General features: G+C 40.6%; 2 protein-coding genes across 2 annotated transcripts; one reads left to right on the top strand and one right to left on the bottom strand.

Moving 5' to 3' along the window:
• Positions 1 to 36,431: 36,431 nt before the first annotated feature.
• On the bottom strand, positions 36,432 to 38,044 carry rprml (reprimo-like). The gene has a single exon (XM_034055567.3). It carries the CDS (start codon positions 37,553 to 37,555, stop codon positions 37,217 to 37,219), a length of 339 nt encoding a protein of 112 aa, XP_033911458.1. The 5' UTR covers positions 37,556 to 38,044; the 3' UTR covers positions 36,432 to 37,216.
• A 23,238-nt stretch (positions 38,045 to 61,282) lies between these two features.
• LOC117433491 (integrin beta-3-like) lies at positions 61,283 to 132,250 on the top strand. The gene is made up of 15 exons (XM_034055792.3): positions 61,283 to 61,450; positions 82,800 to 82,885; positions 88,276 to 88,480; positions 91,689 to 91,941; positions 92,624 to 92,786; positions 93,852 to 94,013; positions 95,520 to 95,615; positions 96,439 to 96,528; positions 97,257 to 97,391; positions 98,784 to 99,213; positions 113,149 to 113,371; positions 117,334 to 117,434; positions 118,493 to 118,612; positions 125,391 to 125,557; positions 128,038 to 132,250. The coding sequence occupies exons 1-15, from the start codon at positions 61,390 to 61,392 to the stop codon at positions 128,107 to 128,109; spliced, it is 2,364 nt and encodes a 787-aa protein (XP_033911683.3). The 5' UTR covers positions 61,283 to 61,389; the 3' UTR covers positions 128,110 to 132,250.
• Positions 132,251 to 144,179: the final 11,929 nt, after the last annotated feature.

Here is a 144,179-nt window from a genome sequence, read left to right as displayed (position 1 = left end):
ATAAATCATAAATACAAAATAATACACTGCATAGGGGCAGAGGGGGAGACCCCGTTCTAAAAATAAATAAACAAAACACTGTACAGTGCTCCTCACCCTGTTACAACCACATAAACAACAAACAAAAAATATTTGTCAACACATACATGTGCATCTGCAGTCTTTTCATCAAAAAAATTATGAACAAAGCATACATAATAAAAACAAGATAGGCATAAAGTCACCAACCCTCAAAAAATAAAAACAAATGCCAATACAACTAGCGCCATTATCAAAGTCTGGTAGATGGGAGCACATTTATTACAAACTGCCTGTCTCAGTCATCAATTATGTGTCAACTCACCGAAGAAAGAGAAAATAATAAAATTACATTTTTAATACAGTACTGTAGCAGGATACTGAGAACAGCAGGTGTATTAAATACAGTCCAGCGATGGAAACAAATATATCCTACACAGTTTCGAAAACAGTTTCGTGTTTGCAGCATTCTAAAATTGGAGATTGACTGCACAGAGCTCAAATTAATTACCTAATCATGTCATTTTTTATAATAGTAAATTTTAAGTCATTACTTAAATTACAAAGCCAAATTTTGAATGACTGTGAGTATTTGTTTTAGCTCTTCATAAATGTGATTGAAAGAGCTTAAAACAAGACTTAAACAAGCGCGTCTCTTTAACAGTTTCTAATTGATTTTGGTTAGCTGTGTCTAAGTTTTAGAGCAGACTTAAGAGAGCGCAGAGATAAACAGCTTTATGAATAAGTGAGCTAAAATTTGTACATGTCTAAGAGATAAACAAACTTTATGAATATGGCCCAGCATTTCTAAATCATGTTGAAAACTTTAATTTATAATAAAACATGGAGGAAATGTTTACAAAGCTTTTTTTATTTTAAAATGTATAAATACAGAAACCTAATGCAAACCTCCAGTGAAAATGCATGAAATACCCCTAAAATGCACTCCAGACAATTATTATGCTCTCACAATGCTAAACCTGAGAGCTAACACTCCATTTCACTCATTTAATCCCACCAATGCACCAATAAGCATGCCTCTGGCTCCCCACTGCCTGAGACATGCCCTTAGCTCCTCACTGCCTGAGACAGAGCTCTGCACCGAGCTACAAACAGCTGCTGAAAACTCATTTGTCATTCCCGTTGATAGTAATGTGAATAAAATAAAAAAAAAACATACAATGTGTGTAATCTTTAGAGCAGGAAACTGAAATAGTCTAAACCTTGGAGTGAACTGTATTTTACAGCCACTTGTTTCCCATTATCTGACATTATATTCACAGGATTAGATGCCTACCAGCCTCTCACATTAAGAGGATCATTCCACAATCAACACCCACATTCAGCGTTTGAAATGGAATTGAGACTTTTAGTTATTACTAGTTATCTTACTACAGGGCTTTAACAACTTATCAACACAAAAACTCGTTCTCCAAAACATTGACACTATGATAAAATATCCAGTCCCCTTGAGGTTAGGGCAGGTGGATCCAATATTGAGGCAACGTGGTCCAGCTTTGAGAGGCTGATCAATGGCACACAGTAAAGAGTTCAGCTCTAGATTGAACAATGCCATCTACGGCCAACCTAACATGATAAAGGAGAGCTGGTTCTCATCCAGACACTGCCTATAATAGGCTTGCTTTACCCATTTAACTTCTTAAAGTACACAGAGCTAGCAAAACAATTTCAATAAAACTTACCTGATATGTATTACCATCAATTCGTAGATCTCACATTTTCCTATATAAAAGGTGTACACATTATATTTAAAAAAATAATAATAATTATTAACAGTTGGCAAAACATTTGCAGTCTTTTCAACTCTGTGCTTCCCGTCATTAAGGAACACAGTCCACGTTGGAAATATGCAAGTTTGAGTTATTGTAAATTGAAAAACAATTTAGAAAGTTTATTTTTTATATACTTTGACTCAAGAACAGTATTCATTTTTGTAAATACTGCAGCATGCTAGTATATTCCAACCCCAGTATGCAAGTCTGCAACAACTTCAATAATGTAGCATGTTCTTTTTCATCTTGTTTTGAGCTTCCTTCACATCTGCAGTCACTGAGAGGAGGCTCATTCCTGAGCAGTGTGACGCTCGCAAATGACTATTAAACTTCCGTTCCACTCCAGTAAATATACTAGCTCTCGCTAAAGAACTCAAACTCCATCCTAATCCTCAGTTTGTAGCATATGTAATCAATATTTTGTCTTTTGGGTTTTCTGAGTGGGTATTCCTACTACCTCCTTCACCTGTCCTAATCTTCAGTCTGCCCTTTTGGACCCAGATGCAGTGGATTCCTTAATCACAAAGGAGCTCGACCAAAAATGTGTGATAGCCTTTTTGATTCTCTGCCTTTTCCCTCTTTTCGCAACAGCCCTCTGGGTGTTGCAACCCCGAAGTATTCTGGAAACAAATATTCATCTTTGACCTCTCTGCTCCGAGTAACCAACCAATCCCAGCATCAATAGCCTGATCCTCCTTGGGATTTTACACTTCACTACACAACCATGCCATATCATTCATCAAAATAGCAGGTCAGGTTGCTTGGCTGTCAAAAGGAGACATCACCAGCACTTTCAAAAGCATGCCATCAACCCGGCTTTCTGGCATCTCTTTGGAGTTTATGGTAAGATAAATTGTACTTTTCAGTCCGCCTGGACATTTGGTCAACACCCTGTCAGATGTGCTTTGCTAGATCTTGCTGAATACCACATTCCTTTCATTCTTTATCTTCTTACTCATCGATTTTCTCATATGCTTCTCCAGATAAAAACCTGGCTATCCTCAGGTCTGTCTTTATCAAACTCAGGGTCCGTCTGGCTGAAGCAAAAACATGGTCCTTCCACATCCCTCGAGTTTCTAGGCATCACACCTGATTCTCATTCCTACAAAGCTTCCCTTCCCCAGGAAAAACTGGATCACATTAAAACTTTTCTGCTGTTTTTCTTTCCATTTGCTATTGCTCCAAGCATGATCTCTCCCTTCTCTGCCATCTCAACTCATACTATGATACGTCTTTGGAAACTTCTCTTGAGCCAATGGCACAGAATCTCTTTCTTTTCCAATGACTACCTTTCTCCTTAAGATGTACAGCTCTTCACGATGCTGCCCCTTCCCAAGGCTTTAGGGGATTCTTCAGGGGAAAGTGGTTTGTGCCCAGATGAGTTTGCCTCTATTCCTTCCTCTGGCTGCTATCCAGTCGTAGTTCCTCATGGACTCATAAATTCATTCTTATCCATTGAAATAATATAGGTGTCGTGGAAATCATCAATAAAGGTTGCTCTTCCTCTCTGAATATTAGGAAATTCCTTAGACATATCACTTGGTTATCAGTCTGCAACCAGTTCATTATAAGAGGTACACATGTTTTAGATTTCTTGAACCAGATTGCTGACTCACTTGTTTTCAATTCCAGAAATTCAAGCTCTTGGAACCAGAAAAAAACACATCCATCATATTCAGACCTGGTATTCCTGTAAAACATTCTTTGCGTCCCTTCATCCTGCAGGCTCAGGAAACTGCCCTACTGGGGATTGCATCACAAACTCTTCATATTGCTGAGCATGGAAAGATTTCAAAACCTTCCATTCAACCTTTAACCTTCCATTTCATTCCTTCACTCCGTCAGTCCTGGCTTTCTTTTTAACTTACTGAAATATTCTCTTCTGAAACGTGCTTATTCCCTCAGAATGTTCATTTCTTGTTTACAGTTTCTTTCAAAAGTTAATCTACGGCTCACCTATTCATTCTCAAATTACCAGATTATGCTCCTCCTCAAAGGATTCCAACACTGAGGTTCCTGTATCAAATTAACGCCTGTGTGTCACTTTAGATATTCTCTTCTGTTCCATTTGCACTCTTTGCTCTGGTTACCATTCAGCATAATTAGACAAGATGCTGGAATCCTTGTTTCTTTTGACCTTTTTTGGATTGCTAACATGCTTTGAATTCACATCCTCCTGTTCTCGTTTCAACTCTCAGTCTGATCCCTGTATTTCTGACCTATCTGTCCTCTCAAATGAGACCCTAATCTTTCACTTAAAAAAGAGTAATATAGGAGAGACTAATTTATTACTTCAAACTAGATTCTCATGTAAGCCTGTATGAATCCCTCTTGTCTTTCTATCAGCTTCGTCTCTCCCATGGTGTCTTCCCCACAGCTCCTCTATTCCTGAATGAATTAGGAACTGTCATCACTCACTGTTAGTTCATAGATTCAGGTTTCCAGCAGAAAAACTCTCTGGTCATTCATTCAGAATAGGAGCCGCTTGATTCACATCTATCGCCTCATCCAGCTGGCAAAGCGATGGGTTACTCCACAATTATCAATAAAAATATCACTATTCTCAAGATCTGTGTCTTGGGGGTTTGAGTTGAATTGCTCAAATAAAATTTTAGTTCGGGAGAAAGGACTGTCCCAATACATTACATCATCTACTAACCAATCAGGAGATTATAAATAAACCAGACACGCCACCTCTCCCAATTGCCACCCCCTTTTTGTCTTTTTTTTAACTTTCCCTTGGTTAAATCACCAGTCGAACTATTCTCAAATTTTGTGTCTTCGAGGTTTGTCCTGAACTACTGAACTCTCGTTCGTAAATTTTCTTATGTTCTTATGTTCTATATATCACACTTGACTAGGCCACAGCTGTGGGGTTTTTTGTGCATTTTACAGTACTTGGATAGCATCAACCACTTACTTTTAGATTTATACTATATGTTTACCATGGTTTGCCAGGGGTTTTTTTTAAAATATGTTTTACCATACAGTACCTCTATGGGCTTGTGGCAATGTGCCCCGCCCCTGTGTGCAATTGTGTGTTATGTGTTGTATGTTGCGTGCGTGTGTAAATGTTGGTGTATAGATTGGTAAACGGGTCTGTGTTTCACGTGTGATTTAAAAAAGTGTAGATTTATATTTAGGCACGGGGAGGGCACAAATCACTTCACGTGCTGGTTAAATGTAATATGTGAGCACGGGGTTGCACAGAATTAATTCACGTGCTGGGATTCAAGTGAATAATTAATTAGTAATTGAATCCCAGCACAATAGTATATATAGACGCACATTTCTTGCAGTCGGGGTTGGGTGTTCGGTGAGTGGAGAACGGGATTGGAGACGGAAGTAATTGTAAAAGTAAAATAAGTAGTTAAATCTGCTCACCGTGTTTTGTTCATCTGTCTGTGCACTGTCTAGTCCGTTTTGTTTGTCTATTTATTTTGGCGCAAGTGCCGTGTCCTGTGTTTTTGTTTCAAACCGTTTATTTTCTGTGCTGTTTATTAAATGCTGAGCGAAAGCATTCGCTCAGCTCCACCAAACCACAAGTCTCTGTCTGTTTATTTCCTGCTTCTGGTCTGACGCCACCCACTCCGGCCGTCTTTGTGACACATGGTGTCCTGCGTGGGATCGACAGCGCCTCCAGGACTCAGGCCAGAGCAGGAACCGCATTTTTTGGATTGTTGGATTACAAAAAAAAATATATATATAAATAAATAAAATGGGATGGAAGGAGGATAAAGAGGTGAAGGACAGGGAGGAGGAGTGCCGCCTTAGGGCCAGACATCCACGGCGATTTAACAAGCCAACGCCGGGGTGCCTCCTCTGCGACCAGGATCATCTGTTCGCCAACTGTCCCTTCCGCAGTTATGAGGAGGAGCCGGAGCGTCCACAGCCCAAGTGGGAGGAGCCTGAGCGTCCACAGCCCAAGTGGGAGGAGCCTGAGCGTCCACAGCCCAAGTGGGAGGAGCCTGAGCGTCCACAGCCCAAGTGGGAGGAGCCTGAGCGTCCACAGCCCAAGTGGGAGGAGCCTGAGCATCCACAGCCCAAGTGGGAGGAGCCTGAGCGTCCTACGCCTGAGTGGGAGGAGCCCGAACGTCCTACGCCTGAGTGGGAGGAGCCCGAACGTCCTACGCCTGAGTGGGAGGAGCCCGAACGTCCTACGCCTGAGTGGGGGGAGCCCGAACGTCCACAGCCCAAGAGGGGGGAGTCGGTGCGTCCACAGCCCAAAAGGGAGGAGTCGGTGCGTCCACAGCCCAAAAGGGAGGAGTTGGTGCATCCACAGCCCAAAAGGGAGGAGTCGGTGCGTCCACAGCCCAAAGAGAGGAAAGTCGGGGCTTCCATAACCCTAGGAACCAAGCTGCCAGCAGAGGGAGAATGCCTGCTGGTCCCACCTCCACCAGCAGAGGGAAAATGCCTGCTGTCCCCATCTCCACCAGCAGAGGAAGAATGCCTGCTGTTTTCCCCTTCCGAGGCAGAGCCGCACCAGTCCCCTGCAAGAGAGGCAGAGCAGCACCAGTCCCCTGAAAAAGGGGGAGACTACACGCTGCTCCCACCTTCACCGGCAGGAGCAGAGCAGCCGGAGCTGTCTCTGTCTCCGCCACCTCCACCACTTCCTCCATTAGGAGCAGAGCAGCAGGAGCTGCCTCTGCCTCCACCACCGCCAGGAGCAGAGGAGCAGGAGCTGCCTCTGCCTCCACCACCGCCAGGAGCAGAGCAGCCGGAGCTGCCTCTGCCTCCGCCACCTCCACCGGCAGGAGCAGAGCAGCAGGAGCTGCCTCTGCCTCCGCCATGTCCACCAGCAGAGGGTGAATGCCTGCTGGGTCCCTGTCCACCAGCAGAGGGTGAATGCCTGCTGGTATCACTTCCCCCACCAGCAGAGGGTGAATGCCTGCTGGTATCACTTCCCCCACCAGCAGAGGATAAATGCCTGCTGGTATCACTTTCCCCACCATCCCGAGGAGAGGAGCGGGAGCTGCCCTGCCTCCATCACCATCAGGGGGAGAGAAGCAGGAGCTGCCTCTCCCTTCACCAGAAAGACCAGGACGTGAAGCTGGCGGCCCTCAGCAGCCCTTGCATAGGCTGCTGAGGGAAGCATGGGGAAGAACCGCCTGGCCGCAGAGGCCGAGAAGAGGGCCAACACCCGCACCCCGGCTGGTCCTGACTCCCTGCCACGCTTCACCCAAGGATGCCTGTCTGGCATCGCCTGGGGCTGCCAGCCGCGCCGCATCGCCTGGGGTTGCCAGCCGCGCCGCATCGCCTGGGGTTGCCTGCCGTGCCGCATCGCCTGGGGTTGCCAGCTGCTCCGCATCGCCTGGGGCTGCCAGTTGCTCCGCATCGCAGCAGGAAGTACTGTGGCCGGAACCCCACCAAGGGGAGCTGCCGGCCACGAAGAAGGTGGGGGAGGTCAGGAGACCTGCTCCCACTGCAGCAGTTTCGCTGCCGGAGATCGTGGGGGAGGTCCGGAGACCGGCTCCCAGTGCAGCAGTTTTGCTACCGGAGATCGTGGGGGAGGTCCGGAGACCTGCTCCCACTGCAGCTTCTTCGCTGCCGGCAGTACTGTGGTCAGAGCCCCACCAAGGGGAACTACCGGCTATGAAGGAAGGGGGAGAGGTCAGGAGACCAGCATCCCCCGCAGCAAGTTCGCTGCAAGCGGGGACTAGCAGGCTGTCAGCCGTGCCACTACCGGCAGGGGTGCTGACAGCATGGCCAGCCAGGAGCCCACTGAAGCCTCCCTTCCCAGCCCGAGACTTTGTCCTGGACTGCTGGATTTTTAAGGGGGGAGGTGGCCGTTGAGGCCATGTGTGCTGCGCACAAGGGGGGGTATATGTGGCAATGTGCCCCGCCCCTGTGTGCAATTGTGTGTTATGTGTTGTATGTTGCGTGCGTGTGTAAATGTTGGTGTATAGATTGGTACACGGGATATAAACGGGTCTGTGTTTCACGTGTGATTTAAAAAAGTGTAGATTTATATTTAGGCACGGGGAGGGCACAAATCACTTCACGTGCTGGTTAAATGTAATATGTGAGCACGGGGTTGCACAGAATTAATTCACGTGCTGGGATTCAAGTGAATAATTAATTAGTAATTGAATCCCAGCACAATAGTATATATAGACGCACATTTCTTGCAGTCGGGGTTGGGTGTTCGGTGAGTGGAGAACGGGATTGGAGACGGAGGTAATTGTAAAAGTAAAATAAGTAGTTAAATCTGCTCACCGTGTTTTGTTCGTCTGTCTGTGCACTGTCTAGTCCGTTTTGTTTGTCTGTTTATTTTGGCGCAAGTGCCGTGTCCTGTGTTTTTGTTTCAAACCGTTTATTTTCTGTGCTGTTTATTAAATGCTGAGCAAAAGCATTCGCTCAGCTCCACCAAACCACAAGTCTCTGTCTGTTTATTTCCTGCTTCTGGTCTGGCGCCACCCACTCCGGCCGTCTTTGTGACAGGGCTTTACAATGCTTAATGATGCTTTAACACGCTTTCCCTATGCTTTATTAAACTTTGCTATGGGAAACGTTTATAAGGGATGTTACAACAGGTTATACTGTTAAGTGCTGTACAACTTAGCAATAAAGTAGATTCTGTAAATGTTTCATCAAAAGATTTGCCTCATTTTATCACAATGTTTATTTGTATGTATTGTACTATTGCATATATTCTGACTCAATGTTTAAAGTCAGATTTTGTTCTAACCAGGACCTAAATAATAAATACGTATATCTGCATTGTTTTTGATCTCAGATGACAGGGTGCAGTAATTATTCTGTGTATATCAGTGTGGCAGGGCAGAAAGTAATTTTATATATTTGTGGTGGAGGAGTTTGGGTGAGTGTTTATACTGTGTGTTGATACTAATACTGTGTGTTGAACTTTATAGTGAAGGTGAATGCCCAGCCTATATTGTTTTGTTTGAACTGTTTACTTTGTTTCTTTTCTTTCTTTTTTTTAACCTTTAAGGACCAAACATTTTTAAGTGTGATGCTTCCCCAGGACCAGGTGTTTTTTGGCTGTATTTGACTCTACATGTAAAAATTCACTAAAAATCTATTAAAAGTAGCATCTTGGAATTGTGTCACGTTTTTCAGAACACTAAAGGAAACATTATAAAGTACTACAGAAACCATAAAAACTCTCTTTTTTTCAACACTATATATAGTTTTTGTTTTTAAAAGTAAAGTTTTTTTTTTTTTTTTGTATTCCGCTTAGTGTTTTCAAAGAGATACATGTATAAAAACTTGTTATTCTTATAAACAATACTTATAAAGTTTTGATGTTGATGTTTGGGCAAATTACCAGACATTGTTTCATCTGATTTTGTTATTTATTTTACACATTTTTAGCTGACTGCCTTTCTATCTTTGAAATTCATCAAAAAAAATACATGTTTTGTAGTAGACTTCAAAAGGGTATTTTCTGGTTCAGGATACTCTAGAGCAGGGGTGGCCAACCCTGGTCCTGGACAGCCATAATCCAGCAGGTTTTATAGCTAACCCTTAATCATCCATTGCTGTTTCCTGTTTGGCGATACTTGAAGTAGTTTTAATTTTGACAGAAACTTGATTATTTTATCAGAACAAAATATGGGTTAGTCGTGGGTTATGCTTTTCTCAAGTACTCTTAGAATACGCTGGTATTATATGTAAGAATAGTGTAGCTACGGAAGCATATTGCTGCCACCTAAAAACGTATTTTTTCATTATTACAAAAAGTACTGTCACAAAAAAAATGCTGTAATGTAAAATATGAATAATAACTTTTTTGTAATTAGCCAGTAAAATTGTTAAAATGTATGCCATGTCATAAGATGTACTGCACCCAGATTTAGCTATGAGCTCATTTTCATTGTTAAATATTAAAGTCAGATACTTGAAGTAGCGCTGTTCTTGTTGGCAGGAATTGGTAAACATGGGAAACTACATGGTTATAAATGGATGTGTCTTAACAGGGTTTTGTAGTAACCCAAGACAATTAGCTTCAAATACTTGCCTTTCTCTGATTGCTGCACGTATTACACTCGCTGTTTGTTATTGGTCAAATTGAGGTCTGATGTAGGACGGGATTACCGGCCGGAATTGCAAAGAGACTCACATTTTCATTGGTCAAAATTATTATTTTTTGGTTGACAACATTCTTGTTTTGAGGAAGAAAAAAAAAAAATTCTTATGTTGTATGTTGCGTGTGTTAATGTTGTTGTATTGTAGGGTAATGAGCATGAGTATTTAAAATGTATAACTGTATTTAGGCACGGGATTGCACTTAAGTAATATGCGCGCACAAGGTTGCACATAATTAATTCACATGCTGGGATTCAAGTGAATAATTAATTAGTAATTGAATCCCGGTACAACATTATATATAGGTGCATGTTTCACTCACTCAGGGTTGTGTGTTCGGTGAGTGGAGAACGGGTGTGGAGAGGAGAAAAGAAAACGTAAATAGTTGTTTAAACGCAACGTGTTTGTTTGTCTGTTTACTGTTTTACCGTTTTGTTCGTCTATTTATTTTGGTTTAAAGTGCCGTGTCCTGTGTTTTGTTAAAACCTTTTTATTTATAATAAACCGGCTCAAGCAAGCGCCTTCATCATTTCATCTCATCTGTCCTGTCTCTGTTATTTATCTTCTGGTTCTGACGTCACCACTCAGCCAGCAGTGTGACACAGGACTTTTTATAATAACGATAAAATATAGGATTTTCACACCCTGGCACCTCTGCTTCAATGCATTGATGATCCTTATACAGCCAATTTAACAAAAGTATCAGAAGCATGTGAAGTGTTTGGCTTCTCCAAAGTTGATGTGCAAATGGGACTGATTGACCTGCTGCATGACTCATCATTAAAGGCAGTGAGAAATGACATAACAAGCCTTGAATTTTGGTCTCCGATTCCTGACCAGAAATACCCAACAATAAAGGACGCTGCTTTGAAGGTCTTTTCATTATTTGGATCCACATACTGCTGTAAAAGTGCTTTTTCCTCAATGAAGCAAGTGAAATCCGTGCATCGCAGTATTGTCACTGATTCACATCTACATCAGTTATTAAGACAGAAAGTGATACATTTCCACAGTTCACAAATATTGTGAAGGAGAAAAATAAAACTCAGCTATCAACCAGGGAAGCATTTGTACATAGTTATTTGAATGTACCCTGCATTTGTAAAGGACCATTGCCAAATTGGAGAAATATGTTTGGGTGTGTCCGGCCCTCGAGAAATTTCATTTGTTTTTGTTATATTATACAATACTTCTGGAACTATAAAAAAAAAATACTTTTACAGATGTGCCACTTCAATAAGTAAGCAAAAAAAGTTCTTAATTCCATTATTATCAGTAAAAATTAAAAAAAAAAAACACTTACATACATTTAGTTCATTATTGTAAACAAAGCCTTACTGCTGAGGTTCACTTTTCACCCTACACACCAGCGAGACAGATACAGAACTGAGTTTTAACAGCACCTGTGTGCACTTTTATTTATTTACAATAAACAAAATAAAGCAAACCCCAAAACAACAGCCTAACTCCTTCTCAGAGAGCTAACTTTAACTTTCTCCGTCCTAACTACAGTACCCATCTTGCAGGGTTTCTCCTGCTCTTATGCAAGCTTACCGTAATTGAGTCCAGGTGCTTCTGAGCTCCTGCAGTCCTGTGGCCTTCTGAGAGTTGAAGTCCTGCAGCTCCCTTCTTGGACTACAACTTTTCTCCTTTCTAGACTTCCTCCGTCGTCTCTGCCACAATACATATTAAAACACACGAGACAGAGTAAATGTTCTGATATAATTATAAAAGTCAAATACATCAGATTTAAAGTGTTTTTCTGTTTCTTTCTTATCTCTAAATAAGTTCCTCTGATGTTTTTCTTTGCATGTTGCTGAAACTTTCTCTGCCCTTTAAAATTAAAATGCCCATCTCAGTGACATCACACATAAAAAAAATCTCTCCCCTATGCAATGGTATGCGTTTCCAACCTGTACGGTAAATTATGGTGGCCCAGTAATTCAATACATTGTATCTTGTTTACCTGATCACGGGCCGAGAAAGACACTTCAGTATGATTGTGTTAACACGATCACAGACCTTAAAGTGTATCTTGACTTGTTGGTTGTAAGATTCAACTTGACTGTTTATGTAACACAGGCATGGATCTATCACAATTTTGTACTTATCACAAATTACTTTAAACACTATTACATTTTTTTTTTTTAAATAAATATATCATTGAGGTTTTATAGAAAACCACCATGAACACACACACACACACACATCGGTATATATCTACCAGTATTAGCCCAAATATAAGGTAAGGTTTTTTTTGTTTTTTTTTATGAAAATAAGATTTGAAAAATACAACTCGCCTTGTTAAGTCAAGGCTGTTGCGAAAGTGCGTACTGAGTGAAACTAAAACCTAAAGACCTAAAACCCATCTTCCCTTGTACAAGGTGCAAGCTTTATTGAGTGACAGGTGTATGCGGCCGAGATGTCTGACTCTTCGATACAAACAGTTTAATTTATTTTAAGTCTTCCCACTAATGATGGGAATGGGAATGCAGAGATGGGAGCCCAGCTAACAAGATTTGTTTTTGCAGGTATCAGGCTTTTGAAGACTCACCCACACTTGTGGTGGTTTTGACAGACTCACTGAGAGTAGAAACTGACCCAAGACTGTCACAGATACTGGAAGCAGGCTGATCTTTGGGATACAAATTGAACAATGACTGTAATATGTTTTAAAGAATATAAAACCAGCATAAATAATATTACAGTAACTTATGAACAGGTTACAATGATTTGAACTAAGAAAACTGAACAAGTGTTAATATTAGAAAAAAAAGCTTGTCTATGTGCCTTTGTTATTCATGCACATACACTTTTGGAAGCCGGTCAGACTTAAAAATAGGGTTTTTCCCTATCTTTAAAGTAATAAAGACTATCGCTCGTGGAAGCCTGTAACCTTGAAAGAAGCAGGCCTCTGGGGGAACTAAACACAGAGGCTAGGTATTGAAAATTAACAAAATGAAAAAAGTAACCCTTTCTAGACAGAACAAATGTTTAAAACTAAAAAAAAGCTATGTTATACCTATTTTATTGCAACTAAGAACAGAGGTTTTAAAAAAAAGTATTTTGATCTAATAAGAAACAGAATATTTAAACTAACAAGTGTTTTTTGTTTAAGGCTCTTCGGTAATACAAATAACCTGTAAAAACAGGAGAGAACATTTAATTCAATCAATTTAAGAATTTGTTCAGTCATAGTCTCTAACTAAATAAAAAATCTTCTGGACATTACAATATCCCTTACATTAAAGAATATAAATGTTTCAGTAATAAACAGAGGTATTTATTTACAGGGAAACTTTAGAGTTTAAAAGTGAAAGAGTTCAATGTTTGTTTCAGACACACCATATAATTCTGGAAGGGCATTAGACCTTCAAAATATAAGCCTTAGTCTTTGGCACCTCAAAGCAGGATTCATGTTGGTTCTTAAAAGCAGGATTTGCCAACCTTGAATGATGACCAACGGAAGGTGCTTTAAGAAAGACAGGTGTATGTATCTTATTATATTATACGAAAATAATGAGAGCTTAGTTATAAAAATTAGGATGTACGCTTTTATGTATTATCTGAAAAGATACCGGTCCAGGCGACTCTTGAATCGGCCAAAAAATGACTTCATGTGGTGAATCTGGAAAAGCGCCTTGGCCATAAACAGGGTGTCTGAAACCTGCTTGTGCAGGCAAATTTTAGAGAGAGGTCAGGCATAGTCCAAGCATGGTACAAGTAACATTATTATAGCTTAAATTTAAATGAAAATAACTGACCTGACCGCTGTATGCTTATTCAAAGGCAGTCTTTGTCCCATACTTTGTTAACACACATTTGTATATGAAGTTAAACTGGCCCATTGACAACACACTGAAAAGGTAACATAATATACGGCTAAGAGGGACATATATTTTTGACCCAGGTTAATATAATCAAATAGAGCTGGTGTTACATATTAAAATCAGCATCTCTTTTTACACCTATAAACTTGTATTGTATTGTATTGTATTATAGCAAGGATTCTGTGAACTCTGGTCCACCTGACTATGAGCTATGAAATCATGTGCCAATATTTTCTGGCAAGAAGTTATATCCAATCAGTTTTAAAAAGGAGTTGACCTGATCCTTCTCAAAGGTAAGAAATGTCAAGGCCGAGTGATGATTAGATTTACTTGGAACTTCTGATGTATTCAATGGAGGGAAAATCCAATATAAACCCAGAGCAAGACCCCATTCGATACCATTGATCTTGATTTTGCAAGCTGACGTGGTCCATGCTCTGAGGATCTCTGAAAAACTGATTGCTGTTGGGGTCATATTTAGAAGTCTTTGCCTTTGAAGACAGTTTCTGTCCTTACATTATATTCTACACTGCCATATATATTTTGGAAGGTAAGAACTATTTAGAATCTATATCTCTTTTTTATTGATGCATTGCTGTAAGGTATATGATTTATATTTTGGCTGTAGAGAGTGATATATTGGATGCTCTAGAATGTAGTGGTGGGCATTTTTAGCCTTTATGATAACTATATTTGTATTACTGTATTGAAGTATTAATGCTGTTAAACCTGTAAAGGCACTGAAGACGCCTAGATTGCATGTCAGCTGAGATTCAAAGTAGTCTGTTAAACTACTGAGTCCATTATTAAGCATTTAATAAATCAAAAGGGTAAATAGTGTGCAGGTGTAGGTGATTAAAAAACAAACAATTGTAATCCAGGTGAAAAAGGTTTGTTTTTATTTGTTTTGTCCAGTGCCTGATGGCAAAACAAACAGTAAATAATAATGCTGGTAAGTAATACAGTGGCGTGTATTACTGACGTTTATAATCCCCAAGCTGGTCCCGAAATAATAGTCCCGTTATTGTATCCCATCATTAAACACAAAACACATACACAAGTCCCTTTAGTGCATGAAATTAGTGATTGTGGTACAATACAAGTTACGGTGAAACAAGTGAAGTGCTGTTCCGGGTTTGTGCTGGCTTCCAGCGACAGCTCCGGAACGTGTTAGCTGTCTAGTGATACAAGTACAAAACAATACACTCAACGTTATCCCCACAGCAAACACAGGTCCTTCCGGGTCACTTTATAATAACCAAAACCAAAACCACGTGCAGGTTGCTGAAGACTAAATCAGGAGTCACTGATTCTGTGAAAGCGGCAAGCCAGATTTCAGTCTGAAGGAAAGGGAACTGCAGTAGACTCGAAGCTCTCAATACGCTCAGATACCAACACAGAGGGTCTTACCTCACCATCTTGAGAGGCAAAAAGAGAAATGGCTTCCTCAGTATGACGGTTTTAATCCCTCGGTAGGCGTCATCCCAGGAAAGGGCCTATCGGCAGCTCTAGTATAGAAAGCTCAGAAAATACCTACCAATAGGCAGGCATATCCTTTACTTAATGTTGTTGGTAGTCGTCTTGCAAGGGAACCATACTTTTAAAAGATCTTGTAGTATATACAGTCTACAGTATACTTCCAGCTTTTGCAACTGCATATGAGTCTTGTGTAGGTCTCACCCTTTTAAATAGAACATGAACGGTGCTTTTCAGTTACTGCAATGTGACTACCATCACATTTTGTTCTGCAGGGTTCTAGTGTGTTGTGTTAGCAGCTTTCACAGCCATAGAAATATAGAAATATGGCCCAAAAAGTTTTCATATACAGAATAATGGTGTAGCATGCAGAGAACAGAGGGTAAAAATAAATCTAAATCATAGCGCCCCTTTTCCTCTCTGCATGTTGGATTCATAAGATGCTGCTGACTGCATTTTGATAGCAGTGTGCATGCAGCTCCAACAATTCCCATCTCAGCCCTGTACAATAATACACCTGCTGTGCTTTATACACTGAATCACAGAGCAGCAGCACGGAGATGGGAGAGTAAGAAACCCATAACAAAGGGGCTAAAGAAGTCATCTTAAAAATCAGCATAGTATTTGTTCAAAGCCATTGGAGGGATTAGTGTGTATGGGATTGTGTTTGATATAAAAAGAGTGGCACCACAAATGTCTTAGTCCATAGTCTTATGTATTTGTATAAATTATATATATATATAATTTATACAAATACATAAGACTATGGACTATATATATATATATATATATATATATATATATATATATAGATAGATAGATAGATAGATAGATAGATAGATATACTTTTTATTATACACAATAAAACATTGCACGTTTCGTAAGATACTGTACTTCGTAATTTCATAAGAAAAGTAATACGGTACTATAGTACATGCAGCACATAAGTCAGGCAACTGAATATAACAAAGACATTGTGGACTTACTTGATTTAATGCAATTTGTAGAAAAAATATTTGGAAGATGAAGAGCTGGTTTGAAAAACCAAACTGCGAAAACTCAACCGTTTCATTTTTTCTTACCATGAGCAATTAAAAAGGCAATTTTGTTTTGGTTGAAGAAGGTCCAATTTAAGATTTGGATGACCTTTATTGTTATTTTTTAATTGAAATTGTTCATAAATATTATTTTCCTTATGTTTCTAAACTTTAAATTAACAAAAATGTTTATATATATATAAACATTATTAACATATATTTCATAATATAATTATTCCGCGCTGCTGATGAAATCTCCCTGTCACACTTCACATATTAGCTATGTTTCCATTAAACTTTTTTAATGCGCAAAAACTCATGCATATAAAAAAAAAAAACTATTGGGGAATTTTATGAGCTATACATGCATTTTGCACACAGTTTATCACATGTCAATTAAAATGCAAAGGCTAGCACTGTTGATGGTTTTCTAAATCACTACCAGGTCTAAACTGTGTGCAAAATGGATGGTCGACTATACATACCACTGAAACTACCAGGGAAGCAAGAAACGAGAGAAAAAAGAGAAATAAAAGAAATATGGAGTGCATCTGTCTTTTCTGAGTCTGTCTGACACACAATGTATGCAGCAATTTTGCCTCAACAGACAAACAATCACTGACATCTGCCAACTGCTTCAGGCTGACCTGGAAGGAGACATGCGGAGAGCACACTGTTTGCCTGGAAGGAGACATGCGGAGAGCACACTGTTTGCCTGTAGCACTAAGTGTATCTGCTGCACTAACATTTTATGCCACTGGTTCGTTCCAACGTACTGTGAGTTATACTGCAGGCATGAGTACCTGTATCCATTTCCCTGTCTCTCACGAGCTGTAACAAAATACAAAGCAAGGTTTTGTTGGGGGGTATGGGTTTCCTGGTGTCCTGGGAGCCATCAATTGCACACATGTGCAGCTACGCGCACCAACACAGAATAGACACGCTACATACATCGTAAGGGGACCTATTCTGACCTAAGTAGCGTGTGATGCCAACAACTACATCACAAATGTGTATGCAAACTATCCTAGCTCCGCTCATGACTCGTTTATCCTCAGTCTTAGAGGCTGGCTGATACAAGACAACAGGTATCCACTGAAGCAGTGGCTACAGACCGCTGCTCAACCCCATGACCTCTGGTATAACCGTACCTTTAAATGTGCTTGTACTGTAATTGAGCGAACATTTGGAATCCCCAAAATGTGATTCCGGTGTTTGTCTTGGAGGGAACACTTCACTACAATACAGTCCTCAGAAGGTTAGCAATATCATCCTGGCTTGTTGCTCTTAAAGGGAATTTTGAATCCTTATTGGTTGTAAGCTTACTCCCCCCACTGTGCTTTGATTGGCTGGGCACATGATTCACTATTTGATATGCGTTAGATATCGCGGCGGTTCACTAACACTGTGATTTTTGCCAGAGCGAAAGCGGCTGCACACATATTTGCTAAATAGGGCCCATACAGCTTTGAGTTCTGCAATTGACTTTTGTTTCCTTTTTCCAAAAGCAGCCTCCAATTCAATCCACAACATCTCAATGGGATTCAAGTCAGGTGACTGACATGGCAGTCCATAACTGTAATCTACCTTTTTTTCAGAAATTCCTTTCTAGACTTCGCAGAATGCTTAGGGTCATTATCCTGCTGGAATGCAAACTTTCATCCAATAAGCCTTCTAGCACTGGATAACAAATGAGAGTGCAAAATGTCTTGATATATATTCAATACAAAGGTCGCCAGTGCCTGAGGAAGAAAAACAAGCCGATACGTCACACAACCACTATGTTTAACACTGGGCATAATGAACTTTTCTTTAAATTCTTCTCCTCTCTTCTTCCAAACATATTGTTGTTTTCTTGGTGAAAAACGTTACATTTTGGATTCGTCTGACCATAAGATTTGGTTGAAGACATCATCAGCTTCTTCAAGTATTCAATGGAAAACTCCAATCGCTTTCTTTCGTGTATTGTTTTTAACAAAGGTTTGCATCTTGGTTTTCATCCATGGACATTCACCCTGTTAAGGTATCGTTGAATTGTTTGCTTGTGAATTTCTTGACCATCTCCTCTCAATTCTTCTGTCAAATCTTTTATTATTATTATTATTATTATTATTTATTTATTAGCAGAAGCCCTTATCCAGGGCAACTTACAATCGTTACAAAATATCACAGTACAAAGTATTGCATTATAAAATGTTCCATTACAATATATTACATTACATTAATCCTGTACTTTACAGAGTACTGTAATCTGCCACAAGTGTTATTCAATCTGTAGTATTTTGCATTTAATCGTATCCTGATGTAACTATCACTGACACTGTTATCTGCTCCGATATTGAATCGTATTTTGTCATATACTTGTAGTTACTAGAACTGAAGTAATTGTATTTTATCTTGGTCTTAATTGTATTAATACTTGTACTGCGATTCTTGAAATGTATTTTTTGTTTATGACTGTAAGTCACCCTGGATAAGGGCGTCTGCTAAGAAATAAATAATAATAATAATAATTACAAGTTATCGCATTATAAAATATCACATTACCATATAGTCCATTATAGTCCAGAGTTGAGGTTTACAGATGCTGTCTGAACACGTGTGTCTTGAGGAGGCACCGGAAGGTGGTCAGGGACTGAGCAGATCTGATATCCATGGGTAGGTCGTTCCACCACTGAGGGGCATGGGTGGAGAAGGAGCAGGCTGTGGATGCGGGGGAGCGGAGATTACTTTTGCAGTAATTTGCCACGCTGCTTGGACGATTCTACTTCCAGATTTTGCAAAAATGTTTCTTGGTCTTCCACACCTGGAGCTTGTTACAGTAGTTCCTGTTCTCCTGTGTTTGTCAATAATAGCCCGCACAGTGCTTTTTCGGTAAACCAAGCCTTTCTGCTATTTTTCTGGTACTTTCTCCTTTTTCCTTTGTTGTATCACTGCCATTTTGAGATCGTTGCTGTACTCTTAAGTTTTAACCATTTTTGTTGCTTTTTTGAACCACAGATTTCCAATTTATTTTTCAGCACTTAATGATAATGTATTTATTTGGTTTTCAATCATGATAACTGTCAATAACTAGCAATAAATGTGTTTCATAAGAAATATGTTGATTGCCCAAATACTTTTGTCAAAATATGAATTTAGTTATTTTTCATTTTATGCATGTTATGTAATAATTTGTTATTCTATTATAAAGCTGATCTCTACTTTAATTTATATCTTTCAATAGAACAATTAGAAATTATAGAAATCACTTTCTTTGTGTTTTTTTCTAATTTTCTTAACTGCCCAAATGCTTTTGTCTGCGACTGACAATATATATATAATTAGGGCTGTCACTCGATTTAAAATTTTGATTATGCCCAATGGGAATATGTTTTTTTTAAAACCATTTTTATTATTATTTTAATTTTAGTAAATGTAACAAATGCACAAATGTTACCTTTCTTTCCTATTATCCTAATAAAACAGATTTAGGGACCTGATAACTCAGTCACACAAGCCCCAAGGACCAGAACAGCACAGTTACATGTACTGTTTAACCACTCTGGGGTAACCCATAAACAACTAAATTATTAGCAATGCACAAACATGGAAACAAAAAACACTCTGAGGTTTATAATTAAATCATATTGTTACCTCCTGCCCGTCCATCTCGGTCGGCTTACTCACTGGCTTACCCCGGGCAGGTCGCTGCGCGAGTCTCGCAGATCGTTGGAGGGTGGATGGAGACCAAAGGCTTGCTTTATCCGGCGGCAGAAAATAAGGCACTGACTCAGCCAGTTTAACTGAAACCAACCGTTTATTAAGAAAACAATGTAACAGTACAGAGGTTGTATTCAGCACTGCAAGGCCCTCCGTGTAGTACACTCATACCGCAGCACAGTCCCGCAGTACAGTACCTCACCCTAACGCAGCTGGGAATCAGAGCGCGCCAATACTCCCGCTCCGAGTTTATATAACAAGGCTCCTTCCCGCCACACAAATGTAACAATTTCAGAGACAGAGGAGGGAGTGCTTGGGGGTTTCGATACATAAAACACAACCAATACATACAGTTGACAATACAAACACAGGAGATATTCACATACACTAGACCCCACTAGTATAACAATACCCCCTCCTTAAGGGTCAATCGTCCCGATGACACCAAATTGCATTAACACCACATTGCTCCCATTTGTATGGGTTTATTTATTTATTTTAACCTACAGGGCTACTCCCCATTGTACCTCCAAAGGCGGTCCTGATGAATAATTTTAGGTGTGGACCTGTTATCTTTCCTAATGCCATACACCACCTCATTTACTTTCTTACACACTGTATATGGCCCTTCCCAATCTTTTTGCAGTTTAGGTGACCTACCCTTGTACCTCCGTGGGTTATGAAACCACACTTTGTCTCCCACTTCATAAGTGTCAGCCACAGCTCTTACATCATAACGCCGCTTTACCTGGTCAGCAGCTGATTTTAAGTTTTCCCTTACGAACCGGTGAACCCACTCGAGAGACTGCTGCAGGCAATCAGCATAGTCCAGGGGATCCTCAAAGCTAAGAGACGCATCGGGAGTTCCATAAACCAGCCTCACTGGTGAACGGAGCTCCTCTCCAAACATCAGTAGTGCAGGTGTGCACTGTGTCATTTCATGTTTAGCCGTTCTATAGGCGAACAACAGTAAGGGGATGTGAGTATCCCAATCCCGCTGGTTCTGATCTACAAACAGGGCTAACTGGTTTTTGAGAGTGCGTATGTACCTCTCCACCATGCCATCAGACTGAGGCCTTAGTGGCGTGGTGCGTGTTTTCCGCACACCCATCAGCTGACACACCCTGGAGAAAATCTCCGATTCAAAGTTGCGGCCCTGGTCTGAATGCAGTTCACCGGGCACGCCAAACCGAGTAAACATCTGAGAGACCAGTGTCTGGGCCACTGTGTTGGCATCCTGGGTAGGAATGGGGAAGGCTTCCGGCCATTTAGTTAGGTAGTCCATAGCAACCAGCAGATACTGATTGCCAGACTCAGACCTTGGAAATGGGCCAGCGATGTCGACTGCTACACGCTGGAGCCGGTCCCCCACTACATACTGCTGCATTGGAGCATGGCCCCGCCTCCGTGGACCCTTCCTCGCTGCGCAGTCTGTACATTTCCTACACCACCTCTCACAGTCCTGCCGACACTTTACCCAATAGAAGCATTCCCTTACCTTCCCCAGAGTTTTGTCTACCCCAAAGTGCCCACCGGCTCGGGTGCTGTGGGCCAGGGTTAGCACTTCACTTCGCAGGGACCCTGGAACTAACAGCTGATACCTGCAGCGCCCACCCGAGGGAGCCTCCCACTTACGATACAGTAACCCGTCTTTTAGTTCTATACTATCCCAAATAGCCCAGTATGCTCTGACGTCTGAGCTGAGGTGTGACACACTTTCCCACCGTGGACGACCCCCATTCTCTTTCCAGCCAAACAGAGGATGAAAATCAGAATCAGCTTGTTGTGCAGCCCTCAGCTCTTCAGCACTGTGACCCTCAATAAGCTGCTCGGTCTGCCTTGCAGCAGCTCCACGTGTTAACCGGCACAGTGGCTCTGTAGCTGTATTACTTTCGCACTGGCCCTTCTGGTAGTCCCCTTTTCCAGCACCTCCCTCACAGCCCTTCTCAACCGTGGCAGCATGTTCCCCTCCCACCTTGCTACACTCCCGCTGCTCTACTCTCGAACAGAAGCTGCAATTAGTAACAGAACAGGGCCGCCTAGAGAGAGCATCAGCATTGCCATGCTTTACGCCCTGCCGGTGTAACACCTTAAACTCATACTGCTGCAGGTGTTGCAGCCACCTTGCAATCTGGCCCTCTGGGTGCTTGAACCTGAAAAGCCACTGTAAAGCAGAGTGGTCAGTACGTACAACAAAAGGTCGGCCATACAAATAATGATGGAAATGTGTGACACCTTTTACCACAGCTAGCAGTTCTTTGCGAGTGGTGCAGTAGTTCCTCTCCGGTGCTGTCAGGGTCTGGCTGTAGTAAGCTATGACCCTCTCCACTCCATCCTGGACCTGTGAAAGGACAGCTCCAACTCCCACGTCGCTGGCGTCTGTGTCCAGGGTGAATGGGAGGTTAAATTGAGGGTAACCTAATAAAGGGGCAGAGCCTAAAGCCTGTTTGAGGTGAATAAAAGCACTCTCACATGCTTCACTCCAGTAGAACATCTGTCCCTTCTTTGTCAAAGCATGCAGCGGCTTAGCAATGTCTGCAAACGACCCAATAAACTTCCGATAGTAGGAGCATAAACCCAAGAAGCGGCGTATCTCAGTTACATTTACTGGCCTAGGCCAGTTGCTAACTGCTGCTATTTTGTTGGGGTCTGTAGCAACACCCTGTTCACTAACTATGTGTCCAAGATAAGCCACCTCCTTTTTAAACAGCTCACATTTAGCAGGGTTCAGTTTTAAACCAGCTTTCTTGAGTTTCTCAAACACTTGTTCTGAATTACTTAATGCCTGTGAAAATGTGCGTGCGTGCACCAGCACGTCATCAAGGTAAACAAGACAGACTTCCCATGGCAGGCCCACCAGCACCCTCTCCATAAGCCTTTCAAAGGTGGCTGGCGCATTACAGAGACCAAAGGGCATCACATTGAACTGGTACAAGCCCCGCCCAACTGTGAATGCCGTCTTCGCTCTATCAGCTTTGTCGACCTCCACCTGCCAATACCCACTCTTTAAATCAAGTGTGGAAAACCACACAGAACCACTCACTGCTTGAAGTGTGTCATCAATCCTCGGCAGAGGGTAAGAATCTTTCTCAGTAACCTCATTCAGCTTCCTATAGTCTACGCAGAATCTAGTGCTGCCATTCTTTTTCTTCACTAGTACTATAGGCGAGGCCCATGGACTACTGGAGTCCTCAATAACCCTCTGCCTCTTGAGGTCTCTAACAATGCTTTCCACCTCCCCTTGTTTAGCTATTGGGATCCTCCTAGGGGCCTGTTTAATTGGTGTTGCATTGCCAGTATTTATTTTATGTTTTACCAATGCAGTCCTACCAAAGTCATCCTCATCTTTGCAAAAAATATTGTGATGCTCAATCAGAAATGCTTTAAGTTGTCTCTGTTGTTCCTCGTTTAGCTCAGCTCTGCTGCTTTCCCACAAACCTGTTAAGTAGTCAGGCAGTGTTCTGAGAACTAAACCACTTTTTAGTCTACGGCAATTCTTAAAATCACCACTGGGTGGCGGCTGGCTGCGTGAGCAGCACTCTGCGCTCTCGGCTTGTACAATTGTTGCTGCTTCCCATTCAGCTAACACTTGACCCTTTTTAATCACTTTGTCGGTGTAGGAGATATTTAACAGCCTTATGGGCACCGTTTTCGACTTTAGATCTACTACAGATCTTGCGACTAAGATGTCAGGGTAATCTTTGTTTTTAGGATCATTTTCGATTACGCCCCACTGCGAGATACAAGCTCTTTCGCAGTCTAACTCGGCCGCTACGAGTATCTCAGAGCCTGCAGGAACAGTAAGTCTACGCCCCGCTACAACACGCCCACAAAATGAGGGTTCTGATTCGGTCTGCGTGTGGCTTAATGCAAGCTCTGTGCCATTCAGTGACAGTACATTTCTTTGCATATCTAAAACCCCACGATGTGCCTGTAATAGATCCAAACCCATTAACAACTCGTCGGTAATATCAGCTACCCAGACCCTGTGATGAAAGGAGTATTGTCCAATCAGAAATTTTAGCTCGCCAGTCCTAGTTGCTGACGTAACATCTCCGGTTACAGTCTTAATGTTGCAAGTCTCCGGAGCATTACAATCTGATACTTTTGGTGCTATCTTCTCGAATAGCTTGGGACTCATTACAGTCAAATTTGATCCGGTATCTATTACGGCATCGACATGCAACCCTTCTATGACACAGCGGATAACCAAACCACACGCAGTCCCCAGTTTCCCAACCTTAAACACAGTTTTAGAGGCCTCCTTTACATTATTTCCCAGGTTCAGCCCCGTAACCTGGGAACTTAACAGTTTCCCTGATCAATTGCAGACATTGCTTTGTCCCCCGTTTCACCCTCCTTATTTCGATCTCTTTTGAATTTCTGACAAAATCTTTTTGTGTGTCCTCGCTTATGGCAATAGTGACACTCGCCATCAAATTTAGCCGTTTTAGAGTTGCCCAAATCAATTATAGCCTTCCCCATGGCGTCCAATTTTTCAACCAAATTTGCCAACACCTCCCCTATAACCAGATCATTGTTACCTCCCATTCCCTTGCAAGCAGACTCACCAGTTGTCGAGTCATTCTGGTTTTGAGTGCGGCGAACGATGTGCTGAACCGGCTTCTTTTCACCAACGGTTGCGTAGATGCACTCTAGCTGAATCGCTCGATTGAGTACGTCGGTGAGTGTGCGAAAAGACCCCTCCCTCAGTCGGATTTTCAACTCCCGGTCCGGCAGCAAGCTGATGAATTTATCGATGAGCAAAGCATCTCTGCAGCTCTCCGGCACGTCAGCGAATGAAAGCGCGAAGAGACGTTGTAGATCCTGAGCAAAGTCAGCAAGGGACTCGTCTGGCTTTTTCTTCCTGGTGTCGTACTGGGCTTTGGCAAGTTCCTTCTGCGATCGCCCGTAGCGCAGAGCCAGGACATCCACCAGCCCCCTATAATCGGACGTAGCCTCCGTTTGCAGCAAGGTAAGTGTAGTCATAGCATCTCCGTCTAGACTGATAGCAAGCTGGGCACGCTTCTCACTGTCATTCCAGCCATTTAGTGCACTGACCGTCTCGAAGTGCTCGTAGTATGCTGCCCAGTCCATTTTCCCGTTAAACTTGCTTGGTTTAACTTTCTGTTGTGCAGACCCTGAAGCAGCAGCAGGAAGCGAGGTCCGCGGGCTCTGTTGTGCAGCGGGGTTGGAGAGCGCTGTAGTCGGCAGTCTTTCTAGCTGCTCGATCCTCTCCTTCAGCAGGTTCTGTTCGCCAACAGCGGCATTGCGAACCGCTTGTAATTTGTACTCGAAGCCTTCCAACTTCTCCCCGATTTTTCTGTGACCCTCTTCCATTTCGTCGCGGAGTTGGCTTGCAGTTTCTGCAATTTCGACTTTGCAAATCTGTTGGACCGCCTTAGTGCTAGTTTGTATATCAGATTTTAACTCGTTCTGACTATGTAGCAACTGCACCAGCATAGCCTTTAATTCGTCCATATCTCCCCTCTCTGTGCGATCTCCACTTCTGACACCAGTTGTTACCTCCTGCCCGTCCATCTCGGTCGGCTTACTCACTGGCTTACCCCGGGCAGGTCGCTGCGCGAGTCTCGCAGATCGTTGGAGGGTGGATGGAGACCAAAGGCTTGCTTTATCCGGCGGCAGAAAATAAGGCACTGACTCAGCCAGTTTAACTGAAACCAACCGTTTATTAAGAAAACAATGTAACAGTACAGAGGTTGTATTCAGCACTGCAAGGCCCTCCGTGTAGTACACTCATACCGCAGCACAGTCCCGCAGTACAGTACCTCACCCTAACGCAGCTGGGAATCAGAGCGCGCCAATACTCCCACTCCGAGTTTATATAACAAGGCTCCTTCCCGCCACACAAATGTAACAATTTCAGAGACAGAGGAGGGAGTGCTTGGGGGTTTCGATACATAAAACACAACCAATACATACAGTTGACAATACAAACACAGGAGATATTCACATACACTAGACCCCACTAGTATAACAATATAAATCATAACAGTTTATTATGTTATTCGGGATAAATGCGCCACGCTGGATTTTACCACAGCGCTCAACAGCTCTGATTACAATGCACACGAGTGACTTTGCAGATACATGTTTGGCAATCATTTAAATCAACGACAAAGTAGTTAAACATTCCAGTTTTAAATACATATGTACATCCATAGCACACTATCAGCAATCCGTGTACAAAACAAGACAACAATTAATATTTTTACACAACTTTAACCCCTTTCTATATGAGCTTAAAACCATAGTGTCCTACTACTTCCGGGGGGCGAGTGCGCTTCAAAACAGCACTTCCCTAAATAGCAGCACGCATTTCTCTGTCTACCCAGAATGCATGATTCAATTCTAAAAAAATAATAACAATAATCTGCGATCAAATCTTTAGTTGATTAATCAGTCCAATTAATCTGTTAATCAGACCAGTCCTTATATACAGTGCCTTGCAAAAGTATTCAGACCCCTGACCAATTCTCTCATATTACTGAATTACAAATGGTACATTGAAATTTCGTTCTGTTTGATATTTTATTTTAAAACACTGAAACTCAAAATCAATTTTTGTAAGGTGACATTGGTTTTATGTTGGGAAAAAACTGAAATATCTTGCTTGCATAAGTATTCAACCCCCACACATTAATATTTGGTAGAGCCACCTTTCGCTGCAATAACAGCTTTAAGTCTTTTGGCAGATTTGCTCCAGGTTGTTCAGGTTGGTTGGACGACGCTTGTGGACCGCAATTTTCAAATAGTGCCACAGATTCTCAATGGGATTGAGATCAGGACTTTGACTGGGCCACTGTAGGGCATTCACCTTTTTGTTCTTGATCCACTCCAATGTTGCTTTGGCCTTGTGCTTGGGATCATTGTCCTGCTGAAAGGTGAATTTCCTCCCAAGCTTCAGTTTTTTAGCGGACTGAAGCAGGTTCGCTTGCAGTATTTCCTTGTATTTTGCTCCAACCATTCTTCCTTCAATTTTATGCCCAGTCCCTGCTGATGAGAAGCATCCCCACAGCATGATGCTGCCACCACCATACTTCACTGTAGGGATGGTGTGTCTTGAGGCATGGGCAGTGTTAGGTTTGCGCCACACATAGCACTTTGAGTTTTGGCCAAAAAGCTCTATCTTGGTCTCATCTGACCACAAAACCTTTTCCCACATTGCAGCTGGGTCACTCTCATGCTTTCTGGTAAACTCCAGACGTGCTTTCAGATGGTACTTTTTGAGTAATGGCTTCTTTCTTGCCACCCACCCATACAGGCCAGTGTTATGCAGAGCTCTTGATATGGTTGACTGGTGCACCATTACTCCACTCCCAGCCACTGAACTCTGTAGCTCCTTCAAAGTGATTGTTGGCCTCTCTGTGGCTTCTCTCACAAGTCTCCTTCTTGTTTGAGCACTGAGTTTTGAGGGACAGCCTTTTCTTGGCAGTGCCTGGGTGGTGTGATGCAGCTTCCACTTCCTGATTATTGATCCAACTGTGCTCACTGGGATATCCAAACACTTGGATATTATTTTGTACCCTTTCCCTAATCTATGCATTTGTATTACTTTATCTCTAACTTCTGTAGAATGCTCTTTGGTCTTCATTTTCCTTCAGATTCACAGCCTGACCAATGATCCTTCAACAGTGGGGTTTTTATCCAGAAAATGTGACAGCAACTTTAATGGTTCACAGGTGGAGGCCAACGGTAAGGTAATTGTGTCCTCGTTAGGGCAATTTCTTCCATCGGTGTAAACTGGGAGCTTCCACAGCATAGGGGTTGAATACTTATGCAAACAAGATATTTCAGTTTATTTTTCTTAAATATAATGTCACCTTACAATAATTGATTTTGAGTTTCAGTGTTTAAAATAAAATAAAATCAAACAGAACGATTTTTCAATGTACCGTTTGTAATTCAGTAATATGAGAGAATTGGTCAGGGGTCTGAATACAATATATATATTAATCAGTCATTGGCAATCTTGGCCTGTGATTGGTTAAAGCCTCATCATAGGAGGAAAAATAGATTTAACTATTGCCCTCACATCCTTACACCACCGGTCAATAGTGTCTGTCATGTGATTGGTCCACATCACTGTCAGTTCCGCCCCTTTTGAAAGGAACGCCTTTCTCCCTGCACTCTTCACATGAGAAAATGGCTCATCACTGAATTACAAAACATACTACAAAAGAAAAATGCTCCAAACACTAAAATTGTGATTAAAACACCACTGTCACTGTTTTCTGACTTTCTGAAATTCAAACAAATTCAGCTCGATCAAAGAAAATATGATTGAGGGGGATATAAACTGGATTATGCAGCAGTCGCAAACCAGACAGAGACAGAGATTTTTTTTTTATTTATGTTATTTATTTATGTACTTCTGCTGTATCAGCTATATTTACACAAAATATATAGTCGTATTTACTATCCAACCTTGCTGCACTTATTTTCTTGACTGATTCATAATTCTCGTCTTGCTTTTCAGTTTGTGGTTACCATGCAGACTTGCAGAACCAACCTTAAACAAACCTTTATTTCAATAAGGATAAAATTACTACTCACCCGTTGCAGCTTTCGTTTTCATTTGACTCAGATGAAAAATGTTCCTCTCCTTCTGGCGGTCTTCCTTCAACAAATAATCAACCCAAAAAACTTTCAAACAAATCTGCCCGTCCCACTTCTCTTCCATCTGACAATGCTGCTGCTTCAACCTCTGCTCATCCAGCTGTGCCCACTGCCATTCCTCTTCGTCACTCTAAACACATGAGACCTCAGGATGATTCTCCAGCACAACTTTTTTTACAAGGATTATTGACCCATCGACAAACTCCTGAAAGCTCTGTTTAAAAAAGGATTGCCCATTGAAGTAGGAAGGGATCAGGCTGTTTTATTTATTTGATACTGCAATTCCATATCAGCCAAGCCTGTTTTTCCCCCTCAAAAGGCACAGCAGAGATCCAAACCTGTCAGTTCACGCTCCGCCCCTGCAGTCCAGGCTCCACTTGCTTCTGATTCAGCTACCACAATCCCTCAGTTCTCAATTTCAGCTGATCCTTCCTCCGAATTACGTTGCCTCGATGTGCTTGATAACAGAATCACTCGCTTGGAACCAGCATCCATTTCATCCTCATCACTCGCCACTCCCGCTGCTTCAGCCACGCCCACACCTGCTCTTGAGCTGCCAGTCTTCACTCTAGCGACCGCCTCTAGTCCAGGAACCTCCTCTGCTTCAGTAGTTCATTCTCTCTCTCCTCAACTGAGATGCAATATAATAGACGTTAATTTAGTTTCAATATTTACTGCAACTTCAGAATTTCTGGATCACAGGGTATTAGACTGTAGAGATTTGTCCGTCACTCTTAAATCACGTTATTCGCGCTTGCTTTTTCTGTTTTTTTTTTAAATTTACGCTCAGACTGGACTCTTATTTATTGATATCTCGATCAGATATGGCGGTACCATTTTTTATCAGTAACATAAAGCCTTTTCAACCAAAGCAGCTTCTATGTTAGCACTGGACAATACACTGATTGACAGGTCTCAACCTGATCACGATCTCTTTAATAGATTCTTCAGTGGTCTTCGTGCTATCACTTGCAGAGTTTGTGCTTCCACTGCCCATTCTACCTCTCTGTGTCCAAAAGCAGCCTCCTCTTCAGCCTCCTCATCAGCCTCAAGTTATTCTTCCACTGCTCTCAACAACACTCCTTTCTTCAGGAATCATGCGTCTGTTTCGCCTGTTCATTCTTCAGCTCTGCCTGCTTTTTCAACAAGCAAAGATTCTCATGGAAGACCCATCAAATATTCCGGCCGCAGACAGTTGTGCAATAATTTCAATTATTCATTCTGCAGTTCTAAATGATGCCACTTTTTACATATGTGCAGTTTATGTGGCGATGCTCATTCACGTTCCATATGCCCTCATATAAATGCATTCATCATTCATAATGGGCCCATTTGGCAAAAAAACAACCAAAAATTCGATCTTAATCTTTTGCGTTAATCAATCTACTATTCATATTTTTAATAAAGGCATTCTTATTCCCCTCTAATTATGCAACTTCATCGCCAGCTAGTCTGGATTTCAGTTATCAATAATTTTATTTTGAAAGCCCAACACCTTTCAGGTCATAATAATAACACTGCTGATGCTTTTCTCATTTACAGATCGCTCGTTTCAGACGTCTGGCTCCTTCAGCTCAATCTTTTCCTCTACCCATCCCTCCATTCAGCGATCTGGTTTCCAACTAAATTAATCTATTTGCAGTCATCTGTCTTCAGCTCAAGATTATATGGCCGATGCCCTCGCTCCTTCTACCCGCTCCTCCTATTTAACCGGCTGGTCCACTTTCACAACCTTCTGTAAGCAACATCACATCTCCCCTTCTCCCTTCAACCAGGATTTCATTCTTTCTTTTCTCGTTCATGCAAAATACAAGCTGAATCTCTCCCTGGGAACTGTCAAAACTTATCTAGCAGGAATTCAATCTCTTCTATCTCTGTTGTTCACCTTCTATTTAAGGGAATGGCAAAAGGTTTCCCTCCTTCCTCTCCCTGCCATCTCCCTATCACTTCAGATATTCTCTTTCGCCTCATCTCAATTCTGCACCAAGGATGTTTTTCTCCTTTTGACGATCTAGTCATGGAATCCCTTTGTCTTTCTGCATTCTTTGGTTTTCTTCGCTCTTCTGAGTTTGCTCCATTCCTATGACCTCTCTCTCATTGCCGACTCACCATCTCATTTTTCTTTGCTTTTCTAAAACAGATCAGCTATGATGGGGACAATGCATTCAGCTGTGCAAAGTCAACTCTCTTTGCCCTTATTCCTCTTTATCCCACTATCTTTCCCATCACAACCCCTCTAACCCCTCCGATCCTCTCTTCATCAACTCTAACCATTATATTATAACAATAAACTGTTTTTCTACTCATCTCACTCATTTCTAAAGCTGGTCTTCCTCCCAAATTGAATTCCCCCCCATTCATTCTGTATAGGTGCAGCAACATCAGCAGCTAAATTTAAAAACAACCGGTCCTAAATTTTAAAAAAGGGGCATCGGTCTTCCTCTGCAGTGGAATCTTACATTCTCTCCGTTCTCCCAGATATTATTTCTGCTCAACAAAGTATTGCTAGCATGCCTGGAGTGGGGGCCATCTCTCTGCCAGGACCACCAGAGGTTTCCTTCCGGTTAGATTAGTTTTAAAATTATATATATATATATATATATATATATATATATATATATATATATATATATATATATATATATATATATATATAATTAATAACTAACTTTCATTTCTAACTAACAATTATCTCTCTTCTTTACATTAGTGACTCAGTTGCAGGGAACTGGGGGTCCTCTTTTGGAGGCAACTGAAGCTCACTTCCCAACCTTAGAGGCCAAGTGGGTCGTCTTGCCCTCCGAGAGGAAGGTTCCCGCTGGCCAGAGGGGACCCCCGGCCAAATAACTTTAACTACATTTCATTTTCCATTCTCCTGCTAAATCTATTTATTTGCACCCGTGCCAGTCTCCCCCTTCGGAGAGCAAAGCTTGCTCCCATCTTTCAAGCTGGCCCTCTTTATGTGTTTATTTCTTATTCTCTTTTCCAGCGCTTTTGTTCTCCCTGCATAGATCACAAGGCTCTCCATGCGGCCTCGGAGCGTCAGCTAAGTCTGACCTCTCTCGACGAGTGACTTTGGTTTGTCCTCCTATCCTTCCATAGTTTCCCCTTGGGGAAAGTCCCTCGCTTCCCAAACTTGGAGATCGATAGGTTCGGCCTCACCTCAGCGAAGGCAGTTCTCCGAGTACCCAAGAGGAAACCCCTATTCTATTACTAAATCACAAGCTCTTTGTCTTATTCTAGTAGTCCCTTTATGCAGGCCTGGCTCCTGCCTTATGAACTATATACACAGTCAACCTTGGTTAACTCGACATCCCACAGGGATGCCATTTAGTGTTGACTCATCCAAAGTGTCGAGTTAACTACGGCTGCACGTGAGCCATGGCATTAACATACATATAATTAACAGAACTCACACGTTTACAGTATTTACAAGTTTATTTTTAGTTAAATGTCCTTATGAAAACGGTTGAAAGAACTACAGTGAGTGCATCAATTACAGTATACAGTACTATAAAAGCAACTCGTACAACTTGTATAGTTCAATTGAAATAAGAATTAATAAAATAACTACAGTGTTATTTTTACGAAAACAATCCAACCACAAACTGTGCACAAACTGTTGACTATACTTTTATGTATTGGCTTGTGCTGTCTAATTTGACGGCTTAAATAGCAAAAGTTAACAAATGTGCATTATACAGAATTAACTTGGTTAACAAAAACAATAATAAACAACTTTCAGTTTCACACAGAAATCAAGCATTGTCCATTGTTTTGCATGCAAAAACATGTGTTTTGAAAGTTCTGCTGACAAGCTTGTTATCCTGAATAACCTGAGCTTTAGAGCTTTAATGAGAGCTAATTCTTTGCTTCTCACTCATTGTGAATTGATACGGTAACCAGCTGCACTTGGTAGTTCAGTGAATGAACAATTTGTTTCCAGTCAGAGGTTAGTCACGTGAAACGACAGTGTCAAGTTATCCACTAGTCTTTTAAATCGTTTTTATCACTTCTGTACCAGTAATAAGTGTTGAGTTACAAGTAAAGCGTAGAGTCGAATTAAAAAATTAAAAGAGGCAGGATGCATATATTTTATATGGAGAAAATTCAGGACCAAGACTGTCCGTTGAATTAAGAGAAGGTGTCGAGTTCTTTCACTGCATTTCTGCTTGGGTCGTTGCCTGCTGCAACCGCGCTGCTATTTCATCAATGGCCTGTATAGCCATACGTCTCGTCCGGCAGGCTGGGTAAACACCTTCAATGCTGCTCTCTCACGTCTCTTGTTCCAGCTGGACAATTGCCTTCACAGAATCCCCCGCCCCCGTTTCTGTTATTGCTACGCTGTTTTATATCCCCTAATTCCCGCACAAATCAGATCACCTGACTTTCTCAGCCCACTGTGTTCATGAGAATTGGAGTTCACTATTTACAATGTTATATACAATACTTTACAATGATGAAAGTATCAGTGTTTAATTATACATCAGTCTCCCACCTTCCTGATACCTTTTCTCTGCACTTCACTGATTGTTCGTTACTATATATATATATATATATATATATATATATATATATATATATATATATATATAGCGTAAACTGTACCTCTGATTTTTGCCACTAGTTGGTGTAATTTCCCCGATATAGACGAGACTGGACCAGGAAATACACGGTGAGTTGATTTTTATTTACAAGTTATTTACAATTGTTAGTTAACAGGTAAATCGGGGAATTGGCTCCCCCTCCAGGAACAGTGGAGCACAGGTAAGTCGGGAAAAGGGCTCCCCCTCCAGGAACAGTGAAGGATGGCTCTGTTGCGCTTTGACAACCACCTCAGCACAGCCCGGTATCGGTTGATACAAATAATCCCTCTTCCCAAGTGTCCGGTTGTAAACAATAAAAGATTATAACACATAATGGTCTCCTTTTCCCAAGTGTCCGTTGTAACAAATAAATGGTAATACTACACAATGGTCTCCTTTCTTTGTTGTCTATCTCCAAACTGGGAGTATACTGTCGTTACATATTAAACCTAGCAGTGATTTTACCCACCCACTGCGTCATGATAAACAGCACAGTTCTTACACAAACTTTTACTTATAAACACACACAATGATCGGTCCCGCTCAGGCCGCGTGTTGCTCAAACTACTCACTCTAATACTGCTTCTCTCCAACACCGGTAATCCTCTTACAGGCTTCAATAGCAGTGAGTATCCTATAGCAGAGCCACGGCAACACCCCTGGCTCTTCTGTGCACTTCCTTATATGCTCCCTGGCCCCGCCTTTTTTGTAATTGTGGTGCGGGGCATTCTGGTACCTGTAGTTTTTTCTGCACTTACACTGCCCGATTTCCTTAAAGGGCCAGTGCCCTTTTCCGCCTCTCTCTCTCTCTCTCTCTCTCTCTCTCTCTCTCTCTCTCTCTCTCTCTATATATATATATATATATATATATATATATATATATATATAAACAAACATTTGTCCAATTTCAGTTCATTCTTGAAAATGTGTAGTTCCTTCTTGGTCCATTTCAGTCCATCTACATGTTATATAACCAGAATGCTTAGCAAGGTTGGTTATGCACTAGAGTTTACACACTAGTCTAGCGAGTGAATAGAAAAAAATACATGGCAATGCATCAAATTTATGCAATGACCATTTTTTAAAACTTGTGAAGTCATTATGTACAGCTGTTTTTTTACTAGAATCCAGTTTAATGGAAACCTGTTTTTGTACGATAAGATTTGCATATAGTTTTGTGCACAATTTTGCAGATTCGCTACAAATTTGTTCGTCTTATTCATCGTTAACATAGCTATTGTTGCATATATCTGGAGAAGCGCTTATCCATTCTCATCAAACTTGGTATTAACATTATTTAGTTTAGGTTATTGAGTATTATTTTTGTACATATTTAAAGAATGGCTTATAAAATTGTGATTAAACATCTATTCCTAATATGTTTTGTATACTGTACTTTACACACTGTTAAGATTTAACTTTGTCATCATACTGATAGCTCTATTTTTTAATTTACAGCTGATGTATGTCACTGACATACTTCTTATTTTTCATATACTCATGATGGAAAACCTTTGTCCTCCAGAGGCCGATAGCTCGCTGACATCCGCTCTTGATTTCCTGGGTGTAAAGCGGCAGTTGGCTTGGTTGTGGGATCACAGGATGCCTGCTGACCTTCAGTTCTTATGAGCTGTTGTGGGGAATTACTGAGGTGAGGGAACGTAATTGGACATTCTTAACTAGGGAGAAAATTGGGGGTAAAACCCCCTAGTTGGAGGGTGGTGTAACAATGGGGTATAATAATAATATAAATAATATGCTTTTTAAATTATGTTAACATGAGTTTTGTTCCCCACCCCGGCGACCCTGCTGTGACGCACATCTCCGAGGCTGAGTGGGTGTTCGAGATAGCTGACAGTGTCTCCTAATGAGGGACAATGTGCCGTAACAGAGTTTTTAATAAAACAGCTGTGGTACCTGCAGACTGCCAAGCTCCACAAAACCCATCTGCAGACCAATGTGATCTATTATTCAAACACAGATATGAACGATCCACCTGCTACAAATGTAAAATGACATTTCTCTGATTTTTTCGAAATGCAGAACCACTTAATGTTTTAAAATGTAACATTGAATCTGCTGGATCGTGTGCATGTACTGTCCGAATTATTATTATTATTATTTTACTGCAAATTATTTTCCGCACTTAGAACAACAGGTTCTCTATTAACAAGGTTTCTAAAGATATCAGATGAAACAGATTTAATATGTGTTACTTTGCTTTTTTTTACCTTTTCAAATACCTGGAAAAAAAAAATGTTATGGATTAAAAAAAAAATCATTCAAAAAGGGGACCCTTATGGGCTGGTCATGTCTGTCTGTCTGTCACATTATATAGTGAACAAGACCACTGTATTGATTTTGCACCAATCTTCACCAAACGTTTTTCATATACTCCTATATACGTTACAGATTGCATTCGGTTGTAATAAGCTAAACTCTTTATTTGACAGTTTTTTTGCCGTGGTTTCTGTATTATATATAGTATTTTTTTTGTGTGTTTGGGGGGGGGGGTGGTGGATAAAGGCTTCTGCCAAATAAATAATAATGATAATAATACAATTGAATATTCAATAAATATTTTTTGTTTTATTAGTGGGTGTACTTAAATAATCAATTTAATTCAATTATAAAATACCACCATATTTCCTAATACCTGTCTAGAGGAGTGATGGGGGTATAAATGTCAGCATATAGTTTTCAACTTCTTAAAATGAATTTTATTTTGTTAATTTTGCTAATATATAATATTTTTCAAGAGACATTATTCAAATTAGCCCGTTGCCAGGATTACTAAATTAGTACAACAATTTTACTGGCTTCAAAGCTATAATGCACAGATACGCCCATGTTATTAAACTTGATTGAATCAATATGACATGTTTAGAATGTAAATTATAATGACATGTAAATTATTACCTTTGTTTTCTGGGGTGAATTCAGATGAATTTTTATGACATTATTATGTTTATGAGTGTGCATTACTCTTGAAATAAATGTGAAAAGTAAACCAGGGATTTGTCAAAATAAATAAACTAATAAACAAACCAATTACATTATAAAAAGGCAGCCTATTGTGTTAACACGGCTGTAATGTTTTTGTTTTGTTTGTTTGTTTTTAATATCCTAAACATTATGTATATATTTACAGTTGAAAGAATGTGCTGGTTTTTTTATGTTTCTAAGAATACTATACAATTTTTATATATATATATATATATATATATATATATATATATATATATATATATATATATTGAATTCTGTAATAAGTCTAGTAATACAGTGGGTGCTGATAGGTTCAATATGCTATTTCCTTACTTTATTCTTGAATAAATAATGACAAATCAATGAAAACGTTGACATCTTTACTGATAAAAACCGCAACAGTGGGTTTTGTACAAAAAATCATGCCGCATTTTCATTTTCATAAAAGTGCAAAAGACAGTTGTTCAAATTCTTTAGTAACAATATAACAGGCACTGAGCATGCTTTCTTCAATTTAAATTCTCATTTAGTACAAAGTGTAAATCTTAGGTAAGAAATTCAATGCACAACATCCATTTCGGTGGAATGGCTAAACATGCTTCACTATTTAGATGTCTCATTCACTGAACATCTTTATAAAAGTGCAAGAGTCGTTAGACTCGCATTTGGATTGCATTCTCTTCAAAATGCTTTGTACTTGACATACTGTACTCAAGTTTTTGGTAGCAATTTCCATGCACAAAAACGGAATTCTGCATGCATAACCTTCAAAATAATATTAATAATAAAAAATGTAAACATTCCAGCAGACCCATGAAGGGTTAATAATCACCACGAGGAAAGAGAAGGCGGCTTAGAAACAAACAAAAAACCAAATACATATTAAACATTAAAAGTTAAACAGAAGGCATTCATTTTTATAGTTAAAACATACACGGATCGCCAGACCATATATTTATGACAGTTCTTCAAGTAACAGTTCTTTTTCTTCTGACTTCAGCTTCAGGACAAAGAGCACCTGACGTTACATATTTTCATTTATTCCGGTATATGGACCTGGTCCTTATACTCAATCAGGAGTCTAGCTCAACATACTGCTAGTAGAGGCCAATGATGACAGCCTCCACATCTTTCGAAGGTCTCCTGTCCTTAACTAGAAAGTTGATCATGCTTTCCGACTTGATCATCAGATTGCAGCCCAGGAAGAAAATGCCGAAAATGACAGTTAATGATAGAACACACAGCACCGCTATCTGCACCACTCTCGTGATGAAAAGATTCCGCTCGTCCGGGACAAGGACCAGGGAACCTCCGTCGCTTGTGGTGACCGGGGTACTGCCATTGCAGCACCCCACTATGGAATCTGCTAGGTCCTGGCTTTTGTTGGTGAAGATTCCTTGTGCCCAGATAGACTGGTTAAAAAATGTCCCGTTCATTTTTGAAATGGTAAAGTGTCAATAGTTTACAGCACAATATCAATAAGAAAAAAACAGAGCAGTTACACTAAAACTGAGTGTTTCCTGCGACACGTCGATATGCAATAAAACAATCACAAAGCACAGGCTATTAAAATACCGTTGCACAATTTTACATCAATAATTCAATTGCATCATATTGTTTCGACAGTTACTGCTGTAAATCTTGCATGAGATCAACACCAAGATTTATGATGTATTCAAATCATACAAATCCATTAGACGCGCAACTGCTGCTTGGTAACTTTCTCTAGATACTGCTGTAGCGCACAGTGTAGAATCCCAGCCTTACATTAATAATGAACAAGAAAACGCATCAGGGCTATGAAGCGGTCTTCTCAAGCACTCCCCTTCAGCGTTAATAGTGACGGTTCACACAGACCTGTGTCTAACCACAAACACTTAACAGACACTCCTTCCTCCTGGTCCCCGTAACTTTATTTAGTAGATGTATTCTAAACGGATTATAAATTCCTCAGGAATATACCATCTACGGCAGGTATAGGGGAAATTGTATCTTTGGACCAAAATAAAAACCATCTTTCTTTCAAACGCCAGGGCATTATTATTTTTCAGGTGGAATGTATTTGGTAGTGCATTTCAACACACATACCCACGTACAATAGATCAAGTTGAATGGTTTTAAAATACACGGATGTCACATACGGCACCCCTCTGCCCACTCAGTCAAAAACACGCATGTTGCCAGCAAGCGACTGCTGTGCATTTCGGTGGATGCGTTTACCATTAGACTCGGAAACGCAGATGGTAAAGTTTTGGGGTAAACAATACAATTCCTGTTTATTAAATTCAAATAATGCCTGACAGTAAAATGAACCATTACAAACCCTGTCAGTGACATCCATGCTTGTCATGGCTGTAAATCTAACAGTAGAGCCACCTGCGACATGAAAAAGTAGATCACTTGTAATAGTGCTACTATGACAGACAGACAAATTGGCAGATGCCTTTATACACCAGATTTTGATTCATTGAAAAGCTTGTGCTGAAGTTTCATCATAATTGAGTAAGAGTTTTCTCTATATATGTAATAATGTAGAAAGAGACACAGATAGACAGTGTGTCTCGGTATATACCCATATTCTGATACTCTTAATACCTTACATGAAATAATGTCCTTGGCAAATTTTGTCAGAATTTTAGGGGTTCTCTACATGAAAAATGTAAGAGTGACATCAGTGGCACTGGAACCGATTTTAAAGTGGATATGCTGACAGCTACTGAACAAAACTAACCCCTGTATATGATGGAAGCTGTGCCAAGCTGCCGCACCCCCCAGGACCCCTAGTTCCAGCACCCCTGTGTGACATGCAGACATACAGACAAAAAGCTTCAATTCTCCCGAGATTATGATAAATAACATTGGGATGTACGGCCACCTCAGCCTGGGATAAAACTTGAAGGGCTACCCATTTTATTTATGACATCTGTGACACAAGTCCCTCTGGTTTTAAAATCCATTTCTGTCCCCTATCAGCTTCAGTACCATTTGCATTTCCATCACTGTGGAAATCCCTGAAGGTCCAGTACTATTAAGCAGCTCTCTCATCCATGTTTGTCACATTTAGAGTGCCCAATGCCATATTTGCTAGCAAAGAGATCCCCATTCGTTAACATTCAATATGGCTCTTTTACAAAGCTGAATATGTTGAAGTGATTGCAGCTTACAAAACACATCATTCCAAAAATCTAAACTGTTGTGCACTTTTCAAAAATGTCTCAAATGTAATTTTGAAAAAAAAAACATGTTTTAAACATGTTTATCTATCTATCTATCTATCTATCTATCTATCTATCTATCTATCTATCTATCGATATAGATAGATAGATAGATAGATAGATAGATAGATAGATAGATAGATAGATATAAAGATATATAGATAGATAGATAGATAGATAGATTCTTTAAAACAGTTTTTAAAAGTTCCATGTGCAGTATACACAACTTTATTTATTCTAATCGAAGAGGCAGTCTTTAAAATTACATCAAGTTTAAGCTTATGAATAGGGCAAACAAGAAACAATGAGACAGCTAATCCATTTTAACTGAGGGTAACTACATTACTCACCAGGGGTGGTGTATGCTAGTCAGAGCTGGTGGTTTGCTGGTTTTTAGCTGGTTGTACTGGTTTGGGAGACGTGGTGCTGGTCATGCTCCCAATGTTGTGATTTAAATAAGTGATTGGAGCTCAATAAATGTACCCTGCCACGTACACCCATTCAAATGTCTCTTGGGGACTAGGAGTTTATGATAAACATTTGGTGAAGATTAGTGCAAAATCAAGGCAGTTATTTTGTTCACCATGTTAGAGTGTGACAGAGACAGAGAGACAGGCAGGCATGATCAGGGGGTTTATCTGGACGTACACCACTGTGACAGAGATCGAATGATTCTTGGTGTCTGGACACAGTTTTTCCACTTTGCCACAACCACTAAAAATGAGTTTTATTTACTGTTTTATTTATTACCTTAAAATGTCAACTTACACAGCCTGTAGAATTAAAGCTCAGCCCTGAGATCAATATTCTCATTTGACTCTGTTTTCAAGTAAATTAGATTTATGATTTTCATTTAGAAATCGTACATTCACTGTTGCAAGCACCAATATGCAGTGTTAGACTGGGGGGACGCAGTAGGGTTGCCATGCCAACAGTCTGGTTTTTAAACTTGCTGTCCGGTTTTCTAGTACAGTCATTCCCTTTCAATTAGAAGATGACCGCCAAACAATACTTTTGGGATATTCCTGCTTGTCAGATATTTACTGAGCATTTTATATCAAAACTGCCGACAGGCTCCTCCGTGGAGTGACGTCCTTGTTCCCGCCCCCCGAGGTAATAAATAGTCACTGCGCGGAGACATCAGTCTCTTTTGCCTTTCACTTCAGGTGAGTAAACAAGGTAAGTATAAACTAACCTTCTCCAGTTGTGTGATTGACTCTTAAGAGCTCTCTCTAGTGAGTTTGTCTGCAGTTCCCTTGCAATTTTATTGCTGGAATTCGGCTCGCCACTTCCCCAGGATCAGAAACTCGGCAGCTGAAGACTGAGCTAACGCTTCGCAACTGCGTTTCGTTAAAATAAAATAAAAAATAAAAACTTTCAACAGCCCACATCACCTGCCAATCGTAGTCTGCTTTCACTAACCTTGCAGCTTGCTGCCTGTGTTTCTACCTTTTCCTCTGCTTTTTGCAGATGTTTTGAAAGTACAATTAAGAGAAAGGAGAACGTGATCCTCCAGCGAGACCCAGCTTTGCTGTGCGCTGCTGTTGACTCGACCTCGGCACGCCTACTCGCTGTGTGCAGCCTAGTGCCCCTACAGGTTGTTTGTTACTATTGTTTTTTTCATGATTGCTTACAGTAAAAAAAGACCTTTACACTCCAGCTTGCTGTTGAGAGTCTGTGTGTGCTACTGCCTTGCAGTTAAAAAAAAAAAAACCAACAACAACCGTGTGCTTCCTCCATTAAGCCTGGTCCTACTGTTGAACAGACCCTACGCACATTCAAACCACTCACCCATAAAAGCGGCGTGTAGGTCCAATATTAATAATAATAATTATCTTTTAAAAAAAGAGCTTCTCTCTCTCTCTACAGCCTCAGTCCTCAAGTGCTCCCCTGCATCGGTGTCCTCAGTGCCCCATATTGCTCCATTAGCTCGTTGCTTCGGCATCCTCGAGGCCTTGAGTGCCCACGATGCACCCAACGCCTCAGAGCCTCTGTGCCTATCCCTCAGTGCTTAAACATACACTGCATGGGTGCCCTCGATGTCCCCTGCCTTTAGGCAGTGTCCCACGCCGTTGCAAACTATGCGCTGCCCCGGTCATGTGATTGCACGCGATCCAGACTAGGCACCCTTGCCAGTACCCTGGTGCCTTGATGCATTCTGCCTGTAGACAGTGCTCCACTCCGCTGTAGACTACGCGCTGCCCCGGTTGTGTGACTGCACGCAGTCCAGGCTAGACACCCATGTCCAGTTGCTGTGTAAAACAGCTCTCTTGAGTTTTCTGGAGTTCCCCTGCAATTGTTTGCTGGAAGCCGGCTTGCCGCTTCCCTGGAATCAGAAACTCTGCTTCTGTGAACTGAGCTATAAACACAACTGTGCTGTGTTTTAATCTTTTTCTTTTCAACAGCCTATGCGCTTTCCGATTGTAGTTTGCTTTTCTAACCTTACAGCGCTTGCTGTTTTGTGTTTTCTCCTCTGCTATTGCAATTAAAAAATAAAAAAAGAAAGAAAAAGAGACCGGGCCCCGCTGTTGAGTTGACTCCACTGGATTGTCTCGGCCAGCCCTCTCGGTGCACTTAGAAATTCAGTTCACCCACGTTGCCGTGGTGACTGTTCTATTTACCTGGTAAAAAAAAAAAAGCAGTTACACGTGTTGCCATGGTGACTGCTATTTTACCCTCACAACTTTACTGTTGTGCGCGTGTATGTGTTTTTTCCTTACTGCCTTGCAGTTTTAAAACAAAAAAAGTAGTAGCAGCGTGATTCCTCCACTGGCACCCAGCTCTGCTGCGTCCTGCTGTTGAGTTGAATCAGCCGGCTTGTTTCAGCCCACCTACTTGGCGTGCTTGGTCACACGCCTGGCGTGGTGAATGGGTTTCTCTCATAGCTGAATTGCTGTGTGTGTAAACCTCTATTTTTTCTTAGTACTCCTTTGCAGTTAAAATTATAAAAAAAGCAGTACACTTTTCTTCCTGTCCTTGAGCCTGTGCTCCACTCCAACATATGGTATGCGCTGCCCCGTTGTGTGACTGCACGCTGTCCAGAACCATGTTAACGCCGTGCTGCACCATGCGCTCCCCTGTACTGCTCTCTTGATTGCCTACCGCAGCCACTCAAGCCTATGTATCCACCCCGGTGTATGCTATGCACTACCCCAGGTTGTGTTGACTTCACGCGGTTAAGGCTAGTTGCTTCGGTGCTCTCGGTGCTTAGACGCTTCATGCCTCAGTGCTTAGCGCCACAGCATGTCAATAACACCTGCACTCTGTGCCCCAATTCTTCGGTGCACCAGTACTGTATTCTACCTCACTCAGTGTCCTCTGAGCTTCTGTACCCTTAGTGCCTGAGTGCATCCATACACAGGTCTACACCCTTCGGTGTTTAAACAACGCCCTTGGGGCTGTGCGGACATCGAGCATGGCTAAATTTCACTCTTGCACGTCCTGCACAACATCCCCTGCTAGCATGGCTGAGCCGTACGCGGTGTTGGGAGCCCCTGGCCAGGCAGCTAGTTCAAGCCCTTGCCTTGGACCCAGCTCAGCCGATAACACCGGCCCCGGAGCTGACCCCACCTGCATCGGTGGTCACCCCGGATGTTACAGAACCGGATGTCAGCATTGCTGAGGAGGACCATGATACAATTTAGATCACGGCCTCATGGGAAGGGGGCTCCTTCCTTCAGAAGCAGCTCCTACCTCCCCTGACCATTCCTGTGGACCAGCAGTTGAGGAATTGCTGCAGCGCTCTCACCGAGAATGCAAGGCGTCTCGGCAGGTAGCCTCAATGCTCCCCCCCTGTACTCTCGTACGGGAGAGAACAAGATGCTGGCGTCCGCCGTACTCGCCAGGCTGTCTGGCCAGGCAAATGTTTTATCACAGTGGACCAAAAGGACGCGTATTTTCACGTTCCCATCCATCCAACGCACAGGAAATATCTCCGCTTCGCCTTTCAGGGGAGTGTCTTTGAGTTTTCCATGCTGCCATTCGGCCTCCCCTTAGCCCCCCCCCACATTTTCAAAGTGCATGGATGCCATCCTAGCTCCCTTGCGGATGCAAGGGATCAGGGTGATGAATTACCTGGGCGACTGGTTGATTCGTTCCCAGTCCCAGGTAGGAGCAGTGGCCCACACAGCGATTGTGACAGAGCATCTGTTGAGGTTGGGTCTCACCCTCAGAGATGCAAAAAGCCAATTAATATCGGACGACAGAGTAGCTGCCATTTGCAACTGTCTGGCCCTGTTTCAACAAGGGTCCACAGGGTCTGATGGCCGCAGCCTCGTTAGCCATTCAACTGGGGTTACTTCACATGCGCCCGCTTCAAGCGTAGCTCAGTGCCTTTCAGCTACACCCCAAGTGCGACAGAAACCGTCGGCTGACAGGGTCTCATCTGTGCTGGACAGCGCTACGCTGGTGGAGGCAAGCCCCTCACCTGAGTGAAGGCGTAAGGATGGGAGTCTTACATCCTTCAAGTGGTGACTACAGACGCATCCAACTCCGCAGATCCTGGTCAGGCCACTGGACATCCCTGCACATAAATGCGCTAGAGCTGAGAGCTTTTCACCTCGCGCTGAAACATTTCCTCCCTGTGCTCCGCAACAAACATCTCCTTGTGCGCACGGACAACGTGTCATTGGTTGCATACATGAACCACCAGGGAGTGCTTCCGTCCCCGGGGTTACGCCGCATAGCCTTTCGGCTGCTGATCTGGGCACAGAGGCACTTCCTGTCCCTCTGGGCTGTACATCTCCCGGGAGTGGTGCTCGGCGCTTATGTCCTCCTATAAAGGACTGGAGGCTCTCACTAAGGCCCCCTTTGAGCCTACACTTTCCATAGAGCTGAAGTATCTCTCTATGAAGACAGCCTTTCTATTAGCTATCACCTCCGCTAAGCGGGTCAGTGAGCTACAGGCACTGTCCGTGCACAGTTCCTGTATACATATTTGGGACAATGGAAACGGTATCGTTGCGCACAAACCCTGCTTTCCTCCCTAAGGTGATTACAGCTTTTCACTTGAATCTGTCAGTTGAACTAGTGGCTTTCCATCCCCCTCCCTTTGTGGAGGAGACGGATAGGAGATTGAATTCCCTCTGCCCGGTTCGGGAATTGAGAGGTTATGTGGATAGAATGAGAGGGCTGCGTCAGTCTGACCAGCTCTTCGTTTGCCATGGTGAACAGACCCGAGTTCAAGCCCTCTCTAAGCAGCAACTGTCCTATTGGATTGTGGACACAGTTTCGACTGCATATACTAATGCCAGCCTACCCCCACCTGAGAGGGTGGCCGCGCACTCAACCAGAGGTGTGGCTACGTCATGGGCCCTTTTTAGAGGTGCCTCATTGACCAAAATTTGTACTGCGGCTAGCTGGACTACCCCGCCTACATTTACTAGGTTCTACCAACTTAATGTCGTAGATCACTCTATGCCTTCAATAGGCACTAGGGTCCTTGAGGTTGCATGCTCACACCACTAACACTAGATGGCGGTAGCGAGATGTCCCTTATATGCTGTCCGCACATTCTCCCTCGCGACGGCTTTGGTATACTTTCCAAAAGTATTGTTTTGGCGGTTATCTTCAAATTGAAAGGGAACGATAGGTAACGGATGTAACCCCCCGGTTCCCTGAAAGAGAAGATGACTGCCAATCTTGCAAGGTCACATCACTCGCATTCGCGGGTTCAATGCAAAAGAGACCGAAGTCTCCGTGCAGTGACTATTTATTACCTCGGGGGGTGGGACTGAGGACATCACTCTACGGAGGGGCCTATCGGCAGCCTTGATATAAGATGCTCAGTAAATACTTGACAAGCAGGCATATCCCAAAATCATTGTTTTGGCAGTCATATTCTCTTTCAGGGAACCCGGGTTTACATCCGTAACCTATTGTTGTCAACGCCGGTCCTGGGGACCAGTGCTTAATTTGTGCCGGGGCTCAGCTCCGGAACCTTTGGGCGTGCAGAGTCATATTCCCAGTACCTCTAGTTAAAAATCTCATAAAATGCTTTATTTTTAAATTCTCAACACAGTTGTATCAAGTCCGCAAGTTCTTGCATGCGCGCTAAAGAGAGACAGTCCGCTGCCATGTTTGTAGCCTACTTTAAATTACTTTATGATTTCAGTTTGAGTGCCTTTAAGTAAGACGACACTGGCTGCAACTCTATTGTTATTTTTAATTCACAAATAAGTTTACTTGTTTTGAAAAACGTTATGAATGATACAGGCAACTTCTTACACTACTTGATTTGATGAAATGAGTAGTACACAACAAAATATTGCAGCGATCTGGACTATTTGTGTTATGTGTTATATGGTTTTGTGTCGCTGTTCCGTGTATTGTCAAAGTGCTGAGTGCTTGTGCATGTGAACGAGTGCACCTGTGAGGTGGGGGGGGGGGGGGGGGGGGGGTGTGATCGAGTATGGTCCCAGTGTGCTTGTGAATCTTGTCCAGTAACGTGTCTTGTTATGTCTAAATGTTACATGTTTTCACGGGGGTTGGGGGTATAAAGGGGCAGCTTGCACGCTGCTGTGGGCTGTGTTGTGGTGTGCTGAGCTTCTCATTAAAACCTGAATGAGATCTTGCTGCGGTCGTCCGCCTTCCTGTTATTTACCCTGGAACGCTAGAATATGAAAGCTGAACTTCAATTTCAACAAAGAATAAAAACAACTTTAAAAATATATATATTGTAGCCTACTTCAATAAGAACAGTAGCCTGTTATATTATATTAAACCAAAACAATAAAAAAATAATAACAACCTGGTTCTCTCTTGCCTTTTTCAATTAATATAATTTAATTAATAGAGAATAAAAACATACTAAGATAACAACTACCTAGTTTAATGAATCGTTTTTGTAATCTACCAGCGGCTTCAGTTGCATACACATTGCTGATAATAGTGCAGACCAGGGGTCAAACCGATGTTAGTGTTGGGTTGCTTCTTTTATTTTTTTTAATCAATATCGTCATTCTGGAGTTCCCAGAATGCCTTTTAATTAGTTTGTTTGGTGATTGAGGAGCTGAATCAGTGTTGAATCTCACTGTCAAGAAGCAAGATGTGAGAAACCTGGCTGCCATTCATGTCAGCCCAACATCTGTGATGTGGATTTATTTAATGTGTGGTCTTTTATTATGTTTAGACAGGCATTAGGTATTGTAATCAGTGCAGCTTGAGACGGGTGACTTTTGTTTGATTTTAACCTTTGTACACGTTTTGCTCTTTTTACGTTTTAAGTCAGTTTAAAATCAATGATTAAAACATTGAATTTGAAGGCGTAAACCATTCAATTTTTTTTTTTATCAGTTAAAACCAATTAGTTTACATGAAGACTTTCTGATAGTATTAACATGTTTCCAACCGTCTTGCTCTGATCCTCTTTAAACATGTTAATCATGGTTTATTTTGTGTTTTAAATATTTTGTTATTAGATATTACAATATTGAAGACTTTGCAGAAGATTCTACCTGGCTTGGCATGCAGCAATACTATTTCTTAGATTGGATGTTTGCTATTAGTGTGTAGGCTATGTTGTGGTCATTTTTAGGTCTTATTTGAAAGAACTGAGTACCTTTGCTATTGTTTTATGACTGACTGTGTCAGAGAATAACAGTGTGTCATTTTGAGAGATGTCCACCAGTTCTATTTTGTGGATGAAATATCTTTGTTCTCCAGTTTTAAATAATCATTGTCTAATCCTAACATTTGTTAAACATTATACCAGACATTTAGTGTAGCAAAATAACAGTTTTTTATTTTTATTTTCAATGTTTAAACAATCTTTTGGGGGACGTGAATATCAGGTTATTTTCCAAATGGTGGGTATCATGTGGTGGGTACATCCGACATTAACATTTTTGAAAATCCAGTATTGCACTGAATATAGCCTTGCAGCCAAATAATATTTCTCAAGAACAAGTAAGGATAGCCCTCTTAGTTTAGAGAGTGAAAGTCTCCTTTTCTTTATGCTCCACTATTAATTCGTATTATTGTACCGATTACTGGTAGCCTAAAACTTAGTTCCAGTCTCCACATAAAATCATTATTTAAATGCAAATAAAGATTTTCCCATCCAACTAACAGTATGATTTTTCATGGACCTGGCTCCCCAGATAATATCTATAGATCACTGTCTTCATCTTTGTAGGTGTAAAATTACACTGGCACTGTAAATGTGAAAGTTCTCCAGGGGCTTTGCCTCTGGACCCCACTGTGGGGCATGATGGGTCCCAAAGCTTTTTGTGCATAGGAAAATGTGCACAGTTGCTTCACGTTGGTTGACCCTATAGAGTCCACTCACTATTTTCTGTAGTCTAACCCTGTCAATATGCACATATGAACCATAATGAAAATTCCAATATCCTTTTTAAACAGCTACATAGACTCATGTGAATTTAACCCTGATGGGGTCATTCCATAGATATCCCTGACCTCTTGCATCAGCAACCACCCCCTCTCGCGATCAGATCCATACCCCTCAGGGGACTACTCCAGTAATATGCTGTTGCTTAGGTAGTGAGCTCTGCAGGCAGAACACTAGTGAACCCAGGGCAATGTTGGGGGAGCAATCTGTTTACTCCAGGTAAGCTCTGTAATCAGCAGCACCTGTGTTCAGTTTCCTTTAAAGTAGACCCCAACACAGTCGGCTTTTTTGTTTGAGTTTTTTTTTTAATAAAAACCCGCTGGGATTTTTTGATCAGTTCATTAAGATTGCTAAAGACAATATATAGTAAAGTGGTATGTATTGCAAAACTGAATATTGTTTACAGTTTTTAGTATTCCATTTAGTATTCTATTTAGCATTATGAGGTCTGATAAATATTAAAAGATTATATTGTTTTAAGATGGTGCTCACATTAAAAATGGATGCAAAGTAGGAAAATTACCTTAAAATGAGCACAATTGCATAAGTTGGCCAATATAGGATATGATCAACAAGGAAATCATAAGCCAATAGACAATATTTATGCAAATCTACCCCATGGATGTTTCATTAAAGGCTGTTTTACCCTACCTATTGTGACCACACCATGCTAAGTTTAATGACATTTGGATAAAATACAGTTCTCACTAAATACAGATATTCCTGGCATAAATACTGCACTATGGCCTTACACTCCTTCTTAATTGTACTGTGGGAGGTTTCATTTGTGAATAAAGTAATAATCTATACTAAAGTATAGCTATTAATTTGCCTTTCTGCCTCATCAGTAATTATGACAATGATTTTACATACTAAAAATTGTGAATTCTTTACAGGGTGCGTGTGTTTATTTAAAATGTATTGTAATGTGCCTGGAGGTCAGTGTTTCTAATTATATAGTTAGCATTACAATCACACAATTGTATTTATAAAATTATTTTGTGAGACAAAGATACCAGTAAAACATGTACGATTGTGCAAATGATAAAATGGAATACATTAGAGGTCCACTGAATATTTGGTACAATTTATGTCACTGCCCTGGATCTCATTAATTATTATTGATTTACACTACTGGAAGACCTTGAAGCAGAATAGAGATGTAACACTGAGATGTCTAGAGATTTCCTGTGACTGTGTACAGGGACGGGGCAATTCAAATATGTACGGTATGTAATGGCTTGGCATTTCAGCCCATTCAATTGTATAGCGAGAGCTGGACACAAACCCTAACCTAGCCGTTCAAAGACGAGCATCTTACCATTCAGCTTCAAGAAGATCCATTACAGATTCATGACTTATCAAAAAGCCACCAGACTCTGCTCTCTCATTGTTTTCTATGGAGGTCAGTCGTTCTGTTATTACTCAATAACAGAAAAGATGACACTGCTTACTGATGAAACACATCACAGGGATGCCTAAGCTGCTCTCAGAAAGCTGAAACTCTTTCAGTGGACGGCAATGGTCATTTCAGACAAACACAGGTAAATCAATATAATTATTAAAGTGATTGTAGCTTGATTGTACAGTAGAACAATAATGATGACTGTTCCTTGGTAATAATGAAACTCCATTGTTGAAATAATGCCCTAGACCTCTCTGGCTTTATTGACTTCTATCAATATCTTCGAACACACCACAGCAATGCAAATATCCCTTCAATAAAAATATTGCAATAATTGCAATAACAATCACTCGAGATGAAAAAAAAATGGTAAAGGGACTTACACAAAATTGCAATTTGCAAAAACATTTCACATTTACAAAGAGTTAGAATAAAATAGCAACAGGCAACATGTTAACTTGGCCCCCACACTGTATTTATTTTGTTATAGTATAAAAAACAAAGCATAGTACTGCAACTGATGGTAGGGAAATACTTATTTTGGAAAGCAGAAACTAAGCAACAGAATAGGCAGAACCATTACCAAGTAATAAGAAGGGATTCAAAAACCTAGCAACAGGACCATGAGGGAATAGCCCCTTAACAACCAAATGGCATAAACGTAGGCCTGTATTAAATCATAATTATAGTCGTATAATTCGTATTTGGATTCTTCTTCAGATCTATTTAAGCTATAATAACTAAAGATGTATTATTATTATTTATTTCTTAGCAGACGCCCTTATCCAGGGCAACTTACAATTGTTACAAGATATCACATTATACATTATTTCACATTATACAGATATCACATTATTTTACATACAATTACCCATTTATACAGTTGGGTTTTTACTGGAGCAATCTAGGTAAAGTACCTTGCTCAAGGGTACAGCAGCAGTGTCCCCCCACCTGGGATTGAACCCACAACCCTCCAGTCAAGAGTCCAGAGCCCTAACCACTACTCCACACTACTGTATACCTTTATACCTTCCAAACACAGAATAAAAAGATTTGTCCAGCAACATACTGTATACCAGTGCTTCCCAAACTGTCCTCAGTGTCTTCTGGTTTTCATTCCAACTCTCAATTACTGAACCCTTAATTAAACTAATAGTTTGCTTACTTTTACCTTTTTAATTGTTCTCCGCTCTTAAAAAGTTGACAGATTTCACATTAACTATAACAATTTATTAGTAACTTGGAATCTGCAACTTTTTAGGAGCTGAGAACAATTGAAAAGGTCATGGTCATATCACCTGGAGAGTGAAATTGTCCCCACTCTATCGGGGCTCCCCTGAAGACACTGCTGAGGTGAAATAACCAATATACTACAATATACAGTGTAGTACCAGGTGTCATGTTTTGAAATACATGTTTGCTATATCATGTTAATTTCTAAATTGCACATTTGAGACCTATAAAGTGAACACAACTGCATGACAGGTGAGATTTATGAAAGCATTGTGTTAGCAATCACTTTGTTGTACTTTCTGTATGCGTAGCAGCACGGCTGATTTATTTTCCACAAATTGATGATGTGCTTGCAAGAAGAAAACCCATCAAAAAGATCTTGCCATCCTTCACCTGTTTCAACGGGCAAATTTTAATCTGAATTACATGTTGCATACAGTTAATGCAGAAAACAGTTATTTGTGGTAAATACAAAAATAACCAATAGAGGAATCAAGTAACCCTTGGGACTTCAAGCCTCTTAGTTCTGTTTTTCTTCACTCATTCTGCAAATCTATTCAGAATCCTACCACACCCTGCATCACCAGATAGACTCCCTTACTAGCGACACACAAACTAACCATATGTATATACACCAACACCACCTAGTGGAAAAAAGAAGACATAACAGTTTACAGAAATCCATGGCTAATTCACAGAAAGTACTGTCTGAATAATGACTGTGCATAGTAGAAAAATACTAGAAAAGGTATTTTTACAGTCATTGTAGTTTTTCCATGTATTGGTTTGTTCTGACAAGGTTGCACTTTCTTTTTCAGTTTTAATAAAGGAAATAAGTGTTTCTGAAGAATGGATAAGTATGCAACATAAGGCATGATATGAATGTTTCAAAGATACGCTGTGCAGTATTGTGACAGGGCCGGCTATGTTGGCTATATAAACGGGACAATGTGGAGCTAATAGGCTGACTAAGAGCTTCATGAAGAATGAAATTCTAGATCATTTGGGCTCCTGTTTGTTCCTTTTTGTGATCCACAGGTAGTCTGGAGGGGGAGCCAAGCACAGCTGAACGAGGTGCTGGCCGAAGTATTGAAAGCTAAACATCACTCTGAGTTTGCAGTAAGCCGTTCTTTACTACAGTGGAGGCACACAGTCTACTCGCTGCCAAGCTGTCTCTGGTTGACTCTACAGTTGTTTGTATATTAATAAATGACTGAATATACAATGAAAGTGACATACAGCCTGCTTCTATTTTCCTTGTGACAAACCACGTGACCTATACCCTGTGACAAGTCGTCTAAAACTCATTACCATACTATTTAGAAACTATTGGGGTTTTGCATTTTTAACTACATACCACTCCTACAGAAGAAACTTTAAATTCTATTGCTTAGTTAAGTGGTCCTCAAAGCTGTATCTGTGCACAAATTCCCCCCCAAGACCACAGTATTGTGCCTGTGATAGCATATTCAGTACTGCTATAATAATATATTAATAGACTAACTGAGGTCATTACAATCTAATGCTCTCAATCTGTGTTTTCCCTATTTGATAAATCTGTATTTTAATGACATTTTATTATATATTTAGAATAACTAGTTAGTTAAATGTCAACTAACCATGCCCTCGCCCTTCTGATAGAAATGTGCCCTTTTAGAAAATAGGACTCTGCATACATTGCTAGAGCCAATGACTAGAAAAAGGAGAATAGTATTTTGGCAAAATAATGATGTGTGTTTTATTGTAGTGTGTGCTATGATGACACTCTGATTAAAACAAAGATGAAATTAGATTAGTACTGGAAGAATAACATTAACTTAGGAGCGGGAAATGACATGCATCCAAATAATAAAGTTGGGGGATCAAATGACAATATAATACCAGAACATCCACGACTGTAACTTAGCAACCGCAGAGCAGAAAATAGAAACAGCAATTGAACATAATTCAGCAATAATAAGAAAGATCATAGAATCGAGTCCATTTAACAAGTATATAGCACAGCTGATAAAATATTAAATTAATCGTATCCAGCTCACAAGGGAACTGCCTTGCACATAGTGGCCTAACATTCAGATTGACATATGCAGGTTTGGTATATAAATTAGCAGCCCCAGGGGAGTTTTGACAGTATAGATTTGTGTTAATAACTGTAGATAAGCTGCACAGCTAATGTTTGGAAAAAATAATTGGGTAGTGTGAGGCATTGAGAATAAGTGCTGGCTGCCTATGCCTTTTACATGGTTAGGTCAGATAACTGATTACGAATCAATCAGCAATATACTGTAGAGCTGAACCAAAAAGGCTTTCTCAGTGGCCCAAATCCAGAGAAATCAATGAGAGCAGTGAGGATGAGGTTGTGTACCCCACACCATGATCTGAAAGGTGGACATAGTCTACTGGGCTGCCAGAGGAGAAGAAGAAATAACTCTTCTTGGGGTGTATTCAGTTGATCTATACAGTAACTGATCAAAATATTGCCAACCTTTAAATCATTAAAAGAAGGGTTGTGGAAGGGTGGTGGGCAATTCACTTACACACACGGGAGACAGAAATTTTATTTGAAAACACCGCACTGGTGCCCAGTTTTATTACTTTAGAAATGAAGCTGGCGCACTCACAGGTGCTCAAAATAATAATGAAAACAAAAGGTGAAATGAAAAGGGAAAATAAAACACAGTAATAAAACTACAAAATAAAGGTGCTGCTTACGCAGTGCCCCCACTGCCGCTAAACCGGTCAGCTCGGATCTCCGTCCTACGCTGTTATGCACTATACACTGGGGTGGCCAAGGTTCCCCTATCACTACACACGTCCCCTCGGGTACGTAACAATATATTTTAATAAATTGTTTATTTATTGCTGGCTGTCTTCCTCAGCTGTGTTTGCCTTGGTCGCTCGCTCCAACCACTGGCGTTCTTGCCTGGTCTATATTTACACTGGCCTTCTCAGCCAGCATCTCTGGGTATTCCCAATCACTGCCACCCGAATGCATAACCAAGCGCAGTACTTATGGGCCGAGTAATCCCCCAAGGCCCGCCTCTCAGCCACTCAGAGAGAGGGAAAGCCAACACACCCTCTTCCCCACCTCTCCGTGTCACTGCCATGACTGACAGGTAGATCTACGAGGCTGCTGCCCCCTTCCTGCAGTACCACACATGCGCCAGATAGTCAGCACAGATATCCCCACCCACCCACCCCCCCACCCCCCCCGTTACAAGGGTACATTGAGAACACCTCTAACAATGTGTGGGAGTCTCTTCCCTTTACCACTGTAATGTTGCAGTTTTCCCATGCTTTTCTCATGGTTATACTGTGCATTTCCCATAGCTAACCATGGTTTGCAATGTTTATTTTTTTTAATATGCTTTAACATACCTCTCCAGGCTTTACAATGCTCGCTTATGCTTTACCATGATTACATTTTGCTATGCTTTTGCTATGGGAAACTTTTATATGGGTTGCATCTTTAAAAATTTAGTTAATTTTATATTATCTAAACCTATTTTTCTCTTAACAATATGATAGCATTGACCCTTCCAAAGATAAACACAATATTAAATACTGTAGACATTGGGCTGATTTTCAAAGATTTGTACTCAAAAGGTTCCTTACTCAGGCATAGGTGTTTATTTCTAGTTTTGTTACTTTTACAAGTGTTTCTCTCCTTTTGAAAAAAATTACTAATTTAAAACCAAGGTCTCGACTGAGTTTTGATCCCAGTACCTCCTTCATTGATAAGGCCAGCAAGCCATTCTTACCTGAGCGTGCTACAAGCTGTTTTCTTTGTCATGTAAATTAAGTAGCCATTTATTCTGAGAAATCAAAGCTGCTAATTAATGTCATTGTTCTGCCAATGTTATTTTGTCAAGTGGCAACTGTGTTAAAGAAACAGAGTACTTGGGGAGCAATAATGTCTACCTATAATTAGGGGTTTACTTTGGACTTGTAAGGTTTTATATAAATTGTAATCATGTTATGTGCCCCTTTAAACGGTAAAGAATTGAGAAATCATTGAAACTCTGTCTCTGAACATCCTGTTTGATGTGGGGCTTTTCAGATCTACTGCCGAGACGTTGCCCTGTCCTTATAGCTCAGTGGCTTTGCACGTGGCCCAGGGTACCTCTATGTCTGAGAATCATGATAAGAAACTGTGTTTTTTTATGACTCAAGAACATGGCGCGCTGTGCTTTTGGTGCCGCATTACGGGGTGCCTGCTGGCGTGCCTCCACTAAAGGGGGGCTGACTTTGTTCAAAGTAGGAGATTTCCACTCCCTGTGGGATGTAACCTGCCCAGTATATTACAGTATATTAATGCCTGTACCTATGGTTTCAAGGCTCAGAAACCTACGTCTACACTGACACCAGCTCAGAAATACCATCTCTGTGCCATGATAGCTCAGAAAAACTACATCTACACTGACGCCAGCTCAGAAATATCATCTCTGTCGCCACGGCAACTCAGACAACATCTTGAGGCCAGATTCCCCACAACAGCTCACCCCACAGCAAAACCAATTGCCTCTTGAATATTCAGGGGCCTGTGAGCTTTCTGGCCTCTGGAGGACAAAGGCCAGCCCTGCAGGTGCTGCTTGAGCTCACGTCTCGACATAGGGTCTGCTGTAGTGCCATGAGGAGAAACAGTCACATACAAATTTGCCTCTCTAACCAGAGGGAGCACCAGAGCCAATGCAATGCCAATTAAACTAGTGCAGCACAGTAGAAAATAGGGTCAAGTCACAAAAAGCACTATACAAAACCAATGAGCCTTGTACCTCACAGCCACCTGGGGAGGGCCGTTAATTCAGCAAAGCTTTCTGACTTTTGTAGTCCACGATGGAAGCTTTACGGTACGTCTTTTCAACTGCTAATACCTCATAAGCCATTCATTCAGTATTAATGTTAAAGAAACTCCCCAGGCAAAGTTAAATGGTACCCTTCACTTTGATCTGTGACCTAATGCCATATCGTGGTTATGTGAATTTTTGGTTTACCGATGATAAATACCTACCGCTATGATATAGTGCCGTCATACTGGGCAATTTCACGGTGCGGTACAGTTAGTCTGCACTTGGACACACAGGAGCGGTATACGCTACGCGACTGACTTCTTACAATATAGAAAAATTGAATGGTACAGTACAGTAGTTGTCAGTGCCACACTGTAGGTACTCGAATATAATTAGGGCTTCTGTTTTTTCGGATTTTATTAATTGTATTTTTCGGTGCTTTTTTTTTTTTTTTTTTTTTTTAGCTATTTTCGAGTTTATGTAAATCGTTTTTTTCGGGGCTTTCGTTTTTGATATACTGTATGAAATTAGTGTTTTCGGTTACTTTACAGAATGCTTGAGCGTTTTTTCTGTGTTTGTGTCTGTGTCAAAATATGTCTAGTAACTCGACAGTACTTGCACACTTAGGCCTAAGTATATGGGGGATTACAGCTATGGTCAAAAGTTTGGGATCACACCCTATAGAATTAATAATGTTACGTTGATATATTGAAATTACATATCGCTTTGTAGTTTTCCAAAAATTGAAAAATGTGATATTTCGAAATCTAACATGAAATACTGTACTACTATTGTAGACTTTTGAGATACCATTTTGTAGTTCGTTACATTTCATGATGTAAATAAAACACTGACATTATCATAGTTTATTTATTTATTTATTTATTTATTTAATTTTATTTTAATTATGTCTGCATCCTAATATTCTACTAGGTGATGCAGAACGTTTGGCCATATATGTAAATTGTATTTGAGTACCTAGCCTACGGTGTGGTGCTGACAACTACTGTACCGCGTAGTACATACCGTTCCTGTGCGTCCGGGTGCAGACCAGAGTTACCGCACCGTGAAAATGCCCAGCCGTGCACAATGTCTGAAAACACATAAATAGGCAAATAAAATAAGATTTAAAAAAAAATTGCTTGTAGTCAGGTTAAAGGCGAAAATATAAAAGTATGGCTATTTCACAAGCAAAGTTGTGCTAGCCCTGTATGCAACACCTCACTGCAGTCAGCCTCTTTCACAACATGCAAACTAGCAGCAGAGGGGGCTAGGAGTGGGAATTATTGTGGTGAAAATGGTATTATTGTTGTTGTATTTCGCTGATGGCTACTGTAAACGTGCATTTATTGTTGTGTTGTACAGTCCTGTAATTGATGAACATGTCTTGTGTTAGTTTGTTGAATGAATGTCACCTCGAGATTCGGAGTAGTGCTCTGGGTTGGGAAGGGCTGTCTGGTATAAACCGCATTCCATAAGCTGCCTAATAAACCGCATTGTACCTAATAGCCTTGGTGTGTTCGTCCCTGATTTTAGAACTATGAAAGATCGAGCTTACAAAGCTACGACCTACCATCAATAGCGCTGGCTAAAATTAACCCTATGGGGGCACATATGCCAAAGTTGTTTAGAGCTCAGTCTGTGCCATTACAAACTTTACGCCTCGTCTCGAGTTGGCAGAAGATGAAAAAGGATAGAACTCGAATTATTATTATTATTATTATTATTATTATTATTATTATTATTATTATTATTATTTATTTCTTAGCAGACGCCCTTATCCAGGGCGACTTACAATCGTAAGCAAAAACATTTCAAGCGTTACAATACAAGTAATACAATAAGAGCAAGAAATACAATAACTTTTGTTCAAGTAAAGTACAAGTTTGACAAACCACAATTCAATAATACAGCAGGTAATAGTGATAGTTACATCAGGATATGATTAAATAGTGATAGTTACATCAGGATGTGATTAAATACAAAGTACTACAGGTTAAAAACTTGGCAGATTACAGTATTCTGAAGTACAGGATTAAATGCAGTAAAATAGGGGCTGATAAGAGCAAAATAAAGCTCATTTACATGAAGGGTGATAGTGTCCCAGGATACAAACAGAGGAGTTCTACAGGTGCTCTTTGAAGAGGTGAGTTCCAATCCAAAGTGCACCCTTAAGACCACAGCAGGTATGATTTATATTCAGATAATGGAAAGTGGAAAGTTTACATTTAAATTTAGTTTCTTTTGGTAGGTTGGGTTAACTAGAGCAAGCGTCTCAATAGACGGAATAATAATAATAAAAAAATACTAGCCTTGTCACCTTGACGCCTTTTGTTGTTATTTTGAATGAAATATAATATGATATCCGTGCCACTAAGAAATTGATGCGAATTCTTATGGATATGACATAACATTGTGTCCATAACAACTTTAAACTCGTGACCTTTTCAATAAGGAGTAATTTCTGTGTCAGACACATCGAGCTCTGTCCTGGGTCCTGGAATCACAAGTCGAAGCCTCCCTATCTGGAGAAGTTCTTTGTTTTTGTCGCCAGATGGCAGCATTACACAAGTAGAGCACAGTCCCCAGAGCAGAGGGTCGTTTCTATATTGCGAGATCGTAAATTCAAATACGACCTGTGTTTAAACCACGTATCACCTACCAACTCGACAGGTTATCACCAGTTTCTATAATCCACTCGAATCGGTGTCGGTGTCGTGTTTCTAAACGACTGGTCGGCTAGCAATGACCTTTTCACGGAAAATTCATGAATCACGCTTCACAAGAATAAAATGTATTTTTAATGGTCTAAAAAACAACGTTTGCGTAATCCTTAATCATGTAACAGATATAAACTCCAGTTTTAAATGCTGTACTACCCCATTTTCCATTAATATTTAATTTATTCCATGTAAATGAAACGTTTGGAACTGCACCATAAAAACAGCACTGCGTTGCTTTGACTAAATATTTAACAATGCAATACTAAGTATCAGAAAACATGTGACACATTAGATACACACACACACACACACACACACACACACACACACACACACACACATCTAGGCTACTTCTCAAAGTCGAAAGTAATAAGGATGTGTTATTTTCTAAACTGAACAACAGTGGAACGACAATGTCCAAAAAAAAATACCGAAATTGCTAACAGAATTCGTTCTGTTAGTGAAGGAAGTGGTATAAAATAGTTGCAGTCAAAAACGAAGACAGGGTGATTCGGGACGTCTGCCCCTGAGGGTGTTTCGGGGGATGTGATATCACAATAGCATCACTAGCCCCAGCAGAAGGCAGCCCAGTGGAGGAGGTCGTTGGTCCATGATTAATATGCATTTATTTTAAGTATGTAATGAGTGTGCTTGGTGTTTCTGTTTCAAATATTGTGATACACAAGCCAATGTTTCAGGGGCGTAGCTATCACAAGTGCAGGTGGTGCAGCTGCTCCAGGGCCCACTCGCATTTCAAAAGGGACAAATAAAATATGTAAACATTTAAAAAAAAATTCTGTTCAAAATACTCATAAAATAAAATAAAACAAAACAGTAGGCCTAACTAATATCGACAAACGAGTTAAAGGACTAGCCGGCACCTTTCCATTAGCCAGCACACACCTCCAAGGACCCATACAAGTAAAACATATAGTCAATCAATGTTGTTTATATATATATATATATATATATATATATATATATATATATATATATATATATATATATATACACACACACACACACACACACACACACACACACACGTACAGACTAAACAGCGCTTTGAAAACCTGAATCAAGTAGTGTCTACATTCAAAGCTCTTCAGCCATCAATACTGATATCGGCAACTGACGATGAGTTGTACACAGCTGGAGAAATTCTAGTCAAGCAATACGACACAGACTTGTCACCCTCTCTACCTGGCCAACTTCTTTCATTTCAATCATGTGTCAAACCCAGACTCGCTAAGAAAGCAACAGTACTGGAAATAGCTTCGCTTTTAATGGTTGGAAATGAATTTCCCTCTTTGAGTTTTCTCGATATCTGCAGTGCATGCATGATGTTTCTTACCATACTGGTTACAGTGACATCTTGTGAGTGCTCCTTCTCAAAACTGAAGCTCATTGAGAACTATCTAAGAAGCACTATGTCCCAAGAAAGACTGAGTGGTCTGGCCGTGTTTCAATCTGAACGTAAGAACATAAGAACACAAGAACATAAGAAAGTTTACAAACGAGAGGAGGCCTTTCAGCCCATCTTGCTCGTTTGTGGTTGTTAGTAGCTTATTGATCCTAGAATCTCATCAAGCAGCTTCTTGAAGGATCCCAGGGTGTCAGCTTCAACAACATTACTGAGGAGTTGGTTCCAGACCCTCACAATTCTCTGTGTAAAAAAGTGCCTCCTATTTTCTGTTCTGAATGCCCCTTTATCTAATCTCCATTTGTGACCCCTGGTCCTTGTTTCTTTTTTCAGGTCAAAAAAGTCCCCTGGGTCGACATTGTCTATACCTTTTAGGATTCTGAATGTTTGAATCAGATCGCAGCGTAGTCTTCTTTGTTCAAGACTGAATAGATTCAATTATTTTAGCCTGTCTGCATACAACATGCCTTTTAAACCAGGGATAATTCTGGCTGCTCTTCTTTGCACTCTTTCTAGAGCAGCAATATCCTTTTTGTAACGAGGTGACCAGAACTGAACACAATATTCTAGAAAGCTGAACATGTCAAATCATTGATGTTTTCGCCGAGCTAAAAGCGAGGAAGAAACCACTGAAATATGTGAGTGCATACATTTCTTTATTTACAGCAATAACATCTTGCTTTGGAATAAGAAACCAACTTTTAGGTGAATGTGAGAGGGGAGGAGGGCCCATTGTACCCTAACTACGCCCCTGCAATATCTGTATGTTTGTCCTGTATAGCGTATGTGTGTATGTAGAATTGCATCACAAGATCATTTTATTCTTGCTTGGTATATCTATTACTAAACGAGTTGTTTCACTCTTACAGAGGAGAAAGATGATTCCCAAGAGCCCTGTACCTCTTGGTCTCTTTATTTTGCACCCCCGAGACGCCAATCTGCATTGAATGTATGCAATTCCAAAATAATTGATACAGATAAAGCCTGCCTTGAATTAGGAAAAAAAAGGTAAAAATAAAATAGCAAATGCTGGATTAAAAAAAAGAACTAGTAATTAAAAAATATAGGCTATGGATATAGGCCTACCTACTCCCTCTTTAAATTGTACTTGGCAAATGTCTTCAACTGAAACCACGTCACAAATGCTGGGCACGCATCTTCTATTAAAATCCCTATGAGCCGATGCTCTGTGGTAAATATTTCTGTTAATGCTTTAAATACAACACTGCATATATTAGTACAGCATGTTTCTTAAGGTTTAAAGCCTGTCTTATTTATCCACCAAGTAAGTTGGTATTGATAGACTACAATAAGTAATACGATTAGGTAGAGTGTGTGCGTTTTAGAAACGCTACAGTATTTTCTCGTCCCGACATGGTACTTGCCCGATACAATAGCGTATGTGCATATAGAAACGATCTCCAGATTACTTAAATCTGTATTTCGACGAAATTGCGAAATACATAACCAAATAATTATTAAATATTGTCCAAAATGAGACGTGTTTTCTGATACAAATGAAATTGAAATCCAAAATATATCAAATAGAATATTGAAAACATTCTTCAAGTAACTTTTTATTATTATTATTATTATTATTATTATTATTATGAAAACAACAATAAACGTACAGGTGTGGCATTTAAATCTAAATAATAATATACTACAACAGCACACACCTAGTGCTAACTTAATTTACATACAGTAAACTTTTAGACAAAACTGTTAACCCAGAAATAGTTAGTATCATTTACTTCAAAGCTGTATGTGTGATAAACTGTACTTTCAAAGCAAATTATACAGTAAACTGTTCGGTCTTAAAAGTTACAAAAGTCGTTTTTAATTGTGATTCCTACGTTTTTACACGTGTTTTAGTGTTGGTGTTTTAGGGTTATTTGTTATTGTTAAGGTATAGTTTATGGTGTGTAAATGTCAGACAGGCGGGGCTGTCCTTCTTGCGGTGACTCGCCGCTGAGTAAACTCCAAATACCTCCCCGGAGGGAATTAACATTCTAACTTGTGAATGCGTTATTCACCCTCTCCGGGCTGAAGCAGAGGAGTGGACTGTTTTTTTGCGTCTCATATTTTAAAGAGAGCGAGTCGACCCACAACTGAAAAAAAGACGTTTAAGATGTTCAGTAGGACTTTCTGGGTCTTTTCTGTGCTCTTACTCGTTGTTTCTGAAGTTTGGGGTAAGTTTACCAATCTTTTCATCACTGTTTAAGAATTTTCCTGTTTTAATAACACATTGGGGTTGGTGTACCCCGTGTTCACGGTGTTATTGTTTTGTTGTTTAGGTTTGTGATTGCGAGAAGCACACATGTATGTGTTTAAAATTCCAAAGTAGCTCTTGATAACTTTTTGACAGTGTTATGCGCTGTGATAAATCGTAACTGTATTGTGTTAAGCACTGTTATAAGTTTTATTCTATATACTGTAACATTTAGTTGAATGATGTCTGTTTTTAACTTTTTAACAATGAATATGAAAATATATATTCGTTTAATGAATCAAAACTAATACAAAAATAAGTTTAGAAAAATAGTTTATCTTGCTTGGTGCAAAATCAGAACATTTATTAATACGTCTGATATATATATATATATATATATATATATATATATATATATATATATATATATATATATATATATATATATATATATAGACACATACACACACACACACACACACACACACACACACACACACACACACACACACACACAGGTAGTGGACAAAAAAATGGAAACACCTGGGTATATTGAAAGCAGGGGCTTCCACACAGGTGTGGCTCATGCGTTAATTTTTAGCAAATAACGTCCCAGCATGCTTAGGGTGATGTATAAAAATGCTGGACAGCCCTGGTTGCCTATAATCATGGCTAGCATGGCTGCAAGAGGAGACCTCAGTGACTTTGAAAGAGGGGTGATTGTTGGGGCGCGCTTGGCAGGAGCTTCAGTGACCAAGACCAAGGTGTCTAAGGTGATGTCGGCATGGAACTCTGAGGGAAAGACTTCATCAGCAAAGGGCAACAGTGGGTGGAAGCGCATACTCCAGGATCGTGATATCCGTGCATTAATTTGAAGTGCAAGGTAAAACGGGCGAGCAGCTGCAGATCAACTGACTGCAAATTTCAACCTGGGGCGCGAGCAGCCAGTTTCATCAAAAACGGTCCGCCGAGAACTCCACAGAGCAGGATACCATAGTGGGCCAACGCCCTATTAAGTGACTTTACTATGGTGTTTCCATTTTTTTGTCCACTACTGTATATATATACATATACATATATATATATATATATATATATATATATATATATATATATATAAAATTCTACCCAGCCACAGAAAAAAAACAATTTAAAGTAAACCGCTTGCTTAAAATACCCCTTAGTGTTCTTAAACAGTAGCCTATTAATTAATAAAATTAGTTTAATGATTGGTTATTTGGACCTGAAGTCATGTGTGTTATTTTAAGTGATATAACAGGGATGTAAAATGCCTAAACTACTTTTATTTTTGTATTTTTGTGGTGATTTTGATTGGTAATAACAGTGTATGTGAATCAGAATCTATCTGTATAATCAGACCAGTGGCCTCACTCACAGCAACACTTTGTATACAATGATAATCTCCCAGATTTGTTTTTATCGTTATTTCATCTATGAAATCATAAATATTGCCAGACGACAATGGAATCGTTTTATTTTTGGATACATTATATCACAGGCTGCAGAACTGCGGGGGCAGGGGGGGGGGACTCCCCCCTCTCCCCTCCCCCCCATGAAAATGGTGGAGGAGGGCAGAAATATGTTTTCTGAGTCTCTTTAAGGCATGGCAGAAGTATGTCTGTATATTAAAAAATGGATCGGATTTATGGATTTATTTATTTGTATTTATTTATTGCATTTATATAGCACTTTTTATACAAAGGTATCGCAAAGCACTGTACAGTACATAGCAGAAAAAACACAATATATTTGTATAGCATGCCACACATACAACTGCCACAGTCAGACCATTTAAATAACAGTATACATATAATACAAAAGCAGCAATTTTAAAGTTACATTAAAAACCACTAAGATAAGAAAGCCATTTTATAAAAGTGCGTTTTTAGTCTTGACTTGAAAACTGTAATGGTCCCAGCTTCCCTGACAAATGATGGCAGAGCATTCCATAATTTAGGCGCTCTACCTCCCATGTTGCTTTTGTTGACCCTAGGAATAACCAGCAGCCCTGCATCCTGTGATCTCAGAGTGCGGTTTGGAAGATACAGGGTCAGTAACTCCAGCAAATAACTAGGTGCTAATCCATTCAGGGCCTTGTAAGTTAACTTGTCAGACTTGTGAATGTTCTGCTCAGGCTTTACATCAGTATTAATTCTTTTTTGATCTGCCTTTGATATTGTAGACCATTCCATTCTACTGAATCGTCTTGAAAACAGGCCTTGTCCTATCCTGGTTCAAATCTTATCTTTCTAATAGGTTTCAGTTCGTCTCTATTGGGGAGGTAAAATCAGCATTATCTGAAGTTGTCTGTCGTGTGCCACAGGGCTACATTCTAGGTCCCTTGCTGTTTTCATTATATATGCTACCATTATTATCTAAGAAAGGTAGGCTAGAGATTGGCCTATAGTTATTGAGGACTTTAGGGTCCAAATTGTGTTTCTTAAGCATAGGCTTTACCACAGCTACCTTAAATGGCACATAAGGATCTTTTTATTTTATTGTGTTACATGTTCCCATGTGTTGCTACAACTGTTTACGTAAGGTGTGTGTATTGTTTTGATTTTTTTTACATTTTGACCACTTTTTTAAACTTTCAAATTGCATTCTCTGCCTCAAGATGGCCTCCCATGTACCTGCATGGACCTCTCAGAACTACATTTCCCATCATCCTCCTGCTCACTGGTAAATCCATCTCAGTTACATATGTGACAAGGTTAAAACTTCAAAAGATGAATAACCTTCATCAATTCCTGTTTGATTCTAAGTCCACTATGGAAAACATTAGCAAGTCCACCTCCCCACCCAGTAGAGCGAGCTTTCTGGAAAAAAGAATAGTTAGGTGGAGAAGCCTCAATCAGCCATGTTTCAGTTAAAGAGAGAATATCAATGTTGTAATCCTGAATAAAATCACTAATTAACAGAGCCGTATTAGACAGAGACCTGACATTAAATAAACCTAGTCGTAAATTGGTCCAATCAAGAGCATGTGATTGAGCAGGAGTAATAGGAATTTGACGAAGGTCACTGTAGCGCACACCTCTGTGTTTACTCAGCGATACTTTAACCTGAATTTGACATGCCTCTTTAGATTCCCGTCCCCAGTTCCTCATTTAAATACTTGCTAGGTGGTGTTCGATGTTATCATCTAGCCTGCTTGCCCCTGACCTATTTAGGTGCAGTCCATCTTTCCTATAATATTTATTTTCCAAAAGCAATCCCAGTTGTTAATAAATCCCAGCCCTTCTTGCACACACCAATCAGCCAGCCAAGTATTTAAGGCCCTAATTCTACTGAATACTTCATCCCCACCACCAACAACAGGTAGGAGACCTGAGAGAATTATTCTGCATCCTAACCGTTTCAGTTGTCTTGTTAAGGATTTAAAATCCTCTTTCAGAATCTCAGATTCCCTGTTCCTTATGTCATTTGTACCAGCATGTACAATGACCACAGGACTCTTTTCTGTGATTTTAATAATCTGTGCACTCGTGATTCAATACCCTTTACTTTTGCTCCAGGGAGGCAGGTAACAACCCTATTTACGGGATCTTTACAGCTAAAATCACTGTCGACATAGCATATAATTGAATCACCTACTAATAACACCGTACCCCTGTTTTCGTCCAGCACTAGGTCGTTTTCTGCTTGATGAAAACAAAACTCTGTTCTAGTACACACCCTCTGAATAGGCTTGCCAACTGGACCCATAATTCTGAGACACTAAGACAGGTCAGGTTTTTTAACCTCTAAACTACAAATGAATCGATTTTAAATCAACAAGTGAGTGTGAATTGCATGAGCGGCTTCCATAAATGTGTTTAATTGTTTAATTGTGGTGGTGATTCTATCCAGAGAGCATCATACAACATGTGTTAAAAATTGTATTTGCTTGAAATTTTATATGGTAAACAATAGCTATCAAAATTGTGCAATTCCATCGCTATAGAGAATTTCGCACTCACCCGCACTCTTTCTATTTATTTAATATTTCTTCCTGCCTCTCACTGTCCCGCGCCAATCAGACAAATACAGCAAATTAGTACGCACACAGGAAGTAATTCCCACCCCCAGACAGGTGTGCTCTTTTAGTAACAAGTTAGCAGAACAATTCAATTCCTTTAGCGACATCTCACGTAGTTCACACTCACTCACTCATGTTCAATAAAATCAATTCATTTGCGGTTAGAGAGGCAAGTTGAAAAATCTGACCTGTCTTAAATACCCCTTTTATACTGACACACGGGTCGGGTGCTTTTACAATGGCAATATACCCGACCCGAGCTGACCCGTACCGTGACGCTCCAGCCCGATAACATATCTGAATCTGGCTCGGGGCCGAAGCAGGCCGTGGGAGGGGTTATTGACTTTCGTCATCACGCTGGTGCATCTTGACTGTTGCTTCTGTAACCTTATTGCTTTTGCCTTTATTTTATATGTTTAAGTTTCTTTTTTCAGTGTATAGTGTCGTTGAAGTTGTCTAACAGTGGTAAAACTAAAGTATTAGGGATTTGCACTGTATTTTTTTTTGTTGTTGATTTCACTAAATGTAATTATTTGACAGCGAGTCAATGTTTTGATTTAATTTGTGCCCTTCTGTTAAGTATTAAACAGAAATAATCAAACTCCTTTAACTTACATTAGACAAGACCTATGGCTTTAATAACGTTTTATAAATAAGTTAATCGTAAATAAAATAATGCCGAAAACTATTGATCATCTTTGTATGGAGCTATAATAATCAACATATTCAAGCATGACTTCATGGTTATTTTCTTATTATCATTATTATTAATTTTAGGCTAGAAAGTTCATACTGCATGCAAATGAACGACAAAGCATGAGGAAAAAAAGCACATTACCTTTTTTGCCATACCCCTCCTCTCTATTCTCTGCGACTTGGCACGTTCATTTCATGTCATTTGGTACCAGGCTGGCTGGGCTCGGGTGTACCAGTGTAAAAGGGGCAAAAGTGTCCCAGAATTATGGGGACAGTTGACAACCCTACCTCTGAATGCTGTCTGTCAATGTCAGCAGTAAATCTCCGGTTTGAATGATAAGTTGTAGAAATCAAACCGATGTAGACTGATTACTTGAATAACCATTATGAACACACTGTGAACAAGTTACTGAACAAGTTAAATTTTAAAACCTATTGGTAACTTAAATAAAATATAAAATGTTGACTTCAGTGAAGATTAAATGAGTGTGACGCATATCTGATTATTTCATTTGATTTGACATGTATGTAGGTTAGCACGTTGTAACCTGCCCCCTACCACTCAAGCAACCCCCTGCCCTGCACACACACACACACACACACACACACACACACACACACACACACACACACAAAAAAATATGACTTTGTGTGGAAGGGTGGTGGGTAATTCACTGACACACAGGACACAGAGAAATAATTCCGAAACACCGCACAGGTGCCCAGTTTTATTATGAGAGCTTAATTTCTTTTCAACCCGCAGAGGGCGCTGTTGTCTGTGGTCTGCCGTACCAGCTATGGTAGCGACAGAGCCACAACTATACCGGGGCGGTATAGGGTACAGAGTTTCAAACAAAACACTAATCAAAAGGCGAAAGGAACAGGGAAAACAAAACACAGTAAACAAAACTACAAATAAAAAGTGCTGCGCTCGGCAGCTTCACCCCAACCGTCGCTACCCGCACGGCCCGGGTCTCCGTCCTACACTAGCGGCTCCCTCAGCCTGCTATACACTCTTTACCGGGGCTGCCCAAGAGTTTCCCTGCTAATTCTTTTACTTATTTGTTTATTTATTTTTCTTGTTGGGATTTTCGTCCCGGCTGATTTTCTTCCAGCGCTTCCGCACACCTTTTACGTCTCGGAGGGCAGACCTGAGGGAACAGCAGAATGTTAACTTATAGGGCCAGCAATTCCCCCAAGACCCGCCTCTCAGCCACTCAGAGAGAAGGAAAGCCCGCACACCCACTCTCCCACCTCTCCGTGTCATTGCCATGACTGACAGGCGGATATTGACGAGCTGCTGCCCTCTCCCTGCAGCACTATGAACACGTCAGAAGAGTCAGCACAGGTCTCCCCCTGTTACACTTGGGTTTGAGGAACTGTATAGGGAGATGATGATGATGGTAGATCATTCATGGAAGATTTGATTTTGCAGGATCAAGGCAGGATATTGACAGCAATCTATCTCGAATGTTGAACTATTTGAAGACGGTACTCCTGTTAGTTTTGTTTTTCATCTAGAGGGATATTTCATAGATTCTTTCATTGGAGTTTGTTAGCGCACAAGTTGGGGGAATAACACAGCAGTAAAAGACAAACACTTGTCAGTTTATTCAGGGAACACAAAAAAGATACAATGTCAGTGTTATATTGCAATAACGGACGCAAAACAGTGTTTGTAGTCTTAAACACGTTGCTGGTTTATTCTGGCTGTTTACAGTATCCTCTCTACCATCAGTCGCCCGTCACATCCGTTTTCCCAACCACTCTCACTTACCACATCCCTGCAAGCACGACACACATTCACAACATCCGGCAACACGTAACCTAGCAACCACACAGCATTGACTGACTTCCAAAACACAACAAAACAAAGCAGGAAACAGAACATCAAACAAACATAACATTTTCCCCCCTTTCCCACCAAGTTCAGGTGTGGAATGAAGTCTCAAAGTCCCGTAAATGCAGAGGACGTTGGCGGACTCTTGGAGGATGTTGCACTGGTCCTGCTGGTTCAGGACCTGCTATGACAGTATCATCGCTGACCCTGACGGGACAGAAGGAGGCTCCCAGCTGGCTGAATGACTGGGTCTCTGACTGGGTTTCAGGTGACAGTACTTTCCTCATCCTACTGGCGTGCCACCGGGAGCCATCCTGGAGCAGATAGGTTGCTGGTCCCAGCTGTCGGCTAACACAAAGTGGTGGAGACCAGAAGGATTGCAACTTGTTACCTCTGTGAGGCCGCTTAACTCGAACCCAATCACGAGGATGTATTGTAGGTGGCTTTGTCCTGTGCCTTTTGTCGAACCTCTGTTTCATTCGCTGTTGGCTCCGTTGGACGACAGTGCGTGCAGTAGATGGAGTAGGAACAGTCCCCGGGGGTCGTAGCCTGTCCAATGGAAGTTGCAATTCACGTCCTGTCATCAACCGTGCTGGTGAGACCCCTGTGGTTGAGTGCTGAGTGGCCCTGTAGTGCATAAGTGTCTGCAGTAAGGCTGTTTGAAAGGCACAGCCTTGAGCTAGATGTGCCCGGATACCATTTTTGAGTGTTTGATTAAATCGTTCCACCCCCCCATTAGATTGGGGGTGGTAGACTGCTGTACGAATGTGTTTGATGCCGTTGATGCTGAGGAAACTAGAGAATTCATCCGAGATGAACTGTGGACCATTATCTGTAGTGATGACCCGTGGCAAACCCCAGCGTGCAATCAGTGTGTCCAGTATGTGGACTATAGTCTGGGAGGTGACCGTCCCAGTGGGGACGACCTCAGGCCATTTAGAATGCAGGTCATAGACAACCACTAAATAACGCTGATGATGGGGAACACCATGTATTTCACCACAAATGTCCAGCTGCAGATGTTCCCAGGGGTGAGATGGCCAGGTAACTGGCTGCAATGGCGGTGGGGCAGGGAGTCCCGACTTGCCACTGACCACACAGGCCATACAGTCTTTGACCAGAATCTCGATATCATGGTCAATGCCGGGCCACCACACCAGGTCCCGGCAGCGTTGTTTAAACTTGACGATGCCCAGGTGACCCTCATGTGCCATATTCAGCACCCGTGCACGTAGAGCACTTGGCACCACTGTGTGGTGGCCTCGTGCCACACAGAAATCATTCCAGCAGGACAGCTCGTCTTTAATCCTGGAAAATTGTTGCAGTTCGCCAGATACCTGCCGTGGCCATCCGTCTGTAATATAGGAACGTAGAGTGCGGAGGGTAGGGTCCTTCTGCGATGCCTGCTGGAGCTCTTGGAGGGACACCATGTCCTGCAGGGGTCCGTGAAGCATCTGAATCAGATCTTGCTCAGTGTCTTCTGATTGGGATCCCTGCTCAAGCGCTACAACTGATCTGGATAAGAGGTCAGCCACTGCATTATCTCGCCCCGGGGTGAACTGGAGCTGAAAATTGTACTGCTGTAGCCGATCTGACCATCTGTACAATCTGAGTGGTCTGCGTCCCGTGCCCGAAGTAGACATCAGAGCTGTGAGTGCTTGGTGATCTGTTCTGAGAGTAAACGCCCGACCATACAGGTACATGTGCCAGCGTTCACATGCCCAGACGCAAGCTAGCGCTTCTCTCTCTCCCACTGAGTATTTTTGTTCTGTGGGGTTCAAAGCACGGGAAGCAAAAGCTATAGGCTTCTCCACACCCTCTTGTATCTGGGATAAAACAGCCCCCACTGCCGTGGCCGATGCGTCACATGTGACCAAAGTGGTGCTAAGGAGATCAAAATGAGCCAGAATAGGGGCTGTGGTGAGCTGGTTTTTAAGCATGCGCACAGCTGCTTGGCAGGCCGGGGTCCAGTCCCAGGGGGCCTCCTTCTTCAGAAGCTGCCGTAGCGGGGAAGTGGTGGCAGAGTACTGTGGCAAGAACCGTAAATAATAAGCTGTCATTCCCAAGAATGAGGCAAGCTGAGAAGCAGATTTAGGCTCAGGAACGCGGTGAATGGCTTCCACATTGGACTGGAGGGGACAAATCCCATGGGCTGAGAGTCTAAAACCCACAAACTCAATCTCGGGCACAGCAAAAAGACATTTGTCACCATTCAGCGTTAGGTTGTTCTGGGTGAGTGTTTGGAACACTTGGAGCAAGCGCTGATCGTGAACTGCAGTGTTGGGACCATGCACCACAATGTCATCTAAGTACAAGGACACACCTGGAATGCCTGCAAAGATAGATGACATAATTTTTTGGAAACAGCTGGGTGCAGAGCTCAGTCCAAACGGCATGCGTGTGTAACGGAAAACCCCAGTGTGTGTGACAAATGCTGTGAGATCCCTGCTGGTTGGAGAAAGGGGAACCTGGAGGTAGCCTTGGCGTAAATCTAATTTACTGAAGACAGTGGAACCGTAGAATTGGGTAGTGAGCTCTTCGGCTGTAGGTAGCGGATATTTGTCAGGGATGATTGCTTTATTTACAGCGCGCAAGTCCACACAAACTCTGATTCCCCCTGATTTTTTTTTCGCTATGACAAGATTGGAGATCCAGGGGGATGCGTTAATTGGCTCTATAATCCCAGCGTCCAGCAGGAGTTGCAGTTCTGTTGAGACCTGGTCCCGCAAGGCAAGTGGGATGCGGCGCAGAGGCTGGATGACCGGTGTCACTGTGGGGTCCACTTTCGGCTGGTGGATGAAGGCAAAGAGAATGCCCAAACCGTCAAAAAGTGCTGGCCATTGTTGCTGCCAGGGAGTGGAGACTTGCAATATTTCTGTGCCACTGTAATCTGTCAGAGAAAATCCAAGGCTGGTAAACAAGTCAAGGCCCATTAAGTTGGCCCCAGTTCTTGTAATGTAGAATGTGAATGTAGGCACATGCCTGGTGCCATAGCGTACCGACAGCTCCAATGTACCCAGAACATCAATTTTGGCATGTCCGTATCCGCTGAGGGCAGTGGAGGAGTGTTGCCGGGGCAGGCTGGAAAAATACTGCCTGTATGTGTCAACATTTAAGAGAGAAACCTTAGCCCCAGTGTCCAAGAGCAGAGGAATGCACTTGTCATTGAGATATATATCACATGTTTTAAAACATGATGGGGTTAAGAGCACAGTATGAATGGTAGCCGGAGCTGAGAACGAGGTCTGGGGCTGATCAGATGCTGAAACTGAGGTGGAGCGACACCACCTGGCAAAGTGATTCAATTTGCTGCAATTCCTGCACCGTTGGCCCCGGGCAGGGCAGTCAGTGGCTCTAGACTCGTGCCTGGTGGACCCACAGTTCCCACAACGTGGCCTGGAACGTGCAGGGCGGTGCTGCGCTTGTTGAACTGCGAGGGCTGAAGTGTCTAATGGGTTAAGAGGCTGCAGCATTTTCTGAACTGCACAGTCTGTAGCTGTAGTAGGTGAGGATGTCTCTGTCAGTTTCTGTGCAGTGATAAAAGCTGCTTCTACTTGGGTGGCAATTTTTTGTGCTTGAGTTAATGTTAAATCATCAGCCTCCAATAATAACCTCTCTCTCACTTGTGTACTGGAAGTCTTTTCAATAAGCTGGTCTCTAAGCATCTCATCGTGCAGTGCACCGAATTTACAAGGCAGCGCTAATTCTCTTAATGCAGATATATACTGAAGTATGGACTCACCAGGCCGTTGGCTCCGTTGTCGGAATTTAAACCGGCGGATGAGGACGCTCTGAGCGGCTCCGAAATGTGCAGCGAGAACCCCGACTGCTTCATCAAAAGTCGAGGCAGGACCCAGTGTCAGGAAAACGCGCTGTCCCTCTGTGCCCAGACAGTGTATCAGTATAGCACGCTTACGCGGGTTGGCCACGTCTTCCAAGCCCATAGCAAGCAGGTATGTATTAAACGAGTCCAACCAGCGAGCCCACGGAACCGGCGGTTCGCCAGGCAGAGCCAAAAAAGGAGGCGGTGGAGTAAACGAAAATTCCGCCATCTTCGTCGCCAATGTTATATTGCAATAACGGACGCAAAACAGTGTTTGTAGTCTTAAACACGTTGCTGGTTTATTCTGGCTGTTTACAGTATCCTCTCTACCATCAGTCGCCCGTCACATCCGTTTTCCCAACCACTCTCACTTACCACATCCCTGCAAGCACGACACACATTCACAACATCCGGCAACACGTAACCTAGCAACCACACAGCATTGACTGACTTCCAAAACACAACAAAACAAAGCAGGAAACAGAACATCAAACAAACATAACAGTCAGAAAATACATAGCTGAAAGGACAGTGTTTTAAAGTAAGTAGGCTTCCATTTAGATGTACTATACTTGCCAAAATAGACGACACATGGACTGTAATAAAGTGTATACTTTTAAATCCAGTATGCATTGTACTAGCATTATGTAAAATTCCCCATTAACGACCCAACAGCAAAATTAAATCAAAAAGTTACCCTGTGCACAGAACTGCGTAAAATGTAAAAGGCAATGCAATTTAGCAAACGATTGAAAAATAAAAATAAAAAACACCAGAATCCAGAATTAAAACAGTATCCAAAATCAGTATTCACAATTGCAAAATATCGTGCTAGATAAGGCCCTAATGTCACAGTTCACTTGCAAATGAAAATTTACAAAATCAACTAAAGATCACAGATTAAAAAAAAAAAAAAATCATCACAGTATCCAAAACTGTTTATTGATAAACTTTTACATTACCGTAGCTTTTCTCTTTCACTTTGTTTTTTGGAGGAAGCGCTGTGTAACTGCACAATAATACAGACAGACTGATTTACCATGCCAGAAAAAAAACAGCGGGCTGTGCCGGTTAAACAAGTACATTGTAACATTGAAGGATGGGCTTTGTATCAGAAAACTGTTGACGGATAAACAAGTATATTGTAACATTGAAGAGATGGGCTTTGTATCAGAATACTGGTGACGGAGTTGGAAATCATGTGTGACGGGCATTCATTTGTTACATATTTATAATGGGCATTGATTTTATTCTGAATACAAGGGGGGAAAAACACGACTGACGTGTATCTGGGTATCCGAGTGCTGACTGCAGTACTCCTGGTTAGAGCAACTGAATCAACTTTGATATCTTTCACTTCCCCAAAATACCAGATCATGGCAATAATTCACAGTATCCGCAACACATTTTCTTGTACAGTCGAATACCCAAGCCTGATCAAGGACTTCATTTTGTTCAGCAGGGTTTTTATTTTTCTGTACAAACGTGGGTGGCTCATGACAATTTGAAAAATATACTCATTATCATACCAAATCACACTTCCAACAAAACACTTTTTAAAAATAGATCTAAGATTTTATTCTTAATACAAGGGCGGTAAAACGTGACCTACGTGTATCTGGGTAACGGATATCCGAGTGCTGACTGTATGTCTATGTTAACACAACCAAAAAACATAAATACTATAACCAATACTGTAATTTTTCGGTAAAATTCAGAATAAACCGGAAACACAGAACACTAAACATAAAAGACAAGACAACAATGCCAGAGGGTTTGCAATTAAGTGACTAACATTGATGCCTGCAGACCCCAGGTGCAGAACAGCCATTGCTGCTCTCAGAACCACATCCTGTTGAAATCTTGTCAGCTCTATTACTAAAAGCAACTGACATATCATAATGCTCTGAAAATGCTATGATATATAATGAGTGATAGTGTTAAAATGCACTACACATCATTCTAAAACCTCAGACCAACACCATCCCATTGTTTCTCCCTAATTAATTAAGGCCCTCCAGCTAGGAATAACTCACTTACTGTATTTACAACCTGAGTAGAAACACTTACTTCTGAAGTGACGAGCAGTGACTGTAATACGAGCAGTGTGCTTGCCTTGATAGAAATCTTTTCACTGTCATGCCTCTGTCTCGGTTTCATTGTATAAATAAACTAAAATGGGAAATTACTAAAGAACATAACATGTACAAACACAAAGAAGCCATGTGGCCCATCTAAGCTCATCTGGTTCCATAGCTGATTGGTCTCAGAACACTGTCAAGTTGGATGTTAAAGAATCTAAGTGATTCTGCCTCAACAACATGACTCAGCTACCCTGGATAAGAATGCTAGGAATGTGAAGGAAGCTGAGACCTGGGATTGGACAGGCAATTATTGGTGAAACCAGGCCAGACCTGGTAGCTCCTCCGTAAGAGAGGTGGAGGGTGTAGCAGTACTTGTGACTCCTTAGTATACAGCTACAGGTATACAGGTGTTGTATGTATTAAATGTTTTCTTTAAACTTTTTGTTTGTTGTCAATAAAAGTTTGCTGTCAAGCACGTGAACAGCACTTTGCTGTTTGTGTTTCCTGCCTGACCATGGCCACTCGGTCCACCCTTTCACACTATGTCAACTCCTTTTAAGATTTTGTTATAAGCTAAAAAGATTCAGTTGTTTCAGCCTTTCTTCATAGCTCAGTCCTTCAAGCCCTGGGATTAGTTAGTTGCTCTTCATGACAAAACGTTTGCATATTTAGTGATAATAAAAAACAATTGGTAATAACAGTGTATGTGAATCAGAATCTATCTGTATAATCAGACCAGTGGCCTCACTCACAGCATCACTTTGTATACAATGATAATCTCCCAGATTTGTTTTTATCGTTATTTCGTCTATGAAAATTCTGATCATGGGCAAATCATAAATATTACCAGAACACAACTGTGAATCATTTTATTATTATTATTATTATTATTATTATTATTATTTTTTATTTTATTTGTGTAGGTGACATTTTTAAGCAAGTTGCCTAGAGCCACAGGTGTCTGGAATATCGCTGTTTCTTAATTAATGTATCTTTCTTGTGTATTATTTTCTGTTACAGCTATCACATCCTGGTGACTTTTTAAACTCAGAGGTTTAAAGCACCCCTGTGACCTAAAGCATTACGGTTTCGATTGGATTATTGTTTTTTCAGTAGGCTTTTGTGAAAAAGAAAAATTGAATTGGTATTTACATTTAATCCTTCTAAAAGTTTTTGCACATTAATTTTGCAGTGTTCCCATGCTTTTCCCAGGGTTATACTACGCATTTGCCATGATCCTATGTCTGTCTCTACTCAATTGCTATGCTTTTAGAAATACTGGCTAGGATTGACTTTATCAACTCCTCTTCAGATTGATTCAAAACTGCAGAGCTTTCATAGTCAGCTCGTAATGCTTTTTTTTAGAATCATATTGTGCAGAAGAATTTAACTTCTGTCATGTTCAGGCGCCCCTGAAACCTAATGCACTTCTTCTCAATTACAACCTTCCACTTGCTGTGTCATGACCGTGGATAGCTTGTTGGCCACATTTCTCCTACAATTGCCTCATCACTTTGTACATTACCAGTGGAAACTAGCAATGATAAGCTTCAGACAAGAGACAGGAATGATATGCTCCAGGTGGCCTTGGGCATTCAGCAAGGGAGAGGCTATGTCTGCATTGGTGTTGTGTAAGAGAATAGTTGCAGAAACCGTGTTTGAAATGGTATGCACAAGTTTGTGTTTTTTTTTTATTTTCTCAGAAATCATTGCAGAAAAATGTCAAACCTGTTTCTCAACTTATCCCATCAAGATGGATCAAACTTGGAGCTGTTTATGGTATTTATTAGGAAAGTGAGTTTCTGGGACCATGCCGATTGCATCCAAACCTGCTGTACGTGCAATTACATCGTTAGGTGTGATTTGAAAAACCTATACCCTACTGGGATAAACCACAACTGGATTTTACAGCACTTGGTGGGCGCTAGAAGTTTACCACAGTAAAAGCATAGGAAAGTGTAATAAAGCATAATGAAAGAATGGTAAAGCATAGGCAAGCATCATAAAGCACAGAGGTGTGGTAAAAGGCTTGAATGTATCAACCACTTATATATCAACCACAATTAAGTGGCTGATGCAATATAGGTGGATTCCCCAGTGCTGTAAAAGACTATTATCCAATAAAAGAAATATAATTCAAAATGAAATACAATAATACATTTCACTACTGTATATAATTAATACCATTTAGCAATTAGTACAACAAGCGTGAACCTTTTTCATATTCGGTTGTCCTGAGTGAATATTTTTTGGAGAATATCTTGCATTCATTCAAATCTAATAACCATGAAAGGACCAATGCATTATTACGAGATCACTGAGGTTCATATCTTTCCAGAAAACATTTGCTCTGTATGAACCTTCCTTAGGTCAGAATGTGTCTAGTGTTTTAGATATTACTACTTGATTTGGTAAACTACAGTAAACTGTCACTAATTGATCTTAATCTGTACTGTACATGTCGTGTCTAGTCTTTGTTTTATTTGTTGATACTCATTCTATATAGAGGGTGATGCAAAACACAGGCCATAGCTGTATAGCTTGAGAACTGTTAACAATCTTTCGCACATGTTTTTAGGTCATTTAAAAAAAAAAATCTGTTATTTGCTGGTATCTAGTTATTTAATTATTTTGACATCAACAGATTCAGTAATTCAGTGGCACAGTGCTGTGTTGTGATTTTGGATAATTTGGGACGTTTGTTAATCCAAACTGTATCCCAATTAAAGTGAATGGCACAGACATTTACTCCTCATATAACCGTTGATATTGGCAACAGTGTTAATTAGCTCTTACTAGGTAAACAACAATCTGGTTCTAATGTGAATAAACAGAAGTCTACATGCCCTATTTCATTTCCCAGGTACAAGCCCATGCAGCAGAGCCCTCTGGCTACAGAGGCAGCAGGCTATAGCTTGCACTGGCCATTCTGTTTATTCTCCTAAAATGAGGTTTTAGTGTTTATCCTCCTCCAGTACTCTGTGGCATACAGCCCCCAATCAAGGCTGATCTGCGCCTTTGAAATAATGGACCTAGACACAGAAACTGCAGCTCAGCGCTCTCGCGCACTTTTGTTTTCAAACAAAAACAAGTAAAGAGGTTGATTGACAATTAATCATCCAATCGCCACCTGGCCACATTCAAAACTTTTCCCATTCTTCAATCCAAACATTCCACACTTTTCCAATCACACAATCAAACAATTAAGCAAATAACAATCATACAATGTGGCTGTGCAAATGGTGGCCATCTTGACTCAAGGCTGTTACTTCACCAAGATGGCCACCAGCCACCAAACTCTCACACAGATAAGAACATAAGAACATAAGAACGTTTACAAACGAGAGGAGGCCATTCAGCCCATATTGCTCATTTGGTTGTTAGTAACTTATTGATCCCAGAATCACATCAAGCAGCTTCTTGAAGGATCCCAGGGTGTCAGCTTCAACAACATTACTGGGGAATTGGTTCCAGACCCTCACAATTCTCTGTGTGAAAATGTGCCTCCTATTTTCTGTTCTAAATGCCCCTTTATCTAATCTCCATTTGTGACCCCTGGTCCTTGTTTCTTTTTTCAGGTCAAAAAAGAACACACACACACACACACACACACACACACCCCATGTGCAGTCTCTGCTTTGCCACATGCTCACTGATGGACAAGCACTGAATATTAGAGGACACAGGAACAGCACTGGGAATATCTGTGGCAAACTTCTGGCTGTCACACATGGAGTTGTGATTATCATAACTTTTATAAGGGCGTTGTATTGGCTTGCTTGCTCAGTTCTAAAGTTCAAGTCTCGTTTGACATGATAAAACTTGATCTAAACCAACGATTCGATCTAAAGTGTGATACCCCATTTAAGCTCTGCAATCAAACTCAATCTTGAATGACGTTTAGATGTTTACTGCTTGTTTATTTATAGTGTGGTATGAGACAACAAAACAAGATAAAAACAAAGTCAAACTTACCGTAACTAACTGAAATGTTAGTTACGGTAATTCCTTTAAGGAATTAATTCTCTCACATGTTTTTGATCTCATAATGCCAATACTGTCCTTTGTTTATATGGCATGACATGGTCTTTAACTTTGTATCTAGCAACTGTCCCAACTTTGTTATGGGCCCTGATTCTGTAGAGTCCCCTTTATAAATAGATAGGTCACTGAGAGCTGAGTCATGGCACTAGCCCTTTCAAAGCTATTTGTGTGATTTGAGTTGTATGACTCTACTGTCTAGGTACCAGTAAACAAAGGGCTTTGTTCTTTGTGTTTTTGGATTGGTTGGCTGGGGGTTGCTTTTACAGCAAAAATGAGTTTGTAATGAATGATTAGAAGAATAGAGGGTCAGGAACCATACGTGCCATGGAAAGCACACTTAAACCCTTTGTCTTACCTGAGAGGAAATGCCATGAGAAGCATGGTGGCTGAATCTGCCACCAATAAGTGTGACAGTTACAGCCTAATCATTAACTTTCAATTAGCATTGCTTTCCAGTGCACATAAAACTCACATAGTCTCTGATCCACATCCACATCTATATTTACTCTTGCCTACCAAAAGTATCAAAAAACCTGTGCTGGTCTGTGGTGCTGGGGGTTCTGCATTTGTTGCCTTATTTTACAACACTCAGTCCACTACGTTTCAGGAAGTATTTGCAGTGTCGCGAAAACTTGGCCCATTAGAACCTAAGAATATAAGAACATTTATGAACGAGAGGACGGCAGTAACTGATTAATCCAAAAATCCCAATGATATAGCACCAACAAGACTGGTAACCTATTCCATACCCTCACCACTCTCTGTGTAAAAAAGTGTCTCCTACCCTCTGTCCTAAGTTTATCTCCACATACTTTTTAACTGTTTCCTCTGTGGTTTCTGTACTGCACTTAAAGTATTGGTTCAGGTTAACTCTGTGTGGCAGGGTGAGGGACCCAGCCTTAAAAACAGATTTTAAAGACTTTAATCAGTCCTCCATACCTGTCTTTGTTCTAAATACATTCTGTTGCTTCAGTCTAACTTTGTACATTCGTCTGATTGCTCTTCTCTGGACTCTAGAATTGAACACAGCATTCTGGGTGCAAACCTGTTAAAATTTCAGTTGTTGCCATTGGAGTTAACATAAATACAACATAGGCACATGGGTGCCATAAATGCAGCTCAGAGTATTACAGTAGTATGATACTAACTAATGAAACTTAACTTCTATGCCAACTATTTAGTCACTTGTATGCTAGGCATTCAAGGTAACACGGACTGTAATGACTCTCATAGCTGTGTTTTAGCACATCATAAAAAGATGAAGCCCCAGGTTTCAGTACAGCATCATCAAATAATTCTATATTGAAGTATATTCACAGACTCATAAACCCTGATTTATTATAGGAGTGTCCTTTATACTATGAAAGACAGGGCCAACATATTAATTTATAAACAGCTGCGAATTACAATACCACAGTTCTTTAAATCATTATGTGGGACACTGTGATAGGGTACACCTCGTCCCTGTATTATTATTTGTATATTTCATATTATTATTATTATTATTATATTTGTATTTGACGGTAGGAAAGCCGTGTTTTTTTTATTGTTCGTTTTGTTTATTAATTTAAAAAACCTGTGTGAATGTGGCTGGAGCCTCAATAAGGTAATTGTTTTATTGATAATTAATTAAGGCTCCAGCCACAGCTTAAAAGAACGAGCTCCAGGGTAATGGGGGGAGATTTTCCTTTGAGTTAGAGACGGGAGGACGGTTTAGAGCGAGATCATACATCCGAAGCAACTGCTACCGCTGTACCACTCGGTATTTGTTTCTTTATGTATTTTTGGCCATCGAGCCCTTTTGTTTGTTATAGTGTTTTGTTTATTCTTTGATTTATTATTAAAACCCGAGCGCAAACGCGTCTCGTTTTCCCTACCTACCTTTGCCTTTGTTTTTTGTATTGCTTCTTCCTGGTCCGGGACGTCAGTACTGCAACCGCTCTGTCACATATGGTGTCCTGCGTGGGATAAACGCCTCCAGGAGCCGGACCAGGAATACAAAGGGCGTTTTTTTTTATTATTTTTTTTCGAAAATTGTTTTTTGTGGAAAAGTAAATAAAAAAAAAAAAAAAAAAAAAAAAAAAAAAAAAAATGGAAGGCTGGAACTGGAGAGACGGCTGCAGTGAGCTGGAGGATCTCCTCGGCAGGTTGGAGGACCAAGGTTGGTGCCTTGCCTGCGGGGTGTATGGGCACACGGTGGCTGTCTGCCCCTTCCAGGAAGAGGAGGAGGAACCAGCCCAAAGGAGGAAGGTGAGCAGAAGGAGGCAGAGAGGGGGAAAAGTAAGGAGGAAGCAGAGGGAGCCAAGGTGGTGCACCATGTGCATTGCTTATGGGCATGAGGACGAGGACTGCCCAGAGCAGGAGCCAGGGGAGGAGGAGCCCGAACGTCCTGCGCCTGAGTGGGAGGAGCCCGAACGTCCTGCGCCTGAGTGGGAGGAGCCCGAACGTCCTGCGCCTGAGTGGGAGGAGCCCGAACGTCCTGCGCCTGAGTGGGAGGAGCCCGAACGTCCTGCGCCTGAGTGGGAGGAGCCCGAACGTCCTGCGCCTGAGTGGGAGGAGTCGGTGCGTCCACGTCCCAAGAGGGAGGAGTCGGTGCGTCCACGTCCCAAAAGGGAGGAGTCGGTGCGTCCACGGCCCGAGAGGGAGGAGTCGGTGCGTCCACGGCCCGAGAGGGAGGAGTCGGTGCGTCCACGGCCCGAGAGGGAGGAGCCGGTGCGTCCTGTGTCCGGAGGGGAGGAGCTGAAGGCCCAAACCCCTATTTTTTTTTGGGAGGGACGAGGGCGTGAAGCTCAGGCTCCACAGCAGCCGCTGTTTTTGCTGCTGAAGGGAGCCCAGCGGAGACGCCCGCCACCAGCCCTAACCCCGCTGGCGAAGGAGCCAGCAGTGCCACCGGAGGGAGATGAGCTGCTGTTCCCGCCGCCACCACCCGAGGGAGAGGAGCAGGAGCTGCCTCTGCCTCCACCACCCGAGGGAGAGGAGCAGGAGCTGCCTCTGCCTCCACCACCACCACCCGAGGGAGAGGAGCAGGAGCTGCCTCTGCCTCCACCACCACCACCACCCGAGGGAGAGGAGCAGGAGCTGCCTCTGCCTCCACCACCACCACCACCCGAGGGAGAGGAGCAGGAGCTGCCTCTGCCTCCACCACCACCACCACCCGAGGGAGAGGAGCAGGAGCTGCCTCTGCCTCCACCGCCACCACCCGAGGGAGAGGAGCAGGAGCTGCCTCTGCCTCCACCGCCACCACCCGAGGGAGAGGAGCAGGAGCTGCCTCTGCCTCCACCGCCACCACCCGAGGGAGAGGAGCAGGAGCTGCCTCTGCCTCCACCGCCACCACCCGAGGGAGAGGAGCAGGAGCTGCCTCTGCCTCCACCGCCACCACCCGAGGGAGAGGAGCAGGAGCTGCCTCTGCCTCCACCACCCGAGGGAGAGGAGCAGGAGCTGCCTCTGCCTCCACCACCACCACCCGAGGGAGAGGAGCAGGAGCTGCCTCTGCCTCCACCACCACCACCCGAGGGAGAGGAGCAGGAGCTGCCTCTGCCTCCCGAGGGTCCGCTGCTGCTGCCGTCGCCTGGGGTCGCCAGGGATCCTGCTTCGCCTGGGGTCGCCAGGGATCCTGCTTCGCCTGGGGTCGCCAGGGATCCTGCTTCGCCTAGGGTCGTTGAGGGTCCTGCTTCGCCTGGGGTTGCTATACTGTGGCCGGAGCCCCACGGAGGGGAGCTGCCGGCCATGAAGAAGGGGGGAGAGGTCAGGAGACCAGTTCCCCTCGCAGCAGTTTCGCTGCCGGAGATCGGGTGGTTGGAGCCCCACGGAGGGGAAATGCCGGCCATGAAGAAGGGGGGGGAGGTCAGGAGACCAGCTTCCCCAGCCGCACGTTTACGGCAGGATAGTGTGTGGCGGGAGCCCTGGAAGAGGGAGCTGCCGGCCACGAAGAGTTGGGGGGTGCCGGACCTCCCACCATGGCCACCCCCCTGGACACTGTGCTTCCCCCTCTTCCGGGACGTTGAGACTGAGGGGGGAGGTGGCCATTGAGGCCATGTGTGCTACGCACAAGGGGGGGCGTGTGTGATAGGGTACACCTCGTCCCTGTATTATTATTTGTATATTTCATATTATTATTATTATTATTATATTTGTATTTGACGGTAGGAAAGCCGTGTTTTTTTTATTGTTCGTTTTGTTTATTAATTTAAAAAACCTGTGTGAATGTGGCTGGAGCCTCAATAAGGTAATTGTTTTATTGATAATTAATTAAGGCTCCAGCCACAGCTTAAAAGAACGAGCTCCAGGGTAATGGGGGGAGATTTTCCTTTGAGTTAGAGACGGGAGGACGGTTTAGAGCGAGATCATACATCCGAAGCAACTGCTACCGCTGTACCACTCGGTATTTGTTTCTTTATGTATTTTTGGCCATCGAGCCCTTTTGTTTGTTATAGTGTTTTGTTTATTCTTTGATTTATTATTAAAACCCGAGCGCAAACGCGTCTCGTTTTCCCTACCTACCTTTGCCTTTGTTTTTTGTATTGCTTCTTCCTGGTCCGGGACGTCAGTACTGCAACCGCTCTGTCACAGACACTCTCTACAAATTTACATTCAGAAATAAAGAGACTCACACTGCTACATACTGTATTCGAAAATAAAGAGACTCACACTGCTACACACTGTATTTGATTTTCGTAACCTTGGTACACACATTGTAATGATCTTGGTTTAGATCAAGTGACCCTATAAGAGTACTAAAAAGACAGATGAATGCCTCAGTAGCAGGATAAACTGCATCTTTCATCTCTGTGTCTTCCACAGGTGCTAACATTTGCACGTCCCGAGGAGTGAACACATGCAGGGAATGCCTCGCGGTCCACCCCAGCTGCGGCTGGTGCTTTCAGGAGGTAAGAGACACATTGGAATAGGGATGGGACTCCCTCAGGCACAGTGCCTCCGGAATCAGTTTAGGTATTGTGTTGTTATAAATGTACAGTATGTTAATCACCTTCCATCCATACTATATAGATTGCATATATATGTACTATGGAGATGACATATTATATTTGCTTGCTAAATTGATATGACAAAATCTATAGTTTAAAGACATACATAAATACATACACACACACACACACACACACACACACACACACACACACACACACACACACATACATGCATAGCTAAACTTTGTACAACTTCAACTTTGGTTTCTAGATAATAACATGCAAAGATTGTTACAGTGGTAGTAATGGACCACAATTTGAAATAATGAACAAGACACTGCCATAGATTTGAATTTTCTCTTGCTTTAAAATCAGAACTGGCAGAGATATTTTCCACATGTTAGAACCTGCCCTGCTCAGATTTTGGATATTTAAAATGACCACGGCAATGTTGATTGACATTTAAATAAAAAAGCTAAGCTCACAAGCTCCTTGACAGGAGGATGTGTTCTGAGCATTCCACAGTTACAATGTTCATTCCTTAAGTGGGGCTGTCGCTCAGGCTGGGGGAGGCCAGTGGAGACGCCATAAATCAAGTTATAAAAGATATGTTTTCATCTGCCACTGGGACTGTGGCAGAAGTGAAATGGATTTCAATTGGGAATCCCTCAGTCCCGGCTGGCAGAACTCGATTTCACCAACTTGTGCTGAAGGTTTCCTAATGAGCATCCAATGTGAGGGACACAACAGGTAGGTTTGAAAATCCTGACTGACTAAAATAAGGATGTCATACAGTTGTAGAAAGTGAGTTCTTCCAGCCCTCAGTGCTGTTAATACATTATACTGCCAGGGAAATGCTGTTATATTTACAAATAACAGTTATAGAAAAAGTCATACTCACAGATGAGCTTTGGCTTTTGGAGTTTGATGCTGGAATGAGCTTTAGTTTTACAGATTGGTTTCAAATGTGTCATAAACTTGTTTTGAAACTTTGGCAATAACTTTTTTTAGCACAGGTTATTGACAGTACAGTCGCCACCGCTTAGAACGGGCTCGTTTGTGTTAACGTGATTCACCCGCAGAAAGCAATGGACGGTATAAACTCCCACACAATAACCTGACATTCAAAATGTCCCCTAATCACCAGTACAGTAATCAAAACAAACAAGCATCTATGCAGTTAAAAATCTTTATTAAGACACTCATTACACTAATAAAAAAAGATCTATTAAAACCTATGAATGTAATAAAAAGCAGAGTAATCTGACTGCGATAGGACCAGAGTAAGGGTGGATATGTAAAAAGGCAGATAAATTAATCCTATTTTAAATACCATTATACACAGCTGTAACAATTACTGTACTGTATTCTTATTGTTTTGAGATTCAGCTTTTATTAGGGAGCTCACCTAAATCCCTTGTTTAGAAAGATACCGGGTATTAATGCTTGTGACAGAGTAGCTGTCTGCCGTGTGGATGCGTGCATTTGCTGACAGGCAGGAGATCGGGACGGAGGTTGAAGTTGATACGCCCCGCAGGCGAACAGGATTTATTTACATATTGTAGCGCTGCTGTGTGTTTTCCAGGATATAATGAGACAGACAACAGTTGCAGTTCAAAGCAGTAGGAAACTGCTCTATTTATATTTTGTTTAGCTTTTAGTGAACAATGGCTCTCATTCCTCTCCTCTCACTCACAAATTCAGCCTCTTTTAAAGTGCCTATAACACCCTCCGAACCATTTTTAAGAAACATAATGTATGACTAACAAGTATTCCCAAACGAGATTTAAAATTGTTGGCAGTGATAGTTTTTTAATAAAATGCACATCCTTAATATACTGTACATATAGAAAGATATGTTAAATACATGCCAGTAGCAATCCACAGCGTTCGCTTATTCTGCTAGTATCAATAATTCATGTATCAATATTATTAACTAAAGGACTGACATAACTATACAATTATGGGTAATATGAAATATTTAAAGTATCAATCTATGTTAAACGTAAGGGTTTTTATTAACCATTTCGTGTGGCCAAGACACTGATTCTCCGCGGACATCTGCTGTCCCTCCGGTCCGTCCACGTTGGTGTTGTCGGAGTCTCTCTCCGAGTTTGACCCTTCTGATTCGGAGGCATACTCCTCGAATTGATACGGGAGACAATCCCTGTTTTCTCTCTCTGAGTCAGATCCATCACTACATGATTCACATTCATAAGAGGTGTCTGAAACTGATACAATTAACCTGCTCTCACTTTCACTGTCGCTGTCAGCCGTACTGCCAGATACAAGTAGCCTGCAGGTATCTCCCTCGGTGATGTCACAGTCCCCTGGCCCCAAACCAGGAAATGGAGATCACCCTCTGTGTATTTCTGGGTATTATTTGATTAATTGTAGCAGGATTAAACATAATTTGGTAAAATTAATGTAATTATATGTTCAAGTCAGATCTGTTAATATTATTTTTTATGTTTTTGGTAAAAGTCAAATTCCATGTCATAGGCTTTTTAATTCTCTCTCTCAATTCTCCCTCCGCCAGATATACTTCTCTCTTTCAAACTGTCATCTCCACACACACACCCAAGTCCCTCCCCCTTCCTCACTCATTGCTCCAACACTCCCTCTCTGACTGGTCGTGACAGACCTGCTCCCACCCCCCTCAGTGACACACACACACACAGTCTTTTATCTGTAGTCGCTCAAACACCAAAACACTAACAGATCTGAACATGAATAACACAGTTTACAAACACGCATTATTTACAGAGTACTCCCACCCCCTTCTACAGTCCATAATCAGGTCCATTGCCAAATTGTCTCCAGCTTTTTGAAGCAACGTTGCATTGCTGACTGACAGAGTTCCAAGCATGCTTTAGCAAATGCACGGCATCTAACAGACATTTTATTTACACTGAATTTTCGTGCTGATGCTCATCGCTTTTCCCTTTCCAGCCATGCTTGCTTGCTGTTGCAGTCAGTGCTGTTTTTTCAAACTGTAAATAAACCTGACACCGCATACAGGGATTAAATAACCAAGGTACACAGTACAGAGGTAATCGCTCAGTAACGAGGTGAAAACAGCTGACTGGTCGATCTGTCAAGATTTTTTACTACAGTAAAGTGCTGCCTTTTTATTGAAATCTATGTGAATGGCAAGGTAACAAGGTGAAAACATCTGATGTGTGGATTATTAAAAGCGATTACTACAGTATAAGCATTGCATTTGTTATTTAAATCTATGTGAATGGCACACAACGAGATCCAAACAGCCCGACATATACGACGTGCTTAACAGGGTATAAACGATGCCTTTGTTATTGAAATCAATGGGAATAGTAAACAGCAAACGCTATTTGTCCGATATAAACGGCTGCCTGAAATAACCCTGTACAGTGTAAGTGGTGGAGACTGTATCACAATCTGGGGATATTGTGGGAGACTGACATGTTCATGCAGTTCCAAACTGTGTGGTAAAACTCTATGGGCCTGTGTGGCAAAGTGCCCCACCCCTATTTTTGTGTTCTATGTTGTATGTAGGGTGTTTATGTTGTGTGTGTGTATTGGTTCACGGAGTGTGGGTTATGTAGCACAGGTGATGTGAAATATATGATTGTATTAGACACGAGGATGGCACAATCACTTCACATGCAGATTAAAAGGAGTATTTATATGTGAGCACGGGGAAGTGCACAAATTAGTTCACGTGCAGATGTACCGAGATTCCAAATTGAATGACTGATTAGCAAACGAGTCTCGGTATAGCTGCATAAAAGATGCAGTGTTTCACTCACTCGGGGTTGTGTGTTCATGAGTGGAGAACGTGTGTGGAGAGGAGAAAATAATTATAAATAAGAAAATAATAATTGCTATAACGTGCTGGAAGCACCAGCACGGTACTTGTCTGTTTGTTCATCCACTGTTTTGTCTGTCTGTTCGTTTGGCCATTGCGCCGTTTAATTTGAGTGTTTTGTTTTGTTTAAACCTTTTATTTTAAATAAACTTCACCATTTCTCTCACAGTGCTGTGTGTGTTTCTTCTGGGTCTGACTCACAGCTCAGGCCAGCTTGCCACAGCCTGGTTCTCCACTGTGGGCAATTTTCCCATGTAATACATTTATTATAGAGGGACTCTGAGTGTGATTTACCCACAGGGAAACTATAGGCCTACATTGCTGAAACAGCACTCCCAATTTAGTTCGAATCACATACTCTAAAATGAATTGTTAATAAATTAATAACAACATAAAAAGATACTGTACTTAATGGATTTAGTGTATGTTGTATCTGAGTTTAGTATAATTTGGGGTGATTAAAGATCTCATAGTCATAAATTCAACTTAAAAGTGTACTTTTAAAACCACAGTAAATATTTAATGTGTTCCTCCTAGCATTACCAAATCTGGTTCTTTCATTTAAGACTAGTTAAAAACCTTGGAGTGCTACAATTAAACTAAAGCACATGGTTAAACTCAATCAGTTTACAGAAACACAACACTACTGTCCAGCTTCAATAGCTACAGCCCCTAAAATGGTCATTTTCATTAAAGCACTCCAAGTTCAGCTGGCGTTCTTGCCATAACTGTCATGACATTCAAACTGTTAACACAAAGTTCACTGTGCAGTGATCGTTAACATAATGTCAGAACATGCAAGAGGAATGTTTATTCTAAAAACAGTTGACCCATTTACCATTCCCTATATATATTATTTTGGAATTGTTTATTTTAGAAAAGGTAAATGTAGTACACATTGCTTGACAGTCTGTAAAATCCCAAGATGCTCGTAGCTCTATGGAATTAAAGAATGTGTTCATTGTTTGAAATTTTAACTCTTTGTTTTCCACAAATATATAGTGGTATGTGGAGGTAGTCATACACTGTAACACATTTTCATCTGGAAATGCGCTTATCCAAGTGTGATGAAACTTTGTATTCCATGTAACACTATTTAGCTTAAGTGAGTATTAGATTCTGGGAATATATGGCGGTGCCCGTCTCTCTGTACATGTGTCCATCTGCATTTCACAATTATAAATATCTGAAAACCCACTTATCAACTTGCAATGAAACTTGGTATTGTTTTAAAATATTTTATGCAGTTTTAAAGTATAGTGCACAGAAGGGATCACTTCTAAAATGACTTAAAAGGATAGCCATGTTATCTATAAACTATTTTTAAAACATGTATGGACCATTGAATGCATGTGGCAATTAATTAATAAGGTCATTAGGAAAGTGGGGATAATGTTTAACATCAAACGCCACTAACACCCTTTGCTTAATATTTGAGAGATCTTTTTTTCACACATAGCACTAGGAAACAATGTCTGGATTTGTCGATGTGTTGCAGGAGTTTGGCCGTGGAACTGCAAGCTCATCTCGCTGTGACCTCATGGAGAATTTACTCCAGAAGGGATGCAGTCAGCAGTTTATTGAATACCCCACCAGCACCTTGAGTAAGCAGCAGGACAAGCCCCTGAGTGGAACAGGATCCGGAGCAGGGTCCGATGCCACGCAAATCTCCCCCCAGAAACTGGAAATTAACCTGCGACCTGGTAAGGAACTGAGTGTTCTACTGACTTCATCAGGTTTCTATTGACATCATCAGAGTTCTACTGACCTCATCAGAGTTCCGCAACATTTTTATTTCATATTCAAAATGGGTCAGTTTTAGATGGATGTGATATAAGAAACATAAGAAAATGTACGAACAAGAGGTTCCAAGTCGTGAATCTGCCTCAAAAACATCACTAGGTAACCCATTCCATACTCTCACCACTCTCTGTGTGAAGAAGTGTCTCCTTCCCTCTATCCTATGTTTATCCCCACTTAATCTACAACTATGTCCTCTGGTCTAGGTTTCAAGTATTTCTTAGGGTTACATTTGTCAACTTTTAAGATTTTAAAAGACTTCACAAGTCCCCCCTAATACTTCTTTTTTTAGGCTAAATATATTTGTTATTTCAACCTGTCTGCATAGCTCATTCCTTTATATAAAGGTTTACAAAAACGGAAAATGAGACACAATCTGGACTAACTTAACATAGTACCATGTATCCTGTTGTACATACTATAGTATATTATAGGAAACTATAGTGTTTTTGGACAGTACTATACAATTATTTATATGGGTTGCCACATACCTCAGGCCCAGAAATAAACAAAGCACAATTTGGGCTAATTGAGGTTTATGAATAGTGTGACAGGGTGGCTGAGTCGTCTGACGTCAAGGCAGAAGCAGGAAGGTAAACACACACCAAGTACTGCAGTTAAAGGCGACGTTTGCCGTTTTATTTTTAAATACTACAAAAATAAATAAAAAGTTCAAACAGAAAAACTGTGCTCGCAGAGCTAATAAAAAGGTTAAATAAAACAAAATCACGAACACAAAAACAACACAGGTCAGGCTAGGCTGCAGCCTTCACTGATCCTGTATCTTTTTTTAGTTTCGTTTTTCTCTCCTCGCTCTCTCCACTCTCGCTCCTCATACACCCACCCCGAGTGCAGCGAGCTGCAGGCTTTTATGCAGGTGACCATCTCCCGATTAGCAACAAATTAAATCACCTAATTAATTCGGGAGATGGCCACCTTCTGCACGAGTTTATTTATTACTGTGGATGGGGTTTCCCATCCACGCTGCTAACCAAAATACACGAAAAACATGGCTACGCCGTCAATACATAAATACAAATAAACAATAACAAAACACGCGGCGCTTTGCCGTCATATAAATACAATAACTAAATCATAATACAAAACAAATACAAAATAATACAGGGGCGGAGGGGGACCCCGTTCTAAAATAAAATTATTATTTTTTATTATTATTATTTATTTCTTAGCAGACGCCCTTATCACATGGCCTGATTGCAGTGAGACCATTGAAGTAAAACAGAGCTGCAGCACAGGGAGTTGCACATAGTTGATCTGTTAAGAAATGTACTAATTTCGGCTAATTTTGTGCATTTAGTGTGCATGTCCATTGAGACTCTTTTTTACAATATTTTGTGGGACTTTTGCACCTACTGAGATATGTTCATTTGACTTGGATTTTTAAAGTGCAGTAATTTTGTGACATTAGACTGTAGCGTTGAAATATATATAATAGTGTAGTGTAACAATGTACAGTGAAAGCATGGTAAAGTATAGATAAGCACTGAGAGGTATGGTAAACATTGGCGATCCCAGGGGTAGGCGAGAGGTGGCAGGTGCCACCCCTGAAATTTGTCTGCCTCCCTTCCCGATTCCCCTAAAATTTCCACTTAAAACTACCTCCCAGGTCTTCCTTTACTAGGCAACTGTACACAAGAAAAATCCACCCAACAAAACATTATCCAATCGCTGGTTAGCCCTGATACCTTTACAGCCAATTAGAGTAAGAACATTTCAGAGCTACTCAGAGACAATGTCAGTAGTGACCGTCATTTGGTTGAAGCATGAGCATACGAGTGAGAAAGGAACCAAACTGGAACCACGACTTGTACTGCCCAGTAGTAGAAAAAGCCTTTAAGGTGCCTATAATATGAAACAAAACTGTTTTATAAGTCATGGATTTTGAATTAATGCATTCCCTTATTTTATATTCTGGTGTTGTGAGCTTGTAAGCTGTTCCATGGTGTTGTATTTACATCTTAACATGTTAACTGAGATGGAAAATGTAATGTTAAAATATAGGCCCCAAGTAGTGTAATTATTTGCAGAGTAGGTGTCATACCTCAATGAAAAAAATGCACCGCCAAGCCGATAAAGAATCTTGTAGAACACACACACACACGTGGTTACAAAAGAGCTATGGTTTGTCCGTTCTTGAACACGTGGAATGACTCTTGATTTCAAGTTTAAAAGAAAGGCATGGATGGATAATTGTCTAATTGAGCCTGCTGTATATTTGGAGAAGTTTTGGCTAAAAAGTTTACCTTATTGCACTAATATTAGATTTTATTGTAGACGTTACAGTGAGTAATAGAGCTGTGTATCATACAGAAAGTATTTTTTGTCAAGTCCACATACAGGCTGGTGTTTTTTTTCCACCTGTTTCTTTCATAATACTGTGTGTGTGACATTCTCCCTGTCTATGTGATGTGTACGGTAAAATAAGATATGTGAAAAATTGGTATCTCTTGAATATAATTAGGCTTGCTACTTTTCGATTGTAATCGATAAAGTTCGTTAAAAGTCGAATTCCCAAAAAATTTCTATACAATAAACTTCGAAAACATTTTCAAAATTGATTCGCCGGGTGGGACCAGCAAATCAGATGCTAGTTAACACGGAAAAGAAGAGCACGTCCACTGTCTTTAGCAGAAATACTGTAAATAGCATGGCAGGGCGTTCGGTGCATTTTCGTTGATAAACTTAACTATGCGGGTTACAAAAATGTCATTATTTATATCGATTATCCAGTATTTATATCAGTGTATATAATGAGGAATGGAATCAATCGAAAAATCGATTTTTGATTTAATCGTAGTAGCCCTAATGCATAGTATAACCATAATCTAACTGCAAAATTGCAGTGCAGATTTACTGTGATAAACTCTCATAAGGGAACCAAAACAACAGAAGAAAGGGAGGTAGTGAAAGGGAGGTAGTGACAATATCCCTGGTGCCAGTGAGAGATAAGAAAGTGGATTGGTTAGCACTTCAATTAGTGACACGGTTTGTTCCACAGATGACTCTCAGAAGTTCACAGTCCAGCAATGAGAGGTAAGAAAGTGGATTGGTTAGCACTTCAATTTCATAGTGGCACGGCTTGCTCCACAGATGACTCCCAGAAGTTCTCGGTCCAGGTGCGGCAGGTGGAAGACTATCCCGTGGATCTCTACTACCTGATGGATCTGTCCTACTCCATGAAGGATGACCTGCAGAAACTCCGCACTCTGGGCAACGATCTGGCCACCGCTATGGGCAAACTCACCAGCAACCTGCGCATGGGCTTCGGGGCCTTCGTGGACAAGCCGCTGTCCCCGTACATGTTCATCTCTCCCCAGGAGGCCATAGCCAACCCCTGCATAGGGTAAGATCCAATACCATACCAGTCCTTTACTGCACATAAAGTATAGAAAAGTACACTTCTGTGGGATCTGCAATAAATCAGATCTCATTAGAGTCAACACTTGCATCTTAAAGTGAGTGTAGTTAATAAAAAGTCTGACGTGCAGGTGTGAATGAAGCGCATTCCCTATACAGGTCTGACGTGCAGTTGTGAATGAAGTGCATTCCCTATACAGGTCTGACGTGCAGTTGTGAATGAAGTGCATATTATAGCAAGCATTCATTTTCATTTCAAATCTGGAACTACACTAGCTTAAAGAAAGTTCTCAGTTTTCATGCATCTGTAACACTTGCGCTTGGGTCATTTCACCTTAGTAGTGTCTTCTGGGTAATGTTATTGACTGAAAGCAGGTCAGTCAATAGGAGAAGCAGCTGGTTAATCTTGGCAAATGTTAGAATAGAAATACAAACTCAACTTCTGGGAGAAAGGATAAAAAAAAAGATCTGCAAGCATGACTTACAAACATGAATAACCCACTGTAGTACCAGGTATCGGGTGTCTTTCAAAACTGCATATTTGAGGCCTATGTAATGAATACATGTGCATATGATTTATGGAATTATTGTGTTAGCTCTTTTTTTTAATATCCCAGCAACAATATAATGTTTGTCTTTAGTTTTGACGGTTCCTTTTCTCTTCTCAGCATTCAGACGACATGTATGCCCCAGTTCGGCTACAGGCATGTTCTGACTCTGACAGAGCAGGTGAGCCGGTTCAATGAGGAGGTGAAGAAGCAGGATGTCTCTCGAAACAGGGACGCTCCCGAGGGGGGGTTCGACGCCATCATCCAGGCTGCTGTCTGCAAGGTAACTCTCCATACAGAAAAGCCATAATTTCTAAGCATTTAGAAATACTAAAAGAAGCTTTAAAACCGTTTGCGGTCCTATGTCGGACCTGGTCAGACATTGCAATTTTCCCTTTCCGGGCCAATGTCTGACCCTGTCCGACATCATCAAAAAGACGCAAAAAACAGGTCTCTAGTCGTTTTTCTCCGGAAAAAGCAGAGAAAACCATTCAATGGCAGAGGAGCCGAGAGAAGCCGAAAAAAAGGGGGTGTATCTCATGAATACACATAGCCCCGACACCACAGAGATAACACGAACATAAACAAACAAGATAGCTGCTTCTGCATCCAGCGCTCAAAGAATATCACTGACATTTGCAGAGCTTGTTTTAGATGTTATAGTAATAAAATAATGACTTGGATCGCATTATTGAGGAGTTTGGTGATAAAACGAGTGATCAGGAGATGATTTATCGGTATGTACTACTATTACAAGGTATGTAAAAAATATAGCGAACAAGGGGGCTGGAGATGCAGTACTGAGTGTCCTGTTGATATGCAGTGCCTTTTAAACCTGTTTTACTGTGAAAATAATATTTTTAAACAGCTTGTCTAAAATAAACTGCGCGTGTGAAAATAAATTGGACCTGACGCGCCTGAGACGTGCTGAATAAATGGACCGCAAAGGGTTAAGCAATTGTAGCTAAAAAAAATATAGAATTTTGCAATCCCATTAGCTTCATACTGTAGGTCTCAAATTTGCAGTTTTAAAAGAAAAAATATGTTATAGCACACAGTCTAGTTTAGTCTATTATTATTTTTTATTATCTTGTGCTTGAGGCAAGCAGTTCTTGAAACTAGGTCAAGTCGACACACGTTACATCTAGTGCCTTCTTCAGTGTACATTTACCGTAATGTTTGTCTACTTGACTTTGTTTCTTATAAGTTTTACCTTTACCTTATAATACTTTCTGAGCATTTTGAAGTTATGGACGAGTTCTATAAAAATATCCATGTTGTGTTATATAGTTATGGATGATGTATCTTGTTGCACCCTGTGTTCCTATTCCATTGTTCATGCCTTCAGGAGAAGATCGGCTGGCGTCAGGGTGCTTCTCATCTCTTGGTTTTCACCACTGATGCCAAGACCCACGTGGCTCTGGATGGCAGGCTGGCAGGCATAGTGCAGCCTAACGATGGGAAATGCCATGTCGGGGAAGACAATAACTACGCAGGGTCCACCACTCTGGTAATCCTCTCATAAAACTGTACTGTATAGACAGCCTGGCAACTTTATGAGGACCAGCCTACCCAACTGGATGTGGCATTGCTCTGAATTAGACATGTGTATTAGTTGATCGTTGATGTGACGTGATCCCTGCTGCAGTGGGAGCAGCACAACTGCAAACAGTCCACAAGAAGTGGGGAAAGATCTAACAACATTTGATATAGGCATGATAGTGGGTGCCACAGCAGTGAGGACAGGGAGCCTGCTCAGATACAGCAAGCAGCAAGACGTCAAGAAAGGCAGCTGTGGCCGCAAACAGTTATTTGTCATGATGATCCTCTGCCTACAGTACCTCAGTAATAATGACTGAATACCATTCTGCAAGAAACCACACCTTCCAGCACCTCATGTTGTCACATTGTGTCAAGGCTCTGATCAGGGCAAACAGTGGCCCAACTCCAAAATAAGTACATATCCTAATAAAGTGGCCTGGCAGTGTATAAACAGGGTGTGGACACTCCCATGCACTCAACCTGGAGGAATCTTTTTAGAAGCAATGTTTGCTGGAATAGTTAGTAAGCATGACAAATCACAATAAAGCAGAAACATAGAATTATAGAGAACACACATAGTTAAATATTGAACAGGTAATAACTTAAATATTAGGAACATGTAGATGATATTAAGTATCCCTTTAAGTCTTAAATGCTATTCCAGTTTGTTATAGCAATGTAGTTTAAATGCAGTAGTTTTCTTAAAGCAGCCTCATGTTACATGCTGTCATTGAAGACGCTTTATTTTCCCATACTTTCAAGCCAGGGAACTTCCTTTACCACGATCTACATGACCTTAGATCTCATCCCCAGAGTATAGACTGTTGTATCCTAACTAACTCAGATGATACCAGGACCTTCAGGACCTTAGATCTCATCCCCAGACTATAGACTGTGGGATCATAGGTAACTCAGCTAATGTGAAATAGATAGAGTCCCTAACCTCAGTTCATGAAATAGATCTGAAGTAGTTCATCATATGTCACTTATATATTAGTTATTGCAGATCCCTTTTTAAAGAAAAAAAAAGTATTTACTGAAAAGTATTTACTGTGGGCTGTACCATAAGACTGTTCTAAGGAATGTCTTTATAAGAACTATTTTATCTCTTCGGTTAAACAGTGCTTCAGAGAATGAGAATCAACTGTTACCCATTTGTTTTTAACAAGTAGAAAGCCTCGAGACCTCCACTGTAAAACCACTGCTTCAAGCTGTTCTTATGGATTGACGTGAACCTACCTTACCTGTATGAATAAATGCATCAAATGAACCGAACAGTAATCATTTCCAATGCAGTCCTGTATTATACTGCATATAATAATAAAATAAAAACAAGGGCAAATTATACCTTGAAGATTCCATAATGTGGATCTGTAATAGTCTTACCAAGGTAATGTTCAAGTAGAGTATGTCTGCAATGCCTTTGCTGTTCTAGATGCATGTTTCATTCTTTATTTTCAATGTTTCTGTGCAGGATTATCCATCCCTGGCCCTGCTGACGGAGAAGATGTCTGAAAATAACATCAACCTGATCTTTGCTGTCACAAACCCTGTGGAGGAGCTCTACCGGGTAGGATTACAAACTAGAGCCAATAGCAGTACAGTATATACAGACAACTTGTTACAGCACATTATTCTATACTCTGTCAATACGGGTCCTTGAGTCCCACTTGTTCACTGCTTTTGAAGGGATATATCTTGAGAACTGCCCTTGCAGTTATTCTGCAGTTTAGGCCACTGACACCTGATTGCCTGATGGGCTACCATTAGCCCTGATCACAGCCTTGACATGACCTGGCATAGACTCCACATAGTGCTGGAAGGTGTCTCAGATGTTACTCTATTGAGTCATTAATATTTCACACAATTGGTAGGATGAGAATTATGATGAAAGCGTTGTTCAAGTTCATCCCAAACATGCTCACTTGGACTGATTTCTGGGATTGTGGTGGCCATGGAAGTCCCTGTTGTGCTATCAAACCATTCACACACAATTGTGGCACGGTGCATGGGTCCATTATAGTCTTGAAAGTAGCCATCACCATCAGGGTAAAAGTGCAGCATTATTGGATGGATTTAATCTGCAACAATGCTTAAGTAAATGGTGACAATTATTCAACTTTTCAGTTATTGCAGATAGCTAGCATCCCTGATGATAACACTACAGTTCATGTATTTATTTTACCAGGATTATGAGATTAAGACAGTAGCAGTCACCATTTGTTTCAAGTTCAGAAGACAATGAACACATGCAGCTGAAAAGAAAAATATAATCTTACAAAGTGATGAAGACAGATGATATAACATTTAAACAATTCTTAGCCAATGAGAGTTTTTATCAGTAAATGAACAGTATTGAGATCATTTTTTATATGACTTCTCTTTTCTTTCAGAACTATAGTGAGCTGATCCCTGGAACTACAGTGGGGATCCTATCACATGATTCTGGCAATGTCATCCAGCTCATTGTGGATGCCTATGCTGTGAGTGCCTCATGTTTTCCTAAAGTATTTACCTGGCCAGACCCTTAGAAACATTATACCAATGAATTGAAACACTAGCAAACCACAGGCCATTAGCATGCATGATGACAAATTGGGATTCGGAATTAATGTTGCACAGTGGTTCTGATAGCGTAGCACACAAGCGCTGATATAGGGCCATGCGAAAATGAAAAAAAACGATAGATGGCGGTTCAGTGCACTGTAGTCTAGTCATGGGAAATCAGGGAGAACGCTGGTTGGCAAATGAGGGAGCAGGAGGGAGAGCTGGGAGGGATGTCTATGGATGATTTCGGGGGCTTAGGTTCTATATTGAAATGTTGTTTATTCTATATTGCCACCTATTCCAATTACACCAGGTAAACACCAGGAAAGCGAATGAGTTTGGTTGAAAACATGTCTATTATCTTTCAAATGAAACCCTTGCCTGTTCTTTTAATGACATTATCAAGCAATCTCTAAGGGGAGCCGCACCTACTGCTGCTAAAATCTCATTAACAATTTAAGCTGCCGACTTCATATATTTTTGAAACTCCTGGGGCAAAACCTAACAATATATTAACCCAGCATGCTTAATGTGTTGGTGACCATGACATTGACCTCTGACCTAATATGGCTGTCTATTTGCGGCCATGTGTCATTTGAAGTTACAGCTGCATTGATAACCCTACTGAGGTGAGACCAGGCTGAATTAAAGCGTTTCTCTGCAGAAAATCCGTTCAAAGGTAGAGTTGGAGCTCCTGGATCTCCCTGATGAGCTGTCCCTGTCCTTCAATGCCACCTGCATGAATGGAGAGGTCATTCCGGGGCAGAAGTCCTGCTCTGGGCTGAAGATCGGAGACACAGTGAGTTACACCAGATCCTTTATTGGGATCTGTTTTATTACTGCTGGAGGGGCTGGATCAAAGCAAGAAGTAGAAACCACAGGACAGAAGGGCAGAGAGAGTTGTTGTTGAGTTATGTTGTAAATAAGGCATATTGAGACCTTTACTCTATTGGTAAAGGTAAGGTCTAGCTATTGGTGTTACTCCTGTTTCATTGTATGATTGATTTCCTTTAATAAAAGTTGCAATCAGAACCACAATTAGAGTTCGATATAACCCTTAAGAACCAGTTTCCTGTAGCGTACATTTTAAAAAAGCAAGGATAATAAGAATAATCAAGTAGGAGTGTCTCATTAGTGAGAACATATTTACACACGGCCAGTATTACTTTGTACAAGTGTAATAATTCCTGAGATTACCAGGTGATGCTGCTTAATATTTTAATTTATGCAACTCTTTGGATATTAAACTTTACGATTTCTTCTACCTGTGCAGTTTTAGAAATGACAGGTGTTGCAATCTCAGGATGAGGCAATTTAGCTGCACTTACATGGTTTGTGTTGGTTTTATGCTCTTGCTGTGTAATAAAGGGATATTTATCTGTGCTTTAATTGACAAAAAATGTAAACATGTATAAAAAAGTTTTACTTGTTTACTAAGCCTGGCATTCTCTTAGGGAGGCCCCTGTACAGGGAGAAAAGTGGCCATAATGGTTTTGTCTTTAATTGTATAGTAAGATTGTACAGCACTTTGTGGTGATCCTGCTGTGAAAGACATTCTACAAAATCTAGTGTATTGTTGTATAAACCCAGTGAAACTTCCATGTGGAATGAGAAGAGAGATGGGCGTTAGGCTCAAAGATCAGTTAGGAAACCTGACTCATCCTACTTCATGGTGCCTAAGACTTCCCATTAAAAAATACCAGACTGTTACATCTAGGCAGCCCTCTCACACATCGCTGTGATCATGCATCATTGTGTGAGAAAAAGACAAAGAAAAAGCACAGAAACTCCCTTCCCCTGAAGTGACTTTTAAACTTGCTTGTATACTCTGGCATAGATGTGCAGTAGACCCATCCCATTTCAAACTCAACTGGGATATATTGCTATCTGGCAGTGTTAACCCTTTTGCTGACTGTTACAGGAGGCAACAGTGTACTCTTTAAAATCTTAAAAGGAGCTGACAAAGTTAACCCTAAGAGGTGATAGACAGGACAGAGGGAAGGAGACAGTTATTCATAGTTACCTAGTTATTTTGTTAATGCTGAATCACTGGGATCCTTTAATCCCCAACTTGACAAGGTTTTGAGATCAGTCAGCTACTAGGAACTGGACGAGCATACAGTAGATGGGCTGAATGGCCTCTGGTTTGTAAATGTTCTTCTTTTCTCATGTAACCTTCCTCTTTCCGTAGGTGACCTTCAGTGTGGAGGCCCGCGCCAGAGGCTGCCCCAAGGAAAAAAACAGGACCTTCACCATCAAACCAGTGGGCTTCAAAGACTCTCTGCAGATCACAGTGAACTTCAAGTGTGATTGCAACTGCCAGGCCCTGGCCATGCCCGCCAGCCCGCTCTGCAATAACGGCAACGGAACCTACGAGTGCGGGATATGCCAGTGTCTGCCAGGGCGCCTGGGCCCACGATGCGAGTGCTCTGAAGGAGACTACAACCCCAGCCAGCAGGATAAGTGCAGCCCCAAGGCTAACAGTTCCATCTGCAGCGGGCACGGAGAGTGTATCTGCGGCCAATGCGTCTGCCACAACACCGACTTCGGGAAGTACTGGGGCAAGTTTTGCGAGTGTGATGACTTCAACTGTGTGAGCTACAAGAGCAAGCTCTGTTCAGGTAGGTGACATGAGTCCACTTCAGGGTCCCCTCTAATAACAAAATGAGTTTGAGTAATACGTTTGATTAGATCACCATCCCACTCAGTCCCCTTGGATACCAGTGTGGTAAACCTGAAGTATGTCACACTTTTACAGTGCTATAGATATCTTAAGTACATTGATTGTCATAGAATTGAACTAGATATCCTAGGAATGTTTACAACAGAAAAAGAGGTAGCAAGCTATGATAGTAGTTCTGTTATTCCTGAAAAAACAATCTGACCCTGTCCTTTTTGTATTCTGACATGGGTATGCAACAAACTTCAATGTGCCATGCTAGTAGGGTTCATTTTATGGTAACTAAACAGGGGCTCATAAGAACCATGAATTAAACATGCATTGCTTTGTAAGATTTTTTAGAACGATATTACAGAAATGTTTTATTTACCTAATCGTGTCGTTACATTAGTGGGATTGGACGGTACATTATTGATTGTGCTGCACTGAGAGTTTTCTATTCATTCAAAATGTATTTAGAGATTCTAATGTGTGGAGATTACTCAGGGAAGTCTATTGTGAAATGTGTGAGAATGTACTTTGTTTTTGTTTAATAGGTCCTTTCATTATTTGTTTTGATGTTTTGTGATATGTATGTGGTTATGAGTAGAATCAATCATAACTATAAAACACTTAATAGTGCTAAATATAGAAATACTAAAATAATCTTAATAAATTCAATGACCAATATGTCAGCTGTAAATCTTTCTCAGTGTCCTCAGCTGACACTTAATAAATGAAATGCCAGATGTTCTGACTATAAGTCTGCCTCATTGTCTTCAATTTAAAACATTAAGAAAGACTTTTAGTCAGAATGCATTGTCATTGAAGAAATGGAAGATATTGTGAGATTCTAAAAGGGGATGTTCATTCAGCATGGTTCAGCAGTGTTATCTGTTTCCTAGTAGTCTTATCTAATTCAGTGTGGTTTAAGTTGCAACTTCTGGTAAAATATCAGCTAAAGTTATTGCAGGATATCAGCTTGCCTTGTCTGTTCTAAACATGGAAACAATGAGGGGTCTTTTTTAGCAGGTTGATAGACATTGCACTTTCCAAAAAGCACCTGTCTGTTTTTTATTTATTTATTTATTTATTTATTTATTTATTTATTTATTTATTTATATTGGTGGTATTACAGGTTTAATTGATTTCCTGTTTCTTAAAGTAGTAATTAATACCAATTAATACCACTTGTATTTTTATTAAACTATTTTCCTGTGTCACCTGAATCGGAGACTGGTAAAAAAAACACAGGAAAACTGAAAAACCCTACTTACAGTATGGACAGCAATAGGAATAAAGTGACGATTATACTGTGTAGGTCAAAAGTGACCTGGTAGATTTTTCACTCACCAATAAAGTGTCAAAAGTTTGCAGACAGGCTTCAGGGTGAGGTGTAGGGGAGCTACTTCAAGGTTCTGAAACATTCCGTACTATACGAAGCTCACAGGAGACACAGCATGATGATACATAAAGGGACACAAAAACTAGAAGTTGAATGGGGCTAACTGTAATATGTGTCCGAATAATAGATTCAAATCATATCTGGGATGTGTATGGAAGGATGATACTAACCAAACTAATTCTGAGTGCCTTTATTCAACTGAGCCAGTAAAACACAGCTATAATGATATGTTTTACTGGAAATATAATACTTACTGTATTCATTCTTTGTATACTCATTTAAATGCTGACACAAATTGTGGTTAGCTGGTGTATCTATATGTTCATAGTGTTGACCCTGATCGAGACATGCAGACACAGCGTGTTAATATAGGTAAGGAGACTCAGTCAGGATGTGCAGGGAAAATAAAAGACTTTTAATTAAACAAAATACACAAAACAAAAGGCACGATGGCCAACCAAAAAGACAAATACAAAAACAGGCTTTAAACACAAACTATCCAAAAAGAACCACTCACTCTCACAAACACTCACCCACTAACATACCCAACCACTCCCTTTTATACAGGTGCCTGGGCTAATTGGGCAATTCGCACCTCATTAGCCCAGGAACATTCCACACATTCCTCACACAAACTCACTCATTGAACCACACCCCAAACTCACTCATATCCACTCTAAACAAAACAAAAACACAAAACCACCACAAAATAGGCTGCACCCCATCACACTGCTGTAGCTTGTAAGTTTTATTTATGGAACAGCAAAAGGGAATAATGTAGGTGAAGGTGCAGTGTGGAGTAGTGGTTAGGGCTCTGGACTCTTGACCGGAGGGTCGTGGGTTTAGTCCCAAGTGGGGGACACTGCTGCTGTACCCTTGAGCAAGGTACTTTACTTAGATTGCTCCAGTAAAAACCCAAACTGTATAAATGGGTAATTCTTTGTAAAAATAATGTGATATCTTGTAACAATTGTAAGTTGCCCTGGATAAGGGCGCCTGCTAAGAAATAAATAATAATAATAATTGGTATTGATTTTAAATAAAAAACCTTGATGTAAAGGAAGGTAAGTAAGCTGGGCTTAGCTGAGTGGGGGACGGAAGAGGGTGATGCTGGGACGCCACAATAACTGTCGAGCCCTCTTAAGGTGTCGTGGGCTAGTCGACGAAATACTAAGGATGAAAGGTGCCCACTTGAAGACCCCAGAGAAGTACCCTACTCAGCTCAGTCCAGATGGTTGTCATGCTGATGCGCTGGGGAGGCCGCACTGTGGTTGATTGCTGGAGCCAGCATTGCAGCCGTTGTGTGTGCTGATGCGCCAGGGAGGCAAAATAGGCTGATCCCTGGAGCCAGCATTACACTTCAGCCATTAACACCAGGCAGAAGGATATCTACATCATTAAATGGAAGGAAACGCAGATGGATCACATTAGTTTACAGTGAAAGAAGCTACAGACGTGCTCAAATTTGTTGGTACCCCTCCACAAAAAACGAAGAATGCACAATTTTCTCTGAAATAACTTGAAACTGACAAAAGTAATTGGCATCCACCATTATTTATTCCATATTTAATAGAAATCAGACTTTGCTTTTGATTTTTTATTCAACATAATATTGTAAATAAGAAAACAAATGAAAATGGCATGGACAAAAATGATGGGACCGCTAACCTAATATTTTGTTGCACAACCTTTAGAGGCAATCACTGCAATCAAACGTTTTCTGTAGCTCTCAATAAGACTTCTGCACCTGTTGACAGGTAGTTTGGCCCACTCTTCCTGAGCAAACTGCTCCAGCTGTCTCAGGTTTGATGGGTGCCTTCTCCAGACTGCAAGTTTCAGCTCTTTCCATAGATGTTCGATAGGATTCAGATCAGGACTCATAGAAGGCCACTTCAGAATAGTCCAATGTTTTGTTCTTATCCATTCTTGGGTGCTTTTAGCTGTGTGTTTTGGGTCATTATCCTGTTGGAGGACCCATGACCTGCGACTGAGACAGAGCTTTCTGACACTGGGCAGTACGTTTCACTCCAGAATGCCTTGATAGTCTTGAGATTTCATTGTGCCCTGCACAGATTCAAGGCACCCTGTGCCAGGCAGGGCAAAGCAGCCCCAAAACATAACCGAGCCTCCTCCATGTTTCACTGTAGGTATGGTGTTCTTTTCTTTGAAAGCTTAATTTTTTCGTCTGTGAACATAGAGCTGATGTGACTTGCCAAAATGCTCCAGTTTTGAATCATCTGTCTAAAGGACATTCCCCCAGAAGGATTGTGGCTTGTCAATATGCATTTTAGCAAATTCCAGTCTGGCTTTTTTATGCTTTCCTTTCAAAAGTGGAGTCCTCCTGGGTCTTCTTCCATGGAGCCCATTTTCGCTCAAAAAGCGACAGATGGTGCGATCAGAAACTGACGTACCTTCACCTTGGAGTTCAGCTTGTATCTCTTTTGCAGTTATCCTTGGTTCTTTTTCTACCATTCGCACTATCCTTCTGTTCAATCTAGGGTCGATTTTCCTCTTGCGGCCGCGCCCAGGGAGGTTGGCTACAGTTCCATGGACCTTAAACTTCTTGATAATATTTGCAACTGTTGTCACAGGAACATCAAGCTGCTTGGAGATGGTCTTGTAGCCTTTACCTTTACCATGCTTGTCTATTATTTTCTTTCTGATCTCCTCAGACAACTCTCTCCTTTGCTTTCTTTGGTCCATGTTCAGTGTGGTGCACACAATGATACCAAACAGCACAGTGACTACTTTTCTCCATTTAAATAGGCTGAATGACAGATTACAAGATTGGTGACATGTGTGATATTAATTAAAGAAACTAATTAGTTTGAAATATCACTATAATCCAATTATTTATTATCTTTTCTAAGGGGTACCAACAAATGTGTCCAGGCCATTTTAGAATATCTTTGTAGAATAAGCAATAATTCATCCCTTTTCACAGCTTCTTTGCTTTATTCTATGACATACCAAAGGCATGCAAGTATACATGATAAAATAGATTTTAATTTCATCACTTTTCAGGAGGAATGAAGCATTATTTCAATGAGCTGTAAGGGTACCAACAAATTTGAGCACGTCTGTATGTCTTGGTTGGTGCTTATCTTGGCGAGAGCTGAGTCCATTATCAGCATGAAGTTTTAACACCTACTGTCATGCAATGGAAATCATTTTGGGTAAAATTCCACTTACAGTTGCAGTTAGTCTTGTTTGCTCTTGGCCAGAGCTTGGGTTGTGTTCTTGAACATTCTGTTGAGTACATATCAGCTACTTGCTTAGCAGAGTGTCCTTGAACATTCTGTTGGGTACATCAGACATTATCAGATAATACATATGGTAGCCATTGGAGGAGCCTGGGGTGCAGGCTGTGTGTTAGTGGCTACAAATATGAAATGAAAAGGGTGCTCCTTTGTAGTTCTCTGTACTGTAGAGGGCTACCCAATCTGTATGACAGCATTGTAAGCTATAAAGATTTCTATTGAATAAAAACTACTCTGTTGAGAGAAATAGTAAGACTCAGTGTAAATTGTCTCCTGAACCACACCCTACATACTGCATTAGAGCATAAGTAAATGTACAAACAAGAGGAGGCCATTCTGTCCATCAGTGCTCGTCGTGTCCTTAAGGATCCTAATGATTCAGCATCAACAGTGTGGCGAGGTTACCGTGATAATTTGTTGATGTTCCTGCTTGCCCAGTTCCTGGGGTGTTAGTGACTAGCAGTCTGTTATGTCTTACTTTGCGAATGTCCTGTTTTGCTAGCAGAGCAGAGCATGTATGTGTGGAACTGTTCTGAGCACCACAGCTGGTTTCAAGAGCTCATAAAAGGAACTTTTACTGGGTTAAGTCGGCTTAAGGGAACAAAGGTCTGTCTGTCACTCCTCCATTCATAGGTTTAAAATCCCTGTAAAATAGCCAGATGTTCATTTGTTTTTGGGTGTTCTATGACTTTACTCCAATTATTTTTAATTACACTGGTGCTTGTCTAAAAAAATAACATCATCAAAATAAGTTAAAGTACAACGGCATCTTAGTAATACTTTTGAAGTTCAGTGGTGACACAGGTGTGTTAATCTGTAGATGTGCTGATCTACAGGTAATGTATCACGTCTTTTTCATTGATGGTTGCATGTAGACAGCATCCAGGCACAGTTCAGAAATGAATGCACAGGATCCACTGGGCACTGGGTTAAACTGGAATGTATTATTGGAAGCACTGCTAAACTAATAATAAGCTGTGCAAGGAATAGCACCTATGAAGCCACACTGGGGGGCATTAGCAGCAATCACTCCTGTCCAAGGCAGATTTCATTTTTACTGTGTTTTGTTCAGTTACACAGGATTTGAATACTCACGCACCAAGATTTAGTAAAAAAAAAAAAAAAACACCAATATTAAGGTACGTTTGGTAACCCCAAGGATCACACTGGTATCTTCATATTCTACAGTGATAATTGTATATATATATATATATATATATATATATATATATATATATATATATACAGTGTGTGAGATAAGCAAGGATGTGCGTGAGAGAGTAAGATAACATACAAATGAGCGAGTCACATGCTGAGTGCGTGAGACATGGCATGTCTGGCAACGGGTTACCTAGTCATGTTGTTGAGGCAGAATCACTTGGATCCTTTAAGACCCGACTTTTTGATGTCAATTGCTTGGAATTGAACGAGCAAACAGAAGATGGGCTGAATGCCTTTCCGCGTTCTTATCTGTTATTACCAACAAAAAGAAAAATGTCAACTTACTTAATGTAAAAATCTCTTCTAAGAAGCATATTTTAAAAGATATTCCAGAATCATGTGGTCATCTCAGATTCGCAGACACAACACATTGTTGAGCAAATAATAATAAAAATGAATTGTCAGTCACACTAAATGAAGCCGCTGAGAATACCCTGATGTACCTTATTACTGATGAGTCAGCAGCCCTGAGAATACCCTGATGTACCTTATTACTGATGTGTCAGCAGCTGTGAATACCCTGATGTACCTTAGCACTGATGAGTCAGCAGCTGTGAATACCCTGATGTACCTTATCACTGATGAGTCAGCAGCTGTGAATACCCTGATGTACCTTATTACTGATGAGTCAGCAGCTGTGAATACCCTTATGTACCTTATCACTGATGAGTCAGCAGCTGTGAATACCCTGATGTACCTTATCACTGATGAGTCAGCAGCTGTGAATACCCTGATGTACCTTATCACTGATGAGTCAGCAGCTGTGAATACCCTTATGTACCTTATTACTGATGAGTCAGCAGCTGTGAATACCCTTATGTACCTTAGCACTGATGTGTCAGCAGCTGTGAATACCCTGATGTACCTTATCACTGATGAGTCAGCAGCTGTGAATACCCTGACAAGTTAGCCGCTGGGGGTGGATCAAAGCTATATAATAACATTTCAATGAGTTTAGTCCAAAATACATGATGCTCCAAAAAGTCAATTTTGGTACACACTGTACTGCTGAGTGATTTAAATCGTTTTAACACTGCAAATATTGATTTTATTAAGCTATACTTGACATTTTGCAGCTGTTTGGGTTTATTGGTGGTTTTAAGAAATGCACCGTTCATGCCAGACGGCTGTTTCAGACTCCTGCGATGCTTACACTATATTTATAAACAGCAACCCTTTTTAGCCCCTTTTCCTGGCGTCTCAATGTCCAATTGTGAATACAGCATGCGGTAGCTATGTGTACCAGGGGAGTATCAGAATCTGGGATTCAGATGGTGGACCTGTCCACCCATCCATACATTTTTAGTTTAGAAAAACACTTTTTCAAGGACACTATGGTACAATTTATTGAGAGTATTAGATTCTAGAGACGCTGCAAATAGAGGTACTTGTTAGTACATCTATAAGTAATTATTTCTTACCTTAATGTATTAACCTTAATGTATTAAGACACTCATATCCTGTACTTGTTTAAATAACGCTATTGTTTCCATGCTGATAAAATATCATCTTCCCATGTTTTATACTGTTCTACTTGCACAAGTGATATAGTTACGGTGTAATCTCCACTTCATTAAATACATTGAGAAGCCAGGAATCAATCCCTGAGTGTCAGATAAATGAAGAAGCATTGAATGTATCACTGTACCAGCGCTGCTGTCTCCCAAGGGCTAAAGCCAGCAGAGGTGTTTATCTTTCCAAGACTCTAAGTTACAGTAATTCCACTTTAAAAAATGGCTTGAAATTGGTCAGTACTACAGCAGTGCACGTGATATAATCAATGTACTGTATATAATAGAATTTGGTATTAAGCTAAATGTACCTGACCAGTCTATATGGGTGGCATAACACGGACTAGGAGTATACACTATAATATGTAATATTTCATGTAGTATAATGATTTTATTACTGGCCTAGCTCATGCATTAAATGGGTTTGGTGGTTTTAACATAGACCTAAGGGAATAATTGTCCCACAAGACAACTCCCTGCAATAAGAACTAGACACCTCTGCATGCAGTTTTAAGAAATAGAGGTCTCTCCAGGGCAGACTTAAGAGTGCTCTAATAGACATTTTCTACAGAGATTGTAACTCACCAAATCAGGAGCAGAGACATGCTCTACTTGCCCTCATGTGCTCCCTATTTTACTGCATTTAATCCTGTACTTTACAGAGTACTGTACTGTAATCTGCCACAAGTGTTATTCAATCTGTAGTATTTTGCATTTAATCGTATCCTGATGTAACTATCACTGACACTGTTATCTGCTCCGATATTGAATCGTATTTTGTCATATACTTGTAGTTACTAGAACTGAAGTCATTGTATTTTATCTTGCTCTTAATTGTATTAATACTTGTACTGTGATTCTTGAAATGTATTTTTTGTTTACGACTGTAAGTCGCCCTGGGTAAGGGCATCTGCTAAGAAATAAATAATAATAATAATAATAATAATAATAATAATAATAATAATAATAATAATAATAATAATAATAATAATAACATAGCATCACAGTGCAGCCTATGGGGACCCAGACACTCTGGACCTCAAAGAATGCACCTATTTGTATAACAGAAACAAACCGGTGGGTTTTTCCTTAAAATGGTTATGAAATAATTTGATTTAGAACATGCAAAGATAAGAAAAGATACCAAGGAGATTTGTCCTACAATGCTTGTCTGGTTCCTGATTCCTTTGGGCCTGGTCTCTGTGCTGCACTAAAGTATAGGCTACGGTTAACTTTGTCAACTCCTTGTAGGATTTTAAAAACCTCGGTTTCCTCTAACCCTTCTTTGTTCTATGCTAACTAGAATCAGTTCCCTCAGTCTACACAACTCATTCCTTCAGGCCTGGGATTAGTCTGGTCGCTCTGTGTTGGGCTCTCTACAAGCCTGCAGTGTTTTTGCAGTGCACAGGCCAAGGCCAAACACAGCTTCAGTGAAGTTAAACAGAGCACTGAATAGCCTCGGCAGAATAACCTCACTTAAAACAGGAATGGCTTCTATCAGGCCAGCAAGACCCACAGGAAGTTTTTGTTTATATGTGGTTGTGTTGTAACAACCAGCAATTAAAATTCTGAAAGAAGGCCCTATCCCTTTAAGAATATGAACCGTAGCCCCCCATTTATCAAAGCACACCAGCCCCACAGTGACTCATGTGGTATACATTAACAACCAGAAATATATCTTTGATAAGAAATCTGAAATACAGTACCTACAATCTATTTGCTTTCCCAGGTACTGTATGAGGTACATGCATTTGATGTTCCTAGTTTTTGCCTGCGGCTTCATATATCACTATGTTACACATGGAAACGTTTTCAAAGGGAAACATTGAAATAATCCATATCCGTTGGCAAGGACTGGAATCCAGCGAGTTCTCTAACATGTTAAGCACTGCTTAATCCCTTAGCCATTCCCAGGGGTTTTAAACATGGCTCAGGAATTACAACATCAGCCAGTGCTCTGGGCTTGTGCCATCAGACCATTCCCTGCTTGGAGAGAGGCTGGGATGACTTAATTAATCTCATTGTTTATTGACTGTATGGCACTGGCTGTAAGACTTGTTGCCTATAGTTGCAGTATTGTATAATGTAAGGGTATCACCGAATAGAAAAGTGAGAGTCGATCTCTGATTGTGAAGTGATTGGGAAGTGTGAAGTTTCAGATAGATGGGAGTGCAGCTGCAGCTGCAGTTGCAACATATAAATGACATTTTAGGACATAAATAAATAGTTTAAAAAACACCCAAGCAGTTTTAAAATATAGTGCACAAACAAGTGTTACGAAACAGTGCATTCACAAATACAGCACCAGACATATTAATGTTTTTAATATTGATATTTAATATTGAGTGGTGACTAGTCGATCTCTTCAACTATTTTTACCTTAAATATTCTATTCTGTCAAATTAGTAGTCACAGTATATAGTACTAGTATAGTACAGTCCTTTACTTTCAACATGCAACAAATTACTGAATTATAGGATCGAGGGAGTGTTACGGTTTGTATCTGATCTAATTGTATGTTTCATTTAAAATAAGAAAAAAGAATTGATTGAAGTCTTAAAAATCATAAAAGGAGTTGACAAAGTTAACACTTGCAAATACATTAAGCGCAGTACAGAAACCAGGAACAAAAGACACAGTTGAAAAAGAAGTGGATGTAGACTTAAAGCAGAGGGTAGGAGGCACTTCTTCACTCAGACAGTGGTGAGGATATGGTAACTCAGTGATGTTATTGAGCAAACTGTGCAAGTCACTAGCACCCCAGACACTAGGCAAGCAGGAACACCAGCGAATTACCACAGAAACTGTTACACAGCACTACAAACCCTAAAACACAGACTTTCATAGCCACTCAATATCTTCAGGTGATTAGGTAACCTATACCACATTCACATACAAATGCCGCTACTGAGCCGTCTCAGAGACGTTAAAAAAAATTCTTTAATACCCATTCACACAGCACGAAATTGTGCAATCTATGTTGACATAATACCGTCATAACCCTTTCACACAGGCAAGGGATCATGTGATTACAACTTTCCAACCTGTCAGTCAACAGGCTGTTTTCATGGCAACGGCAATAAACAAAACAAAACAAATAAATAAATAAGCAAAATAGTGTGGGTAAGCTACTTAAAATATATATATATATATATATATATATATATGTGTGTGTGTGTGTGTGTGTGTGTGTGTGTGTATACAGAGTTATGAACACCAAACTTACGAACTGACCGGTCTACAGAACACCCCACTTTCAACCGGGAGTATGCAATCACTCAACCACACGTGCAATGCAATCAGATAGGCGCTCCTATAAGCGATATGCTGGTAATGGAGAAGGCAAAATTACTGTACCAACAAATGTATCGAGAAAGATGAGGCAGATTTCAAAGCAAGTACAGGCGGCAAATTTACTGGAACATTTTAGTTTCAAACAAAGCACAGTTTGTTTTTTTTCAAGCCAAAAGAGGCACACTGCAGGAATGCATTTTGTTTAAAACAAGCACAACGTTAACCCAGGTTTTCATGGACGTTTAAATCTGTGTTTTTGTTAGTTACGATTTCAATGGTAATTTAAATGTAGCCTTTTTCCATTTATAGTGCTGTTTTAAAGACTTTAGAACCATAACAATATGAATATTGTATTACTGTGCTGTATCCTTGTATTATTCACCAAATTGAGGGTGTAGATAGCAGGTGTCCACATTTAATAAAACCATTGAAAATTCAGTTTTCAGAGTTACGAACATTTCAGACTTACAAACAACCTCCATTCCCAAGGTGTTCGTAACTCTGCGGTTCTACTGCCTATGTGGAAAATTGAAATAAAAATATTTAAGTGGGGATGCACTATTAATATTATTTTCATTCAGCCGTCTGATACCAACTGCAGTGTATTAAATGTAGGCTTGTCGAGCATTACATTTTTTTTTACCTATTGCATATACTGTCAACAGCTACAAAGAAATTGCTGATGTCTTATATATATATATATATATATATATTAACAGACTGTTGTGTCTGTTGCATGCTTTGAGTTTCCTCTGCATTCTCGAGAAGTCTCCCAATCACATTAACTAGATTTGCACAGGGTCTGTGCCCCCAAATTCTACTGCACAGTTCAAAGTGTTGCATCTGTTTAGTAGCTGCCACTCCTAGAATTGTAAAGTTAACAATTCCTTAACTTCGAGTCTCCAATTACTACCTCGTTCTTGATCACCTTTCACATAGGTAGAGACGGTTCATTGCCGTCTCTAAACCACCTTGCAAGTCTGTTGCTCCAGACAGAGTTCAAACAGGGATCACAACAGCCACTGGTCACAACAGGCAAAACCGCCACATTTAGAGGGAGGAGGAGGCAGGCATCTGCAGGAGAGACGACCCGGCAGGAAAGATAGGACCAGGAGACCAAAAGCAGTTTGAATTAGGCAGGAGACAACCTAATCCATGGCAGTATCCACAAACAGGTAGCAAGGTTGGCTGCGGTACAGTAAAGTTCAACAGCATGACAGACGGGGATATCAAAAGCAATACAAATAGGTACAGGATCACCTGCACACCTAGTCACCCTAAAATGTACAAATTAAAAGTACAAAGTTAAAAGGTAAAAAATCCGGTAGAGAAGCGGCAGCCAAAAACTCTACCGTGCTCTCCTGCCAGCTGACTTATCAAGTTTCTGTTTAGGAGACCTTAAATATAATAATTAGTGGCAAAATGAACAGTAGTTTAGCAGCTGTGTGCTTCTTGACAAAACAGATTGCCATTCCCCTCCTTCATCAGTTTCAAAAGGGAAACCGCGAGGATCAATACCACTGTAAACCAGGCTTGTCAGCCACTCTTAAGTTTCTTAGGGGAAGGGTTTTGCAAAGAGATTAGATTCTGAAGGAATATATCACAGCTGTTTTGAGGCCTCTGTCTGGCGCAAACCAGAATATTTTCATTTCTTCCCAGGTGTGCCACCTCATTCCTCACGCAGTGCAGTGTGAAAGAATCACCCTGTGGCGATGTGCTTCTGCTCAAGGAATTTGTTCTTCCAGGGCTACATAGCCTATTGGTTTGAGCTGAGGTTTAGGGTCCGCACTCAAAGCAGTTTAGAACACTTATCAACTTATCTTCTATGCTCCAAATTTGTAAACTTGCTTTGTGAAACTGTTAATATTACACAATTAGAAACAAGCATCTTAACAAGTAATTTAAAGATTTGAAAGTGTGCCTAAACTGTTTTGATTTGTAAAATAAATCATCTATTTTCCTTTCACAAAAAAAAAACAAACAATGCAAATTACAAAACTAAAATCTATTCCAGAGGTTCCCAACCAGTGTGAAATTTCAGAGGCAGACAGTGTAACACCAAGTCACGGCTCCTCTGACAAGTAAACAAGCTGTATTCAGTTAATAAACTTTATTTAAGCAAGTCTTAAAAATGATTACAAATATATTAAAACCTGTTCAAATGTCATAAAAAGTGTTTAAAAGTTACCAAAAAAGTTGAAACTTTAAATGGTAACTTCTTTTGTTCAACGTTTACACTGAGAAATGCAAGAGTTATACAATTAGCTTTTTTATGGTCTGCAATTTATAATTCAAAATCTGAAACGCTGGGCCATTGGATTTCGAAACATTTAAAATATTACATGCGGGATGCATTTGAAAATTGTATCACATAGGTATCTAGGCAAAATATTAGCAATTGCTCTGACTTGTACAGCCTGTGGCATTGAACGGCTTTCACTATAAATGGCTTAAACTAATAAGAAATTATTTTGAGGGTGGCTTGAATTGAGGTTTAAACGTAGAGGCTTTTTATTAGGGGGCGAGTTCATTTGGAGAAAGTAGGGTGGTGTGCCTCAAAAAAGAAAAGATATATCCAGATGTGCCGCAGCAGTGAAAAGGTTGGGTACCACTGATCTGTTCCACTATGTCTGCTTATAATTGGTTCATCTTACATTTGGGTTCAGTTACTTGAAATTAGACCTCAGTGGTCTTGGTGTAATCCTATACAAAGGTATCTTAACATTACAAATCCATATCTTTAACCAAATATGGACCTATGTGTGTGTTAGATGCCAAACTGGAGTGTTTTCTGGGAAGGGAAATGGGGACCCATGTTAGTCATGATGATTAGGAATCTGGCTAATTTGATGAAGGCCCAGTAGTCCCAGTCTTTGCTGCGTCCCTTTAGCTTCATCACCCAGTGTTTATTTTGGTGTTTCCTGTAGCATGTGTATCTTTGTCTGGCAGGCGAGAAAGCTGTATCCTGGATTGGCACGCAGTTTCCTGATTTCTGGTGGACGTGGTTCACCTCTGCATTGGCCTCTTGTTTAAATATACACTAACGTTATCCACAGATTAGTTCAGCATTTTGCTGTATCTGCCATGAACAGGGTTTTGAGGTAGTTTAAAGTTAACTTTGTTATTCTTTATCAGTTACAGTTCTGAAGGCTGTGGCTAGTGATGCCTTGTCATTTAATGAACACTGTGTTTGTTCTGCTGTGCAGGTCATGGGAAGTGCAGCTGTGGAGACTGCCTGTGTGATCCAGACTGGAAGGGGGATTACTGTAACTGCTCGACGCGCACAGACACCTGCATGTCCAGCATTGGGCTGCTGTGCAGCTCCAGGGGACAGTGTGTCTGTGGGACGTGTGAGTGCACCCAGCCCGGCGCCTACGGGGACACCTGCGAGAAATGCCCTACCTGTCCTGACGTCTGCACCTTCAAGAAGTAAGCCTTTGTGAACACCCTCTGACCCTGATATCATTCCCTTCTGTGCAATACATATTTAAACTTTTTGTTTCTAAAGAATACTCAAAGAAATGTAATACATTTAATGAAAAACATTTTGACTACAAGCCTTTTTCGATGCCTTCAAATGTTTAAACGAGTTTGATACATTCATATATATGTCCTTGGTCATTCTTTTATCAAACTAAGCCCATTGAATAGCCCGATGAGCAGCTACCATATGGTCACAATATCTATAAAGGGACAATCAACTTTTTGTGCGACACTATTTTACTACAGCCAGATTAATTTCAGGGCTTAAACTCAGCTGCTAAAATAGGCTGAAAGAACTGAATCAGTTTAGCTTAGAATGAAGAATTATTCTGGTTGACATGGTTGGTGTTTAAAATCTTAAAAGGAGTTAACATAGTTAACCCTAACTAGTACTTTTAACACAGCACAGAAACCAGGACTAGAGGACACAGTTTTAAATTAGGTGGAGATAGTTAGGAGTGTAGGAGACACACTTCTTCACACAGAGAGTGGAGAGGGTATGGAATGGGTTACCTAGACATGTTGTTGAGACAGAATCACTTAGATACTTTAAAACCCAACTTGACAAAAGTTCTGAGATCAATCAGCTACTAGGAACCGGACAAGGCTAGATAGGCCAAATGACCTTTTGCTCGTAAATTGTTCTACATGTTATGTTTTCAGAGAGCACCTCCATTTTGCTATTTAATCATCTTATTACTGTTTCTCACTTTCAACGAACAGGCAACCCACACCCACACCAATTTCCTTATGGCTGTAGTGCACAAACCTAGGGGTTTTTTGCATAGCTCAATGCTAATATGCTTCCCCCCTACCTCACTTACCTAAAGTCAGCCTAGAGGAGACTGCAGAATCTATTTTGCACAAATAGTTAGTAAGCAAGCAAATAATGTACATAATTCTTTAGCGTAAGTTGAGAGTATAAAATTACGGGGGTCAAAAGTAATGTTAGATTTTAAACAAAAAAAAGATTAAATCGATTTTTGTAATCAGTTGTCATATAACATATTTTTGAAGGCTTGTGGTCTGTTAACTATAGGTCAAAACCTAAGTAGTATTGGCTTATATAAAAGAGGATATATTGAACTTAAGAAAATAAAAATATATCAGTGCTGCATTCTTTTTTTAAAATACATTTTAGGTGTTAAAAAGCCACAATAACAATATTTTACATGATTGGTTTGATACACAAGTGTTACTGAAACAGAAAGAAAACTGTATATATGCCATTCCAATACATCTTAATATATATTATTTTATATATTTTTTTTATTTGTCATATTTTTTCTTTGTGAACATTCCCCGGTTCTTTTTATTTTATATATATTGTAACGACCCTGCTGTAACCACATTCGGGAAGGTTCTGCCCCAGGGTCAACAGTTCAGTGCAGCAGGTGTTCAGGGACATCAGAGACAGGAGAATCGCCACCAGTCGGGCTCGTCATGCTTTCATTTTGTGACTTGCTTTTAGTTTACTTTTATTATTTTGTCACAGTCTGAGCAGAACTACGCTGCTCAGCTGTAGTTGTACCACTGGCTGGTAAAGCAGCATGCAGGTTACTCCACGGTTTATTGGGATGATTATTCCTGGCCCCCGTCAGCCTGGGCCACACCAAAAACAACAAACAGTCTTGCACATTCACACAGCAGCTTGTCTGACTCAGCTGTCAGCTCTGGCCGTGTTGATGTGGACTTTCATGTCCCCGCCTACCCGGATGTCAATGAATCCTGGCTGAGGCATGCTTACTGCTTCCCTGCTTACAAACACACACATAGGGTCTGTTGACCAATCGTGTAACAGTATAAATCCCAGGTCGTTACAATATATAAAGTGTAATAGAAACTGCTATTGACACCACTCTTATTTAAATTGTATATTGTGTATAATAAATGTTGTTAACTGTAAATAAATAACACAGAATCCAAGACGTTTTTACACACTTGTAAGTTTCGTACTTGTTTTGTAACATTAACGGACAGTTTGCTTTTACTTTTAGAGAAAAAATACAGTGCAAGCACGGGAGCTTTATAAGTACTATATGTCCCAGTTTAAACTTAAATGGGTTTAAATACAGTAATGTAAAATAACAATAAAATCCAACGTTTGTGAGTCAAATTGCATTATGGGGGAAATGGGAGCCACGACACAACAGTAGTGACGTCAAAAAGTGATAATTCCTACAGGAAAATATACTTGAACTTTGACCCATTCGACTCCTCGAGACCATCATTTTCAATTGAAACACAAAATGTCTCATTTTCAATCACTCGACAACACCCACAGTACAGAAATGTTCATTAATGATCAACAAAATGAGAATATGTTAAAAAAAAATGATGTAAAGCTGGTACATTCGTATCTCAGAGAAACTGGAGAGGAACGGGAAATTAAAACAAGGTAAAGGCAATCATCCAAATAAAGCTGAAGCACTAATGGATAACGACACAGAACATCTGTACAGCACTGAAACACTACGTTTAAAAAAAAAACAACTGTACTGCTGACCTTCGTCTTCTTTAATATTAGCATCACAAGAGTATCCATGTATTATAAAAAATAATAGATGGGCCTCTTCAGTGAGTTACAGGAAAACAATTTCATCTCGGGTTTCTGTGACAGTTTATAAATTACTCGACCTAAATGTATACAATATATATATATATATGTAGATCTTTACATCATTAATTATATAGTGAATGGCATTACAAAAACATTAGAGAAATAAATGGCATCAAAAGCCTATAAATACCGCCAATTTTTGTTTTCAAACACACTTTCCCTTGACGAAGGCATGTTAAACATACCGAAATGTTGGGAAGTTGGCTCTTTGAGCTAAAACTATATAGAAGAAATAGGTTCATAATTCAAACAGGTATGTTTTCCTGCCACATACCACTAACCAATCATTTATTTTTTGGTCGTCAGTATGGTGAGTCAAGTTTTGCAATAACGCCCCAAATATGTATTTTACTCTTTTCAAATGTTGAGATTATCATTCTGACGGGTATGCAGAAAATTTAAAAGGTATTAAATGTATTAAAAACAAAATTGTAGGTGTAAAATAATTTGAACAGTGAGGTTGGGTTGAACTAGGAAGATGGCAACCAAAAATGGCTGTACCACGCACTTCACTTAGCGTCTCTAAGTCTCAAAATTCAGCGTGCCGCTTGTCCTTACAAAAACTTTTATACAATGAAATCTACAAAGAAAATTTTGATTTTCTTTGTGCTAAATGTAATCTAGGTGAACTTTACGATCAAAATAATGATATTTTATGAGATAATGATATTATATTTTGGGAAGCGATCATACTGTTAATATGACAGGTTTCATTGTCTTTTGCGATTTGTAGTGTTAGAGCTCTGTAAACGTAAAACCACCCAAACATACTTAAATATTTTAAGACAGACGTGTAGTGGGGAATATTTATTTTGCGATTGGTGATTACTGAAATAATTTTATATCGATTTCAAAAACGGCTGCATTCACGATACGCACACACTGTCCTGATCACTCTCTGTTTGCCCACCCTAATAAAAGAGTAAAAGGGTCTGATGATGTATGGAGCTGCCTGTCCATTCCTCCATATGTACGGTATGTAAATTGAAAAAAAAAATTGAATGCCCAATTATTTTAGCGCTGATTTTTTCTCCCAATTTAGGGGTCTGCTGTAGCGTGATGAGGAGAAAGTTCCTTAACCCACAGGAACTAGAACCTGCAACTTCGCACAGCCAGGACTCTCCCCTGCGCTCCCCTGACTGCATGACTCACTCTGCACACCACGCAGCTGTGCTTCACTTACATTTTTTCTATAGAGAGAGAGAACCGCTTATATCATAGAGCTGAAACTGGTCTCAATTTGAAAGCAACTTGTTTTTATAATGCCCTGCTTTTGTTTTCTGTCTAGGGATTGTGTGGAATGCAGAAATTTCCAGAGGGGCAAACTCAGTGATGATAAGACCTGCGCTCGAATTTGCAGAGATGAAATTATACTGGTGGAAGACCTTGGTAAGAACAGCCACGCAATCCAGCAAAAAAATATATTGTTTTTATTGTTTTCTCCAGGGGTGTAAAGAGTAATATTTTGGAACATACAGTAATGACGTGCATCTGATTGACAGACTCTTTCAAGCCCAACAGTCATAGTATCTGGAGAGGCATGCTGCAGTAAATGACTTGTGTGCAGCATGTCAGAGGACCTAAATACTTTTTTTTTAATCATTAAAATATGACCCTCCATGGCTATAAACATTTTGAACAGACAGAAATACACTGCAAAGATGTGCGTACATGTTAGAGGTTGATTTTCATAGCCTTGGTAAACAAATGGCTACATTCCCCAAGTTCTTTACTCAAAATGGTCAAGGGTATTGTTTTCAGAAAGGAAAAACTTCCCCAAGTTACCAAACAACTCAGACAATTATTTAGGGGACTGCCCCCAGTGGATGTGAAAAAACAGTTTTTGGTGTGGTTTACCTTCATATTCCTTCCATCCACTGGGAGAGGAGTGTTGCAGGGGGGCAGGTTAATGGTTACACTCTAATGGTTGTGCTGTACGTACTACAGGGAAGACATTTTGGAGAGCGCTACTTTGAGACAACAGCTATGCTTTCAACTTCTGACTCTTAAAAAGTCCCCAGGATGTGACGACCAAAACAGAAAACGATATACAAAGTAAATCTAAACAAGAAGATTATATTAGTTGATATTTCATATCATTTAATTAAGTCGAGGATTTTGCCCAAATGGATCTATATCAATACTGTGAGTTGTATGCTGTATAAACTACAAACCTTATTGGAGCTTAGTAGAGGTGTTGTACATCATACAACATACAGCCCCACATCTAATAATGACTGGATTTGATTCCCTACCATTTAGATCAATTTAATAGGTCCCAGTGAACCCTTCACAGTAGTGTGTGGTATATCTAAACACAGCATTTCACATGTAAACATACACATTGGAGCGGTTTATCAAGCACAGACTGAAACTCCTCTTTATGACAGATAGCAAAATAAGTTCTTTATGAAGATGGTGATAACCCTATTTCCTGTTGTGTTCAGGTTTGCATGATAAGAATGCTATGAACTGTACCTACAAAGATGAAGATGACTGTGTGGTGAGGTTCCAGTACTACGAAGATGCCAGTGGAGCATCAATCCTCTATGTGGTCAAGGAACGAGGTGAGGGACTATGTGTTACATAGGAGTTCATATACAAAGGAACCTGCCACAGTGATCTTTATCATGATACCAATTTCTGTATTCACAGACATGCTGGAGGATGCATGTTCCTAACAAGTTGTTCCGTTGTGTGTGTGGTGTCTCTCATTGCACTGCGTCTCAAGCACCCTGGACTGTGAAGCTGTGTGAGTCACCACTCACACAGTGTATTAACTTATTATAAATCACAAAAACAAACTCAAAGAACTACTATGTAAAAAGTGTTATTTTACAGAATCGTCATGCAGATCTGTACACAAGGTGACATGAATATTTGATTTCTCATTGGTGATTTATAATTGTTATCAATAGGACTCGGTTGTCATCACTCATTTTCTTGCTGCTTACACCTGCCTCTAGAATTTCCATTAAAGTCAATTCATTCAAAGGCATACACTCACTTTGTTTAACTGCCTACATTCAAGATCAGTCTATATGAGTCATTATCAGCAGTGGGATAATGGAAAATCGATTTGCAATTTGTCGAAACGCAGCAGAATTAGTGTGTAATAAAGCCAGCCGGTGTGTTACTGAGTGTGTGGGCTGCACAGCACTGGTTCCACTTACCATGCTTAAACAATACCTGGAGTGAGGTTATGCAGGAGTCTGCCCCACCTGGTAGGTCTAGGACCTGCAAGCACAGTGTGTGTTTAGAGAGACTCAGTAGGTGTTAGTGTTACTTCTTTATCTACAGCTATGGCCAAAAGTTTTGCATCACCTAGAATTTTAGGATTGAGCCATAATAATAAAATAAAAAAATGTATGAACATAATTTAGATCATTTATTTAACATCATGTAACAAAGAAACTTCAAAATGGTATTGCAAAAGTCTACCGTAAGCCATAATAGTAGTACAGTATTTCAGTTCAATTTTTTTCAATTTTTCATTAAGTATATGGAAAACTGCAAAGCGGTATGTAATTCAGTATGTTAACGTAACATTATTCAGCAGGTTTCATTCGACTTTATGAAGCAAAATTTGTTAATTCTATATGGCAATGGTTTTCAACTTTTTTTTCAGCTCAAGGTACCCCTTTACAATTTTCTCTCTACTGAATGGTACCACAGTTGCAAAAAAAATCTCAGTTTATTTAATATATAATTGATGTCACAACAGTTTGGGATTGACAATCTGCTGGTTTAGGACAGAATGCCAAACAGTAATTCTTAAAACTTGTAATTACAAGTCTTTGGATGCACAGAATAAAAAGACAGCATTTGGGAATCTCTTCAGAAATGCATGTATTCAGTTTCTATTCAGCAAAGTTATTAGAAATAACCTGCAAAACAGTCTGCACTGTAAATGTTTTCACATTACCATTTACTTCCCATCTCAGCATAATTGTGTGTGCCATTTAAAATGTTTACAAGATCAAAAACATTAACCTCAAGAAAAAACTATAATAATTAACAATGATCTAATTTTTATTAAAGCCAACATAAAGATTATCCAAAGGGACTTGGTAGAACATGGCACTTCCTGTAGACTGTTTTGTGTTTTCTTTCTTCGTTTTTCTTTTGCAAGTATGAAATCTGGAGGTACATTACTCCACCAAACACCGAAAACAAAGTCAATCAGCAGCTACTGCTGTTAATAAAATGCATCCGCACCTAATAAATAAATAAAACAAAAAACGTAAAAGTATGACTATTGTGATTATTGTTTATGTTTATACTTAAATCAAAATGCAGAAAGGTTGTGCTTCACTGATTAGTATTCAATTATACGACAATTTGAAAACTCTATTTGGTGATACAAAACTTTTGGCCATAGCTCCCACTAATCCATTATGAAGCAAGTGCTGTAAATTGCAGTCTGGTAGCTGTGTTTGTCAGAGACAGCTGATCAACACCCAGAAAAACAAGTGAACACATGTTGTTACCTGCAGCAATAGGCAGGGTCTGTAATTACAGTGATCGTCTTTATACCCATGAATACATTGACTTGTTTTACTGTGTATAAAAAGTGAGGAACTTCAAAGACCGATGAGTCCTAATCTTGTACCCTGTTTCCACTGACACAGGCAGACCGTGAGGGCCCCAGGCCAGAACCAGGTAGTGAAACTGGCCTCACAAGATATCTGTCCTGGGGCTATGTGTTGTGTTCTCTGTTTTTGTTTTGTTTTTTAATGCTTATAACAAGAAAAACTAATAAAATCAACACACAAATTAACAAGAAGACGACTTAAAACAATGATCCAATTGTCATTAAGCCAGGAGGATTTCTTATATATTTAAGAAATAATAGCATATCAATTATACAAATAAATTATAATGAATGAATAAATCATAGGTTCTTTCTGCTTTTTTACACTTGTTGTGACTTCAGTTTTTTTTTTTCTTGGCCCAGTAGTGGCAATATAAGCAGGCTCCTCCGGTGGAAACAAGCTACAAGGCTACCGAATGTTAACTAAGGTAGTCCAAGATTAGTGCAAATTGGGGGCAGTGAAATCAGACATATAATTGACTGGCTTTCAAATTTAGAATTACCTGCTAAATAATTATTTACTAATCAGTTCTAATCAGAAATTGTGCATTTATGTAATCTTCCTGGTACGTGCAATACACTGCCTTAGAAAACAAGCGAAATACCCTTTTAATACCACTTTCAAGGGACTAAATGGGGACAACAAATATGCCTTTGCTGTGGAAATCTAACATGAAATACTGTACTACTATTATGGCTTCCGGTAGACTTTTGTGATATAATGTTGTACCTTCTTTGATTACATGATGTTAAATAAAAGATCAAAATTATGTTGATATAGTTTTTTTTTTAGTTTTTTTTAACTGTCTAAATTTCTAGGTGATGCGAAATTTTTGGCCATAGCTGTAGATACTGCATTGATTATAATAGTGTTTATTAAACATAGTTTTCAGTTTGTTATCCTGTACGTGTACAACGTGTTATAATAATGTAATATTAAAAACACAGGGAAGCTGTGATATTAAATAGATAGGAAAATAGTTGACTGGTAAATGCAAGAGATATTACCGGAGTGTGATATTAACCAGTGGCAGGAATCGGGACATGATGCCACTATGTGTAGCTGAAGGTTGAAAATGTGGGTTCTTAATACCTGCTCACAGGGAGTGAGTCTGCAGTGTGATGTCAAAGTGAAAACAGTCTGAAAATATAAATAATTTCTGGAAAATTAATGAAAGGGATTTGCAAAAACAATATGCTAACGTGTTTCTAAGAATATGTTTTTTTTTAAAAGCCTTACTCCTTTCAGCCTTCTTCCCAGATAATATTCTTTTCTTTCTGATGTGTTTGTGAAAGTTCAGCAGCTAGCTGTAAGCATGTCAAGTGGCCCGAGCCGTTGCTATGGAGTTGTCCTGTTGCTATGCACGGCTGCTGTATCGTTGCTATAAATAGTGGCTGTCGTTAAAGACCTCAGATGTTATAGTTCAAACTTTAATATGTCACATGATTGTCATTTAAGAAATCACAAGACAGATTTTAAAAGCACAATGTAATAAACCTCAGCATGTTCATCCACCGATGTGGAAGCTCAACCCCAGGCACTACCACACGGTAGATGACCACAGAACATTCAGTTAAATGTCTAGCTTTAAAAACTGAAACGGAAGCCTAGCAGAACATTGAAAAGGTAAATACATGTGTAAATATTTTAAAATCTTCAAAATAACAATGAAGGTACTGTATACTGGTATCTAATAGCAATACAGCCGTATCGGGCATTAACTTGTTCATTGATCTTCTCTTACTTTCTTGACGTCACCCATGCTGAGCCGAGCCAGGAGCTCATTGTCCTCAATAAGAGCTGCACTGGCCCGCGCTCAGCTGTCCATTTGAAATGTCGATGCTTCGTGGAGGCCTTCAGTGCCAGCTAGTTGTCTGTAGAAGAAACAAGTAGCTTCACTGGCAATCATTTCAACATGTTCTATGCTTGAAGACCGTGATCTGGTGCACTTGGGTACGACTGAGGCATCATCGCTTCCTGCAGCTGAAAGTTGGATCTTTCTCTTATCTGCTGTTTGCAGCATTGTGTTGTTGTATTGGAGTCTGCAAGTTCGATGCCACAGCCTTGTTGGCAACCAAAGCAGCATCAACACCATGACCTTCATCTACTCTGTCTAACTGCAGTGTTCTTGGCAGTGTTCCTAGTTCATTAAATTTGACTAGGTTTTCAGCGAGTGACTTGTACCCGCTTCCAACGTCTTGCCTTTTGCATTATGCCGCACAGGTTAAGGATCTGTTGTTTGTTCCTGACAAATAGCGCAAAGCTCCCAGTCTGTCTGAGCTTGGACGCTGTGATGTTGTAGGGGCTACAGGGTACACACGATGGAATTTCTTCAACATGGTTAGCCAACAAGCCACCACCAAAGACTGTAGTTTCACCACTACAACTACCACCTCACAACCAGCATCAAGATACTTGTAAACAGAAAAAATATAGTTCAGACAGAGGTATAAATAACTCTTTGTGTTTATTAAAGACCAACTCACCATTTTACCACATAGGTTTTTAAATTAAAAATAAAACATTACCCAGACCTTCTATGTATATAAGCACAAGACTTAAGTTTATATTTTATCTTTAATCTCACATCATTGTTTCTACAACACTGATAATCATAGTGGCGTGCAAATGTAAGCCCGTTAGGTGGCATTACTCAAAGCAAGAGGCGCATTAACTTTGCCTCTGTGCGTAAATGAAAACAGTAACAGTCACATCCAGAGTAATAAATAAGTGACAAGTATAATCTCTTTAAAAAAGTTACAAAAATAAATGTTATAAAATATAATTTCAGTGCACATCATACCATTGTTTTACATATGTCATTTATAAATGCACATTTATCATGGGATACTGCATTGCTTACAACCCACATTTTCATCTGACATTAATGTTTTACTGTTTTCAATAATAATACAAAATTATTGGAACAAATATCCATCAAAAAGGTTTTTAACAAATGTTTATCAATATAATTAAGGTGAAAATAATAATGGATGGGTGTTTTTAACAAAGATATTGTCACTGTTACAGGGGGAGAGAAATTCAATGTAGCTTACCTTCATAATCAAAACAAAGTATGACAGAGGTCAGAGGGTACCTCAAAGTTGATAGTCACATGCCAGTAGAAGGTATGCCAGTTTTCCCCAAGGGTCAACAATTAACACAGCTGCCCCTGGTGACAAATGAAGAAATCTATCCACCATCCTACACAAACAATGTGATTCGAGCTCAATTATGTTGATTAGCCAAATCAAGACTCAAGCTAAGATGCATACATAGGTAAAATCGGGTTTAATGGCAGCCATTTTGAAACTCAATGTGGCGGTCAGTGTATCATCTTCTAAATGGCACCATTCAATTTGTTAAATGAAAATGTAGGATTGGCCACCAAAAAAGTCTGGCTGAGATCCGAAGATATAATAAAAAATATGATTTGAAATAGTGGCCATTTTGAAATCCAATATGTAGGACACGCAGGTGGAATTTTGGGTGCCTCCAAATTTGAAAATGTAGATAATACATTGTTTGACATGTGTGCCAACTTTGGTGCTTTCATCACCAATTGCACAATTGATATGGAAATTTGGGCTATGCCGCTGCACTAAATACCATGTAAACAGGGTTTTCATGCAGAATCTCATATTCACTTTAACTTTAAGCCTAGATTAGCATCTCCTTGGTCCCTATGTACACTGATACCAATGTTACTTTGAATGCACAGTAGTACCAAACTACTGTGGATTCTTTCTAATTGAAAATCCTAATCCATTTCCATTAACAATGGCACTTGTGTTACAGAATAAGCATTAGTAGCAAAGTAGGTTTAGCAATTCTGTGCTTTGCAATTTCCGGAGGGAAAAAAAATGACCTGAAGTCATCATTTAAACAAGGTGGAACAAGCAGACAAATGATGACGTATCATATTCCTGTTTTTCAAATGTTATTGTTTAAGCACTGCATATGAATGCTACTGTTTTCAGGCTGGCTGTGTGAATGTGGTTGATTAGAGAACTCGTCTTCTGAGTATTCTCAGACTAGTTATGTGCATTTCAAGGTTTACTAGCCAAGTTAATGCCTGTCCAGACTGGAACTGTGCTAAGACATCTTTTGGCATTTGGTTGCATATTGGGCCGGATTCACAAATTTGACAATTAGATCAAGTTTGCAGTTCATGTAACCATTTTCAACTGTTTTTCCCAAGAATGTATACTCAGAGAACTGTTTAACCAAAGAGAATGTTTACAAATACAAAAAGCAGTCCTTAAAAACCAAAAACACCTGTTGATTTTACAAAACTAGAATACACAAACTACATTCACAGTCTTTACTCCAAATGTAGCACTTTTTTTGTAACTCAAAATGTTGTGCTTTTTAAAAAATTAGAGAAAAACTGGAAACTGGAAATGAACAATGTGAGAATAATAAGAAGCGCTAGAAAAATCACAAAATAGTTTTTACATTTTTATTTTATTTTATATATTTAATGATGTTTTTCTGCTTTAAGAAAAGTGGTGTTAATAATGCATTGGAATGAAGAACTCCTGGGTAATTAAATTTAATAAGGTCTCTTAATCACTTAAGTAAATGTTATCATGGTGCTACCATGCTACCAAGGTTTGTAGCATTGCAACATTTCTATAATACAAGATCACTGTCATTGACTGCCATACAGTTCATGTGCTCAGGGGAAGATGATAAACGAAACAACAGGAAGAGGTTAATTCTGACTTGGCGTCTCTCTGTTCCACAGAATGCCCGAAGGGTCCTGACATCCTGGTGGTCCTGTTATCGGTGGCAGGCGCTATCCTGCTTATCGGCCTGGCTGCCCTGCTAATCTGGAAGCTGCTCATCACCATTCACGACCGCCGCGAGTTTGCCAAGTTTGAAGAGGAGCGTGCACACGCCAAGTGGGACACGGTGAGGGGAGATAAGAGGGCTGCAGGTTCCAAGAGGGAGGCTGTGTGGTCCAGTGGTTAAAGAAAAGGGCTTATAACCAGGAAGTCCCGGGTTCAAATCCCACCTCAGCCACTGACTCGTGTGACCCTGAGCAAGTCACTTAACCTCCTTGTGCTCTGTCTTTTGGGTGAGAAGTAATTGTAAGTGACTCTACAGCTGATGCATAGTTCATACACCCTAGTCTCTGTAAGTCGCCTTGGATAAAGGCGTCTGCTAAATAAACAAATAATAATAAAACAAGCTGTCATTCAATAGGCAGGATATGTAAATACAGCTGATTTCCATGCAGCTAACCACTAACGTGCAAGTAGAACTGTAAACAGAGAAAGATGCATAAATATATTCTACAGAGAAAACCAGCTGAATTCAGCTATTGGTTTACAAAGCTGTTGCAAATGAATAACGGCACTGCCAGACACCTACAGTACTGTATGTTGTAACTGCGTAATAAGCGTATGTATATATTGTTGTTTTAAAATGAGACAGATGGGCGATGAGTTTATTAGCAAAAACAGAATGTTTTGGTTTTAAACACGAACATACAGAGGCATCATAACATTCTGATTTGTGTTTTTACTTATTATACTACATTTCATAATTATAGAATAATGATTTCAGATACATTCACTATATTAACTTGCTGTAACCTGTAATCAAGCATGTACAGCACCCCCTACATTTCAGAAGGGTCACAATTAACTAAATATATTTAAATGGGGGCTCTGCTTTTCCTAATGAGTAAAGAGTATCTTATTTAGTGCTTAAATACAGATTTGTTTTACAAAGCGCAGAAGGAAAACTACTGAGGTCATGAAAAGAAATGTTGGAATGCAGACATCTTTTTCCTAATTCCTCCTCTTACAATTCCTCCTCTTATACACCAGCTTGTTAAGCCCCTGTTTTAAAGTTGGTCTTCCTACTCGCTCACATTATTAAAAGTAACCAGTAATTGCTAATGGCACCTGCTGTCTACAACAAGGAATTACAGTTAATATATTTGACACATATTCAAACAAAACCAAATTTGCTGCCAGTGTGGAGCATAGTTATGCAGTCGTTGGAGCGCATGAGACAGTTTATTACTGAAACAAACAGTCACTCATCAATTATTGCTACTTCTTTTTACAGTCTTTATTGGGAGTTCATACAGCCCAGCCCATGTGCCATTGTTTTTTGCCTTTTACCTACTTGTAGTCCACCAAATGGTTGAATGAAGAATAAATGTGATTTATATTTATTTGCCTTTTAACACAAGCCATCATCTATCAATATATCACTGAAGATCATGTGATCTGTTTAGAACATAATATAAAGTATAGGGACCAAGATCAGGTGTTCTGTTAAACTACATGTGCAAGCTATGGAAAAATGTCTTGAAATCTGGACGGTACCCTATCAGCCACAATAAATGTTTAGTAGCATGCGTATCTGCAGTGGTTCTGGGTTCACTTTCTTATGTCCTTCACCCACAACTCATTGTATAAAATCAAGAAACCTAAGGATTGAGGTTATAAGAGTCCCACAACGCTAGCCAATATACTGTAGCTTAACAGTCCTAAACAACCACCCCAGCCTTTCAGTCATCGACCCTCTAATACACACTTTGTAATCGGTTTGGATTTCTAAAAAGCCTTGAGACCACCAAACACATTTAGCTTGGCCCTTACAAAAGCATAGCACAGTGTAATAAAGCACAGTGAAAGCATAGCACAGTGAGGTATGGTAAACCATGATATACTATGACAAAGGCTATAAAAAAAAAGCTATAAAAAAGGCCAACAAGATGCTCGGATATATTGTGAGAAGTGTTGAATTTAAATCAAGGGAAGTAATGTTAAAACTTTACAATGCATTAGTAAGACCTCACCTAGAATACTGTGTTCATTTCTGGTCACCTCGTTACAAAAAGGATATTTCTGCTTTAGAAAGAGTGCAAAGAAGGGCAACCAGAATTATCCCGGGTTTAAAAGGCATGTTGTATGCAGACAGGCTGAAAGAACTGAATCTATTCAGTCTTGAACAAAGAAGACTACGCTGCGATCTGATTCAAACATTCAAAATCCTAAAAGGTATAGACAATGTCGACCCAGGGGACTTTTTTGACCTGAAAAAATAAACAAGGACTAGGGGTTACAAATGGAGATTAGATAAAGGGGCATTCAGAACAGAAAATAGGAGGCACTTTTTTACACAGAGAATTGTGAGGGTCTGGAACCAACTCCCCAGTAATGTTGTTGAAACTGACACCCTGGGATCCTTCAAGAAACTGCTTGATGAGATTCTGGGATCAATAAGATACTAACAACCAAACGAGCAAGATGGGCTGAATGGCCTCCTCTCGTTTGTAAACTTTCTTATGTTCTTATGTTCTTATTTGAATCGGGGACCTCCTAGTTACAAGCCCTTTACTATTTCTAACAACTGTCTTCGTTTTCTCCTAGGCTAATAATCCCCTGTATAAAGGAGCAACCTCCACTTTCACGAATGTGACGTACCGTGGAAACGCAGAGTGACCTCGAGGAGCGCCTGTGTACATGGACTTGGGGGGATTGGAAAAGTAATTTTGAATGTTATCAGGAGCCAAATTGAAATGTAACTCAGGGTAATCCCTCACCTGTGCATTGTTAGTGGCATTTGGTTTTTCATACAAAGGGGTCGGGGAATAGGTTGTGTTAGTATTGTGAATGTGGGGGGTAAAATAGAACTTTGCTAACTTTCTTTTTTTTTTTTTTTAAAGAATTATTGAAAGATGTACTTTAAATTATGCTGGAGGCATGACAATTTAACAAAAGAAACCCAGTACTGAGTGCTTAATTTATAGTGTAATTGTTACATTGCTGTACATCACTGATAACTCCCTATTTTAATAATTAGCAACTGCATCTCGGCTTCTGCCTTTTTCAGATAGCATTGCAGAAATAGCTAGGTAGATTGATGTTGTTGTTTTATATATATATATAAAATACACACACAGCATCTGGGATAGTACATGAGAATAAGTCAATGTATTTTTAACTTTTTGAAAGATTGCAATTGCAGAACAATAAGAGCAGAAAATAAAGCTTTAAAATTCAGAGCTCCCAAAACTGCCATTGAGCCCCCATATCATAGAGCTCTTTCCTCCTGTCTGAAATAACTCATATTCTATACCAGTGACCAAAACACCAGTTTCATATAGTGTAATGTAGTACAGCATAGCTTTTTGGTCCCAGCTGTAGAATACTATGTTTTAGCATTGTGTATGTGCTTTTGATACTATTGTGTTCTTCCTGCATTTTCAAATGCTAGTTAGGACTAATGGGTAGGTAATGGGTAGGGCTACACAGATTGAAATGGTTTTGGAGTTACTGGCTTGAGCCTCTACTGGGAGATGGGCTTGTTCTCTGAGCTTGTGTTTGCATGTATGTGTGGATGTATTTGTAAAAACGTTGCACTGATAGAATACAATGATTGGGGGGTGCCATGGACCTCCGTCCCAGGACAGAATCACTCTCCAGCACTCAGTTACATGTAGATCTGTGTTTTTAAAATGTTGTTCATTATGATTGTTTGGACAATTTTAACTTGAGGCAACTTTCAGGTAACCTTTATCTGGCAACTGTAGAGAAAAAAAGTTTTGATATATGCTTGAATCTTCAGTTACTAGTTGCTTTGCTATAAAAACAGCTTGTTATTTTATTGTCAAAATACCCAGTCAGTATGTGTAAATGGTGGATGCTGAAATTCTAAATATGACTTCCCCTGTCAGAGAAAAAAAGATTGTCTTTGCAAATGATAGAACTCCCACCCCACGGACACATCCTTACTGGGTAGGGAAGAGCTAATTCTGTTGTATCCATGGTGTTAGGCATATGTAGCTTAATCTATTTATACACATATTATCTTATGTCTATGCCTATTTTAGTTACATTATAACGCAGGAACAAAACTGCTTTGGTTTCTACTGTCAGACTTCTTCATTTCCATCAGCAGCAGTTTGAGATCAAATTGATTTCCATTGGGACTCTGTCAGTTCCAGTTAAGATTGTTGGCTGGCAGGACCCAATCTCTCAATCCGTATTAATAGTGGAAGTTACCTTCTGAGCGTCCAGAGTGAAGGACTCGGTCTCTCTAACTCACACTAATGGTGGAAGTTACCTTCTGAGCGTCCAGAGTGAAGGACTCGGTCTCTCTAACTCACACTAATGGTGGAAGCTACCTTCTGAGCATCCAGAGTGGGAGTCTTACTGTACTTAGTCTATGTCAGTGAGTTATTAGCTTGCGCTCTGTTGCTGGTTTTAATGAGCTCATGTTTCTCACAATAACCATCCGGTTATTACGGGAAATATCCACTGAATTAGCCCATTGAATTGCTCACCAGTTATATATCATCTGTTTATGTGTAATGTGCAGGAGATGGAATGGGCAGCAGGCCCAGTTTGATATTAGAACAAGATGAGTTGAAGTTTTACTGACTGGTTTCAAGTTGCAAATGGAAATGTGACATGTGTTCAATACCCCATAGGTCAAAGTAGTTGCACTTGGAAAAAAGTTTGTGGAAAAGAAAGTGAAATCAAACTACAGCTCCCAGAATTCTATTTACTGCAGATTTATTTTCCAGTTTCTTCTCAATTCCAGTGTCCACTGAAGCTAAAGGCCGCAACAACGCAGCTCTTCACTCGTAAATATATATATATATATATATATATATATATATATATATATATATATATATATATATATATTTTAGAAAGTGTATCTCCATCAGTCAAATACCACTGAAATAATGTAGCTGCTGTGTACTGTATTGTTAGAAAGATGCTTGAAGACTTGTAAAGGAACATGTGGGTTCACTATAAATAACACAGGAGTGTGTCTTGAATAGATCACTGTCTACTTCTTATGAACTCAACAGGAAATTATGTTGTACTATTTGCAAATTTGTACACATATTATAAAGTATTATGTACTGGCGAATATGATCACTCTCAAAATGCCACACTACTGATGTCATACAGTGGTATTTTATTAATGTGAATTAATGACTCAACCTCATATTAGACAGACCGGCACAGCCTAGTCATTAGCTGTAGAGCAGTGTATGTTTATGGAAAAATTCACACTGACATGCTGAACTGCATTAGTCATTTTGATCTGTGGACACTCATAATGAAAAACAGGAAACATTCCTTTCCCACTATCTTAGCTGGTACATCTTTCTAATCTTTCCTGCTTTATTTGATACTGAACAGGACCTAAAACATTCCAGTAATACATTACTGTATCTTCAACTCAGGCAATCCCAATCCCGCCTGCCTTTCATCACACTGGTGTAGAAACATAAACTGCAAAAATAAAGGATCTGTTAAAGTCATGTTTCTCACTAAAGCAGTTAGGTCAACATCCATCCCTCGCCCTGGCTGTACATTTAAAATTATCGGTATGATGAAAAAGTTTAGCATGACAAATATTAGCAGTGTGTACAGAATAGTATAGAATAAGAATTGGCAGTGAAATGTTTAATTTTCATCCACAGCAGGGGATAATGATGTTGGTTGGTGTCTATTTGCTACAGTCTGCCATAGCTTTGTGGACTTTATCAGAATGAACTGTGCTGGTTTACATTCGGGCTTCACTGCACAGGGCAGGGAACTGTGGTCCTGGTCTGTTGAACCATTGGAGAAGTACGTGCTTTAGGACTTGGTCAAACAGACAAGTCATCTTTTGCAGAGTATAGTGACTCACAACCCATTGTATAAAGGATACAGTAATGCCCAGTTGAGTCAAGGCTATATGAATAGGAAAGTACTATTTATCAGTGCCTGTTATCACATTCTGATATAGTTTAGTTACTATGGGCTCTATCCTCAAAGTTTGAACTCCTGAGTTGTTTAAAGAATATTTTTAAAGTCTGTTTATATGAATAAAACCCAGTTTGATAATTATGAAACTATTCTTTACTGCTGTTAATAAAACTACCAATAGTGCAGAACAGCTTCAGGAATATCAAACTTGGTTTTATTCAGAACAACAGACTTTGAAAAAACATTATTTAAATAACTCACAAGTTAAAAGTTTGTGAGTACAGCCTGATTTATTATGCTTATATTATCACCACGACAATTTTAATACATTGAGAAATTATCACACAAACCCAACATGTTGCCTGTTTCCCTGTGCTGTTAGATTCCTTAACTAGTGGTGTCAGATAGCTTCTTAGAGGACAAAGCCATGCTTTATATCTTCGTAAAGGACACTGCAGCTTTCATTTACTTTATTCACTCTGTATTGTGCTGTTTTCCTTGCCTTTTGGATGTATTTCACTGTTTTTTTGTTTTTTTGTAAATATTTTTTACTGTAAAAGATTGTTAAGGGATTCTGTTATTTTTTGTGGACCCAATTTAATTAACTCTTGAAAAGGGTTTAAATTTGATTAATTATCACATCGATGTGTTAATAGAATAAATATAAATATTGTTTCTCTTTCTCATTGTTTATTTCAATTAAATTCAGTGACAAACTTTTTTTCCCAATGACTTCTTGTCAAAACTTTTGTCATTGAATTCATTACATTTGTTTGTATTTCTAAATTTAGTGTAAAAGTTAATTGAATTGGGACCTTTGCCACTTAAATGTTGAGGTTATTGTAACGTTATTAAACACTTTTTAATGTGCCATTGTTCTCTCTGTTTATTGTATTTGTTATCTATAAACCTATAAAGAAAGGGTCAACTGTTTTAATTTCATATAATCTGTAAGGCAGCATAAACAATTACTGTTCACAAACAGCACCTTGATGTATGTTTACACAATTTTCATTTTATTTTGACATCTTTCCCTACATCCGTCCCCTTGATGACATGTTTAGTTGCGTAAAGCTGGTTCATTTGTCAACATGTAAGATGAGTTACTCCCAATCCAATCAGAGGCTGCCTTCTAGTCTGATTGACCCCCTGCACATTCTTTCAGTAAGTAAGAGAGGCTCAATGTATTCCTTGATTGGAAACATATGAACTTATCCGTTTTTAAATAGAATACACATTTGGTGGTAGGCCCCACTGACAGGGGAGCTCAGTAGATGGTTGTGTTTAGCCTGAAATCTGTGGTCTAGAGGCACATCTTTGAAAATGAAGCCCATATTAAATAATCCCTACATGAGACATGACTGAAGTTTTTCAAATCTTAAAAGGAGTTGACGTAGTTAACCCTAAGCAATACTTTAAGTGCAGTACAGAAACCAGGACCAGAGGACACAGCTGGAAATTAAGTGGAGATAGGCTTAGGACAGAGGGTATGAGACACTTCTTCACACAGAGAGTGGTGAGGGTATGGAATGGGCCACCTAGTCATGTTGAGGCAGAATCAGTTGGATCCTTTAAGACCCAACTTGACAAAGTTCTGAGATCAGTCAGCTACTAGGAAATGCAATGTCTTTTGTTGAATTGATTCATCACAGTGTGTATAATATTTCCATTCATATGTCCTGATATCACCATATTTGTATTGCTTGGTATCTGTAGCACACAGGGACCATGTGTGTTAAAGACAAACCAACACATTCCCACATGCTTATAGTTAGACAAAAATACTTAGAAATGTTGCATCAAAGAACTTGTGATTTAGAACAGATACAGAATTGGGCAAGTGAGATTCAAGTGTTTTATGCTGGAAATAAAAAAGTAGGATACAAATACCAAAATGAGTGGTACTGCTAAGAAAAAAGACTGGCTTTGTTGTGGGCTCACTGATGTCAACAGTGTGGAAAAGTGAACAAAAAGCAAACAGAATTTTTGGTTATATAATGAAAAAAATGAATATTTGCACTGTGAATTTTCAGTTCTCATGCGTTTCCCAGTGCTATGCGTTTAATTAAAAGTGGTGGTTCTGGCAGGGAACTCACTTTAACCTAATCAAATCACGTAAACATCAAGCATATTTTAGGTGCTTCCAATACCAGATCAGTTGAATAGCTAGCATCTTATTTGTCCTTCAAAAAACAGTATGTCCAATGATCAACAAGGAAAGCATTTATATCTTACCTCAATCCAGCCTCCACCTGCTTTTTTTGGCTTTGTCTAACGGGGGAGTGCCGCTACCCTGCCCCCCTGCTCGTGACTTCCCTACGGTCGGCCTCTCCACTTTAATTTATGTGCAGGGGTACCTCAAAAGGCAAGGCTAGAAGGCCAAAGAATGCAATGTAAAATATGTATAATGTAGTCGTGTTGTCTAGTCTGTGTTTTAATAAATAATATATCGCATGAGTTTCTTGACAGTATCATAGTTTACAATGGGCTGCTATGTTTATTAATAGGCTTTACCAAACCTCTCTGGTCTTTACAGTGATTACCTGCACTTGACCATGCTTCTACTGTGCTTTATTACACTTTATGCGTTTACTATGGGAAACTTTTATAAGGAATTCCCTGGTAAGAACGTCCCTTGAATACTGTGTTCAGTTTTCGACACCACAAAAAAGTACAACTTTGGAGAGAGCCCAGTAAAGAGCTACTAGACCAATGCCAGAGCTAAAGGGCATGAGTTATGGGGATAGCTTGGGGCCAAGTATAGAAATAGAAGCTTTTTTTATAATTCTAAAACGGATCAAGTCAACCTCCCGCCATTGCAGTAAATTCTGAATTAAAGCTATCAAATGTTGTTAAAAGTACTCAGATTGTATTACTCTCAATACCTTATACTGAAGAATGTGTACACCAAGTTTCATCAAAATTAGATACGTGGTTTTCAAGACACAGAAATGTAACTGTGACATATGAAGATGTACAGACAGACACCTTCACAATCTGATTTATCCACATGCTTATTCTTAATAATGTTAATACAAAGTTTCATCACAATATAATAATCAGTTTTGACATACAGATACACCTGTATATACCCTGAATCTAATACTCTCAATAATGTAAGCTAAATAATGTTTTTTGTTTTTTTTTTATATATCCCTGTCGCCTGGGACTTAATCTCCTGTGGGGCACAATAATGTGTTCTATTACTTTCAAGCTATTTTTAGTAAACCACAAACTATTAGTTAACTTGATCAGGGACATTTCTCTTTGTTCCAAATTTAGCACGCAGTACACAATATAATATTGCCTCTGGCTAGTTGTACAGTTGTGTGGGTTCTGCGCTCCCAAGGGGAATTATGTCAGCTTCACAGAAAATGTAGTTTGACCATTTAATCTTAAAATCGCTGTCACCCCCGCAGCTGCTTACAGCCACATGCCTTGCTGTATTTTCCATTTTATACCCATTTTATATTAGCATACTTGTAGCTTACCAGGCTCAACTTATGGAGTCCCTGTCTGAGAATCATAGGCCCTCATCTCAGCAACTGGAAGAGCTATGCCTAATTTCCAGGAACCTGCTACGGTTGTCCAAGCTTAGCGGACAAGCAATAGGAAGAAAGCTGGCTGCTCGCAGACAGCTCTGGCTCTCTCTAAGCACACATGCTTGATGCTGACAAGACGGCACTGCTGGACGCTCCGGTCACTTCAGGCCATGCATGTGGTCCTGCAGTAGATGCTACAGCAGTCTCAACGCACAAGGGAGTCCACCAAGAAACTGGTGCACATTCTCCCTAAGAGACCGCCTACACCACGTAAGCCTGCAGCCCAGCGGCAACCTAAACCTCAATTTCAGAGGAAACCGGAACAACAGGGTGCTCCCACCGCCAGGAGGCAGCCTGCAAACAAGTTCTGCAGAGGCAAGCGTCCTTTCAAGCATCCTGAGCCTAGGCAACAGGCGCAGGCTGCATCTCAAGCTAAGCAGCAGCCCTAGGACATTGCTGCCACAAGTCCAGGGCTCCTTCTCCAAAAGTAATTTGGACTACTGGAAACAGTGCACCCCAGACCCCTGGGTGCTCAATAGTGTGCAAACTGCTTACTCTCTCCAGTTCCAACTGGCCCCCCTCCTTTTTTGGGCATGACAAATACATCTGTCAAGGACTTGCAAGCGGCTGCGCAGGTGGCTCAGGAGGTAGCAGCTCTCCCAGTAAAACCAGTGCACAGGAAATACCAGAGGTTTGCCTTTCAAGGAACAGTGTACCAGTTCTGTGTTCTACCGTTCGGCCTCTCTCTAGCCCCTCATGTTTTTACAAAATGCATAGAGGCTTTACTAGCCCCGTTGAGACTCTACAGAGGCATCAAAGTCCTCAACTATCTGGATGATTGGCTCATTTGCGCAGTCTCCAGCAAGGGTGCACGAACACACAGAGCTGGTCACCAACCATTTACATCACTTATGGTTGAAGGTAAACCGTGCAAAGAGCCAGCTAGCACCCACCCAGATAGTGACCTATCTGGGGGTGTGCCTGGATTCAAGACGCATGTTGGCAACTCTGTCGGACGACAGAGTGCTGAGAATAACCACTTGCCTAGAGGTGTTTCAGCTCGGCAGGGCACTACCAGTAGTGGTCTTCCAGAGGCTTCTGGGCTTGATGGCAGCAGAATCAAACACCCTCCCACTGGGTCTTTTGCATATGCGCCCTCTGCAGCTTTGTTCAACCGCACGGCTTGTCAGCCGGCTCTGAACTGCAACCTCCTATTGATAGTATCCCGACACTGTCTACAGGCATTCTCTTGGTGGAGACAGCCGGCCCATCATCACCACAGAGGCGTCCAACACGGGTTGGAGTGGAGTGTGGAATGGCCGAGGTGTACAGGGTGTGTGGCAGCCCCCGTGGGAGGGTCACCACATTATTATTTTGGAACTGCAGGCAGTGTTCCTGTCCTTGCAGGAATGTTTGGAGCAGCTGCAGGGGAGACACGTGCTCATCCATACGGACAACACGTCTGTGGTGTCCTACATAAACCACCGGGGTGGTTTACAGTCGACCAGTCGCCACCGTGTGGCCCACAAGCTTCTGTTGTAGTTATACCTTTTTGATGAGGGGAAATCTCCCTCTAGCCATCTCGGTGTGCCATATAAAGATCGATTCAGTCTCCCCAGGAGCTCACTTCCTGGCGGGGCAATTTTTGAAAGGCACCCGGCGGCTTAGAATATAGTCTCTCGCTGGAGGCTAAATATAGTGCTTAATGCACTAACAAAACTTCCATTTGAGCCCATGCATTCATGGCTTTCTTGCTTGCAATCACAGCTAAGCTGGTGAGTGAATTGCAGCATTTTCAATATTGAAAGCCTGTCTAATTTTTTCAGAGGCCAGAACGAAGGTCACACTTCGTACTAACCTGTCTTTTCTGCCGAAAACTCTCTGCTTTCCATATTAACCAGTCGGTGGAATTGGAGGCTCCTTTCCAATCTGACAGGAAGCGCCAGCTCCATAAGCTTTGCCCAATGCGGGCATTAGCGTATTATGTGGACAGAACTAAAAGGCAGTCAGAACAATTTTCTGTCTGTTACGGAGCAAAGTCTCAGGGACAGGTTCTGTCTAAACAGCGTCTATCCAAATGGATAACAGGTACAATACAGACTGCTTATAAACTGGCGAATCTGCCCTCACCCGAGAAGCTCACCGGCCATTCCACCAGGCGTCAGGCGACTTCATGGGCTTTGTTCCAAGGTACATCTATTCAGGAGATATGCAGTGCAGAGGTTTGGGCTTCTTCCCATACGTTTGCCAGGTTCTATCGGCTGAACGTTGTGGACCTGCAGAATCCTGGATTTGGTACGAAAATATTGAGGGCAGGTTCCCAGTCCATCCTCATGATAGAAAATTAGAGGCAAGTCCTTCTAATGTTCTCAGTTCCGGGAATATGGTTTAGCACAAGCGGCTTTCCTTAGCTTGTAACTCAATGTTGTATACCATGTCTTGTGACGGTTAGGTATACTCATATATAGCAAGATGGGTCCTTGTTTTATTCCAGCTATGCTGGTAATTGATTCAGGCACAAGGCGGTTCGGCTTGTCCTGTGCAGTTGTGTTATGTATGCTCCATGTCTTTGCGACAGCTTGGGTATACTGACCCATTTTGTAATGGTTAATATTCCCTACTTAAAAGGGAATGTTAGGTTATTATCATAACCCTGGTTCACTGAAATAGGAATATGAACCTTTAAGGTCGCAGCGTCCTTTGTCACAGTTCTCGAAGGAAAATGACAATACTGTCAGCGTGAGCAGTGAGTTTATCCTCGCAGGGGAGGTGCAGTATTACGTCACCCTCCTCTGACGAGTGTCTTTGGTATAAAGTTTTCAGGTTCGGATGTCTTAAGGGGGAAACACCCATTTTCTAATGGTTAATATTCCTATTTCAGGGAAACAGGGTTATGATAATAACCCAGCGTATTATACTGTAAGCTAGTGGTGGCCAATACACCAAACACTGCGGTCCATTTTGGTGGACCTCAACCGGCTCCGCGATCCACCAGTAAGCTATGACCAACAATTATTAGCAGGATTTAATATAATACTGTCCAGTAAGAAAGACAGCAATAATCCCAGCTCTGAAAATTAAGTTGCTGCAGCGTTGCCTCAACATTGTAGTTTCATTGAGGCAACATTGCAATATAACGTAACAACATAAATGTGAAGGTAGCTGGAACGTTCTCACAACATTGGAATCCAACGTTATTGTACGACATTTCTACAATCATGTGTTACATATGACATGTCTATAACCTTGTGGGTACATTTTAAATAGTAGTAAAAACAGAAAAAAATAGTTTCTAGTTTTTCTTTTTTATTGTATTTTTTATTGATTTTCTTTTTTATAAACAACACAATCAGCTGCGATCAAAAGCACTGGTACCCTTCATTTGAAACCATGTTATTTGGTGACTCATTTAGTTGTTCATTAACATTGTTCATTAAACTATACTTATCAATTATATATTTTCCGAAATCTATGGAGTGGCATTCATACGTATTGGCAGCCCCTGTATAAACTCAAACAATTTACCTGCAATATTTACAGTACTCACCAGCATGAATGAGTGTTCAACAAATTTCAAAAACATATCTTTGCTAAATAAGTATACTTTAATACACAATAAATAAATACAGTTTTAGTTTTACATCCAGTTCAATTTAAATTTATATTGGTCAACCCTTTACTTGAACATGTTATACAGTAATTCATTACAAGAAACAATGCAAACATGAAAATAGTAACATGAGTTATTCATGAATAACAATGTCAGTAAGATACAGTAAGTTGATGCTTTATGCCATATTTCTTTAAAATTCTCAAGTTTGTAATTTATAGGTTTTTTTTTTTACTTTATACAAGATATTCACATATCATTGCCTGAAAGTTCAAATTCATCATGAGGTTCTTGAGAGGCAGCTTGCTGTCCAGGATCCTGGAAACAGAGGGTGTGCAACTGTTTATTATGTGAAAATACACACATGATTATACTTAAATGAGAATGTGGCAAAGTGGTTGATTGTGTACAGGTGCAGGAATGATGCAATGTGCAATGAACAGACAGAGATTTGTAATTCAGTTAGAAAAGTACTTTTATTTATACAATCCAGGTCTGGTGACCAAATAATGATCCCCGGCATTACACAGCAATGTGTAGAGCACGGGGTAAATAATAACGGGTTTGCAGTCCCAACACAAGTAAACACAAGTATCCCTCCCACAATGTACAAACACGGTCACCACTCCTGGGTTCGTGGTGGGTGATACAGTTTATTACGTGACAATAGTGCAGTGCCGTTCCGGGTTTTGTGCTGGCCGTTGGTGACAGCTCCGGAACGTGTTAGCCGTCTATTAATATACAACAAGACAAGACAAAACAAACACTCACGATACGTTATCACAGTACTGCACAGGTCCTTCCAGGTTAATTCTCGTAACCAAAGCCAAAGAACAGTTTGCGATTCTCCGTCCCCTTTCTAGCTGGAAAACTTCCCTTGAACCCTGGGAAAGAACTGTCAGGCCAGCCTATCCAGGGAACTCTGTTCTCGCTGCTTAGCATCCTCACAGGTCGAGAGGGAGAGTTACAACCAAAAATCTTTGTATTTCTGTCACAGGGAAACACAGCATAAAGAAATGATCAAAACAATTCATGGAAAGTGCAGAATAATAATAATAATAATAATAATAATAATAATAATAATAATAATAATAATAATAATAATAATAATATAAATACATGTAGGTCACGTATATTCACAGATATTTAAAATCCACAACATTTGTTCATATGCAGTATATACAACAGGTCTAAAATTAAGCAACAACCAAATTATTAATGGGTAGGTCATTCCTTCTATTGATTCGTAACCTAGGTAAAAAAAAAAATCCCAACTACCTAACTATCGGATATATTTAATTTTATAGTGACAATTGGTATCAAAATAAGCGTGAGAGCCTCCTCTGTTTAGAAAAGGTGATATTTGCAGTACTACAAATTCCATAATGCATAGAAGTCAGTCGGCCCTCAAAAACACATAATTCTCACAATTTACAAAGGATTAAGATCCCTAACAGAAATCATAACCTTAACTAAAACTAATAAACAAACAAAAAAATAGTGTATTGATATACGTTTTTCAATGAAATAAAATATCAGGAAGACAAACAAACTATTTAAACGATGAGTAAGAATAGAATGACAGCTTTTATCTTAAAATTCACAAATCTTAAAACCCCTTGTACCATTACTTAATAACTAAATAAACAAATAAAACAAAATAAAAAGTGGAATGGCATGGAATGACAGCCGTTTTCCATACAGCTCGGGAATACAGAAAAAATATTAAAATTATACACAGTTGGGTAGTCGAGGGTTTACGCAGGTAAATGGCGTTTACTCACTTTGGATCGGGCAATACAGCGTTTACCCACTTCTCATATAAGAGATACAGAGTTTATTCACTTCTACTCTCCTGTGATATGCAAATCCTGGGTTAAAAAAGACAAGTTATTTTAACGGTAACCGTCTGTGTTGCGTTGCTGCACCCGAGACTGACAGCTGAGAACCTCTCTGTCATAACTGTGGCACGAGCAGGGGGGCATGGCCACTGGACTGCGTGTTCTGTTTGAGTGTGTCCGAGTGTTCTGCAGTGTTAAAGTAGTTTGAAAAAGGTGCTGGTAAGCACACATAAAATGTTCGTGTTTATCTATTCACTCTATCTGTTCAACTCCACCAAACAGCGGTTTACCCACTTTTTTATTTACCACTGCATACCTATCCATCTAATATTTTAAAATTCCTAACAGAAATCTTAAATAAGGTAACCTACCTTAATGTGTGAAGTTGTTATTCTGGAAAAAAAAATGCAAATAAACAAAAATACGGCATCGAAGTGGCGAGGTACCGAAGCTCTGGGGCAGCGTGACACCGAAGGCACTGCTGCACAGTCGAGACGTCGAGGCGTGTAACTGTCGAGGCACCACGGATGCCGAAGCACAGAGGTACTGAGGCACTGGGGCAGCGTGGCACCAAGGGCACTGCTGCACAGGGCTCGAAAGGACTCGAAGCGTTGAAGCGCCGAGGCGTGTAGCTCTCGAGGCACCGAGAATGCTGACGCACTGAGGTATGGAGGCTATGGAGCACGAAGCCACTGATGTCGGTAAGTGCTTGAACACCGAGGGCGCCAAGGCACAGAGGCGTTGAGGCTTTAGTGCACTGCCTGATTTTCTGCATTTTTGCATATTTTTGACACTGAATGTTATCACATCTTCAACCAAAACCTAATATTAGATAAAAGGGACCCTGAGTGAACACATAACACAAAAAATTATACATATTTCATTTATTAAAGAAAGTTATGCAACACCCAATGCCCCAGTGTGAAAAAGTAATCGCCCCCTGTGAACAGGATGCCTTCAGTGATGTCTGGACGTCAGACCAGAAACACAGTACGGGTGAGAGCTGAAACGTTACGACGTTCAGCTTCTTTTATTAAATAATAAATCAAAAACAAAAGATTTAAACAAACACCAAAACACTACAAAACAAAAACGCGCGTTGGCCAAACAAATAAACAATAACAAAACAAGTATAGTTTCTATATAGCAATTGTTTATTTTGTTGTTCTGCTGCAGACTTACGTCTCTCCTCTGACACTCTCCCCTCCAGTGCGGACAGCTGCAGGTTCTTATATTCTGGCCGAGGGGTTAACTAGCTGTTAATTATCTTATTAACCCTTGGCCGCAGTCTGCACGAGTTTAGTAAGGATGCGTGACTGTCAGCTAGTTAAATAATCAGTAGCTTATCAGTCACGCATCCTCATGGGGCTTTTAAAATGCAAAAACAATAACAAATAACAAAATTGGCTTTCGCCGTAATAAACATAAATCATAATTAATAAATAATAAACAAAGGGGCGGGACACTCCGCCACACATGCCCCCCCTTGTGCGCAGCACACATGGCCTTTTCGGCAACCTCCCACCCAAACAGCTGTAGCATCCCGGTGGACCACGCACAGGCCGGCTCCTCCAGCCAAGGAAATTTTGGGGGTGGTTTCCAGACCTGCCCCCCTTCTTCATGGCCGGCAGCTCCCCTCCGTGGGGCTTGCAGAGTAGCAGGAGCTGCCTCTGTCTCCACCACCGCTAGGGGCAGAGCAGCAGGAGCTGCCTCTGCCTCCTCCACCAGCAGACGATGAATACCTGCTGGTTCCGCCTCAACCGCCGTGGGAGGATTGCTTGCCCCTCCCACCTCCACCAGCAGAGGGTGAATACCTGCTGGTTCCACCTCCACTGTCATGGGAAGGACTGCTGCTGCCCTGCCTCGCACCGCCCAAGGATGCCTGCCTCACACCGCCCAAGGATGCCTGACTTGCACCGCCCAAGGATGCCTGCCTCGCACTGCCCAAGGATGCCTGCCTCGCACCGCCCAAGGATGTCTGCTTCGCACCGCCCAAGGATGCCTGTCTCGCACCGCCCGGGGCTGCCTATCGCTCCGCATCGCCTGGGGCTGCCTGTTGCTCCGCATCGCCTGGGGCTGCCTGCTGCTCCGCATCGCCTGGGGCTGCCTGTTGCTCCGCATCGCCTGGGGCTGCCTGTTGCTCCGCATCGCCTGGGGCTGCCTTTTGCTCCGTACAGGAGAAGTGGAGCTCCTGCTGCCGCCTCCATGGCCAGGGGCTCCCCTCCCGAGTTTGCCTCCCGACGGTCCGCTGCTGCTGCCGTCGCCTCCCGAGGGTCCGCTGCTGCTGCCGTTGCCTCCCGAGGGTCTGCTGCTGCTTCTGTCACCTCCCGAGGGTCCGCTGCTGCTGCCGTCACCTCCCGAGGGTCCCCTGCTGCTGCCGTCGCCTCCCGAGGGTCCGTTGCTGCTGCCGTCGCCTCCTGAGGGTCCTGCTTCGCCTGGGGTCGCTACCAGTCCTGCCATGCGACTGGAAATACTGTGGCTGGAGCCCCATGAAGGGGAGCTGCCGGCCATGAAGAAGGGGGGGGAGCTCAGGAGACCAGCTCCCCCTGCAGCAATTTCGCTGTAGGAGAACAGGTGGCCAGAGCCCCACAGAGGGGAGCTGCCGGCCATGAAGAAGGGGGGCAGGTCTGGAGACCACCCCCAAAATTTCCTTGGCTGGAGGAGCCAGCCTGTGCGTGGTCCACCGGGAAGCTACAGCTGTTTGGGTGGGAGGAGGACATCCCGCCGTGGTCGCCCCCGGAGACTGCTAGCCGGGACTTTGGGGACTAAGGGGGGAGGTGGCCAATAAGGCCATGTGTGCTGCGCACAAGGGGGGGCATGTGTGGCGGAGTGTCCCGCCCCTTTGTTTATTATTTATTTATTATGATTTATGTTTATTACGGCGAAAGCAATATATGTTTATTGTGTGAAGTTTTCAGTTAAAGGTATTGTTGCAATGGCAAACACAGATTACTGAATGGTTTCCAAAGAAGTGGAGGGCGACCTATAGATCAGAGGATAGCAATCTTTTAAAGTACTGTACGTTTAAATCAAGACCACTGAACAAGATGAGCCATTTACGTGATTTTCAACAATTCATGGTCTATCAATTGTTTTATCAGAAAATAAAAATATTGAAGACAGCTAACGATTACCGTTTTCTCCCCTAATGATCATTAACTTGTTATGGGTGGGATCAGTGTGGGACCTTGGGCAGCGTAAGGAATATCCCCTAGAAAGTGTCCTGAGGGCATCAGATGATTCGTGGGCATTTGCCATTTACTCCCACCTTTCACTTCCAGAGCTTGGCAACTCTACGAAATCAACCCACCCTGACACTAACCCAACCCCAACCCTCACCTTAAGCAACCCCTGCCTTAAAACCTAACCTCAAACCCACTACCTAACCATTAAGAATCACCTGATGCCCTCAGGACACTTTATAGTGGATACTCCTTTGTGCTGCGGGACCTTGGCGATTGCGTCTTTGTAGGGGTGGAGTTAGTGTACCACTGTACCAGATTGGATGTACCAGATGGGAAGCGTACCTCTTGCAGTTTTACCCTATTAAAAAAAAACAAAAAAACAAAGACGTAACAAACGCGCAATCAAAGCATTTTTAATATTAAGCATAGGTACTTATAAAACAGAAACTTACCAGCATTTTTCATCTGAGTTTTGAAACCTGTACACAGGGCTCTACACTAACTTTTTTTAGGCACATGTGCGCCTCAGTTAAAAAAATGTAGGCGCGCACTGACAAATGGGACACATGAAAAAATAAAAATACAATTATTTTGATCAAATGTATTGTTGAATACCTACACT

This window comes from Acipenser ruthenus, chromosome 33 (genome assembly GCF_902713425.1).
Source record: "Acipenser ruthenus chromosome 33, fAciRut3.2 maternal haplotype, whole genome shotgun sequence".
NCBI lineage: Eukaryota > Metazoa > Chordata > Actinopteri > Acipenseriformes > Acipenseridae > Acipenser > Acipenser ruthenus.
The sequence above is the reverse complement of the archived record's forward strand: the minus strand, read 5'-3'. Positions and strand labels throughout refer to the sequence as shown.

Coding starts and splice junctions, on each gene's coding strand:
- rprml (XM_034055567.3), bottom strand. CDS start 37,555: ATGAACGGGACATTTTTTAACCAGTCTATCTGGGCACAAGGAATCTTC.
- LOC117433491 (XM_034055792.3), top strand. CDS start 61,390: ATGTTCAGTAGGACTTTCTGGGTCTTTTCTGTGCTCTTACTCGTTGTT. Junction 95,616..96,438: donor CTGTGGAGGAGCTCTACCGG/GTAGGATTACAA, acceptor CTTTTCTTTCAG/AACTATAGTGAGCTGATCCC. Junction 97,392..98,783: donor GGCTGAAGATCGGAGACACA/GTGAGTTACACC, acceptor CTCTTTCCGTAG/GTGACCTTCAGTGTGGAGGC.